Source organism: Prionailurus bengalensis, chromosome A3, assembly GCF_016509475.1.
Source record: "Prionailurus bengalensis isolate Pbe53 chromosome A3, Fcat_Pben_1.1_paternal_pri, whole genome shotgun sequence".
In the NCBI taxonomy this organism is placed as follows: Eukaryota; Metazoa; Chordata; class Mammalia; order Carnivora; family Felidae; genus Prionailurus; species Prionailurus bengalensis.
Window position 1 is genome coordinate 21,609,630 of NC_057354.1, and position 140,156 is coordinate 21,749,785.

General features: G+C 45.0%; 2 protein-coding genes across 2 annotated transcripts; one reads left to right on the top strand and one right to left on the bottom strand.

Moving 5' to 3' along the window:
- Positions 1-22,055: 22,055 nt before the first annotated feature.
- RPRD1B (regulation of nuclear pre-mRNA domain containing 1B) lies at positions 22,056-71,502 on the bottom strand. The gene is given in 8 exon segments (XM_043602399.1): positions 22,056-22,201; positions 22,204-22,312; positions 41,396-41,571; positions 48,080-48,206; positions 50,241-50,353; positions 57,997-58,130; positions 65,498-65,627; positions 70,925-71,502. Coding segments are annotated over 8 exon segments (978 nt in total). The 5' UTR covers positions 71,076-71,502; the 3' UTR covers positions 22,056-22,163.
- A 19-nt stretch (positions 71,503-71,521) lies between these two features.
- Positions 71,522-116,785, top strand: TTI1 (TELO2 interacting protein 1). The gene is made up of 8 exons (XM_043602398.1): positions 71,522-71,617; positions 88,670-91,009; positions 95,159-95,368; positions 98,318-98,466; positions 101,072-101,212; positions 103,178-103,382; positions 103,657-103,744; positions 116,054-116,785. Exons 2-8 carry the CDS (start codon positions 88,708-88,710, stop codon positions 116,235-116,237), a joined length of 3,279 nt encoding a protein of 1,092 aa, XP_043458333.1. The 5' UTR covers positions 71,522-71,617; positions 88,670-88,707; the 3' UTR covers positions 116,238-116,785.
- Positions 116,786-140,156: the final 23,371 nt, after the last annotated feature.

The following is a 140,156-nucleotide window of genomic DNA, read 5'->3' on the forward strand; positions in this document are numbered from 1 at the left end:
TCGTGACCTGGCTGAAGTCGGACGCTTAACCGACTGCGCCACCCAGGCGCCCCTAACGTTTATTTTTGAAAGAGAGAGCGAGAGCTAGCACAAGTGGGGAGGGGCAGAGCGAGAGGGAGACACAGAATCAAAGCAGGCTCCAAGCTCAGAGCTGTCAGCACAGAGCCCGACGCGGGGCTCGAACTCACAAACCGTGGGACCATGACCTGAGCCGAAGTCGGACGCTTAACCGGCTGAGCCACCCAGGTGCCCTTATGCATGACTTTTCTATATGCGTGTTATATTTAATGACCCTCCCCTCTCCTACACACATACATGTAAAAGCTTCAAGCTCTTTAAAACTTGCACCTGCCCTTGAGACCAGAGAAGGATTTATCCTCCAGCAGCCATTGCTCCCGGAGAGGTGTGAGCAGTGGGTGGTAATGACTTCCTTGATGCTTTAGAAAAGCTCCCTCCAGCCTCCCAGGCGGTTGGAGATGGGATTGGGGGTATGGCGGGGAGTGGTCCAGTGAAGGGGGAAGGGCAGAGAAGTCTTCCTTGGTGGGGACCTGAAGGGCAAGGCAAGCATAGGGGAAGTGGAGGTGGGTGGAGAGATTGTTTGGGCACAGAGGAGACTGGACTCAGGGGCAACCACTGTAAGGGGCTGAGGGGAACGGGAGGGCTGGTCTCTGATCACTCCCCAAAGAGCCAGGCACCCTGGCAACATCAGGCCAAGCTCCACCCTTCATTCCTTCCCAGGCCTGGCCCTCCCTGCTCTGGCAAACTCTGAGGGGCCCACGGCCGGCTCCTGGTGGCCACTCAGACCCTCACGGTGCTGACAGTTTGTCTCTCTTCGGCCATGACTCTGGTTGTTCTTTTTCCTTGTCCCTGTTTTATTGATCCAAGCCTTCATGAGGCAAACTCCTCGGGGCAAACTTCAAGCTGGGCGATGTTATATCCTGCATCTCGAGGCCCCTGCTGGCCCTGGTGAGGTGAGTGGCACCAACCCACGTGATGGGTGAGGAAAGTGGGGCTTGATGAGCTGAAGCAACTTGGGGCCAAGATCACCCACCGAATGAGGAGCAGAGCTAGATTTGACAATAACCTACGTATGCCATGCACGGTGCATGCATTCACTCATCCAGTCCTCACGATGACACAGTGGAGGAAGCTGCAGTTATTATCAGCCCCTCACAAAGCCTGTTTACGGAAGCCTTGCAGCCATGTGCAGAAAAGTGCACCAATCATAACCGCCCGGTGAGTTCCCACAAGCACCCACCCGTGGGACCAGCACCCAGGTTAACAAAATAGAATGACGGATACAGCACCAAAGCCACACGTGATGAAAGAGAGAACGGAGGGACTGGGCTTCATACACATTTAACACTTTAGTGTTTCCAAGGACACCAGCAAGAGGGTGAAAAGACACCACGTAAGTTGGGGGACCTTTTGAAGTCATAGATCTCACGAGGGCCCAGTATCCAGAATGTATAAAGAACCCTCGCAACTCAACCTTAAAAAAATCAAATGACCCACTTTACAAATAGGCAAAGGATTTAAATAGGTCTCAGAAGAAGATCTATAAATGGTTAGTAAGCGCATGAAAAGATGCTCAACATCATTAGCCGTTGGGAATTGAAAATCAAAATCACAGAGATGCTAATTCACACCCACAGATGGCTATGACCAACAAGACAGATAATGACAAGTGTGACGACGATGTAGCGCGATCAGAGCCCTCCCAGGCTGCTGCTGGAAGCATAAAATGGTGCAGCTAGCTTTGGAAAACAGTTTTGACGGTTCCTCAAAAGGTTAAACATAGTCAACATTTGACTCATCAATTCCCCTCCTACTGGAGTCAGAAAATAAAAACTTACGTCCACACAAAAGCGGAACACAGATACGGCAGCGTTATTCCGGTGGCTAAACAGCAGAAATAACCTAAATGGCCATCAGCTCACGAATGGACAATGTGGGACATCCATATAATGGAATATTATTCAGCAACCAAGAGGGATATGGTGCTGATACATGATACGGCACGGATAAACCTTGTACCCTTTAGGCTAAGTGAAGGAAGCCAGTCATAAGAGATTATGTACTGTATGATTCCATCCATATAGAATGTCTAGAATAGACAAATAAACAGAAAGCGGTTGCCTAGGCCCAGGGCGTGAGCGGGGGAAGAAGAGGGGTCAAGAGTATAGGGAGTCACTGCTAAATGAGTACTGTCTTTTTTGAGGAGGATGAAAATGTTCTCAAATTAGATTACGGTGATGGCTGCCCCACTCTTTTTTTTTTTTTTTTTTTTTTTTTTAATTTTTTTTTTTCAACGTTTATTTATTTTTGGGACAGAGAGAGACAGAGCATGAACGGGGGAGGGGCAGAGAGAGAGGGAGACACAGAATCGGAAACAGGCTCCAGGCTCTGAGCCATCAGCCCAGAGCCTGACGCGGGGCTCGAACTCACGGACCGCGAGATCGTGACCTGGCTGAAGTCGGATGCTTAACCGACTGCGCCACCCAGGCGCCCCGGCTGCCCCACTCTTAAATACGCTTTAAAACCATTGAATTGTACCCTTTAAGTGGATGAGCTTTATGGTGTATAAATTATATCTCGATAAAGCTGTTTAAATCTAAAAAGATACTCTATGCCTTTATTCGCGCTGCTCCCATGCCTGGATTGCCCTTACCTTCTCCTAGTTCTCTGAATGTCCAAAAATAGCTGGTTCCCAAGGCCCAACTCAAATGCCATTACAAAGATCGTCTGGACCCGTTCCCATCGGACGTAATTTCCCTCTCCTCTGAACTCTCGTGGCGACTCCCATCATCCACTCAGAGATGATTTATAAGACACATATCAAGTATCTGGCACTCATTACGTTTCAAATGATTGTTTAAGTACCCATCTCATCTCTGCTACTATACTGTAACCTTTTGGAGAGAGGAAATTGTATCTTGTTCCCTTCTGTGAACTCAGAGCCCGGCCATGCGACTGGCACACAGAGGCACTCAAGGAAGTTATGTGGAATTCATTCTAAATTGCCTTTTCCTCACATCACCCCTCCCACCAGGAAGCCTAAGGACATAAAATGGTTGAAAGTAAAAGGCTGGAATAAAAGATAGCTTGCAAAAGAATTGTTCCATGACTATATTAATATCAAATAAAAGAGGCTTTGTTGCTAAAAGTGTTACCAGAGATGAGAAGGACGCTGTACAATTATAAGTGGTTTAATAAGCTATTTTAATTTTATAAGCACCTAATGACAGTTTCAGAATGTGCAAAACAGAAATTGGCAGAACTATTAGAAATAATCTAATCCGGGGCGCCTGGGTGGCGCAGTTGGTTAAGCGTCCGACTTCAGCCAGGTCACGATCTCGTGGTCCGGGAGTTCGAGCCCCGCGTCAGGCTCTGGGCTGATGGCTCGGAGCCTGGAGCCTGTTTCCGATTCTGTGTCTCCCTCTCTCTCTGCCCCTCCCCCGTTCATGCTCTGTCTCTCTCTGTGCCAAAAATAAATAAAAAACGTTGAAAAAAAAATTAAAAAAAAAAAAAAAGAAATAATCTAATCCAAGTCATAATGGAAGATTCGTTATACCTCTCTCAGAGTTTGATTCTCAGAACGCGGAAGCAAAAAGTCAGTGTGGATATAGAAGATGTATAGATCAGATAGGAATAGGTTATGCAGCAGTAACCAAAAAACAACAAAGATTTATTTCTTACTCACACAAAGTGCAGCCATCAGGCAATTCTCCGGGCAGATCTCCTCTGTGCGGCGACCCAGGGATCCAGGCATCTCTCAACCCATGCCTCCGTCATCTCAATGTGTGGTTTCCACAGATGCTTTTAAGGGAGAAAAAACATGGAGGTAGCACACTGGCTCTTAAATGCCTTAGCCCGGAAGTTAAACATATCACTTCCATTCATAGCGCTTAAGCTCGAGCTGGTCGCATGGCCTCTCTTATCTCTAAGGGTATAGAAAAGCGTAGTCTCCCTATATCCACCCCAGAGGAGAAGAATCATGTAGGAGTGAGCATTTATAGTCTTTACTCAAAGGGTTTAACTAACATGATGAGCAGACTTGACCTAATGGATGTGTATAAATAACTGCATCCAACACCTTATTTTCAAACACATAAGACAATTTACAAAATTTGACTATAACCTGAGCTATAAAGCTAGTCTCACCAAATTTCAAAGACCCAAAACCACATAGAGCATATTATCTAAACAGTTATTCTTTATAACTGATGTAAATCAATAACAAGATAGTTAGAAATTCTCCATATGCCAGGACATTTAAATATACTTCTAAATAACCCATGGGTTAAAAGAAGAACTGATAAAGGAAGCCAGAAAGTATTTTTAATCAATTGATAATGAGGAAAAGTCATGCCAAAATTTGTAGGTGTGGGTAAATCAGTATGTAGAGGGGAATTTATAGTCTAACATGCATATGTCAGAGAAGAAAAGAATCTGAAAACTGATAAACATCCCCCCAAGATGTTGGAAAAAGAATATCAAAACAAGTCCAATAAAAGTAGGAAGAAGTAAATGGTAAAGGCAAAAACAGAAATTGATAAGATAAGAAAGCAAAGATGAAAACAGAGCTAATCCAACAAAGTCAAAGTTGGTTCTTTGAAAAAGACAGTCAAATTGACAAAATCCTGAATGAAACTTGTCTAGAGAAAAACACAAATGGTCCCCCCAAGCTCCCCAATTTTAGGAATAAAAAGTGAGACATCACTACAGATACTGCCAACATTGAAGAAAAAAAGAGGATGTTTTGAGCAACTTTGAGTCAATACGTTTGAAAATTTAAATGAAACAGACAACATCCTAGAAAGACATACCAATTTTGACTCAAGACAAAATAGAAAAGCTACATAATTCCGTAACAATTAAGGACATTGAACCAGTTGTTAAAATCCTTTTCCATATAGAAAACTTCTGCTCTGCGTGGCTCCATTGACAAGTCCTATCCAACATTCAAAGAAGAAACTATTTCCACTTTTGACAATCTCTTCCAGAGACTAGAAAAAGAGTGAATAATCTCCAGTTCATTTTATTGGGTTAACATAACCTGCATACCCAAACAGGACAAAGTATGGCAAGAAAGAAAAATTTTACTCATATATAGAAATGAAAACTCACCGATAAAGTGTTAGCCACAAAAACTCATCAACTCACAAAAGGATACCACAACTGAAATGGACTAATCCCAGCCATACAAGGTTGATTTAACATTAGAAAATCCAGTAAGGTAATTCAGCACATAAACTGATTCAAGGATGAAAACCTACATGCAGAAAACAACTTGATAAAAATTTAACTTATTCGTGATTTAAAACTAATTTAAAAGGGGTGGGGGCACCTGGGTGGCTCAGTCGGTTGAGCATCTGACTCTTGATCTCAGCTCAGGTCATGATCTCACGGTTCATGGGATCAAGCTCTGTGTTAGGTTCCACGCTGACAGCGTGGAGCCTGCTTGGGATTCTCTCTCTCCCTCTCTCTCTCTGCCCCTCCCCTGCACTCTCTCTCTCTCTCTCTCTCTCAAAATAAATAAATAAATAAACATTTTTTTAAACTAATAAAAAATGGGAAATTGTGAACAGAAGGGGACTTCCATAATTTGGTGAAGATTATGTCTGCGGCTAACATCGTAAAATATTGCAAGTTTTCCCTTTGGAGATCAGAGGCAAGGCAAGGATGCTGGTTGCACCCGTTTACTCAACAACCGCTGGCAGTCTTAGCCAGTGTGGTAAGGCAAGGAAAAGAAATAAAAGATGTAAGACTTGGAGAAGAAACAAAACAGTCCTCTTTTCAAAGTAACGTAATTGCGTATAGAGAAACTTCCAAATAACCCGCAACTGTGTTGTTTAAATTGACCACCAAGTTTGGTATTTTTATTGGATACCAAGAAGAGTATGTATCTATACAACAAGCTACTGAATTATTGAATGAAGCCGCTGGTGGGAAGGTTTGTAGAAGTTCTTCTGAGCACTGAGAGATGAACCTATGGGAACAGGCTACTTACATCCATATGGGAGTGAGCTCCGCATTTCCGGAAGGGTGGTTCAAGCAGGTACAGGATGGTGTTGGGAAAAGAATTTAGGCTCGTTGTGAGAGGTTTGAGAGGTCCCTCACCAGACCGGGCTGGGCCTCAGTTCTTTGCACAGTCAGTCCTGGAAGGTGGCTTGTCTTCTTTCTCTCCGGGAAACGTGTGTAACAGTTCGTAATCTTATTACTGTCCACTCCCCCCTCCTAGGCTCTGCTTTCAGAGAAAAGCCACAACAGTTACTTCTCTTTCTCTTCCCCCTGCTCCTGCCCCACCGGGCGTCTCTTCCGAGTTCAAGTTCTCTGGCAGAGGGCACAGGTCTCCTGAGTCTGGCGAGCGTCGGGCTAGGAGCTTCTCCACAAGCACAAACTCAAGGGAGGTCATTCTGTTCCAAGCCTTTAAAGGCTCCCTACTACCTAAAAGTCACGGGTTTTTTCCCGAACACCACAGACCCCATTTGTAAAGTCAAATCCTTCCTTGCCGACCCCACCACACAGAGCGTTTGCTACGCGCCCAGCATTGAGCTAAGGGTTTTGCCTGTTCGACTTCGCGGAGTCCTCCATGGATCCCCATGAGGCAGGGCCTATTATTAGCGCCCCAGGTCACACGGTGAGTGGGGACTTGGGACCGGAACAGTCTCAGTTCAGACCACCCATTCTGAAACACCGTGCTACCTGGTTGGTTTGCTTTGGTTTTTGTAACTGTTTTTCAAATGAAATTTTGCATGGTCCTTTCATGGCACAACCTGGGAGAGGAGAGCTGTTTTTGCTGGAATCAGGGTGGGGCCCTGCCTCTTCGGCTCCCCCACCTCAGCCCCTGAAGCAGCTCCCCTAACCACTAAGGCGACAAATCCCTCTTCCTTAGGACGGGGCCACCAAGGAGGCAGACACACTCTGGAGACAGACCGGCAGGTGCTTTCCCCCTCCGGCTACCTCGGACCTTGGTTTCCTCACCTGCAGGGGAGGGGCTCGTAGGCATTCCCACTTGGGCAGGGTTCGCGGGAGGGTGAAACAACAAATGGTGAATACAAGGGCCCATCACCCAGGAGGGGCTCCATACACGTTGTGTGTGGTTACTGGCCGTCCCTGGGGCTTGGGGTAGCCTCCTCGGCACCTCTCTCTGGACCCAACACAGCAGACCCCGGGGCCACGGGCTCTGGAAGATGCCGCAATGCAGGAGCTGAGGCAGCACTGACCCCTATTGGGGACGTGCAGCTGGCGCATCACGGGCAGATGTAGGGAAGCCAGGCGGTGAATGAATCCGTTTCCAGGCTGCCCCGGCCCCTCCGGGGCCCCTGCTCTGACAGGCACCACAGGAGAGCTGAGGCCCAGCCGGCAGCAGACCCAAATGTTGGCTGGGCCACTCGATAACTCCGTGATGAACTGTCCCTCAAGCTGGAGACACTGACCTTGCTCCCAGCCTGGAGGCCCCGGGCTCTGCGGTTAACCCCTCCCTCCCCAGCTCCGGGGACGGGGAGCGTGTTGCCCGTGTCGGAGAGGGCTGTGTCTATTATCCGTGGCTGCCTGACAAATCACCCTGAAATCCAGCACCTGGAAACAACAAACGATGATTAGCTCTCAATTTCTGTGGGTCAGGAATCTGCCAGTGGCTTCACTGGCTGGTTCTAACTCAAGGTTTTCCATGAGGCGGCAATCAAGGCGTCGGCCTTGGTGGGGGTCAGCTCAAGGCTTGACTGGGGGCACTGGGCGGATTCCAGAGTCACTTACACAGCTGTCGGCAGGCCTCCAAAGACCCACTTCCAAGTGCACCCACTTGGGCGTCTCGCGAAGGCCGCCTCACACCCAGGCAGCTGGCTTCCCCAGCGGGAGGAACGGAGAGAGCACCGGACAGGAGTCACAGTCCTTTTGTAACCCAACCTTTTCCCCCATCGCTGCCGACATATTCTTTCTGCTGCAAGTCATTAAGTGGGCCCCGCAGCCAAAAGGGAAAAACACAAAGCTGTGAGAGCCCAGAAGGAGGGGATCGCTGGGAGCCGTGTCAGAGGCCGCCTACGTGAGGGGCCACTGCTGGGACAGACGTGGAGCGGAGGCCGGCTCGCCTTTGGGAGCACCTGCTCCGACGGCGAGGAGGGGGCCCCAACTCTTCCCTCCATTTTTCACCAACTCCTGGGGACTCGAAATCCCAAAGAGCTCTCAAGCCTGACCTCTCGCTCTCTCTCTCGGCTGTCATGGCTCCAGCCAGGCCCCCCGTCGTGTCCCACCAGGATGTTGTCACTCCGTCACCACCTCCTCACTGGCTCCCCCACGTCTATTCTGCTCCCCTGTATCCCCACTCGTCCCTTCCACCATCCCCTTATCTCTTCCCAGCAGTACTCAGAGAAGCCTTTTCAAAACACGGGTGTGACCCTGTCTGTCCTTGCTTCTCACATGCTCAGAGTGAAGACCCAAGTCTTCCCCGAGGGTGACAAGATTCTGCGGGGTCTGGCTCACCCCAAATCTCCACAGCCTCTGTTCACAGCAGCGCTGGCTCCTATCAGTGCCTGGAATATGCCTCTGCCCTCTGGCCACTGGCTTTGTACCTTCCGTTCCTCTTGCAGGAATGTTTTCTTGTCGCTTCCCCTAGTGAGCGCCTCATCACCCTGTGGACCCCGGCTCGAGTTCCTTCCCTGAAGAAGTTGTCCCCATCCCGCCCTGACGACGTCGGAGTCCCCCCACTGAAAACTTGTTCTCTTCTCACTGCTCCCTGCCAGGCACGCCGTTCCTTTACCTGGCTGCTCGCTGCCTCCTCCAGGATGGTGCGAGCCATGACGGCAGGTTTCGCTAGAAGTATCTGTTGAGGGCTGGCTGGGTGGCTCAGGTGGTTAAACATCCGACTCTTGATTTCGGCTCAGGTCACGATCTCGCGGTTTGTGGGCTCAAGCCCCAAATCGGGCTCTGTGCCGACAGCGAGGATCCTGCTTGGGATTCTCTCTCTGCCTCTCTCTGCCCCTCCCTCCCCCCGCCAAATAAATAAATAAACTTAAAAAATTATCTGTTGAACTAAAAAAAAATTAAAGCCTTTGTGCAGATAACAAAACTATAACTCTGTGACATAATTCGTTGGAATCCTAGATCTCCAGGGCTCAAAGGGGGCTCAGAAACCAGCCAGCCAACCTCCTTCCTCATTCTGAAGGAGGAAACTGAGGTCCAGAGACAGGGAAGGTCTTCTTGGGCTCAGGATGAGTGAGAGCAGAGAGCTGAGAAGCTAGGCCACTGGTGTGACCGTCCACCTGCCATTCTCCGTCTGTCATAAAAGCCCCACCTGCTTTCTATCACCATCTAAACTTCCCCACTGGTACTTTATGAATGTCAGCAGATCACTTCCATCAGCCCCAAGCCCTTGGCACAAAGACTCTGGAAGGCGCTGGGAAGGCCTCTTCTCTGGTAACTTCTTTTCTTAGCTTTGGAACTCCTTAGAGATGCACAGCCAGTCCTGAGCACAGCCATTTCACCCCAAATGAACCACATGTCCTGCTTTTAAAGACTCTCCCTTTGGGTTCCTCCCGGGAAAACCGAGACCATTTGAACCATCCGGGACCTGAGATGTTCTGGGCCAATTCCAGAAGGGGAAACGGAGGCCAGAGTAGACCCGAGACTTTCCCAAGGTCACACAGGGAAGCAGTGGCAGGGCTGGGACCAGACCTCGGGCCTCCTCACTCTCCGGCCCATGCTCCCGTCTCCACAGCGAGCTACAAGTAGCCAGACAGGATTAACTTGAAGTCACCTGCAGGCTCTGAACTCAGGCCTACACATGCTTCTTGGAACAAGGGTTCCTTTTCAGACCGTGGTTGGCTTTGCAGAGTCCTGTCACAGGTCCTCAGCAGAGAAGAACTCTCTGCTTGACAAAGTGGCCAACTGGCGTTCTAAAACCAACAGACACTCTAAAACAAGATGCTATTGCAAACGCACTGGTATGGCAGAAACCAAACGCACCGCTACCGAAAGAAATTTCCGACCGGTATTCAAATTAGCTGCCACCCTTCAAAAAAATGGGGAGATTTTTACGTGCAGATCCAGGGTTCCACCTTTTCTTAGAAAAATCAGACAATCTGGCCGTACTGGCTCTGCCTCCCGGCATGTTGACACTTAGCTGAACGGCGCATTGCCGAGTGCCTGCCCACAGCTGGCCAAGTTGCTTCAGTTCCACTGCATCCCCGGCCTTGAAAGCATTTGAGTTTACAGCCTTTATGCTACTGGGTTTGAGAACCCCCTCTCCACGTATTGCCCACGTTAAGTGGTCACAGAGGCACCGTTTGTTGCCTTCAGGGACAGACGGTGCACTACCAGTCTGTTCCATGGCTGGTCAAAGAGCTCTGGGGAGGAGGGAGAGCTTGATTTGAACCATGGCTTATCTGAATCCGTGTATAACAGGCCATGCTATAATTTAATACCACAGCCTAATAAACGTGTGCGTGCCTCATCACCAGGATTCTCCATGCTTGTTTTGGCTGGGGCAGACAAGAAAGCCACTCCTAGGAATAACTTCACAGACTTCCGGCCATTGAAAGGAAGCCCAGATGCCATCAGATTATGGGCAAACTAGGGGCCGGGTCTGGATGTCCCTTTTGAAGTTTCAAGGGCAGCCACGGGCAATATCCAAAGAGGGTTTGGAGGTCCACCTTTGGGCTCCTGAGCAATGACAGCTCTTAGACAAACTGACTTTCTGTGACCTTGCCAAGAGCTGTCACCACCACCCATGTTTCACAATCCTTGGGAAGGAGGGCGGGGGCTGGTTCTTACAGCAATGGCAGGCTGCTGAGCACTTCATTAGGAAGCGGCCCAGGGAATCTGGGCAAACACTCTTTATAGAGGTCTTGGCAAGCTTCACATTTTGGAACTTTACGATAGCAATGTCTTTTTGTTCCTACCACACTTATCAGTGTGTTAGATCTCAAAACCAACAGAAATTCTAGAGTCCAGGACCATGAGATCTGGGAGGGGCCGTGTATGTTTCACATTGTCCAATTCTCTACCCTCATTGAGAATCTCCCTACAGAGCCCCAGACAAGATGGGTCAGCCAATCTTGGTGGGGCAACCAGTCTTCCTGAGGATGGGTCAGAAGTCGTCTCCACTGAAACTTCCGCCTCTTGTCCTCAGTTTTATCCTCAAAGTAAGAGCCATTTTTATGCCTATATTCATCTACGGCCTCCAAGTCCCACCATACTTGCCCTCTCCTTGTCCACAAGCCCTCTCCTTGACCCATTCCTTCCTGGGAGGCCTTGATGTTGAGGCCTGTCCACCCTCCTGCCATTGGCCAAAGTCCCCCCCGCCCCCGCCTTAGCATCTTTTCACAACAGCTGTGACTTTAAGAGGGCACAGTTCCTGTCCCAGGACCTCCAGAGAAGAAAGGCTGGGTCCAGCTGTGCCACATCCCAGGCTCACATGCCCAGAGTTTGGACAGACTGTTTCATATCAGCAAACGGGTTTTATTTATTTAACACTCGTGTAGCTCAGTTTACTCTAGCAATATTGATTCATTAAATCCCCACAAATTTCTGAGACCGAGTCTGTGACCATCCATAGTACGCAGATGATGAAATCAAGATGCAGAGAAGTGAAATCACTTGGCCAAAGTGCCAGTTAAGTGGGGAGACTGGGCCTCGAACTCAGACCACTGGGGTCTGGAGATGGTCCTCACAGCAATCCCGTGCTGCCTTCCACACAGTTGTTCGTGTTGAACATGGGAATGAAGGCCTCCGGGGAGAACCGGAAATAGCGTCTTCCTAATAAGTCAGACTCCCCCTGAGATGTGAAGTGACGTGTCTAAAGTCACTCCATTCTGCAGTGATGGAGTTGGGATTCCAACTGGGTTCCAAATTCAGGGCTTTGCTCTAGCCCAGAGCATGCTGAGTGGACAAATCGGGTTGAACTGAAGTGGAATCTGCCGAGGTAGCAATACTACATAGAACCTAGTGAGGGAGGTCAAATGCATTCTAACCCGGGTTTGAGTCCACATACATATCCGAGAGGCCACAATTACTCAGTGAGCCCCTAGGCCGGGGAGAGGAGAAATACCCACCGTAGGTATCTGGCATTTTGAAGAATTACATGTTAGGAAATATAGGGAGACCTCATTAATTCATAACCTAACAATCCAGAAGTCATCATGGTCTAGGGCGGACTGAAGTGTGCATTACATTAGTCCAGAGATGGGATAAGGACCCTTCACAGGCTGTGCTGGGCATAATCACCTTGTTTGGAAATATCCTTCCCTCCCCAAAGGGCTTGCTGCATACATCTTTATTCTGCTCAAGCGTGTGCATCGTAGGGCAGGCACCAAGCTGCTATCTGTTCCCCGTGGTAGGACACAGGGTCCTCTGCCTAGGAGGGAGCATAAGAGGGATACATACAGACCATTCCCGTGTTGGCTGTGGGATGAGGGACTGATGCTCACTGTTGAAGCTAATCTTGTCTGTGTCTTCCCTCTCTGAGTAAATGAGTCATTCCATCCAGTACCTGTGTGAGTTGCGTCTCTCTTGGTGACCTTGATACCTGAAGCCATGAACTTTAAATATCTCACTCTCTGCCTTTTGGGGTGTTTAGGCTATTTACAGTGTGTGATTACTGGTAAAATTACTGATAATTGAATAATTAAAAAAATTTTTGTAATGTTTATTTTTGAGAGAGAGAGACAGAATGTGAGTGGGGGAGGAGCAGAGAGAGAAGGAGACACAGAATCTGAAGCAGGCTCCAGGCTCTGAGCTGTCAGCACAGAGCTGCACGCGGGGCTCGAACTCACGGATGGTGAGATCACGACCTGAGCCAAAGTTGGACGCTTAACCGACTGAGCCACCCAGGCGTCCCTCATAATTAAATAATCTTTACGATTGCATCGCGTCTCCTTTGTTGCCTTATTAGCTACCACTCTTTTCGTTATTTTGGTGGTTGATTTAGACTTTTCAGTGTACAACTTTACCTATCACATTCTACCTTCAAGTGACATTATAACACTTCACAAATACAATAAGATCCTGATAATAATATACTTCCGTTTCTCCCCCTGCTGATCTTCTGCCAGTGTCGTCATACATTTTGCTTTTTTGCATGTTATAAGCCCCAAATACACTATTATTTCTGTTTAGACAATTATCTTTTAACAATATTTAGATAGTAAGAAAAAATGATATACTTCTTCATGTAGTATCCACTGTTCTTTCCTTTCTGGAGATCCAGATTTCCATCTGGTATCATTTTTCTTCTGTCTGAAGTTGTCCAGGTCTTTGGTGATTAATTCTTTCAGTTTTTGTTGCTTGGAAAAAGTTTTCGTTTCACCTTTATTATTTTATTTATTTATCTACCTATTTATTGTTATTTATTTTTTTTTAACTTTTTAAATGTTTATTTATTTTGAAAGAGAGAGAAACCAGGGGAGGGGCAGACAGGGGGAGTAAGAGAATCCCAAGCAGGCTCGGAACTCTCAGTGCAGAGCCCAACATGGGGCTCAGACTCCTGAACTGTGAGATCATGACCTGAGCTGAAATCAACAGTCGGGCACTTAACCGACTGAGCCACCCAGGTGCCCCAAATGTTTATTCATTTTTGAGAGAGAGAGAGAATGTGAGCGGGAGAGGGGCAGAGAGAGAGAGAGGGGGAGACACAGAATCTGAAGCAGGCTCCAGGCTCTGAGCTGTCAGCACAGAGCCCAACTCAAGGCTCGAATTTCTGAAGCAGGAGATCGTGACCTGAGCCAAAGTCGGACGCTTAACTGACTGAGCCACCCAGGTGCCCCTCACCTTTATTTTTCAAAGACGTTTTTGCTAAATACAGAATTTTAGATTGACAGGAGCTTCCCACACCACTCCCTTCTCCTTCAGCACTTTAAAAATGTCATGGCCATTCTTTTCTGGCTTGCATAGTGTCTGATGAGAAGTCCGCCATCATCCTGATGTTTGTGACTCTATGTGTTTCTTTTTACTCATTATCACTGGTTCAGCAACTTGATTATGATGTGTGTTACCATGTGCAGCTCTTTCAGGGTTATTTTTCTTGAGGTACTGAGCTTCTTGGATCTATGGTTTTATAAATTTCATCATATTTGAGGAATGGCCATCATTCCTTCAAGTATGTTTCTCTTTCCCTTTTTCCTTTCCTACCGGTATGTATTTTTGACAGTTGGTATTGTCCCACAGGCTGCTCTGTTCATTTCTTTTCTGGCATTTTCTCTCCGTGCTTCGTTTTGAATAATTTCTAGTTCTGTGCCTTCAATTTCACTCATCTTTTCTTCTGCAGTGTCCACTTTGCTGTTAGATCCCATTCCATTTATTTTAGTTTCAGATATCGTATTTTTCATCTCTCGAAATTTGATTTGGATTTTAGGAATATGTATTCTACTTTTTTCCTCATTATGTTCATATTTTCCTTTATATCCTTGAGTAGTTACCATACTAATAGCAGCTATTTAAGGTCTTTGTAAACTAATTCCATCACCTGTGCCATTCTGGATCTATTGACTTATTTTTCTTCCAACTCTGGTCATATTTTTTTCTACTTCTTTACAGGTCTGATCATTTTTCTTTTTCTTTTTTCTTTTCTTCCTTGCTTCCTTCCTTCCTCCATCCCTTTTTTTTTTTTTTCTTTCTTTCTTTCTTTCTTTCTTTCTTTTCTTTCTTTCTTTCTTTCTTTCTTTCTTTCTGTCTCTCTTTCTCTCCCTCTCTCTCTCTTCTTTCTTTTTTGGAAAGCAAAGATTAAACTTTACTCTGTTGAGTGCTAGGGTTTGTTCTATTTCTTTAAATACAGCTGGACTTTGTTTGGCCAAGCAGTTAAGTTACAGACCAGTTTGAAGTTTACTACCAAGCTTTATTTATGGCTGGCTGAAAGCAACCTTTACTCTAGTAATAATTTAGCCCAACTACAAAGGCATGACCTTTCTGAGGATTCTATCCATTGCTCTGTGTATTACAAGGCCTCTCTACTTTGGCTAGCAGAAACTTCACCTATCCGCAGACCTGTGTGAACCGCAGGAATTATTGGGGCTACTGCTTTCTGTTTGTTCTTTCCTTGGTCTCACTGAGTTTCATCCCACACATGTCCTCTGCAGATTTTCTGCACTCAGTCTCTGTGCAGCTGCCCCGTTAGCTCTCCGTGCAAATTGTAGCCGCCTCAACCTTCCTGAACTCTGATGTCTATCTCCTCAATTCAGTGATACAGTGGGCCTCTGGCTCCCCATCTGTGCACTGCAGATTGGAAGCACCCTCAGTGAGTAAGATGTGGCAGTCTCCTCTCCCTATCTGTTCCCCTTCTCCAGGGACTCGTAGTCCTGTGCTTCCTGATGTCCAGTGTTTGAAAACACTTGTTTTACATATCTACTTTTCCAGTTGTTTAGGGTGGAGGGAAATTCCCATAGCACTTAATCCTTCATAGGTGGAACTGAAAATCTCTACTCGAGTTGTTTTCACTATTGGGTTAAACTTCAAAATATCATTTATCGTCTCATAGATGGTGACTTCACTGAAGGCTGTTAGAGACCTTTAAGAAAATTGTACTTGGAGTAAATTCATGAGTATTCTTGAGCTTTACAACTCTACCAGAATGCCAGGTCTGTCAAGATTTTATGAAAAGCTGAGCTGGGAACCTGATCTTTGAGGTTAAGGTGGATTGATCGAGATACAACCCATTACTGAAGTTAACTCAAAACGGATCAAAGACCTATATATAAGAGCTAAAAGTATAAAATCCTAGAAGGAAATAGAGCAGTATATCTTCATGACCTTAGATTTATCAACGTTTACTTAGATGTGACATCAAAAGAAAATGGAATTCACCAAAATTTAAAACTTTCGTATATTAAAGGACACTATCAAGAGAGCAAAAAGACACCTATGGGAGAAAATATTTGTGCATCATGTATCTGATAAGGGTCTGATATCTAGAATATGTAAAGAACTCTTCAACCCAACAACAGAGACAAGCCAATTCAAAAATGGGCAAAGGGGCAACAGGCACGTGGAAAGATGCTCACTGCCATTAGCCGGTAGGAAAACGCAAGTCACTTCATACCCGCTAAGATGGCTACTACTATGGGTTCAATTGTGTCCCCTCTCAAAAAAAGATAAGTTGAAATTCTGAGCTCCAGTATCTGGGAATGTGACCTTATTTAAAAATTAGGTCTTTGCAGGTTTAATCAAGTTAAGATGAGGTCATCAGGGTGGGCCCTAAAAAGAGGTATATTTGGACAAAGATATAGGGGGAGGATAGCCATGTGAAGACAGAGGCAGAGATAAAGGTTAGTTGCCACAAGCTAAGGAATGCTTGGGGCTACCAGAAGCTGGAAGAGGCAAGGAAGGAGCCTCTCTTAGGGGATTTGGATGGAGCATGGCCCTGCAAACATCTTGATTTTGGGTTTCTAGCTTCCACAATTGTGAGACAATACATTTGTTGTTTGAAGCCACCTGGTTTGTGGTACACCCAGGACTCAAATACAGCTATGATTTTTTAAAATGGAAAGTAGTGCTGGCGAGCGTAATGGTTAATTTTATGTGTCCACTGGGCGAGGCCACAAAGCCCAGATATTTGGTCAAGCATTATTCTGGATATTTCTTTAAAGGTGTTTTAAGGATGAGATTCAACATTTAAATCGATGGACTTTTGAGTAGATCAGGTAACCCTTTATGTAGGTGGGCCTCATCCAACCAGTAAATAAATAATATTTAATAAGTGAAACACACTGACATCCCCCTTGAGCAAGAAATGCTGTCAGCAGACTGTCTTTGGATGCCGGTGCCACTCTTTCTTGGGTCCCCAACTGCTGGCCTATCCTACAGATTTTGGACTTACAGTTGCATGGACCCACAGTTGCATGAACCCACTCCTTAAAATTTCTCTCCCTCTATACACACACCTCCAGCTCTTTGCTTTCTCCTCCTCAGCACTACACCTGCTTGGGGCCACCCCTTGCCTCTTGGCCAGGATCTGAGATGACCCCATGCCAGTTCACTTACACACAGCCCACGTCTGGTCCTTGGGAGACAGACATGCATCCCTCGCCCTGACAAACTCTAGGAGTAGAGAGGCTGCACTCAACTCAGCCACCTCTCCCTGGCTCCATCATCAAAGCACTTTGCTTCTAGCATCCCATCCTTTAGGTTTTTTCCAGGTAGGGGTCTGTCCTGGGTACTGGATTGTCACCCCAGAGGGGACACGTGTTAAGCTCCACAGAAGCCCAGCTCCCTAGCCTGAAGGCAAGGAGCAGGTGGCATCCACTAACTCTCCCTTGGGGGACTCAAAACACACCAATGACCCTCTTCAAAGAAATCTGTACCCCACATCGTCTTCCTTCAACTCTGAACTCCTGACTCTCTTATACCCTCCACGAGGGTGAGAAAGTTTAAGTGGGCTACCATCTCCGTTGTAAAGAGAGCGTATGGTCCAGGCATGTGATATCTATTGCTGCCTCCCCCGAAACACCTGAACATCTTGTTACATGTGCACTGAAATACCTACATTCATTATTGAATATAGTAACACCTACCATCAAGTCCCTAGTTTATTCCAGACATGGCCCTAGGCCCTTTTAAAAAACACCTCCTTCAAAGTTATTCATTGGTATGTTTGTAACCACTTTACCACTTTTATAACTAAGACTTCATACGGATAACTGGCACTTAAAAACCAAAGGAGTGGGTGTTTTAGTAAGATTCTCGGTAGAAAGACAGACTCTGAAAGCTTGGGCATATGGAACTTCAGATTGGGAAAGGACTTCAGCGGTTCGTCAAACTCATTCATTTCCTTTGAGAAGCAGCTGAGGCACCTGAAGGCTGAGGGACTTGCCCAAGGTCATCACAGTGAGGGGAGGTGAGAGGTACGCCGTCGCTTACAGTAGCTGCCTCTTATTTGTGAAAAATACTGAATTCTGATCCATACTGCTAATTTTAGTGTTTATCCAACCAGTGGCAGAAATGAAATTTTAATGCCAAATAACTATTTCAGAGTCAAAAAAATTGAACCAACTGGGCTTTCAACACTACATAAAGCTATATGAATCCCAATCTACTGTACAGGAGAATAATGGGTTCTTAATTGAATCTGTGCCTTAAAGTGGAAGAATGATTTTTAAATGAAAAACCCCATGGAGGTGGTGAGGAGAAATGAGTTTAGCCAGATGAATGATTCTAGCAAAAAGTAAGACGGCAAACCAGGCTGGAAAATAGCCTTTTTTTTTTTTTTTTTTTAAGACCTCAACTATACAAAATGCAGATTATTTGTGCCCCGTGAACAGTGTACTCCCATCTTCTTGGTCTTGGCACTGTTTCTCGTGTTCTGTTCCTTACAGATTCCCGGGGTTTTGTATATGCTCCTCCTTTTTTTAGAGTAACTGTTTACAACACAACGGTGGTATTATCTTATCTAACGCATATTTCTGGGAACCTAGGACTTGCCATATTCAGCATTCTCAGACTTCGGTCCCGCCTTTTTCTCCTGCGGTAAAATCACCATAAGCTTTTAGGGCTGGCAGAGAACCTAGAGATAATTTAGTCCAATACCACATTTCAGAGATAAGAAAACTGAGGCCCGGGGAGGGAAGTACCTGGCCCAGGAAGGTCACACAGAGAGCTAATGACTCTAATCACAAAAGTGAAGCATTTTGACAGATTCATGAACTCTTGGGCAGTCCCATCTTCAGCTTTGAGGACCTCACAGCCATATTTCGTGGCCTGGGGTGCTAATTAAACCCGAGGAATTATGGACTTACTATTTATAGGTAGGAGTGAAGGCATTAACTAGGCCATGAAACCTGGGGACACAGAAGGAGATTCTGTTCTCCTGAGACTCACGTATCACATTCACCTTTTATATTTTAGGCCTGAACTCCAGCAATGCATACGTTCAACTCCCCTGATTCTGGACTCGGCCTCGAGCTGCATTTAATCTTGAAGGACCACAGGTGCTGCAGCATTCTTGTGGCTTAAAACAGCCAACCCTGCTTTTTCTGACAAAGGTTGCCTTCACCCAGTGGAAAGGGTTCAAATCAGCCTTCCAAGCCCATCAGTTACTTCAAAAGGCTGTATTTCAAACTGTTTTTCCATTCTTTCAAGTTCTCATTAACAGCACTCAGCCAATAGGCTTTCATTGCATTCACAAGTGAAAACAAAGGAGAAAGGAAACGCGCAGAAATGTTTTTAAAAGACATACCACTTGGATTTACAACGCTCTCACATTTTGCTCTTTTAAACAGTTCAGAGTGGCTTTCGCTGGATTGCCAAAATCAAATCTCTCTCCGGAGGCCTAGCAGTGTGAACAAAAGCGCTGAAATCAAAAACTTCCAAGTTTGAATCTGTCAGAGACTGCGGTAGTGGGGAAAGAGTCATTTAACCTCTCTCCATCCGTCCCCACTTCTGTACAACGAGAATAAAACTATAGAGGTCCCTCTCCGGGGCCCTGTGTGGATTGGCTAATTAAAGCTAATTAAGCCCCTGGAAAGAACCAGAACATACTATGTAAGTGCTGAGTATTCACGGGCCGCTAACAGTAACAAAACTCCTAAGGGACAAGATTCTGTGCAGACGGCAGAATCTCTATTGGTGATTACTAATTACCCACCACTTACGAAGGAAGCATCGGGTGTTCTGTAACGAGGCAGGGAAAAGAAACATCACACAGTGTCGTTCAACAACACCATCTTTATTCAAAAATATATATCTATGAGACATTTCAGAATATACTGCTGCCGCCAATGACAGCCTATACTTCTAAATAAAGTCCTAAATTAATATACAAATTTAAGCTTTAAAAATATTCTTTAAGAAAAACAAAACAAAACAAAACAAAACAAATTAGAATGAAGACGTTCTGAGGAATATGACCTAAAGGAGAGGTCCTTTGAGGCCTACGGATGCCCTAAAGAAAGAAAACACACAAAACAAAAGCCACCCACCCCACCCCAGCCCACCCCACCGGCCCACCTGGTACATACAAGGAGAAAGGCTCGTTTAAATTAAACAAATGAAGTGAGCACACATGGGGAGGATACAGGGAGAATTAAGATTTAAAACACAAAAGCATTTCATTAAAAAACAAAACAAACCCCAAGACTAACTTCCTCACAGGAAGTCCACTAGTAACAGGTGTTAGGAGGCCAACACATTCATTTACATAATTGCTACAGTTTCATTTCTTGCTCTTGCTGTTAAGAATTACGCACCAATTGCTGGTCAAACTCAATCAGAGAAAATACAGCGATGGGGGAAATCCATCATGCTGTTAACATATTCATCCAGCTGATCAGAGCAAATATCTACTCTGCCCTTTTGATTTGCGGCTAGTCAAATTTTGCTTCCTTGGTAAAAGCACAGAGAATGTCCCAGATGGGTCCGTTCCACATCAAGCTCGCACGGAGGACTGAAGCAGCACACCATATGGGGAGGGGCGTACGCGCAGAAAACAGCAACGATTAGAAGCGATCTTGCAATTTTCCTTAGTAAAGTCACCTACTGACCTCTGGCCTCTGGGAGGAAAACTTTATAGTTAGAGACTCATTAATTTAATAATGGCAGGACCACAGGCAGTATCAATAAGCAAACAACATCCAGTCTATACTCAAATCCAAAGAACAGCTTCAATGCTACTATGTTCTACACAGAGTCAAACTGAACACCTGCTAGGACTTTTTTTCACTGTTCTCACTTCATGGCAGACAGAAGAGCTTCTAAAAGGAAAGCCTGCACACTGTAAAAACACAGGCTATGTTTCAACATGTTTAACATGTAAAATTACAAGTAATTGGCTTTTTGGTAATCCTGAAAATAACAACGCAAAATAATGGAGATTCTGAAGCCCCCACCGCTGAATTCCTTTTTATAGCTTATGGATTTCAGCCTCTGGGCCCTGACTCCCGTCATACTACTGGGGCAAACTGTTTTCTGCCCTTTCCAATGTCAAAAAGAAGACTGCCAAATCAGAATGATTTACAGTTAGCAGGCCTAACCTTTACTAAAAGCAAGGTAAAAACTACATTATATAGTCATGATATCAACTGGCATGATAATGGAATTAAAACCCAAAATTAATATCCCTGACTTCCCCCCTTCCTCTGCCCGAGATGAGCTACTCGGTAACAGCCGATCAAGTACTCCTCCTCCTCCGGGCACAAGGATGTGTGCAGTGGCGTAAACTGACAGACAGACAGACAGACATGCACAGAGCGTCATATCTGCAGGGGAGATACTCAAGTTCACTCGCCATACCGTAGACCTGAGCCCAGTGAAGCAATGCTAGTGTGAGCCCTACTCCCCAAAAGACAGGAGTCTAAAAGCAACACCCGTGCAGAGTCCACACTCTTGGTTTTGCCTTTAGCTTTTGGGGTCCACCGGTGCCATTCCTAACAACTGCCTTCACAAGATTAGGGCCAAAAGATCACGTCTTTAGGAACGTTTTCTACGACAGCAGGAACCCTGGGAAGGTTGTCCGTAGGAACCCGAAGCACGTAACTTATTTTCAACTCACGTCTGTGATTCCCGTTAGTCTTCCTTCTGAACCGTATATCCCAGGTCAGCTCTGAATCTTATTGCTAGATTCCCTAGTCTGCTTATAAAACAAATGCACTGCACCTGTAACTATACATCACTACAAGCAGGGGAAAGGAAGGATCAGAGATTTGGCAAACTCTTCACGGCAAAGCTTCTTGACAGTCGTGCCTCCAACCTTTGGGGTGGACGGTAGCCAGGAAAGTCAATGACTCCAGAGTGAGTCCTTCAGTGGAGGCCTGCACTGAACTTGAACAAACCCAGCTCCGAAAAGAGAAGCGGCTCTCATGACACAATGCTGTCGGGAGGGACAAGATTCTTCTGAAAACTTCCAGAAGTACACATGATTTTCATAACTTCTTGGGTGTAAAGAGACAGCTAAGAATGGAGAACCAACAGGGGCATGAATACATGAAGTGGGAGACTTTGTATTCTTTCCAAATATGAATCTAATTGGACTCCACTCGCCACTGTTCTGAATTGTGCTCAACAGGAGAGGACGGAGAGGAGATTCAGAGTCAGTGGTTCTTTCTTGAGGCTGCGGGACTGGGATGAAGGAGGGACAGAACCAGGGGCCACAAGTTATTTCCACCATGGTTATTTCCAACCATGACTTGCCCTCTCTCTTCTTTCTGCTGGTAGAGATGGGAATTTGGGGCACGACACCTGTCCTAGTCAGTTGAAAACAGGTCACCAGCAGAGGGCAGGGGGCCAAGCCCCCTGTGACGTTGGGCAGCAACGAGAGGTCTGGCAAGCTCTGAATATGGGACTTCAGTTCCTTGCGGACCTGGGTTACCCGAGCGAGCTTCTGTTTATATTCCTAAGGAGACAAAGAGAAGACAACGTGGTTAAGTCTGTGTGTGCTGAGGGTGGTCAGGCTTCAGGAGCCAAGACAGATACTCTCAGCTTCCTGCTCTAGTTCTCTTCACCAGACAGCCCCTCCCCACTTCAGCCAGGTTCGCAAAAGGAAGAATCCTTTACATAAAAAAGGAAAGTAGAGTTCAACACTGGCAATAGTGAATTAAATCGTATTTAACGTAGCACTTGAGATTTAGAAGTAAAAGCATGACATTTATGTTAGCATTGCCTTTTATTGGTGCTTTTCTATTTCAAAATACCTTATAAAATAAAAGACAGATGCTCAGGCTTTACAGTTATTTTGAGGGTGCCACCTAGACATGCCTAGAAAAATCACTATAAAGCTCCACTTTGTATTAAACTGAGAGAGCCATCCAGATCTATCACCTATGACAAACAAGCACCACAGAAGCTCAAAACACCCACGTCCGTGCCCAGGGCTTCCTCATCCCACACCCAAGTAACCGCAGCAAATCCCCGATGAGTCCTTCCGGTAGTCTCCCCTAAACACGCCAGACTTCTCTTCCGAAAGCCCAGCTTTCATCCAGTCACCTCCTTGAGAGAGTGAAGCACGGCACCGTGCTAGCTCCACGGCTGCTCAGAGCTCAAGGTCTTTTAAAATTAGTGCCTGCCCAAAAGTATCTCCCCCAACTTCTCAACAACCCCCACCCCCACCCCACAATGCACAGGCCGCTGCCTGCACGGGCCATTTGTTCAGGAGTCTGCTCCAGCTTCGAGGGGTATCTTCCTTCTCCTGCTCCCAGTGAAATTCTGCCTCCACTTCCCTGCCTACCAACTGAGCTCTGCCTCTTTTAGGAAAACGCTTTCTCTTCATCCAGAAGACCGGTCCCCACCTCCACCCGTTCTGGAGCCCTCCTGTGCACCGAGGTGCATCCGAGCTCCTAACAGGCTGCTCTGAGGTGCTCTTCTCATACATGTTAGACTTCTATGTTCCTCTGAAATATGACTTCCCTAATGACAGGAACTTGGTGTACTAGTTTCTTTCCTCCCAACAAAAAGCACCTTTGGTGAATCTGTATGGAATAACAACCCTGGGCCATCTGAGGTCTGTTTATGGCCCCTCTTGGGCCTCCTAGCCTCTAGCTAGCTGTGTACCCTCCTCAGTATTTCTGCAAAGACGGGAAGTTCCTGAGGATGGATCCCTGCTGACTAAAGCCTCTCCTGCAGGAATGCAAAAGAAAGCACTGGGCTCCGAGGCAAGGACCTGAGTTAGTTTTGGCTCTGACTCCAACCTGCTATGTGACTGTGGACATGGTCCCTCTCTTCCTTCGTCCTCACCTTCCTTATCTGAAAATGAAGGAACTGGCCTATTCGTAAGACTGGTCTTCAAATTCTAGATTCTTTCCTACCAGATACCTTAGACACACTTAGAGAGGCAGAGAGTTTGAGGGCATATGCTCGAGGACTCCTGGGAAGAGTGGTAAGACAAGAAACAGGTTAAATGAAGAACAATTAGCTCAAGTTATAAAGACAAAGTCCAAGAAAAGAGTGGGAGAAGGGATGTGGAAACGTGGGCAGGGAGGCTCTGTGCCCACATTAGTGCAGGCAGTTGCGGCTTCTGCCCAAAAGAACTGCTCACACAAGCCATCGGATGAAGACACAGGGAAGAAAGTAAGCTTTCCTGGCATCCCACTTATTTTCTTTGTAGACTTAACACAACTAAACTAACGACTTATGTAAATTGTTAATAATGACTCCCCCATCACACTAGTGAGCTTCAGGAGGCTAAGACCGGACCCATCTGCTTTACCCATTATCCACCATGACCAACAGTGCCCTGTGAACAGCAGGTGTCCAACAGCTGCCCAATAAATTAACAACATATAAAACATAACATTAGGTATAAGCATACCACATTAAGCTTTCATTCTTGAAACTGAAAACAAATTTCAGAGATGAGGATCTAAATTGTCAAGGTTCCCCACCCTTCCCCCTCTGCAAACATTTTTTTTCTTCGGTTTTATATACTTCAAGGGAAATTACTAGAGAAGACTAATTCTCTGTTACTGAACATGGATCCATTTAATTAGCTTCTCCTGAATTCTATGTACAAAAAGGGTATAAGAGCCCCTGAATAGTTGCCCCTTGCTCCCTGCCCAGATCCTCTGACCAAAGTAGACAGATGAAAGCCACTGTGACTTGGAGCCATTGCTCCTGGCACGTACCGAGCACTTCAACTCAAGGAATTCCTTAAAAACAGTCTGAAGATCACTGAGTCTCTAGTGAGTGGAGCTAGATTCAGAATCCAAAGCTCTGCACTCTTGGGTGACCCTCAGACTAATTTAGCAAGTCCATGTGAGTTTAAAAGGAGAGGTGGTTGATCTCATTAGACATCACCTTAAGTTCAAATAATCCTCTCCCAGGCAATCTTAAAAAAAACCCCAAAATCCCATTTGTTCCTATTTGGGGGTAAGGCCGGGGGGGGGGGGTGTTAGGGGGGGAGAGGGTATCTCATCATGTTTAGGCTGTGATTACATTTTAAATACAATCAAATAAACTTCATTTTAATTAAAGGAAATATGTTTCCCCATTAAAGTCCTCTCTTCAGGCCACTCTGAAAGCTTATGGATCCTATACACACCTCCTCATGCCATTGGGTTACTCATTCCATAGGGATTTCTACTTTAAGAGCAGGTGCATGAGCCTAGGAGGAGGGCATCACTACAGAAAGGATGAAAGTGGGACTGTCCCTGAAAAAGATGAAGAAGTACAGAGTTTACATTAGCACCCAAAACAATGAAATACTACTTAGGTATAAATCTGTAAGATCCACATGAGGAAAACTATAAAACTCTGAAACAAAGAAGAGCTAAATAAATGGGGAGATATTCCATGTTCATGAATAGGAAAGCTCAATACTGTGAAGATGTCAGTTCTTCCCAACTTGATCTACAGATTGAATGCAGTCCCAATCAAAAGCACAGCAAGTTATTTTGTGAATATAGACAAAGTGATTCTAAAGTTTATATGGAGAGGCAAAAGACTTCAAATAACCAACACAATATTGAAAGAGAACAAATTCAGACATTATTCGACCCTAAGACTTTCGATAAAGCCACAGTAATCAAGACAATGTGATACTGTAGCCGAAAAAATAGACAAAACAGATCAATGCAACAGAACACAGTCCAGAAACAGACCCACATAAATAAGCCAACTGACCTTTGATAAAGGAGCAAAGGCAATACAATGGAGAAAAAATAGTACTTTCAGCAAAAAAGTTGAAACAACTGGACACCCACATGCAAAACAAACAAACAAACAAACAAACAAACAAACAAATCCAGACACAGATCTTACTACACCCTTTACAAAAATTAACTCAAATGAATCACAGACTAAATGGAAAACACAAAACTATAAAATTCCTAGAAGATAGCAAAAGTAAACCTAGATGATCTTTGGGTTGGTGATGACTTTTAGGATACAATACCAAAGGGTATTATATACATACCTATATATATATAACATATAATCTACCAAAGGCACAATACCATGAATGAACCCATAAGGTGGATTTCATTAAAATGAAAAATTATCTGCTCTGCAAAAGCCACTGTCAACAAAATGAAAAGACAAGATACAGGCTGGGAGAGAATGTTTGCGAAAGACAACATTTGTTATCAGAGAAATGCAAATTACAACCAGATGCCTCCATACATCAATTAGAATGACCAAAATCCAGAACGCTGACACCACCAAAAGCTGACAAGGATGTGGCGCAAGGGGAACTCTCATACATTCTGGTGGGAATGCAAAATGGTACAACTATTCTGGAAGGCAATTTGGTGGTTTCTTACAAAGCTAAACATACTTTTACCATACATTCCAGCAATCATGCTCATTGGTAGTTATCCAAAGGAGTTGAAAACGCCACACAAAAAGCTGCACATGAATGTTTATAGCAGCATTATTCATAATTGCCAAAACTTGGAAGCAACTAAGGAGTCCTTCAGGTAAATGGATAAATGAACTTTGCTTCAACCAGACAATTATGTAGCATTAAAAAGAAGGGAGATATCGAGTCATGAAAAGACATGGGAGAAATGTTAAACGTATATTACTAAGTGAGAGGAGTCAAGCTGAGAAGGCCACATACTGTATGAGCCCAACTATGACATTCTGAAAAAGGCAAAACTATGGAGACAGGGGTTGGGGGGATGAACAGAGCACAGAGGATTTTTAGGGTAGTGAAAACACCAGAATGCTGGACACACGTCGTTATACATCTGTCCAGACCTACAGAACATACAACACCAAAAGTGAGCCCTCAGGTATGGTACGGACACTGAGCAATGAGGATATGTCAGTGTGGGGTCATCACCGATAACAGATGCACCACACTGTTGGCAGTGAAGGGAAGGCATGCAAGGGGTATATGGCAAATCTCTGTACCTTCCTCTTATTTTGCTGTGACACGAAGAAATAAGCCAAGCGGTTTAAATGCATTGGCAAGGGTGACAAAAGTATATACTCTGAATATCCAAATACAGGTAAAGATTGCTTCGAAAATTGTTAAAACACGCATGTGGCTTAGCTGGGACAGCTGAATGACCTAGCTTAATGCTTTGAGGAGAAATGAGCAGGTAAGAATTCATGGCAAACTCTGGGGTGCCTGAAGCCTGCTTCAGATTCTGGGTCTCCCTCTCTCCCTGCCCCTCCCCCACTTGTGTTCTCTCTCAAAAATAAACGTACATTAAAAAAAATTAAAAAAAAAAATTCATGGCAAGCTCTGATTAGGTCAAACTGAATAGTAATACTAATTTTAGAGTCCCCTAAACAGATTCAGTAGTAACAGACTCTGACCTCCAACCCTTCCTTTTTTTTTTTTTTTTTTTTTCCCAGTAGATGTAGTGATCTATAAATGTCACTATGGACAAATAAAAACTTGAGATCGGATCCAAACTGAACTATGCCCACAATACAACTCCGGCTTCTCACTTGCCTTCCAGTTCTCCGGCTCCTATGCTCCCTTGGTCGGGTGATGGCATTTCCTCACTAGCTGTCTCTCCACGGTTTTTCTCTTTGGTTCTGGACAGGTAGAGGAGACAGATTACGAAACCCCAAGAATCTTTCTTCTCAATCTACCAGTCCACCTTCTAACAAAAGTTGGACCACAAGCTCTCCTGCTGCAAGGTCCCGAACCGTGTCCTCAGCAACTCCAGCCCGCAGAAGAGATCCAGCTTGTGGCGTTATCCCTAAAACCAACATCAATGCAATGACACCTGGTCAAAGTCTTCTGACCCACGTAAGTGTGCTGCATCCCACCACCTCCTCAGTACACCAAGTACTACTCAGCTAAAGAAACGATGTGGCAAAAGGTGGTCCTATGCTCCTTGTTTCCAATACCTTCCACCTGTGTGCAACAGATGACTAAGCCTTTACTCTGGCACTCACGCTACCCTGCCTGGAACAGGAACACGTGAGATCGGGACCTGCACAATTTACACCCGCAGGGGGGCACGGCCGCAGCGCTCCTGCTTTCGGCCTTCTGCCCCCCCACCCCCGCTTCTCTTGACCATAATTCACAGTGGCTCTTTTTCGTACTCTTGTCTTCAGATACTTGCCTTTCCCCCACTACCCATCTCAAGCAAGAGACAAGGCAAATCCAAATTGTCCTGCAGCAATTCCTCTCCTGCTCATGCATGATTCGTACTGGGGTCGTGGCGGAGGTGAGGGACGGAGCTGACCCATTCCGCCACAGGCGCTGACCGCAGCAGACCCTACTTCACCCATGAGAGGCTGCAGGGAGCCGGGAAAAAGGTGAGAGTTCTATCAGACTTGCTGCTGCTATCCTGTTTCAGGATCCTGGAGGAGGGGGTGCGGGGGGAGAGTGGGCACCTGCGATAAACTGCCTGGGTTTATTTGACTGCCAAGAAATGTTTAAAACGTAGAGGGTGAGGCCCAGTGTGCAGTTTGGAGATAATGCCTAGGATTTATGCTTCTGGCAAAGCTCTGGAATCTTGCCTCACGGGCTCTCTGAACTTGCAGCAGAAAATGTGTCCAACACCCTCTGGTTCCTGTGGATCCAGCTGACACCGTGTGAACACGGACCATTGTGGAGCACGAACACAACTGGCTGATTGGAGCAAGGCTTCCACATTCTTTGCCTTTTTTGGTTAGAGCAGGAGGCCAGACCTGACATGCTGCAGATGAGCTCTGAGATAAGAGGGTTAGAAACGATAGGGACTGACATTGTGGTGACCTTTCTACAAGAATTTCATCTTCAAAACAAACAAAATTATAAGCTTCTCCCCTGGCAAGTCCTATAAGAAATACTGATCAAAATGTAAACATTGTCCAATCTATTTTTTTCTGGCTAGGAAGTATATACATAAGAACAACTGTGTTAGAAATACCACCACAGGCAGGGGCTTGATTTGATGAGACAAAATTTCCAGTATTGAGACCCATGTTTTCCTTTATCTCGCCCTGTTGTGCTACAGGACATATGGTATATAAAAATCACCCACTGCTCGGCTACTCGCAATTAAGAGTCATAAAGGGTTATTACGCACAAAGCAGTTTATGAAGGGCCCTGTTTTAAAGGTGACCTACCATACTGAATTTAAGTCAAAGGACTGCTTAGCTGCATGAAGGCTGGCAGCCAAACAGAAAGGGGAAGCTGACCCTCGCCCTAAAACCATTTAACGCCCCTAATCGGCCGCCTCATCTTGCCACTAAAGCTCACAGGATCTACAGCCTCTACTTATGCCACAATTGATTCACTTCTCTTTCATTTTTTAGAGAAAACATACAAATCTCTGGGCTGAAAGTAAGAATGCCACTTTTGCCTTTTCTTCACGAATCTACCTGAGAACAAAAAAAGCCATCGCTGATCTGCACCTCTCTGCCCCAGCCAGCTCCATGGTCCCATGCGACTCAGTGGCAGCTGCGACATTTCAAAATGATACATCTTAGGATGTCACAGCAGGGCTGGAGCTGCTGAGTAAGATGCTGGGGAAGATACAAGAAAAGGAGGAAGTTGTGGCTCTGGCTCCGGCTCCAGCGCCCAGGACCCCCCGGCCCCATACTAAACCAATAATAAAGGTAAACACGAAGTATTTCCCAGAAGGCAAAATGACAAAAAGGCTATAATTAGAGGAACGTTCTCAGAGCGAGTCAACCGTCCACTGGAGGCGTTGAATGGGAAAGGGCTTCTTAGGCTTGGAATCGTACCATGAAGTCTTTTCAGGATTTTTGTTTCTCCCCAGCAGACCTTCTACACAAAAGGTTTAAGGCAGCTTCTGCTGCAGCAAAAACTCCCTTCTGACAGGGATTTGCAGAAGCGAGAGAAGAATAAAAAGTGTCGACACATCCATAATGAAATTAATAAAAAAATGAAACTAACAAAAAAATAAAGTCAATTTTAGGACTGGGCAAATTTTCAAAACTTGACGTAATTATAAAGCTAAATATTTATAATTTAACAGATGTCCATAAAATGCTTTAAAAAGAGATTTATTTAAAAAATGCACCTGGGCCCTCCAAAAATGCTTTACATTTATGCCAGGGGTCTCTCATTATACAAAACCAGGTAAATATATGGTGCTAAAGTACAAGAAGAACTATTTACTATTTATAATAAATGTGGTTTTTTTTTTTAAGTCAAATGTCAAAAATATAAGTTTGATGCAAGTAACAAAAGCCCCCACAAACTGGCTTCCTTAACCATTTTCGTGGAAAAGCAGGTTACTGATGTGCAAACATCAGAAATGCGGACCCTGGGGCGCCTGGGTGGCTCAGTCCGTTAAGCGTCTGACTCTGGGTTTTAGCTCAGGTCAGGAGCTCCTGGTTTGTGAGGTGGGGCCCCCCATCAAGCTCTGTGCTGACAGCGTGCAGCCTGCTTGGGATTCTTCTCCCTCTCTCCCTACCCCTCCCCTGCTCGCGCGCTCTCTCTCTCAAAAATAAATAAATACACCTAAAAAAAATTAAAACATTTTTAAAAAAGGAAATGCAGACCTTCGAATGGTTTCTCCTTCTGAGACAAATGCTGGTCCAGTCCAGCCTTCCCGGAGGGCAGCTGAGAAGCAAAGGGTAGAAAGGAAAAGGGCAGTCTCAACCGGAATAATCGTAGGCGGTTATTTGTCATGATTCTAAGTGCCAGAAGGTCTGCCTGGGGCAAGGCAGCCTGTGGGTTACTGCACTGCATCTGGATACAGTTTTCTCTACAAGAAATAAGAAGACCGATTCCTTTCCATAAGGAAAAAAAAAAATACATTTCCTGGCTCCTCCAAAAGGCTGAGAGGATATATCACGTCTCCCACCAGAGGGAGGCTGCTGTGATAGGAAAGCAAATACGCAGTCAGAAAATCCAAGTTCAAATGCTACTCTACCATTCGCCTATGGTGCACCCTATGACTTCACCTCTCTGGGCTCAGCATCCTTACATTGAAGACGAGAATGGAAATAATGCCTACACTGTGGGGAGGTACCAGATCTGAATAAGACCGGGCACTTGCTAAACTGTTCAAGGTGAATCAGCCGAGGAGGAAGAGAACTGCCACCACTCCCATGTTTATTATTTTATAAGCAGTCCTTAGAGTTCCTGATTTACATGTTAAGAAAAGGCATGACAGAATTGAAAAAAAGAGAAGTATTAACGGGATACAAAGATCCTTCTTCCCATAAGCCATCCGAGTATGTCCTGAAAATTTACCACATTCACTAAAGTTGGTTTGAGCAAATGAAAGAGCCTCTAACCTTCAAGACCATGGAAAAAAGTCAGACTTTTATAACTAGGTAGTACCACAGTCTAGTCCTATCAATCTAAAGGTCGAGAGAGGAAAAATTGGTCTACCCAGTAAAGCCTAGCTCTTATGGTAGTGTCGTCAATGTGAAAGGAGTCCGTCCTCCCCCCCCCCCCCCCCCCCCCCCCCGCCATCAAAGATCCAGTCTGTCCCAGCCTAGAGACGAACTGAGCTACAACCATAGCTGCCGCCTTAGATCAGGACGCTGTGTCAAGCATTAGCATAGGGTTGGGGATGAAAGAGTGACAATGCAGACAGGATTTTATGGTCTGGCCAGGGAAATGACCGAATCATCCATAAACAGAATGACAGACTATGTGGTGCTCTGAAGGAAAAAGATCAGGAGACAGGACAGTATATATGGGGTGGGGGAGAGGGGGGAAACCTGGGTTTATGGGGTGGAGATGGGGGTGGGGTCTCAGGAGAATGCTGTTTGACATGGAATATAAATGATGAACCATAATCAACGAGATAAGGGTAACCGGTGGGAAGAAAAGGGGACAGAGTGTTTTAGGCAAGGGGAACAGCACATGTAAAGCCGGAGACAAAAAAGGCCAGCACAGGGGCGCCTGGGTGGCGCAGTCGGTTAAGCGTCCGACTTCAGCCAGGTCACGATATCACGGTCCGTGAGTTCGAGCCCCACGTCGGGCTCTGGGCTGATGGCTCAGAGCCTGGAGCCTGTTTCCGATTCTGTGTCTCCCTCTCTCTCTGCTCCTCCCCCGTTCATGCTCTGTCTCTCTCTGTCCCAAAAATAAATAAACGTTGGGAAAAAAAAAAAAAAAAAAAAAAAGGCCAGCACAGACAAAACGCAATGGAACGTGACAAGAGACATGGCTGATGAGCTCAACAGGGGCAGGCCATGGGGTGGAGTGTGGGGCGTGCGGTGGGAACACACGAGAATTTGGGCTTATATTCCAGGAGCAAGGAGAAGCCATTAACATGCTCATACAGGGAAACGACCTGCCCAGGGCTGCATTTTGGAAAGTATCACAGGGCTGCCACGTGCAGAATGAATTCCAGGACACAAGAACAAATGCCGATGGGTCTGCGATGAGGCCACTATGGGGGAGCAGGTGAGAGGTGATGGCGGTCTGGGCTAAGGTGGTGGAAGTGGACACAGAGAGGAAGAGGAAGGGGACAGATTCAAAAAAACTGAGGACAGAAAAATCACAATGGCTTGCTGACTACTCCGACGGGGCAGCCAGGCAACAGGAGGCGTCTGGCAGAGGGGTGGCACAGGGCCTGAGGGAGACCGGGACAAAAGGAGGCTGAAGGAACCCACTGGGAGGTGGAACAAACAGGGAGTAACACTGGATGAACGCCGGTGTGTGGTTTTGATGAATGGCAATGGCATTCTCCAAGACAGGGAGAGAGAAGAGAAGGGAAGGAAAGGTTGGAAGAGGATGGTCTGTTTGGGCCACCTGGCGCTTGAGGTGTCTGTGGAAAGAAGATACATGGATCCGAAGCACGAGGAAGCATCTGGGCTAACGATCTAGATTGAAGCCATCAGCACACCGGTGGTAGCCGAAGCCTTTCTAAACGTGTCACGCAAGGACAGAACGAGAGAGAGGCTAAAGGAATACCAACATCTACAGGGCGGGGATGGAGTCAAGCTTCGTAAAGGACACACAAGTAAGTGTAGAGGGGCAGGGGTGGTGTACCGAAACCAGAGAAGAAGAACGCATACAGGGTAATTGACAGCATCGAGCGCCGTAGAGAGGGCCAAAAAGAAAGAAAAGGAAACAAGAGACGGGGGGCCAAGTATCTTTTGGCTTTTGAGACTGGACCAGTGGTGGCGGATTCTGAACACAGCCACTTCAGTTGACCGTACGATGCGCACGCCATGCTGCAGTGGGCTCAGAAGTAGAGGCAGCGAGGGAAAACAGGGTAGTTAGAAGGGGACGGTGGTAGTGGTGGCGGTGGAGGTGTGCGCTCGCGTGAATGTTTTGTTTCTGTGGTTTTTAATATTAGAGAGGCGAAGCGTGCCACCTGCCGAGAAGGACACCTTCAGCGACTCTCCTGGAGACCTCTTCCACAGAAAGTAAAAGAAAGTGCCGCTGAAGGCCCCGTGTGATAAGGAAAAGGCAGCCGCTAACAACTTCAGGTTAGACAAGTGTTAGAACCCGTTTGCCCCAGGTGAGGGGAACGGGGCTATTTTATAAATGGAAAAACCACACCGAAGAGAAAAGGCAAGGACCACTCACCTCAATGGAGAAAGCCAGAAAAAGCCTGGAATGGGGACCGCAGATCCTCATCAATGAATCGTAACTGAGGTAAATGATACCCGTAGGAATAACGCCTAGCAAGTCTACGCCTCACGGAATAGAAACACAGAGGGCAAAATAAAAGGACCCGGAAAACTACCAAATACATCACACCAGACATTTTGAAGAAAGACTGCACTGAGTCCATTAATCACTATCCAAACCCCAAGAATGCTCAGAAGGCTGCTGGTAAATTTTTGTGGAGTTTAAAACTGCAAAGTTGCTCTGCTTGAAGTTCTCCAAGTACCTAATGACTGGATTAAGCAAGACAGTTGTCCATCCTTTTTCCTGAATATAGAAGAACCTGAATAAAGAAGAGAACAAATGAGGAGGCAAAGTCACAATGATAGCTGGCTTCACCACTTCACGTGAAGTGCACCACACTCCCGGGAGCTCACGGACTTGCTTGCAAAGGTTTCATCCGGACTCCTATTCCGACCACGAACTTCTCTACTCTAATCATAGAAAAAGACTTTCTGGGGCGCCTGCATGGCTCAGTCGGTTGAGCGTCCGACTTCGGCTCAGGTCATGATCTCACGGTTCATGGGTTTGAGGCCCGCGTCGGGCTCTGTGCTGACAGCTCGGAGCCTGGATCCTGCTTCAGATACTGTCTCCCTCTCTGTGCCCCTCCCCCGCTCACACTCTCTCTAAAAAAAAAAAAATAATAAACATTAAAAAAAAAACCCAGACTTTAGAAAAAAACTTTCTAATTTTCAAGCCCTATATTTTATAGAGATAAAAACGAAAGTCAGAGAAGGAACTTCCAAGATTACAAAGTATGATACAATCCAGTTTTACTTTCTAAAAAATGACAACCTGAAGTGGGTGAAGGCCCACCTTAACAGTAGAACATTCATAAAGACTAAAACAGACCTCTGCTCAAAATGGCATGTATCCACCGGGTCAAACACTTAGACACTAGGGCTCAGATTTCTGTAATCTGAACCTGCTCTCAAAGTGATGGTCACTCAAGTCACTGTTATAAAAAAGTAGCTGCTATTTTCCCAGAGCAGTTTCAAATGTAAACCCAAACTTAAAGCCCAGAAGAGAGCCCCATTTGTCTAATTAAACTATTCAATGCTCTCACAATCCTTAACTCGTATACCCACGGATACATGGATTTTGTATCTTCTATCTCTAAAGCACCAGACAGCCTAAGAGCATTGCAAAGAGCAAGAACCCCTGAGGCAGGCGTGCATGCTGGTGGCAAAGACCTTGAAATGCATATACACTTCAACATACCCAGAGACAAGCTGGCATCTACACATTCACACAGCATCCATTTTTAGAAATTTACGGGAAGGAAATAATCCAAATACTGGAAGTTAGCTCAAGGTGAAACAAAACAAAAAAATATAAATGCTCAATACAAGTATCATTGATTATCCAGCCATAAGTGTTCAAGCAGCCATTTCAAGTGTTTATATAAAGTTTGTGTTAATAAGGAAAGATGATCACATACCATTAAAATAAAGTAGGACAGAAAACTGTCTACATATTATGATCATTTTAATTTTAAAATTGGAGAAAAAAAATAAAAGAAACACACCAAAATGAAAACATGTTATCTCAGGGGCTCCTGGGTGGCTCAGTTGGTTAAGTGTCCAACACTTGGTTTCGGCTCAGGTCATGATCTCACAGTTCATCGGATCGAGCCCTACATCAGGTTCCTTGCTGACAGCAGGGAGCCTGCTTGGGATTCTCTCTCTCTCTCTCTCTCTCTCTCACTCTCACTCTTACTCTCTGCCCCTCCCCGGCTTCTATTCTCTCTCAAAATAAATAAATAAACATTAAAAAAAGTTATCTCTGGGTAATGAGGTTATAATACTTTTTTAAATACTTATTTTCCACGTTTCCTGTGATGTATGTCTTTTATTTAATCAGAAACAAAGAAATAAAGAAAGAACTGAGTATTCGCTGAATAAGAATGAACATTCTGGCAGGGAGGAAGTGACAAGGGGCCCAGATGCTGTTTTCACTTAACACGTATATATACTTTGTAAGTATGAGAAATTAGTGCTACACACACCAGCTAACACCCAGTGGAGCGGGTTTGGAAAACAGGAGGAATCACCAGAAGTTGGATTATAAATATGGAAACAATGCTATGGCTAAAAGAACTCTCGCTGGGAGAGCTATGAAATCATGTCACTTCTCTAATGTGAAGTCTCAAATGTTGGGGAACCATGCCTTTAGGTCACCAGGTATGTGAACTACCTTATGATTATAATGTGGTATTTCTCCCCTGGGATGAAAAGAGATGAACAAATACCATTTCCACGTTGTGACATGGCAAGAACACACACTAATACCTGCACACACGCACACACACGCGCGCCCTCATGGATCAAAGCTCAAGCTGCACACCTAACCGGAGCGTAAGGGTCAGCAGCAACTCAAAAGAAGGGAGGGACTTCAAGGATGCAGCCCCTAAATTCCAAATGACAGAAGCACATAATTCAAGAAAAGTCCCCATCTACTGGAGGGAAACTTTGTGGGGGGAGGCTCCCATCTCAAAACAGGGGTGAAAAGACAGTGGGTAAGCCATCCGCGGGGTCACTGGAGCTGTGTGAGCAGACTGACCTTTCGACAATGGCTGGAACGGCCCATGGTGCTGACCACACTGCTAGACCAGGAGGAAAGAACTCTAGGCTAAGGAAGGGCACTGAGTGTGGAAGACTGGGGGTAGGCAGGGCCTCTAAGTTCCCAGGGGAACACAGTACAGGATCACTCGAGTCAGGAGTCAGTTTAGGGTTCTGGTCCTCACCGACTTCCTCTGTGACCCTGAACCGCTCACAGAGTCTGTTTTGTTTTCTCATCTAAAATGAGGATTAGATCGCCTGCTCCCATCTGCCCGTATTGGAATGGACAATGAGATACTGGCTTTAAACATCATGGGAAGAGGAAGAATTTTCTCCAAAGCTGACAAAAATGGAGCTCTCTATCTCCACCTATCGCCTATCCCATTATTGAAATAACCATCTGCACCCTCAGGGAGGGGAACGATGCTGCCAAAAACAACAGAAGGCCATCAGTTTGGTTTAGTACCTCCTCGGCTACAGCCAAAGAATTTCTCAAGTTGTTATAACCAAAGTGCAAACAGAAATACGAAGAGTCACAAGGCAATGTTAGATCCGGGGCCATTTCCCCCTTCCCAGCTGTACTGTCTGAAGGAGAAGGCTCTGCTCCTGAGTACTCGTTACAACCAAGGGGGAGATGCCAAGCTGGGGAGATACAGCAGCACCCCCAAGTTCGATGAGCCAATCGCCCTCCCCCACACCGAGCACGCCCGGTCATAGCCAGGAGGGTACTCAGAACCTCAGCGGCAGAATCCGCTCTCTCAAACCTTAGAAAGGTCTTCTCAGAGGCCACTCTGAAAATGCTTCATGCAACTGTTTTAATCCCCCTACATAAGATGGCATTTTTCTAAAACAAGGTTCTTGGGGATTGCTGAAATGATTCAACTTTGGCTACTCTTTCGTGTAGGATGTCTTCCGGCTGTTCACCTGATGGAATCAAATCTAAAATAAACAAAACAACAAGAAAGAAAGGCAAACACAAACCTGATGGCAAGTTACGAGATGTCTGCCTCAGATTCTATTCCTGGTCTCTGGCAAACTCCCTTCTCTGGGTCTGAGTTTCTTCACCAATTCGGAAGTCAGATTCCATGATGTCTAAGGTTCCATCCAGCTCAAGAATACCGTTAACGACTTTGCCCAGACATCCGGGCCTCAACGTGCCACTTCATCTTGCGTGAAAAGTGAAGCTGGCTGCCATGGCTGTACCTCGGTGGCTTTGCTGAGCACACACACGTCTGCATGCACGCCTCGTAAAGGTGGGGAACACACGCCTACCGAAAGGCAGCACACACCACAGCCCCCTCCCGGGACCCCTGATACTTATGGCACCTAAACGGGGCCTCTGTAATGTCAAATCCGTCAGTAACTGGGACTCCAGGATGCTTTTTTAAATTCCACAGCAGATTAAAGAAGATCTAGGTAAACAGAAAGAAACCTTGTGTTCACTGATTGGAAAACTTATGATTGTTAAAATGGCAACAGTTCCCAAAGCAATCTATAGATTCAGTGCCATCCCTATGAAAATTCCAGCGACCTTTTTTTGCAGAAATGACAACACCACGATGTGACTGAAAATAACTGATGTGTTAAGGTAGTTAAAACTGCACACGTGTGCACCTTTTTGATCTTCTCCCCAGTGCTTGTACAAATAGATCTGCACTCCCTCCCTCCGCCACCGCCCCCACGTGCCCTGACCCCTCGGATGGAACATACCCACGCCACGCTTTATCCAAACTGACGAGACAGGAACTCCATCCAAGCCATTCAGACCGCGGCTTGTGAGCTTCTGACAGCCAACCGGGGCAACGGTCACCTCTGTCTACCAGAAACAAGCCTTCCTTTTGCTCTAAGAACTGAAGTTTGGAGGCTTTTCTGGTACCTTTGGCCTTTACCTTTGGAATTAACCTTCTCCCCTCCACATTTCTGAACTTCACCTCCAGGCTGCCATTTGTGCTCCTACCCACATGCCCTTTCCCATTTCTACATTTTCTCGTGTCCGTGACAAAAGCATTGCAGACAGATTTGAAGCAGACCCTTCTAACTCTGCCTGTAGTTTAATGGAAAGGTGGTACGCCAATGTCAACCCTAACATCCAGAAACAGAAGCTTAGAAAACAAACAAACAAAAAAAAACGTAAAAAAAAAATCATCTCAAAATGGATCATGATTCTATCTAAAGTGAAAAAAGCACAACAAATGAGAAACCACAGGAGTTTCTATCAAAAAGTCACCTTTCCTTACCACAAATTAAATCAGATTTGTCAAACCACTTTGCCCACAACCTAAAAAAAAAAACCACCCTCTTATTTCTAGAAATAGAATACACTGACTGACGAGATTTCATGCACAGAACAAATATTCACTGAGGAACAATTATGTCGCCGGCACTGACAGAGCAGCGAGAGTGTGCAGTCCAGCAGACTTCGGAAGACCTGTTGAGGGCACTGCCGTGTTCAGAAACTGCCTGTGTGTTTCATAATTCTCTCCTATTTTAAGTAAGCTTCAGACCAAATTAGTGTTATAATTAACATGTTAATTTCTTCCGGGTCTATTTCAACTGAGGCACAGTGAGCTGGGATGTTCCCCTTACTCTGTCTCACATTCTGACTCCCCGTCTGCTGTTTCTCCCCCAACAGAGTGTCAGCACGTCTTGCTCATCTCTGCACATCTCCTGACGGGTACGAGACTTTGCGGACTTTCTTCACGAAGAAGCAAGCAGCTCCTTAAAGAGTACAGAGCCTCGTTCCCATTGGAGGACTCTGACGCCTCCTTCCCACACGTTCTGTCTTTCGTCTTTCTTTACACACAGGTCTGCTCCAGTCTGGCTGTTTCCCATCTATAAACATATTTCTCTTCTTCGATTGCTATTTCCTTTTACAAAAAGGCTTCATTGCCTTACAGGAAGTTTGGATTTGGCCTTAAACCACAATCAGAGTTGCCAACTGTCTCCTTAATCTACGTTACGTATGATCCCCTGGTTGGGTTTTATGTTCACCTATGCTGTTTATGCCAGAATGACTTCCTGGAGGGCAGAAACACAATCTCTTTCTGTGAGCTGTGACCGTCCCCTCCTACATCCCAGGGTGTGAAGCATCCTTGGCTCTGAATCCTCCTATTCCCTATCCCAAAGTTTAGGAGCCATCCAGAAATCTAATGTTAAGATTCTTAAGTGAATGACAAAAAGGCATGCTTATTATGTGAAGGGAGATATGAATTTAAAAAATAAAAAAAAATAAAAAACCCTCATGAGTTAACAAATCAGAACTTTGGGAAAAGAGACTTTCAAGCAAAACATTACATTTCCAGAGTTCTAAGAATTCCACGTGTCTAACTGAAAGGCAATGAAAGGATTAAAAAAATAAAAGCAGATTTCATTTACATTCTGATATGGCAATTTTAAAGCAAGGACTGGTAGTGTCAAAAAAGGGAATGTTAAAAACGTAAGTATATTTGACACACTGTCCTCATCAATAGGAGACTCTGAGGATTTGGAATAATCCATACTAGTAATGCACCTTTCAAGTGGCATATACTTTACAAGGATATGGTGGAATAAGACCAGTTTGTTATGGAATGTGAGAGAAAAATCAGTTTCCAGAGAGCAGACTATCTGCATTTTTAGCAAACATGAATAAAGAATGACAGCCATCTCTCAACATCTCACACTGTATGCAGCCATTTGATTTTTCAAATAAGCAAATTTAGCTTCATTTTTACAGTGAATGGTTTTGCTCAAGTGGCTAAGAGACATGGTTTGAAAATAGAAAGAATCTTTGGTTCCCAATCTGTACTTTCCAGTGGTGGGACCCTCCTGTTCGGATTCTTAAGCAATGGAATCCCAATGCCCAGATGAGCAGAGAATTTGGGCTGGAAAGCTACGGAACAGACCCAAATCTCTGATCCATCTCTCTGCTTAATGGCCTGTCACGGCACCTCACAAAACACTGGTTCTACAGAAACCCGAACGATTCCCCCAAGAAACACAGGGAGCAAAGTGCAACTGTGAGGAAGGGAAACAAACAAAGAGTTAATCCACTCTACCAACCCAATCTCCTTCTCAAAGACTCTGTCCTCTATGGTAGCTTGCCACGTTCCACCCAACAACAGCTGCTCATGATAATCAATGTCTGACAGATCAGAGAAAGCCCTTAATGTGTCGCCAAGGGGCAGTTCAACAGATGGCATGGTGACTTACAACCAGAATCATTAATTACACTCTCTTATTAGTCCCGGGGCACAGTGCTGAAAATGCTTCCTCAGTGAAAGATGAGCATTTCAGATAAATGACCGTCTGGTACTGCCTGTGAAACTCCCTTTAGGATTTCTGGTCAGTGTCGATTTCTAAATCTAAGCCATACTATTTTCACAGCCGCTTCCCATCTTCCACTTCTAGGGTGGCTTTATGAAGCCCCCCCACACACACCCCCGACCCCAACCCGCACCGCTACCTATCTCTGACCCCGTAATCACGGCAAGTAAGGATATGGTCAAAAGTGCCCATCACTCATCACCTGCCTCAAGTCAGCAACTGTGTGAAAAGGCAAACATAATAACCTCAGCCACAGAACTAGCTCCGTTTCCCCTCCCTCTGTGCCAGAGAACATGTTGCTTGAGTGCTGGGGTGGGGAGAGGGGACTATCCCCTCCTTCCCTTACCTACTCTGGTATTTTTCTTATAATATGTGACTGCTTCTCCAACTCAAAACTGTCCTCACCCCTGAAACCACTGGCAGCTTGGGGCAAGCGAAGGTTCCCAAATGTCCATACTGCTGGCTGCATTATGCAAGTGCTGATGTTAAACCACCATGTACTGAATTAAGAAGCCAAACAAATCCGTGGTGAGGAACCAGTTCTAGAGCCTTCCCCAAGGGCATTCACGCTAATGTGAACTCAGGGTAGGAATCAGGTTCCTTCTCCACAGTTTGAGAACTGGACTCCATACACATTACTGTGAAACTGTAGAACTGATTGAAGACAGAGCTTAGAGGCAGACTTCTTATTGGCCTTAACCGTGGATATAAGTCAGAAATAAATCTCAATATGATCTGGACGACAGAAAATTCAAAGCATTTTCCAAATACCACCAAATGAACATGCTTGGGTTTTATTAACCACCTATTCTTTTTGTACCTCAATCTATGTACATATTTTTTTTAATGCGAATTCAAACTAAAGCAATATTAAGATCCTAAATGCTTTAAGACTTCATTGTTTGTTTCCTGCATTCCGGTTCGTTCCTTCTTGGACACATAAAATCGCGACTTCATTTTCAACTCGGTTCAAATAATTACACAATTATCTGATGGATGTTCTCATCTCATAAATTTTTAAAAGACAAAAAAATGTGTTAATTGAAGCATAATAAAAATCTCCTAATGTGGACTATAGGCAGGGAAACTTGGAAAGTCTGGGTCCGCCTTGCAACGTACTCACTTCTAGCTTTTTCTCCTTTTCTGACAAAACGTCTTTCTGGTTCTGGGTGTACTCCACCAACATCCGAGCCAGCTGGCGCCGGTCTTCCAGTTCTGCCGCCAGACGCCCGTTATATTCTGCTAGTAACAGACATGCTTCATCTACTGTTTTTGAGAGACGTTCGGCTGCCTCTTTGTCTACATACGAATGAGACCAAAAAATAGAGACAATATAGAAATCACACAGGCATGATTGCAAACATTTCTGGGGAAGGTTAACAGTTTCTCTCAACGTACAGAGTCCAAAAATAAGCCAGAACCTGTAGACAAACAACGGACTGACTGACAGAGAAACCCAAAGGCACTCACTCCTAATAAGATAGGACATTTCTGAATTACCTGAAGTGAGGGTAATCTTACAAAGGATTTCTAAATGCCTATTCCTGCAAACGCTCTATAAATAAACCAAGCAGAAAGAGATATCTAAGCTCATACGTGAAATAATTTTTCCTTGCCTCTGAGAATTTCCAAAGTGCTCTCATTCATATTATCTTGTTAAGTATTCTTCGCACATTCTTTTGAAATAAAGAAGCAAGCACTCGTTTCTTGGGTGTGGGAACTATGACCAAATAAAAGCTACAGGACAGGTTTGACACCAGGCGGTCAGCGGAGGAGCTGGGACTCAAAACCATGGCTCTAAAATGGACCTATAGGACTCTACCCCTTACACCACGTAAGCCTTAAACCCGGGGATGAGCTCTTGTCTTCCATTCAGCAAAATACAGGGTCTGATAACAGACATTCTTTCAAATTCTTTAACCGCGACCCATGCTAAGAAACACACTTAATGCAAACGCAGAAAAAAGAAGTGTTTCATAAAACAATACTTCTCCTTACTATGTACAAAGTGTTCCATCTTCTTTTGTTTTGTTTTTTGTTTTTTTTTTTGGTCGTTACCTACCAGACTGACGTACATCCCATTAACGAGTTGCAACTCATTATTTGCGAAAAAACCGGGAAGCATCAAAGAAAGGGTATTCTTGGGAAAGAAGGTGAACAAGACTCAACATTAGGAAATGAGAAGAAGAAACAAAAGGATGATCTGTGTTAGGAAACAACAGATATAATTAATTTCATGCGGGTGTGGTGAAACTGCAACTTTAATATGTGCACATCATTTTAAAAAGGCCGTTAGGGGTCAAAAGAGCGGATCAATTCTTTGAACCAAGACCACTAGGGACACCAGCAGCTCTGTGGGACCAACTGGAAGGGGATTACAGGGATACCGGTATGCTGTTCCCTCTGAATACAGGTCATCAGAAGTGAGAGGCCTCAGTATTCTGGGAGGCAATGGGATTTAAGGATTCCCAACAGAGTTTCTGTTTGGCACACAGTCTGTTTGACTTTTGGATGCCTTCTTAATATGAATGTCAGGAGGTGAACTGTTGAGAGATCCCAAATTAGGTCTGATGCCAAAGATGAGGAACTTCTACACTCCTCAGGAGCAGGGAAACAAAAGGATGTTCTTGGTGAGGAAGAAAGAGTGAGCCAAAGAGAACGCAAAGGAGAGAGACAATCTCAATCACAGAAAATTAAAGAAGACGGTGAAACTTATTCTTCAAGATCGGTGGTAAGGTCTGAGAACAAGCTGCCGGAGTGGGGAGGTTGATTTTACCTTTGTCTTCGCTTGACTGCATCTCTTTTCCCCCCAAATAGTTAATTCTTTAAAATGTTTTGAGCGCCCATGGCAAAAACGGCAAGGAAAACACTAATTTTAAGATTAAAAAAAGGTGGGGGGGGGGGACACCTGGGTGGCTCGGTCAGTTAAGCCTCTGACTTCAGCTCAGGTCATGATCTTGCAGTTCGTGAGTTCGAGCCCCACATTGGGCTCTGTGCTGAGAGCTCGGAGCCTGAAGCCTACTTCAGATTCTGTGTCTCCTCTCTGCCCCTCCCCCACTTGCGTGTGCACGCGCTCTCTCTCTCTCTCTCTCAAAAATAAACATTAAAAAAAAAAAAAAAGATTACAAAAAAAAAATCAGTTCTCACCCTCCAAGTTGTACCAAGGGAGAGAATTCCTTCACACAAATAATTACAATCCAGAAAAATAACCTGTGATTTTAGGAGTCGCAGAAAAAATGCAGTCAAAGCACAGCAGATAGACGCTTACTCCAGAGAACCTACCAACTGCGCCTATCCTCACATGCTCTGCCCTCCCAGTTCTGCAGGCCAGTGGCTGTGTGCCTCTTTTGGCCAGCCCTCCACTTGTGCACAGGCATCCCATTCCCTCTTGCTTACTCCAACATTCTGTTTCTGCAACTGTCCCTCACGCTTCCCCAGACCTCTCAATTTCTTTACTCTTCCTGGGCAAGCACTGCCACGAACACTCAGACATGCTCCTCTACCTTCTGGCCACATGTTGCTTTCTAGCTACTGCCCCATCTCCCGGCTTCCCTTACAGAACTCTTCAGGAGAGCTGACCATATTCCTGGTACCCACCACCGTTTGTCCTACCAATGTCACTAAACCCACTCCGATCAGACTGCTATGCCCCAAACCTTCCAACTAGCTTAACAAATACGTGGCCTGCTATTATGTGCCCAACACCATTCTAGGCCCTCAGAGCAACAGGGAACAGGAAGGACAAAAACTCTCCGCTCCAAAGAGTTTACATTCTCAGGTAAGAAGAGAAACAATATGCTACATTTTGCGTGTTTATCAACTGAAGGTAAGAATGCCGGAGAAAGAAAAGGCAGAGGAGAAAGCATGGAGCATTCAGAGGGAGGAGTGTAATTTTAAATGTACTGGTCAGGGTAGGGTTCACTGCGGTGGTATGTAAAGCAAGGCCTGGAAAAAGAGAACAAGCCATGTGACGATGTGGGAAAGATCATGTCAAGCAGAGAAAACAGCAAGTACAAAGGCCCTAGAACTGGAAAGTGCCTGGCAAGGAGCCTTTGCTCTGAGCAGAGGGAGACGTGATACAACTTCCATTCTAATAGATAACTCTGGCCACTCTGGTTATATTGAGCACAGAGTGACGGCTGGGACGAGAAACAAGGAGGAAGCACGGACACCAAAGAGGAGACTGCGGCGGTAACCCAAGTGAAGATGGCGGTGACTCACACAGGAGGCAGCAGTGGAAGCGGTAACAATGTCAGATACTGGTTTTGGTCCTGGTCAACAGGGTTGTGAGGGGCTCATTTACTGATATGGGCAAGACCGTAAGAGAAATGAATTCTGGAGAGAGGATGAGAAGTTTGGTTTGAGACAAGTCAAGTTTGAAATGCCTTTGGAGACACCTAGCTAGCAACACTAAGCAGAAGGCCAGATGTACGGGTCTCAAGTTCAAGTGAGAGGCCAACACTAGACATGTAAATTAGGGAATTATTAGCCTAAAAATGGTTATTTAAGGCCACCGAATTGGATTAAGAGGAACAGACAGTAAAACTAACTAGAGAAGAGGGCTAAGTACTCAACATGAAGAGGGAAAAGAGGCACAAAGAAACCCCCAAAGGATACTGAAGAGCCACTGCTAGAGAGTGGCGAGGAAAGCTAGGATATGGAGCCCTACTTTCCTGCTGCTGCTGTAACAAATTGACCACAAACTCCCTGGTTTAAAATAACATAAATGTACTATCTTAATATTTACTATTAAGGGCCTCTTCTTCCATCTTCAAAATGCATCTCTCCAAAGACTGTTCCAGGGTCCTATCTCCTTCTCTGACTCTTGCCCTCCTGCCTCCTTCTTAGAAGGAGCCTGTGATTAGATTGGGTCTACCTGAATAATCCAGATTATCTCCCCACTTCAAGATCCTTAACTTCATCACATCTGTAAAGTCCCTTCTGCCACGTAAGAGTACATTCACAGATTCTGGGGATTAGGACATGGACAACAGGGTGGAGTCAGGGGTATCATTATTCTGTCTACCGCACCAAATGAGGAGAAATGACCAACTGGGCCAAAGGTTACTAAGATCAAGTTACGGTGACCACAGATAAAGATTGGGTAAAAATTCACCACTGAATTTAGCAACATGGAAGTCATCAACAACACCGATAAAAGCAATTTCAGTAAAGTGTAGTCAGCAGAGAATGGGAAGAGGGGAAATGGTGGCAGATGAGTAAAGGCAATCTATTTAAGACGTTTTACTATAAAGAACAGAGAAACGTAGGAATATCTGGGCCAAGGAAAAAAGTCTCTTCCACGTGGGAAAAAAAGTACATGATTTTATGCCATAAAGAATGATCCAGTAGACGGAGAAAATGGAGAACTGTTGGAGCTACATCCTTGAGTAGTGAGAAGGAACAGGGCTAACAAACAAGTAGGGGGCTGGTTTAGAAAACAGCATCATCGCCCACCAAAGTAGGAAGAAAAGTCAGCCTATGTGTGTGATTTGTTTTTCCCAGCCACACTCAGCTGTTCAGGTCCAGGAAAGGAACAGAGGAAAAGCTGGATTTCAGAATGGTGGTCATCAGGGGCTGAGGGAAGGAGGAAATGAGTTATTAAATGAGTATAAAGTTTCAGTTTTGCAAGATGAAGAGAGCTCTGGAAATCAGCTGTGCAATAGTGTGAATGTACTTATCAACACTTCTGAAGTGTACCCTTGAAAACAGTTAAGGTGGTAAATTTTGTTAGGTGTATTTTGCCACGATAAAAATCAAAATAGGGGAGCCTGGGTGGCTCAGTCGGTTAAGTGTCCGACTCTTGACTTCAGCTCAGGTCACGATCTCACGGTTTGTGGGATCGAGCCCTGTGCATCTAGCTCTGCACTGACAGCATGGAGCCCGCTTGGGATTCTCCCCTGCTCTCTCTCAAAATAAATGAACGTTAAAAAAAAAAAATCAAAACAAATTTTTTATTAATTTAAAAAAACTATGAGACATGAGATCTTTAGGTCAGTGAAAACAGATAAATAAAATCACATACATTGCTAGCTTTATGTTAAGTTGCTCCCAATTTTTACAGACTTTGATTCTGATAGTACGAATAAATGAGTTGATCCTTATAGTAACAATAAAAGTTGAATTTAACCAGGAGAAAAGCTGGGCTTTGCCAGAAGACCACAGGCAAGAGGACAAAGAAAAACAGGGATTGAGGGTGTACGTAAGGGAGTGATTACAAAGACTCCATGCTAAGTGAAGAAAATAAGGGCACAGAGAAGTGGAAGCTGGAAAAAGGCAGAAGGAGCAGTAGACTGTTCAATCTAGTAGAGGGTTCAAGTGCTGGAGATGGGGAAGTGGAAGCGTGAGCCGAGACGCGGCTTGTGGCATTTAGACAGCCTCCATGTTGTGTCCTCCAACTAAGCACCCTCCTAGCCTCAAGGCCTCTCCTTGGACTATACTCTCTGCTTGGGTGGCACTTCTTTCCCTCAGAGAGCCTCACGGCTTGATCCCTAATCTTGGGGGTCCTCTGATCAAAGGTCATCTCATCAAAAAGGCTTTCCCTGACCCCCTTTAAAATACAGGTGTGCCTCGGGAGATACTGCAGGTTTAGTTCCAGACCACTGCGATAAAGCAAGTATCACAATAAAGTGAGTCAAGTGAATTTTTTGGTTTCCCAACGCATGCAAACGTTACATTTACACTACGCTGTTCCCCCCCCAAGTGTGCAATAGCATTCTGTTAAAAAAATGCACACATCGTAATCAAAAGATACTTTGTTGCCCAAAAATGCTATCACCTGAACTTTCAGTGAGTCCTACTCACTGATCACAGATCATAACAAATATAATGAAAAAGTCTGACATATTGCAAGAATTACCAAAAGGGGACATGGAGGGGCGCCTGGGTGGCGCAGTCGGTTAAGCCTCCGACTTCAGCCAGGTCACGATCTCGCGGTCCGTGAGTTTGAGCCCCGCGTCAGGCTCTGGGCTGATGGCTCAGAGCCTGGAGCCTGTTTCCGATTCTGTGTCTCCCTCTCTCTCTGCCCCTCCCCCATTCATGCTCTGTCTCTCTCTGTCCCCCAAAAAATAAATAAACGTTGAAAAAAAAATTAAAAAAAAAAAAAAGGGGGACACGGAGACATGAAGTGAGCAAATGCCATGGGGAAAATGGCACCAATAGACTTCTTGAAGGCACCTAATCTCTAAAAGCCTCAATTTCCTCTGACGCAATATGGGGATATTCAGTGACCTCAAAAGGTTATCACCAAGAGTAAAAAAAAGTATCTGGCACAGAGCATACTCTATAAACATTAGTTCATGCTTCACTCCTTCCTTTCAATTCTCCAGGCATAAAGCGGGAACGTTACTTGTCCCTCCCTATTGAAACGGGGGTGATCATCATGAGGGCAAAACGACATGACTGACAATACACACCCAGCATTCCTGGCATTAAAGGCACTACCATCCACGGGGTGTGTCAGTGTGTACAAATCACACAGCACTCAACCGTAATTTTTTTTAGTAAGAGGATCACGAGTTTAATACCTTCTCTCCTGGCCCCCACATCACACACACAATCTGCCCTGTGTTTTCAACAGACCTGACTTAGGAGTGCTGCGGGTTGCTGCGGGTAGTGGCAGGCCTGCATTTCTGCATAGTTCCTAGAATCACTATTAAAGCTTGGACTATTTCAACAGCTTTGCTGTTTTGCAAAACTCGAACCGCACAGAAGTCTATTATCTCCAAACATAAGCATGTCCTAGGGCCTGATGCCTCAGAGATATGTCCCTCTTCCCTCACCTTTCACCCCAACTCTACCCTCTCACCTGTTATTTTTTCCAAGAGAGAAACATCTTGCACTTCTTGGGGCAAAGAAGCAATTTTCTGCCGGACAGTAGCATCCCCCGATGCAGCATTCTCCAGGTCCTGCAAAGCTTTGATTAGTTCCTCAGTCTGTACAATGAAAACACAAACAACGCTGTCCATTAAGATGTAGGAGACTTAAAGAAAATTAGCTAGAAATAAATGAGGCAGAGGCCAATTCTAAAAATAATCATTCCTGGGGCGCCTGGGTGGCGCAGTCGGTTAAGCGTCCGACTTCAGCCAGGTCACGATCTCACGGTCCATGAGTTCGAGCCCCGCGTCAGGCTCTGGGCTGATGGCTCAGAGCCTGGAGCCTGTTTCCGATTCTGTGTCTCCCTCTCTCTCTGCCCCTCCCCCGTTCATGCTCTGTCTCTCTCTGTCCCCAAAATAAATAAACGTTGAAAAAAAAAATTAAAAAAAAAAAAAAAATCATTCCTGACATTTAAAAAACATTGTTCTTAGTACCAGAGCCTATACTGAGGTCAATGATATGGAGTCTAAGAGAATGTACAAAGTTAATTTTTGTAAGTCAATGACAGAACATAAAGAAATTCTACATAATTCTGAAAACAACAACAACAACAACAAAAAACGCCACAACTTTTTAAAAGAGCATGGTTTCTTTCGGCAACTGAAAAAAAATGGAGTCTGGTTCATACTGCTAGGTTTCAATGTTCATTTATTTATTTTTGAGACAGAGAGTGTGAGTGGGGGAGGGGCAGAGAGCAAGGGAGACAGAGAATCTGAAGCAGGCTCTGAGCTCAGGGGCTCCAACTCACAAGTTGCAAGATTGTGACCTGAGCTGAAACTAAGAGTCAGAAGCTTAACCGGCCGAGCCACCCAGGCGCCTGGTCACTGCTTAGTTTCAAATAATGTATGATTTCTAATACAGAACAGTCTTGGTCTCCAGTACAGAACAAAGGCATACACACCAGATGTTGAACAATTGTGCGATGACTGATTAAATGAAATGACACCGCCGACTTCAATTCTTCCTTGGATTTGCTTTACAAAATAAATGTCACAAAGATGACAGTTTCGATTTTGGCAGCCACTCCCAAAATTAAATGTGTCAAACTCATTAATTACAAACAAAGGGGAAAAAGACACAGAAAAGAGCAAACCAAGAATGCATACTCTGTGTATCAAAAAAGAGGTTTTTAAATCATCCGAAAACAATGAACACCACCAGGTTAGCCAGTCCATAAAGACCCAGGAGACAAACTGACAATGCAGACGGTAGTCAAGTTATCCTACAAGTTGATAATTCAGGCTGTCCTCTGGGAAGTTTTTAAATGGAAAGATATGTAACGCTGTTTTCACTTAACCCACCATATAAGTCAACATTTTAACATAACACAAATCAGACATGCTTCCTATTTACATGGGTCTTGGCCAGACCCATGTATAATAAAGTAAAGCTATTTTAGGCAAGATGAGAGGCCATGTAACTCAGTCAAGAGCATAGTCTCTGAGGTCAGTCAGACCCAGATTCAAATTATGACACTGGGCAAGTTATTTAATCTGTCTCTTTGAGCCTCACTTTCTTTGACAGTAAGTAAAGTAAGTAAGTAAGTAAATAAATAAACAGCAAACATTAAAACCACACAGAGTTCATGAGCTCATTTATATGAAGGGCTAAACAGCAGATATATAATTAAAAATTCAACGGCCTGTTTTAATATTTAAATAGGTTATATTGTAGCAAATTTGCTATTGCTGCACAGACTGTCCTAGAAACTAATGAGTTATTTACTTATTAAAAAAATAACCATGCTGTTGGAGAAAAGCCATGGCAGAGGACATTCAAATGTCTTTGTAGCATTATCTACCCTTTCACAAAAATCTACTTTTTAAGAATATTGTCAATTCCTAGGAGTGAAAAAAAGCCAAGTCCAAATACTCTATAAGACATAAACCCATCCAGGCTCATGGCATGCGAAGACAAAGGCAAGCCTGCTATCTGCCAAGTTTCCCTGGGTGGATCTTGCACCCAGCGCCCCGGGAACTGCCCTCTGGTGATTTTGTACTATTGGTTCCTAGCGCCACCTTGTGGCCATAATCTTCAACTAGAAGTCATGCCACAAAGCTGCGCTGCCCCACTCTCTGGGAGTCCAGACATACCAAGAGGGGTCCTGCAGAAGGATCTTGGGGAGAGTAGCTTCCAGGGTAGTCGTCATCCTCCTCCTCTTGGATCTGCTGAAAAGTTCGCTTCAGGGATTTCTTCTCTTCTGCTGCTAGAGGAAAGAAATAGGGCACAAACCTGGGTCACGACAGCCCGTGTAGGTAAGAGTCAAATGCTATGCACAATGGGCCACATGCAAAAAAAAGGGCAAAAGGGGGTGTACATTTCCAAAGATAGCTTAACGTTAACCTATACGCTAGTTATTTTAAATTGGTGGTAGTTCCCTACATTACTGAAGAGTCAAAAATGGTCTTAGGTCTGTCATCTCACATTGACTCACTGAAAAAAATACTACCGAAAACATGCGTCTAAAAACGAGACTTCCCCAACTAACACATTTCATTAAAAAGCTTATTTCTTAAAAATAAAAGGTAACAAGAGAAGTAAAGTGGCAAGAAACCCATGAGACAATGTAACAAAGCAAGCCAATATACGGGAGGGTTTGTAGAGAATATAGTGCATATTAAATGGAACACTATATACTTCCCAGGAGGACTTCAGAAAATAAAAACAGGCATTCCCCACTTTTCTAAAGCTTGCTTTTATGAAAGACCTACAGTAACAGCATCCGTTTTCACTAACCAAAACAAATTCAGAGAGGATATTTTCTTTCGCAAAGAAAGGCAAAAAGTGAATAGTGGTCAGCATTTGTTTTGAAGGGAGCATTGACAGAGGTGGTGTGCACCCCAAGCAGCCAGAGGGGCCCGCCAAGTTCATTCCAGAAACTACACTCAGAATTTCAACATAAAGCCACCAGAGCTTTGAGCTGTATCTGTGAGCATCTGTGCTTCATCTCGATTTATTTTGTACATCTGTTAGCAAGATGTGGCCTAAGGTATCAGAAAAGCCTAAGAGAGGTTATTTTTGGAGTCTGGGAATGCTCAAAACTTTTTCCATATAAATTAACGGTAACCGCTTCTTCACTTTATTCCAACTTGGCTGAGGAAAGGTTTCATAGATACGGTCTACTTTCGATAGCAGGAGAAACCTGTAGTAGAGAGAAACCAACCAACAAAATTGTGTCAGAAACTCTAAACACCCACGCTATGATAAGCATGTCCATTTCAAAACTCTTTCCTTTTGCATCAAATTGGACAATACAAAATAAATGCCAAACATCTGTGGGACTCAAGTCTAAATGACATGTTCAGGCTTGGAAAGCAAAGAAACAATGGTACACCTAACGTGTGCCAGGCGCTCCAACAGCTTCTGCACATTTAGTCCTTCCAGCAACCCTAAGATGTAGTCTCTCCATCTTGCAGGTGAGAAAATGGAGGCCCAGAGAGGTTAAATAACTCATCTAAAGGTATGTACGACTGTCAAAAATCTGTGCTCTTTCCACTGCAGTCAAATTCCTTAGCAGCACACAATCACTCTCTCATCTATCAAATGACAGGTTGCCATGCACCTGCCTTAGAACTCTGTGAGTTATAAACAGAATAACGCACACTTCTTGCTTAATTAAACACTTTCTCCTGGAAAGAAGGATGTAGTTCCTGTTTCTACCTTACACATTAACTCACCAAACTATGCTTGATGTGAAAGCCAAGTCAGTATCACGGGTTCTATTTTTTGTTAATGCTTTGCTCCCCTGTTCTACTAAATATCTGCAACACAAGCAGGCCTCACTTTGCGTGATTCTATTATGCATGGATTTGCTACCACAGTTTAAATAACACCAGTCCCCCACCAACACAGTCCAAATTTCAGTTACTCTGGCATATTAACTCTGAGTAATTACGTGAAGAACAAACTTCACTAACTTCGGTCCACAAATCACTGCATAAATAATACAAATGCATCATGATTGGTGACCATATCGCTTCTTTCAAGGTCAGTGGCTGGTCACTGCACAGCTGTTCTTTCAGTTCACACACCACCAGCAAAGTGTTTAGCTGTGTTGTCTCCCAGTGATCAAATGCACATGGCATTTTATAAAAATGATTAGTCAAAACAGGGAACTGGCCGAAAATGACAAAGATGAAAGAGCAGCCCAGAAACTAAAACTAAGGCTCATGACGGAAGCGAATGGAACGTCACGAGAGCTGGAGAAGACGTAGCTGGCGGAGGGGACACTGGTGCTGCCACACCCTTCCAGAAACTCTAGGTCCGCAGCCAGAGTCACCTGGGGAAAGCCAGCTTGTCCACAGAAATGAAGAAAGTGGTTGTGACGAAAAGGACGACCGTGTCCCAGAGGAAGCAACGCTAACAACACCTCACGCTTCGGGAACTCTCCAACCTCTCACGACACGGCAGGCACAAAGGCTAAGCTGCCGGAAGCCGATCCAAACTTCTAGGACGCTTGCTCCGTACCACAGATGACACAGGAAGGCAAGCTCTGCACAAACCCCTCTTGTTAAGCCCATTACGAAGAAATAAAACACTTTAATTCTCAATGTTTCTAACGTTTTATGTGACGGCATGCTAGGCAACCATGAGTGTTACTATCTTTTCTGTTTCCCTATAGATTTGTAATGAACAGTGAGTTTTCAATTCTCTGACAAGGAATTTTTAAAAGTCATAGAACGATCATAATTTTTCCCATTAAGATCATTTTGCATGGTTTCAGCTCACATGGTCATTTTTATAGTCCTGCACTATGCAAAATAAGGACAGCTATATTTGTAGAATAATCTAATGGTATATAATTTGCATATGAAGTACCTAACAGTACTAAGCACACACTAGCTGCTAATTAATATGCAGCGTAGAGTATGACCCAAGTAGACACTTGGCCACCACAGCATCAAAGAGGCCCCTGAGCCAGGAGTCACCAATAAAAAATAAGCACATGAGCAAAACAATTTTTTAAATATTTTTTTGGTTCACTTCCAAGCACCTAGAACAGCGCTCGATTAAATAATTGTTAAATCCGCTAAGAACGGTAGAAAAATTACAAAACTTGAATCTTTCAGTTTTCAAACTTCCATACAGAAGTTATTACATATAAAAGCCACACACCGTTTAGTATCTCCGGACATTCAGAATCACTGAATTTGGGCACTGGAAAGCCTTAGACAGATCTATGTCTTTGCTTTCAACCCACCTCGTTTGGGCCCTGTAGCCAAAGTCACCTGCCTCCGAAACTGGAGTGCTTTCTACCACTTCATGCTGCCACTCGCTCATGGCATTACAAGACTGAAATCGAACTAATGAAAATAATCACAGGCCCATTTCTGTCCTTTGTCCTCCCGGTGGAAGAGGGTGTAATAAGAAAAAACCACGTCATCCTACTTCAATTCTCTCCTCTTTCCACTTGGAGGACCTATTGCAAATGCATTATCATGACTTCCTCCCTAAGCCTCCTCCTTTCCTGAGCTCCCTACCTACTCACACTATGAACACTTCCACTGGCCCCATCTTCCAAGTACGTCACCTTGGAGACCACCAAGATCTCTCCCGAAGTTCTAACTTCCAGCAGAGTCTATGCTTCTGAGAGGAACCTTACAGATCTCTCCTGTCTGTTCCTTCCCATTGCCTCTTATCAGTAATGTGGCCTTCTCCATGCCTGGTCCAGACCACTGTCCCAACTGGTCTCCCTGCATCCAGTCACTCCTTTTTCAACTCAGACTATACTCTTATGAAATGAAATCACCCACTGCACCTCTCTCTCTGCTCAAAAACCTGTAATGGCCTCTAACGATGTGACAGTAATCAATGCCTACTAGTGGTAACCGCACGAATCATCATCTCCCTCTACATCCACAGCACTTGGCCCTTGCTACTTTGAATGGCCACTGGCAGGCATGGGCCTTATCTCTCTGATAGAAACATTAAGCGTCTTATTTCTTTACATTCCTATAATACCTAGGAAAGTGTCAACAGACCCACGCTGGAAACCTCTTGAAAGCAGAGGCGGCACAGAGCTTGGAAGATGTTAGTGCTGTGCCAAAAATGACTACATTGCTTCCATTTACACTAACAGGACAGCCTGCTCTGGTAACTCTGCCCTGATTCATCTGTACAAAGTCAGCAGTTACGACGCCTGGGATTCTCAATCTAGCCAGGCAGCTATTAAAAACAGCCTAGGAGAGCACTGGGTGTTGTATGGAAACCAATTTGACAATAAATTTCATATATTTAAAAAAAAAAACAAACAAAACAAAAAACAGCCTAGGAAATCTGTCAGTCAACAACATACCCTCCGACTATCAATTCAGCTTCCGACCATAGTATTTACACTTCATTTCTGACTTATTCAACCACTCTGTTACAGGCAGGGCAAACACGACGGGTGGCTCCAATCTGCCTGTCCTCATATCGTATACCGTCTATTCTATTCTCCAACCTGTCCCTGTGTCTCTAGGGGCCTTGTACTTGGCTAACATTCAAGTAATCCTGGTTACCTAAGCATTTATCATGTGTCTCTTGGAGACCTGATTGTGATAGAATTTCACGCACTATAGCAGACTATGAAATTAATTTTAAGGCAAAAAGCCTGAAAGCCCCCAAATCATTTTACGAAATGCAGTCATCTACCTGTAAAGCTAGGTCTTCCAGACAATCCACCTGAAACTTTCTGGGATTAAAAAACAAGCAGAAGGGGCACCTGGGTGGCGCAGTCGGTTAAGCGTCCGACTTCAGCCAGGTCACGATCTCGCAGTCCGTGAGTTCGAGCCCTGCGTCAGGCTCTGGGCTGATGGCTCGGAGCCTGGAGCCTGTTTCCGATTCTGTGTCTCCCTCTCTCTCTGCCCCTCCCCCATTCATGCTCTGTCTCTCTCTGTCCCCCAAAAAATAAATAAACGTTGAAAAAAAAAATTAAAAAAAAAAAAAAAAAAACAAGCAGAAAAAACCCCAAACCCACAGATCTGATGTTACTTTTAGAATGAAAAAGAATCAGGAAATAACGTTTACAACAGCTCCCTCATTCTTTGTTCTCTCCCTGCAAAATAAAGGCAACTTTTAAAAGAAGCAATCAAACTTTACTCACAGAAAGATCCGAAGCAAAGGTCTGCTGCTGGAGGTACCATCCTGAAAGCACTCATCAGTACCGTCTAATGGAACTAAGTGCCCAGGTCCAGACCTGAACACCTGGGGACGCTGGGCCTGGAGCTCGTGCTCTTAACCACTATGCCTTCTAGTCTTGCACTAAATCTGGGGGACTGAAAATACTAAGCCTCTTCCTGTGTTTGCCACTGGCTCATACTGAGAAACTTAGAACATTAGATATTAAAACCTCAATCAAATAAAAGTCATATCGCCACTTTGTTAATAACATCTTACCTCTGTTATCTCAAATGACCCTCACAACAACACTATGGGGTATTAATACCAACAGACACATGGTACAGTGAAGAACCCAAAGCTCAAGAAGTCAAATGCTACGCACAAGGTCACAGAGGTCGGAAGTAACAGAGCTGGGATCCATACTCTGGAAGTCTGGTTTCAAATCCTTGCTCTGAAGAGCTAAATTAACTATACTAAGGTCCAGGAAAAGTTGGGTGACGTACTCATAATAAACTCATATCCTAATTTAAGTCTACTGAATCCATGTGTTTTAAGAGAACAGGCTTTAAAGTCGTATAGACCTAAACATGAATTTTCCACTTACCAATTTCTTTTCTAAATCCTTCTACAACTGTAGGATACTGTGTGATTCACGTGTGACTTAAGTAAATGAAATTCCACATAGTCGAGCGACAGCTTGAGTATTCCCACGAACAGAGAGACAACTTTAGAACACCTGGGGAGACGGTTGTATAAACCCAAGAAACTTCCAGTTCTAAAACAAAATTCCTAAGCTCATTTATTCTCCACTGTCAAGGTTCCACAGGAAAATTTTTATTTCAAAGGTAAACTCTAGAATTGTCTCAAGACAAAGAAATATCATGAATCAAAGCTGAAAATATAAAAGGACAATTTGAATTCTGAAATAAACTTCTGGAGGACTTATCAATATTTTGAAGGGACTGAGGTAAAATATTTTGGTAACTCAGGTCCAAAGACAACACAAGACCTAACACATATGTTGGAACCTTTAGCTGTGTGCTTCCATGTTTATAGCACAGAGAAAGAGAAATTACCTTCAGATCAGCACTGTCCTCCACACAGAGTACTGCTTCGACCGCTGTTAACATCTAGATGCTCAAAGAAATCAGAGACCCAAAGGAGCGGTTTTCAAATGTACCACTACCATAAACTCGCCAATTCGCCTGGCTGCTCCCTGAGCACAAAACTATTTCTCGCTCCTCTGCTCAGTCCTATAGCATCTAGCATAGACGTTTACTCAAAGCACATGTCTGGCAAATGCTTGTTGAATTGAAACTCAACTCTTAGTTTCCAACGTTGTCTCGCAGAGCTCTCCTCCTTGCCCAAAGGTGTTCTAAAAACTCAGCACTGCTTACCAAGGAAATTTAAGAGTAAAGAATGCTGAGTAATTCCCCAACGCTGTGCAGAACACCTCCAAAAGACACGATACAAACACTACCAGAATCCAAAGTAGGAAATACCCTACTTTTCAGAAGCTTCCACCAGAGTGACCTCAAAATTGTTTTCCATCACCTTTAAGTAAAACAACAACGACCTGCAGTCTGAAAGCACTTATGTCATTCTCACAAAGCCTCTAACTTGGTAGTTTTACAGGAAAGTTGTTCTACCTTGAAATGCATAGAAACTCAGACCTGGGAGAGATCATAAAAGGTATACGATAAAAGGGGGGGCTGAATGGATGATATTGACACGTCAACTAACCACGGTTAAAGGCCACAGCAGAGGCATGTACAAAGTACCGGAGGAACATGGAGGGAATGGTTACATGTGCCCAGACAAGGTAGGGAAGATGTCAAAATGAGAATAGCATTCTTGAAGAATGAGTTCACCGCACAGTGAAAGGGACAGGGGACATTTCAGGCAGGGGTAACACCAGACGCAAAGGAAGAGGTACCAAGAGAACATCCAGAAGGGAAATGGGTATGGCCAAAGACTATGGTGTGTGTGAGGCAATGGCAGCAGAATCTGGGAAAGTAAACTAATTTCAGACTATAAAGGGTCCTAAGTATTACGTTAGCCCTTAGACTTATTCCTCCAGGTGATGAGTTCATGTACAGTCAGCTCAGGTCTGTAGCCCAGAAACATGCCGTGCCATTTCAAATTAAACCGCAACTAACCACAAACCCAAGAACCACATAATGTTTGATGTTACTCCTCTTTAACGTAAGCTCTTAAGAGTGTGTGAGGTTCACACACTTATGTGTACACACTTCTGGAGGGTATCCTGGGTTCAGTGAAGACCAAAGTCAACTGTAGGCTGCAAACTGACAAACATCAAAAGTATGTCTCCAAACCACACCAATATTTAATGAAGCCAAGTTCTGAGAGGGCCAAGGGACATATCAGACCCTGTAGGGGTCAGTGGCAGGGCTAGGACAAAACCTCAGTCCGGGGAGTTTCCCAGTTCCCCACAACTAAACAACATTGTTTTCCTTTCCCTTGTGCGAGGAAAAGTCTCTGCAAGGCAGGAGAGAGCCAAGGAGGATACACGGCAAAGTTAAGGGTGTGAGATGATGAATAGCATGAATACTAGAACCAGGCTTACACGCTGCAAGCACTACATAAATTCTCACCATCATTTACGAGCATCTCTCTGAAGAATCATACAATCGCTGGTGGTTCACAGCAACCCCCACTGCAGCTTTTCATATGGGATTCGAAAGTAGGCAAAGACCAAGAGCTGTAAACATGTGGTGATGTTTCTACCTTTGGGGGGAGGGCTCTTGGAGTCCTCCATAGACAGCTTCAGCTGCTGTATGAACTCGCCGCCATACACACTTCTTTCTTGCCAGATGTTCAGCAATCTTTCTAAAGGTTTTTTACAGCCTTCATCTGCCTCTCTGCCCAGAAAAGACGAAAAGATATATATAAGCTTAAGATGTTTTGCTTTTATTAGGTCAGATCTACTTTAAAAACAACAAAAACTGACTAAATGATTGGCATATTTAAAAACAGAAGGACAAGTGAGATACATATCGTGATGAACAGATACCCAAAATTTGACCAGAACTACATTCTTCCTTGGTGCACAGAAAAGACAGAGGGATTATGTTATAGAAGTAATCTGTGTCCTTGACCTCCTTTTAAAGATGGGGTAAATAGGGCAACAAGCCAATAGCGGGTTTTTACAGACAATTATCAAAAATTGATCATTTCAATTGTGACCACTTGCTTTTCAGGAAGATATTAATAGAAACGTAGTGCCAGACATTCTGCTGGAAAACAAACCTAAAGGGTCAAAACCTTAAAGGATAGAGAAAAAATGATTTAAAAAAATAAAACATTTACAATGGGGAATAAATTCACCACCACTCATCAAAGCTAACACAGCAACACCTCTATATGTATAAATAGAATCATACACACGTATATGCCAAGACCGATCTCCACTTAAATGAACTACTTCATACTTATTTTAATTCTGGGTCAGGTCATAGTCCTCATTCACACAAAGGTGTCTAATGGATAATCTTAGAACACACTGAGAATATAGCCCTCTGTAATTTATGTCTGAAAGAAGCTGCACAGTTTTTTTTCTGATGTATTACACTCTTGAAACAGTATTTTCAAAGAGATAACTGTAACTCACACCCTGCCCGCGAGATGACTGTAACTAGCACTCCGCGTGCAACAGCTGCTTACCAGAAAATGTCAGAGAATGGGAAGACTTTCTGAAAGGAAAACAAATTCCTCACCATCCACAGTGTTACTATGAATTGTTCTGGTTGGTGAAGCTGTCTGGATGTCAGTGATCTTACCCTGAGTGACTTTCAACAAGAAGGGATAAGCTGACATCTTAGTTTCTAAGCCAGTGTCTTTAACATGAACTTCAAGAAGAAATCATACGGAATTCAACAGAGATGGGAACTTCATCCACCCTCAGCCCCGACAGCACTCTTCTAAAACTTATGTTCACAGTCAACGTAACATGAGGGCTCAGCTTGATCTGGTCAGAATGCATTATTTATGAAATATTAGTGGCAAATTTCACTGAATCAGGGCCAAAGTACTACGTCAGGGTTCTTACAAAATTGTTTTTGCTCAAACTTTTTTTTTTAGTCAGAGGTGAAGTGAAAGGGGGAAAAAAGGAAACAATTTTCAATGACAGTTTATAAAACTTAGAGATAAGACCTAATTAGCTGCTATTTGTGATAAAAACACTTTTCTTCCGCCTTCAGCATACTTCTGGAAACCAATGACTTCTCACTTCTTCCTCTGCTGTCCACCTGGCCCAAGCCACTATCATCTCTGGCCCGATGACTGGTCTCCCTGCTCCCACGCTTGTCCTCCTACAAGCTCACCTCAAGCTTTAAAACTTCTAGCTCTGGCCTCAGAGCAGATTATGTCACTCTTTTGCTCAAAACTGCCAATGGTTTTTCCCTCAGAATAAAACCGAAAGTTCTTAAAAAGCCTACAAAGCCAGTCTCAGCAGAGCTTATTATTTCTCTGACCTCACCTACTCTCTCTCCCTCCTTCGCCCGCCAACAGCTACCCCGGCATTCTTGTCGCCTCAGGGCTTTTGCACTTAAAGTTCACTTTGCCTGGAACCCCATTTCCCTCCATGGTGGCATGGCTCAGGTATCCTTTCCTAATCTCCCTATTTAAAAATCATGCTCCCGGAGCACCTGGGTGGCTCAGTCGGTTAAGCGTCCAACTTTGGGCTCAGGTCATGATCTTACGATTCGTGGGCTGGAGCCCAGGGTCAGGCTCTGTGCTGACAGCTCGGAGCCTGGAGGCTGCTTCGGATGCTGCGTCTCCCGCTCTCTCTGCCCCTCCCCCACTCATGCTCGGTTTCTCTCTCAAAAAATGAATAAACATAAAAAGTTAAAAATAATTATTCTCCCTACTCCATTAACTTGGCTTCTGACAAGCTATATAGCTGACTTGTTTATATTCTGTCCATTTGGATGTAACTTCCACAGGGCCAAGCGATTTGTCTTCTCAGACCCCCGCTGCTACCCACCCTAGAACAGGCACAATATCTAATTGTAATCTTTTTTTTTTGAAAATTTTTAGATAGATTTCAGTAGGCCATACAAATAGTTACCTTTCAGCAGCCATTTTCCCCAAAACAAACCAACTGGGTCAGACACCAGCTAAACAACTCCTCTGGGCCTTCAATGAGGTTTAGGAAATACTGTGCTTGGAATACAAAGAACAAGGCCCAGGGCCTGACCCACCGGCCCCTTCCCTTTCCAGACCCCAACGTGGGCTTCGCATTCTAGCAGCACTCAACCATACGTATCTTCTATTCAGAACTTGCTCCCTCTTGCCCACGTGCCTTTGCTCATGCCATCTCCTTGAAAGCAGAACAAGGTGAAGAGGGAGAAGTTGTGGGTAATATATAAGATGACTTAAGTATATAAGGAGCAGAAGAATCTGGAGGGAGAGAGTGGAATTAGATTACGAGGGCCCCGAATGTCATATTAAGTATGTGGCCTTTATCCTGAAGGCAATGAGAAATCACTGATGAGGTCAAGTGTATGGTTTAGAAAATAAAATAACTAGTATAACCAAATCACAACTAATCAGAACTTAACTGGTTGATAATTTTAACACACAATCTGTTCTCTGCAAATTCTCTGTTCACTTAAAAGAGAAACCTATCGTGACAAATTCTTATCAAGGATTTAGTTAAGGAGCCAGGGGATCACAACGCAGACTAAATATTTGGGACTCCATTTAGACTAAGAATGACTCGCAGTCCAGCTTCGACCACGTCACTATATGCAATGGAAACTGATACACAAACCTGTAATAACCAAGTCATTTTTAAAAGGCTTTTACCACTAAAGGCGAAAGCCAAAAGGGGGCTCTAGTTAAACTGGTGAATGTAATTAACCAGGATAGGCTAATTCCTGAAGCAATGTAGTAAATGAAGATTCTGCCCGCTAAGTTTCAAAGCTACAGATACAACAGTCAAGAAATCTTTTTACTCATGAGGTTTTGCCGTAAGCAGCTCAAGTGAACTGGAAATCCCGTTAGCACTTGGAATGAGGTACAACTAAAGCAATAAAGTAGTTTGATATCAGACAGAACTATCTTTCCAGGTTGCACTAACTCCATTCTAAACTGAGAAATCTTTAAGTGAAAAAGACACCAAAAAGTCCTGGCCATTAATCAATGAATAAGTGGAAAATCATTACTAAATACATATACAACTTATGTTAAACACAAATTAGTATGCATTTCAATTCCGATTATAAATCCAATCACCGCAAAACTGATCTGAAAAGTGCAAACTGTGTATTATACACAGAACTGTTGCTTGAAATGTCAGCTGAGGCCTTGCCAAGTCAGCTTGGGGCCTTTTCTTCTTCTGGCACTTCCTTGGTATACTCACCATAATCTGTGTGTTCCTGTCTTGTGCCAGGCACAGTAGCACTGTAATAGGCCTACTAAAGGCAGGAATTCTTTCTAAATATCCTCAGCACTTCCAACAGAGCCTCATGTGAAACTGGAGCAGAAATGTTCCACTGCCAATTGCTCAGAAAAGAATTAGCATAGCAAGCCTGAGACCGTTACCCTTAGAAAAGGCCTGCTCACCAGGCTGGCCCTTGGCTGTCACCTGGAAACTTGGGTTTCTGGAGCGTTCTTGCAATTTCCTAACTGATAATCAGGGTAGTTTACTGTGCCTAAACTGTTTGTGCAAACAATGTAATTTATGCTGAATACCTGCTTTCTTTCTGGGAGTCTGGAATTTTGGCAGAGAGTATCTGTGGCTAACGCCAATAAAAACCCTGGGCGCTGAGTCTCTAATGAGCTTCCCAGGTACACAACACTTGACACGTGTTGTGGCAATTCAAAGATGGAGGAATTCAGTATGTTTTGTGTGACCCCGCTGTGAGAGGACTCTTGGAAGCTTATACCTGGTTTCCCCTGGACTGTGTCCCATGCACCTTTTCCTTTGCTGACTTTGCTTTGTATACTTCCAATGTAATAAATCACAGCTGTAAGCAAGACTATACGCGGAGTGCTACGAGTCCTCCTAGCAAGTCTCCAATCCTGGAGTATCCGTGGGGATCCATGACACAACAGTAAATAAATATGTATATGGTGATAACCTCAAGTTTATGTCTCCAGAAGTTAATTTCCTCCTCAGCTTCAGACTATTTCATCCATCTGCCTATCTGGCATCACTCCTTGGAATATCTACTAGCCATCTCAAACTTAACATGGCCAAAACAAACCTTCTGACTTCCTCTACCATATCTTTGCCCCAAACTCCATCTCAGTAAACAGCACCATCAGCCATCTACTTAGCCATGTCAAAAACCTAGAAATAATCGGATTTCTCTTTTCCTTTACTACCAGCTCCCACAAATCCTATCAGTTTTTACGGGGGGGGGGGGGGGGGGGGGACAGTCAAATACATCCACAAAGTAAACACTGGATAAACTAGAAGCTATTACTATCTTCTCACTGCTTCTGAGTCCTAGCCATTGTCACCTCTAGCCTGTAGTAGAGCAATATCCTTCATCCTCACATCCCTGCCCCTCCCTTGGCCTTTATAACCCATTCTCTACACCAAACCAGAGAGACCTCTTAACAATGTGATGGAATACATCATTCTCCTGCTTAAGACTCTGTCACTGACATCCCATCAGAACAAAATCCTCTCTCCCAAGGCTTACAAGACTTACGTGACGGGAACCTGCCTGCCCCTCTGATCTTATCTGGGTGCCACTTTTCCCTTTCTCAACGCAGTTGCTCTAACCACACTGGCCTTCATCCTGATCCTCTTAACACGCCAAGATTACTCCTACCTTAGGTTCTTTTTAGCAGCTGTTTGCTCCTACTTCATGGATGATTACCTCAAATCCCATTTCCTTAGAGAGCTCTTCCATGAACACACTAGAAGGGATCCCACTCCAGAATGTCATTCTATCTCATTATGTCCATATCATCACTCTCTGAAAGCATCTTGTTCATTTATTTGTCCTTTGCCTGCCTTGTTCACTGCGGCTTCTCTAGTGTCTGCATCGGTACTTGGCACACAGAAGGCACTCCAATATATGTTGAATGAAAAACAAAGTGCACAGCTATCTCCAAACTGAGAAGACAATAAGAAGGCATTGAGGAAAAAAGTTCAAAGTCTAGCTAATTAAACTACTATTCAAATTAAATCTAACCTAGGAGCTTGGTAGCTTCCTCTGACTTGAGAGGTTTGGTTTTGAGGGTTTGGGGGGGGGGGGGGCAGGGGGTGCTGAGGGGGTGGAGGGAAGAAGTAGGAAATTACCATAAAGAGATTCTTTTAATCAATTTTGGTCGATATTAATGTTCATCAACTGGGCACGGAAAACCAGACCGAGTACTTCTTACTACAGGTAAGGCATGTCAGGATTGAAGTGGAGTAGCTGACTTTTCTGTTCCAAAAATGGTGGAAGGGGCTTGGAAACATGGGGACCCTGAACCTAATACCCAAGAAGGACGTTACACTAGAAGAATGCAAAAAAAAAAAAAAAAAAAAAAAAAAAAAAAAGGAAGAAAAAGGAAAGGAAAGGGAAAAGAAAAAAAAAAAAAAGGACCAGGTTTACTTTCTGCATAATGCCACAGAATCTGCCAAGACATTTTTAAATAAAAATGTTATGTTTACTATCCTTATAGGAAATTATTTTAGTCAATTTCCTATACCCTAATTAATTCATTCAACAAAGATTTACTGAATCCTCACTGTACCAGGGCAGACCACAATGTTGCCCAACTCCGGGACACCAATCCCATCAAGGCTACATAAATGGTATTCCCTAAAACTATGCAACCTGGCAGCTCTGTGCCAGACTGTTCCCCAGGTGCCCAGGATACAGCAAATAAAAAACAAACGGTCCTTCTTGTCACATAGTTTCTAATTTAACATATACCCACGAATGAACAAAGACTGGGGACCGGGCATCAGACTACATACTTTCGAACAGACTGGTGTACTTCAGCCCCACAACAACTTCAGGGAGATAGGTGCTGTTGGCCCTTTCTAATCAGTTAGGAAACTTGGGCTCCAAAAGCTAGGTAACACATCCAAGGTCACTCAGACAGTGCTGGAGGTAGAGCTACAGCCTAAGAAACTGAACTACATCTCCTCGAAACAAGAAAATGCCTGGCTCCTATCTCAGATAGGTTTTCTGGCAGTCTTTTCTAAGTTTACTCTGTTACAAGGATTCAGGATTGTTTCAAGATTGTAAACACATTCTGCTTCTTCAGTGCCCATGTTCCTTAAAAGAAAGAGCCAGCCACGGAGCTGGCAAACAAAAATCTTTTTCCCACCTCTAGAAAACTAGCTGTCATTTGTTTCTTTTGGATTTCTCATTTTATTCCTTCAAACCTGTCAAATCTTTCCTGAAATGCTGGAGCCATTTACACATTTAAGGCCTTTCACTTACACTTTAGATCTACAACAATTTTGTTTAACCAGTCGGTCTCCTTTTTGGTCTTCCCAATTTCCTTTCGCAAAGATTTTTTTTTTTATACGTCTGCTACTATTCTAGTGAAAAATAGTTTTTCTTTGCTCCTCCTGGGCACCCAACTTGGGTCTACAGGAAGCAGTTTGTTTTTAAATAACTAAAAATGATTTATAAAAGTTCTAATCAAATGTATTTTCTGTGATATTAGCTACACGTGTGCTCTATGCTCTAGTCCTCTCGTTCACAAAACAAACAGAAAAGATTTAATATGATATAGCCAGAGCAAATATCTACTTTTCACACTAATAATTATCTCTATTGTTATAGTAATGACTACTATTTTTAGTAAACTAGACCTCTAGACATCTAGAAGAAGGAAAGGGAGGAAAAATGAAGGCATAAGCAACTAATATCTTGCTATTAAGGTTTTGTTACTGGAAAGTTTCCACATACTCTTTAGCTTTGTTTTCTGACCATAAACTAATGAGACAACTTAGTCAAACCAAGGAAAACACCATATTCAAGAAATGAGTTCAATAAATGAATATATTTAGGGTAAAAAATGTTCTACAAGTGCTAGACTCAATCTCTTCAATGCATCAAAATGTTTACATGTCTGAAATAGTTCTTAAGGGTGCAACAAAACATAAAATTATAATTTGGCCTCTGCAACACTGTAAAGCACATCCCTGTAAAATATGAAGTTGTCAATTTACAAAGGTTATCCCAGAAAAGGAAAGAACAATAAAGAGGAAAGGGTAATGCATTTAAATACCAAACAAAACAAACAGAAAAACCAGACAACATACCTGGCAACATGAGAAAAAGCATCCACAAGGACAGATTCAAATTCTCTAGTGAATTCAGGTCCTTTCCTTTTACTGTTTTGGATGACATCATTCGCTAAGTACAAAAAAGTAAGCTTTCTATTTGATTTGGCTGGAAAAAAGGAAAAAAAAGATAATTTAACTTACACCAAGGAAATGCTCAATCCACAATTCTTCTGCCCTAAAATACTCCTAAAGAAACTAAGATAAGCATTATCTACCTGAGATCAGGGCTCCTTTATGTTTGAAAAAACAACTTAACTAACTTTTTGACATCTCTAACAAAACAGGTTTGAGAATACAATTTTGAAACAAAACAAGAATGGGCCATTTTCATTTCTGTGATATTTTAACAGGAATAATTGACAGTAAAAATAAAGATAATCCAAAGAAAATTCCTAAAGGAGAAGCAGTCAACATTCTCAAGAAGACATATTAAAATCAAGGTTTTCATTTATTTTATTGCAAAGATGAGCATTTCTAATTCACTATTAATTATCAAATCCTGCAGAATGAAAGACTGAGCTAGGTGAACTAGGTTTCAGTTATAAAGCAGATTCTTGTAATTTATGTTCCTATGGTGAGAATTTCTCTTTGGACGTTCCAATAACAATAATCAGCCAATGATACCAACTTTATAATCCAGAGAAATCTCTAGATGCAACAATGGATATTTACCTCAAATACAAATATATATTAATGCTACATTATTACTGAAAACTTAAAGATGTCTGAATTCTGGATACGCAAAATTATGGCTCCCACAAAAACTGTATTTCTTCTCTCTTATACATATTAAATGTAGCATTTTCTATTACTCTATATGGTATCATATATTAAACCATAAAAACCTCATGCACTGTGTCTGAGTTACAGTTGCTTGGGGGAACATTACTGAATTTCCTGGCTTCTATGCACATAACTTCTCAACCGTAAAGTTACATCACTATCATTCTTGGTCCCAGTTTTCTTTTAAAGGAAATAAATAAGAACACAATCAGACAGTCCAAAACACTAAGTTTTCTCCAATGCTAAAATACCTGAAAAACTCAGACAAGCCTTATATAACCTTCACATACCTAAATAGCTGGGTCTTACTCTACTTGCTCTCAGAAACCACCTGTTTCTTTTGAAATGCACACAGCATGCATAAAATCTGACACAGCAGGCGTAAGATGTGACATTTTAAAATATAGCTACAGAAGAATAAACCGAGTTAAAAACAATCTTTAAAGTATGTATTCATAAAATTAAACATGGGTATCCTGAGTTACATTAACCTTCTGGTACTAACCTAGTTTAACATGGCTAACTGATGATAATACGTAAACCTGGAAGTATCTTTATTCTAATTATTACTCAAAAGCAGATGGAAAAGTGTCAACAGTTACAATATTCTACTCTCGCTACAAAGGTATCGTTATGGCAAAGACTTTTCTTTTTTTTTTTTTTTTTAAAAGCAAACCTTGTTCTGGGATGTTGCAACAAGTGAAACTACCAAGTCTAATAATGCCATGAGTTAACAGATTCAACTTCAACAAAGAAAATTTGACTGTGTGAAGCTTTACAAATGCCATGTATTTTATGTTTAAAAACTCAGCATCCATTGTATAAAATGTCAGTTTGGACAATTAAGACATGATACATTTTTCAGTACTACAAACATGATACCCAAGAGGCCAGAGAGCCGAAGTTTTTCACTATTTACAATGCCAATGAATTTTCATCATCCTCAAACTTTGCAATGAGGATTTATTTAGCATGAAACTTTATCCCTCCACACCCAGCTTCTTGAAGCCAACAGAAGTAGCACGTGTGTAAAGGTGCTACGACAAAGCCCAGAGCACCTGAACACACACACCCTCCACTCTAGTCCCAGGTGACAGACAACTCACTTGTTCAGATGTCTTTCCAATATGACAAAATAGATCCTTTCACTGCCTAACTATGCCCATTCCAAATGAGCAGAACAGTTATTAAGCAAAATTTATATGGTTAACTGACGAAAAAAATGTCACATTTAGCTGGTTTTGACATCCAAAACAGTTAAGAAAAAAAGGCCTGTTTTTCTGCACTCAAGGCAACATACAAAAACATTACTAAAAAATATTCGTCCAAGAGCATTTTACATATAACTTCTTCATAAAGGGAAGTTCTACCTAGAATGGAGCCCAAAGGGATAAATTAAGAATTATTTCTATTATTTTACCAAAATTCCTATTATTTTATCAAATTCTTATTATTTTATCAAGAATAAAAGTAGTATTTAAGCAAAACACAAAGTAATTTCTTTAAATCCTGTAATACTTTGAAGTGACTCACAGATAGTCTGTGAATACCTTAGGGAAAATGACTTGACCATCGATTGAACTGTCCACTTCTAAAGACTCAAGGTGGGCCAGAATCTAAGAGACATTTTCTTTTTTTTAAAAAAAAATTTTTTTTCAACGTTTATTTATTTTTGGGACAGAGAGAGACAGAGCATGAATGGGGGAGGGGCAGAGAGAGAGGGAGACACAGAATCGGAAACAGGCTCCAGGCTCTGAGCCATCAGCCCCGAGCCCGACGCGGGGCTCGAACTCCCGGACCGCGAGATCGTGACCTGGCTGAAGTCGGACGCTTAACCGACTGCGCCACCCAGGCGCCCCCTAAGAGACATTTTCAACACAAGGGCACAAAATCTTTTTCCACTTCAGTGTGGGGGCATGCTCAATTCATGATCCTGATGCTTGGAGGAGCATCCTCTACCTTGGCACTATCCAATATGGTAGCCACTAGCCACAGATAGCTACTGAATACTTCAATTGTAACTAACACAATTATTTAAAACTGTAGCTCCTGGGGCACCTGGGTGGCTCAGTCGGTTAAGCGTCTGACTTCAGCTGAGGTCATGATCTCATGGTTCACGGGTTCAAGTTCCCTGCTGGGCTCTGTGCGGACACCTCGGAGCCTGGAGCCTGCTTCAGATTCTGTGTCTCCCTCTCCCTCTGCCCCTCCTCCACTCACGCTCACTCGCTCTCTCTCTCCCAAAAAAAGAATAAACGTTTAAAAAATTTTTCTTAATTTAAAAAAAAAAAAAAAACCCACAAAAAAACTTCAGTTCCTTAGTCACACATTTCAAGTGTTCAACAGCGACATGTGGCAAGTGACCACCTTGTTGGACAGCATGGATATAAAACATCCCACAGAAAGTTGTATGAGGTAGTGCTGTTTGGATCCTTTACTCAACCATGAAAATGATGTCAGAGACCACAACTGAACTCCTAACCTATTTTTAAACTGTAACAGGCACTATGGTAAATCCTACTAGCGTTGCAAAGAAACAAGAAGGCCTAGTTTCTCCCTCAAAACACAAATCTAGTGAAAAAGCCAGAACTAGTAAGAATGAAATAAATGCTAAATTAACGTGGCAGGGGGTGGGATACAGTGACTAATTCTAATAAACAAAAGTGCTATGGGTTTGGCTGGAGTCAGATGATCACCTTCACTTCTTAATGGGCACCAAGGCAGCGGGTATTTGAAAGCACGAATTTTGGCATCAGAGGGCTCTAGGCTTATGCCCCAGCTATAATGCCCCTAAACAAAGCACTTAATCTCTCAGTATCTTTACCTTCTCATCGGTAAAATGGGAGATAATAATGCTAGCCTCCTTAAAACAGTCGGTTCCATGAGATTAGGATCATATAAAATTAGGGTGAAAGGAGCTTCATAAATGAATGCACTCGGTTACTTTCCATAAGTCAAACAGGATGAGGTGGGGAATCAAGAAGGCTTCACAAAAGCGACATCTGGGATGGACTTCGACCTCTCCGAGATCCCTGTAGAGGTGATTCACATCTCGGATGTTGGAAATAGTATCTGAATGGCACAGTGGGGTACAAGAAGGAGGATCTGGGGGGGCTCCAGGTTCTAGCCCCCAAATGCCCAGAGGGGACCCCCATCTCAGTACAGCACATGATATCTGGAGGGAGGGGAGTCTCTGCTAGAGGGCTAGAACTGGGTCTCCGGAAAGAATTCTGGAATTTGGTGCCTGACAGCCTGATGTAGTCTAAGCCTCCCCAGTTCTGAGGCCTTGAAAATACTCAACCACGTAGGTGGGATCTCCACCTCACAGACAGGAGGAGCACATGTGAAGCTACTTCCTATACTATGGAGGGCCTACTACACAGAGGCTGTCCACAATTGCTCTAAGGTTCACTGCCTCAGCTTTCTGCTATGGAATCGTCAGGGTAACAGCTGTAAGGTGCCTATCCTTCCCCATCGAGCCGAATGCACTTGAAGGCAAAGACCCTGCCTCACGCGGAGTAATTAGCAGTCCCATTTCACCATTGCTTATGAAATGCCTATACTGTGCCTGACACCAAGCCAGATGTTCATCCGCACTATCCTGTTTACTGTTTACTCCTTGCCACAGCCAGTTGTTTGAGCCTCAGTGTTTCCTCATCTGCAAAGTTCCCACTCCAGAGAACGCTGAGAATTTAAAAAATGGCAATGTATGTGAAGGTACCAGTACTGCACCTGGCACACAATTAAAGGCACAGTAAATATCAGTCTTCATCATACCCACTTTATAGGTAAGGAAACTGAGGGTCAGAGAAGCTAAGCTACCGGGGTCAGTGAATGGCAAAATCGGGCCTAAATTCCAGGCAGTCGGCCTTTGGGGCCAACGTGTTATCCAGCACCCAGCTCAGTGCCTGACACTTAACAGGCTGGGCTCAATGAATGAATGTCAGATCCTGAGCAGGGTCCAGAATCAATGAAAGATGCATGAGAAGAGAGGCCTGAGAGATAAGGTCTAGGTAGTGTGGTCTCTTAACCGCTCTATAATGGGGGTAACTGTACCCACTTCACAGAGCGGGTCTGAGTGCGAGGATATACGTAAAGTTCTCAGCGTAGTGACTGGCACAGAATAAAGGCTAAGTGGCAGCTATCTTTGTCCTTGTTTTACAGATGAGACAACAGAAGCACAGGGAGATGAAGACACTAGCCCAATATCATTCAACCAATATTAGGGGCTAAGCCAGGACTTGATCTAGGCAGTCTTACTCCAGAATCCTCTGGCTCCTACTCCAAATGCCCAGCAAAGCGCCTGGCACACAACAGCCTTGGGCCAGTACCTTCTACGAGGCTGTCGAGATAATAATAGTCCCAAGTGGCAGGAGGAGCCGAAGGGGAAACGGGCCGGGTGAACGGGGAGTCTGGCAACCTCAGACAAGTACCTTAAACCTTCTCCGGCCTCAGTGTCCTTCTCCGAGAAATGGGAGTGACACTGTCTCCAACCTCAGAAGTGCAATCAGAGGCCGGGGCTTGGAAAGCAAGCCTCCACTAAGAAGCTAGAGGGGCCTCGGCAGTGAGCCGAGGAGAGGACAATCCAGGGGAGTCCCAAGGGGCCACAGAGGGGGTGTTTACCTTTGCGGAGCTCGCGGTGCCACACAGAGACGATGGGTCCCGCATGCTTGCGGTGGTGTATGAGCCACAGGGACAGGGTTTGCACGCTCTGTTGAGAGTTGCTCAGCTCCGAGAGCTTCTTCTCCAACGCCGACTCGGAGAAGGAGGACATGGTGGCGGCAGTGAGGCCCTGCAGGGAGCGGCCTGGGCCGCCCAGTGCGGCGGGAAGAGCAACGGCGCGAGGCCGGGGTCTCACCTGACGGCTTGCGGGGCTCTTTACTGACTGACAGACGGCCAGAGGGGTAAGGAGGGGGGAGGGGATGGGTCTCCGCAGTAACAGCCACCCGCGCCGCCGCCACAAGATGGCCACCGACCTCTCACCCCGCCGTGAGAGCAGGGTCAAAGGGCAAGGGCCGGAGTAGCTGCGCACCGAGAGGTGTCGGGGCTACAGAAAAACGCCCTTTCAGTGGCGGCGGCCTCTCTGAAGTTCGCTTAGGGCACTTCGAAAGGAACAGACGAGGAGAGAGGCGCAGTTCTACGGCCTCCGGAAGGCGCTTTGACCGCTCGCAGCCGCACGCAGGCGCAGTGAGCCTCACCGGAACCCTTTCTCCCGCTCCCGCAGAACCTTTCTGGCGCTGTACGGCGCGCTAGTTAGAACGTCACTTCCGGCGGGGCCGAGAAGGCGGGAGAGTGAGGGAAAGGCTGGAAGACGAGGTAAGGGAAGAGTGGCGGGAGCTAGAGGGAGCTCAGCAACCCGGAGCCCTCGGAGGGGGATCCCGAGGGAGCACTCCTGCGGAGTGAGCAGGACCGGGTACGGGAGCGGGGGGGCGGGGGCGGCTTTTTCCCTAACCTGGCGGGCCCCAGGCCGCGCTCTTCTCCGTATACGTTCCGATGTCTGGCTGTCCCCCCCCCCCCCCCAAATCTTCCTTTTGGTTCTGCCAAGCCACCCACGTGCACTTTTCACGGCTTGGCTCTTGCTGTTCTTTCTTCAAGGGTGACGCCCCTTTTCTTACCTGGGGTGCTCCCACTAAGCCTCCAGGACTACCCTTTAATGTCCAGTTCTGACGTTCAGTCTGTGACAGCACCATCATAAAACACCTTCGTGCCCTTAATTTGTTGGCTTCGTTCGGGAAATTACATGCTGCCCTGGCCCTGTGGGGGGGTCCTTTCGATTGTTTCTCAAATTTAAGTAATATGTTAACTTTTTTTGAGGGTGGGGGCAGGGAAGTCAGTGGTTTCATTGACCTCCTTTAGAGCACTATTTGAGACTCTGACCCCTTTACCTATTTTTTAAAAGTTTTAAAGTCCAGTTATCAAATCCGTGAAGAAATTTGTCTTTCTCACTGCTATGGGGGTGGTGGTAGGGAGTCAGGTTATTGTAGACATAACCGAGTTTCACATTTTACTGATTAGTGTGGAATTAACCAGTAATGGGCAAACCCCAGTTAAGAAACATTCTTCTAGTTGGTGACTGTTTTTGCTGTCACTGCACCGTATTGTAGTTCTTTGTTCAGATGCTTTGACTCTCTTCTAGACTAGAATCATCATAATTGTAGCCAACGTAGTGAGCAGTTGCTAGGGGTTAGACACTTCACACGGTAACTCATTTAATCCTCGTGGCAAAGCTATAAGGTAGTTATTATGTTATTCTCATTTGGCAGGTGAGGAAACAGACGGACGTTAGGTGGCCTACCGAAGATTACATAACTAAGATTGGAGGGAAAGGACTGCTTCTTAACCTATTTTCTCATCCCACCACTTTATTTAAAGCTGATTGAGGAAATTAATATAAAAAAGGTGAATCGCCTAAAATCATACAGTTAATATCTAGTCATAATTGTAACCAAGGGCCTTTGAGTCCAAATGTAGACCATGTTTCTATATTGAATAGCACTGTCATATACTGAACCCTTTTACACCAAGTCACTTTGTATTAAGCACATTACATACTTGGTTTTATTTAATTCTTAACAACAGTTCTGTGGGATGAGGATTATTACCACTAATTTCAAAGATGAGAAAACATGAAACAGGGGTGAGTAATCTGTCCAATATCACTTGGACATGGAAAATGACAGAGCTAGGAGTCAAATCGAGGTTATCTGATGTCCAGTCCCAAAGTCTTCACTCCTGAGCCAGTGATTCATTCTTCCAACAAATATCTTTCAACAAATAATTGTTGAGCACCTATGTATGAAGCACTATTTTATTTTTATTTATTTTTTTATATGAAATTTATTGACAAATTGGTTCCCATACAACACCCAGTGCTCATCCCAAAAGGTGCCCTCCTCAATGCCCATCACCCACTTTCCCCTCCCTCCCACCCCCATCAACCCTCAGTTTGTTCTCAGTTTTTAACAGTCTCTTATGCTTTGGCTCTCTCGCACTCTAACCTCTTTTTTTTTTTTTTTTTCCCTTCCCCTCCCCCATGGGTTCCTGTTAAGTTTCTCAGGATCCACATAAGAGTGAAACCATATGGTATCTGTCTTTCTCTGTATGGCTTATTTCACTTAGCATCACACTCTCCAGTTCCATCCACGTTGCTACAAAAGGCCATATTTCATTTTTTCTCATTGCCACGTAATATTCCATTGTGTATATAAACCACAATTTCTTTATCCATTCATCAGTTGATGGACATTTAGGCTCTTTCCATAATTTGGCTATTGTTGAGAGCGCTGCTATGAACATTGGGGTACAAGTGGCCCTATGCATCAGTACTCCTGTATCCCTTGGATAAATTCCTAGTAGTGCTATTGCTGGGTCATAGGGTAGGTCTATTTTTAATTTTCTGAGGAACCTCCACACTGCTTTCCAGAGCGGTGAAGCACTATTTTAAGCAAACAGGATCTGTGTCCCAGGAAGCTTACCTTCTACAAGGGAAGATAGATTGGAAAAACATGCGAGTATAAAATAAATCAGAAAGCAATATCTACCTTGAATGAAAATCAAGGAGGGCGAGGAATGGATTTGTGGGAGGATAGGAGTCTGTTTTATATGCGGGTCAGAGAAGTGCTCCCTGATAGGATGACATTTGCTCAGAGCCCTGAAAGAAATGAGAGAACAAGCCATATACTGTATGTGGAATGTTGTTCCACACAGAGGGAAAGCCAAGTACAATTGTTAGACCGCTGTTGGCATTTTTGAGGAACAGCAAGGAGGATGGTAAGGCCGGAGTGATAACGAACCAGAAGGCTAGAAATGAGCTCAAAAAAGCAGCCATAGACCACATGACATGGACCACATCACGTGGGAACTTGTAAGCAATAGTTAGGAATTTGGATAATACTCTGAATTACATCAGAGATCACTGAACACTTTTGAACAAAAGAAGAACGTTGTGGCTGTTGAGGAGAAAATAGCAAGGGTGCACGGGCCGAAGCGGGAAGACCAATTCAGCAGCTGTTGTGATGACCTAGGTGAAAGGTGAAGACCAGGTAGGTGGTGAGAGAGGGTCAGATTCTGGAGATAGGAATCTGGGGGTTTTGTCTTTTAGAGGAAGACTGGGACTTGCTGACAAATTAGATAAGCGATCTAAAACAAAAATGAGCTTAGGTGGTGCCAAAGGTTTTCTCCTAAGCAGCCGTAAAAATGGGAGATTGTGTTTACTGAATTGCGGAAAGAGATGGTTTGAGCAGTGAAAGCAGGAGTTTAGGTTTGTACGTGTCCAGGTGGAAATGCCTCCCCAAGTAGAGGTGTCTCCGTAGGCAGCGGGGTTTATAGGTCTGGAGTTTAAGGGAGAGATCTGATGGAGATGGAGATATAAATGTGGGAGTCATAAGGGGGAGTAAGTGGAGAAAGAAATAGGCCCAGTGACTGAGTCCTAGAACACTTCCAACACTTAGAAGTGAACGACGAGGGGGATATAATCATGTGATTTTTTTTTTCTTTAGCCCGTTAATGCTAATTGCACTGATCGATTTCCAAATATTGAGTCAGCCTTCCCTCTCTAGAATAAAACCTACTTTGTCATAGTATATAATTGTTTTTACATGCTGCTGAGTTGTATTTTCTAATACTTTGTTTAGGATTTTTGCATCTGTGTTCATGGAGGAAATTTGCAGGTTTTTTATTTATGTATTGTCTTTGTTGGGTTTTGGTATCAGGGTGATAGTGGCTTCATAAAATAGCTGAGAAGATTTCCTCCTCTTCACTTTCTAGAAGATTGTGTACAATTGGTGTTAATTCCTTAAATGGTTGGTGGAAGCTTCCAATGAAACCGTCTGGGCCTGAGGATTTCTTTTCTTTTTCTTCGGTATCTCTCTGACTGTCTTTCCCTCTCATCAGTCTTGCCAGAAGTTTCTTGATTTTATTGATCTTTTCAAAGAACCAGTTGTTTCATTGATTTTTCTCTATTTTCTGTTCTCAATTTCAGTGATTTCTGCTCTGCTCTTTATTATTTTCTTCTGCTTTCTTTGGTTTTATTTTGCTCCTCTTTTTCAAGGTTCTTAAGGTGGAAGTTTAGATTATTGATTTGGGACCTTTTCCCTTTTCTAATATATGTATTTACTGCTGTAAATTTCCCTCTCAGCATGGCTATAGCTGTGGCCCACAAATTTTGATACATTGTATTTTTACTTTCATTTCTTTCTTTTTTTTTTTTTTTTTAAAGTTTGCTTTGAGAAAGAGAAAGAGAGAACACCAGCAAGGAAGGGCAGAGAGAGCGGAAGAGGGAGAATCCCAAACAGACTCTGCACTGAGCCTGATGCCGTGCTGGATCTCACAGCCTCGAGATTGTGACCTGAGCTGAAATCAAGAGTTGGTTGCTTAACCAACTGAGCCACATAGGCGTCCCTTACTTTCATTCATTTTTATGTATCTGTTTAAAATTTCCCTTGAGATTTCCTCTTTGATCCATGGATTAATTAGAAATGTGTTGCTTAGTTTCCAGGTATTTGGAGATTTTCCTGCTATCTCTGTTACTGAGATTTCTAGTTTAATTCCATTGTGGTTGGGGATCATACTGTATTCTCTGTTTCGTGGTGCAAGATACGATCCATCTTGGTATCTGTTCTATGGTCACTTGAAAGTGTATTCTCCTGTTGTGGGTTGTAGTGTTCTTTAAATGTTGCTTAGATCCTGTTGGTTGAGGTGTTCTTGAATTCTGTTATCCTTGCTGATTTCCTACTTGTTTTATCAGTTTTTGAGAGAAGAACACTGACGTCACCACCTGTACTTGTGGTGTCTGTGACCACCCATAGTTCTCCTTTCAGTTTTATTCTGTTTTTGCTTCACACATTTTGTGGTTGTTTTGTATTTAGCATTTATGTCTTGACAGAATCCGGTGAAGATTGCTGTCTTCTCTATTGGTTTCCCCTTTAATGGTTATAGAATGTCCCTCCCTATCTCTGGTAATTTTCTTTTTTCTGATGTCTATCTGATGTTGAGATAACCACTCTTGCTTGCTTTTGATTAACGTTTGCATGATAATATCCCTTTTCATCTGTTCTTTTACTTTCAACCTACTTATATTCTATTTGAAGAGAGTTTCTTGTAGACAGCATAGACATAGGTCATATTTTGTAATCTATTCTGACATTCTGTATTTATTTTTTCATTGGTATACTTAGACCTTTCATATTTAATATAATTATTATGATAGAGCTTAATCTTCCATTTTATTTTTTGTTTTCTGTTCTGGTTTTTGTTTCTCTGTTTTCTTTTTCTAGCTTTCTCATAGGTTACTTGAACATTCTTTGGAATTCCATTTTATTATTACAGCATTTCTGAGTGTATCTCTTTGGAACCATTTTAATGGTTCTTCTAGGTATCACATTGTACGTAATTTATCTTTACCAGCACTAGTGAAGGATAGCAGCCTTACTTCCCTTTATGTCTCCTTACCCTCCCCCATTTATAATATAATTGTTGTAAATATTTCCTCTACACGTACATTTAGATCCAAATCAGACAGGGTTACAATTTTTGCTTCAACTATCAAACACAATTTAGAAAACTCAAAAGAATAAGGAAAGCCTATTATATTTATACATATCTTCACATACCATGTTCTTTCTTCCTCCTTGACACAAGTATTCCTTTTTTTTTTTTGGGGGGGGGGACAGAGAGAGACAGAGCATGAACGGGCGAGGGGCAGAGAGAGAGGGAGACACAGAATCGGAAACAGGCTCCAGGCTCCGAGCCGTCAGCCCGGAGCCTGACGCGGGACTCGAACTCACGGACCGCGAGATCGTGACCTGGCTGAAGTCGGACGCTTAACCGACTGCGCCACCCAGGCGCCCCCCCCTTTTTTTTTTTTTAATGTTTATTTATTTTTGAGAGAGAGAGAGGGAGACATAGAATCTGAAGCAGGCTCCAGGCTTTGAGCTGTCAGCAGAGTCCCATATGGGGCTCGAATTCATGAACTGTGAGATCATGACCTGAGCTGAAGTCAGATGCTTAACCAACTGAGCCACCCAGGCACCCCTAGTATTCCTTTTTTTAATGTGTCCTTTCTGTTGAAAGAATTTCCTTTAGCTATGTTTTTTTTAGAGCAGGCCTGATGGTGATAAATTCTTTTAGTTTTCTTTCATCTGAGAATGTCTCGATTTACACTGCACTCCTGATGGGCATTTTGGCTCAGTATAGGATTCTGTCTCGATAGTTCTTTTTTTTTTTTCTTTTTTTTCTCCCAGCACCTGAAAGTTATTGTGCCACTTCTTTCTGGCTTACATGGTTTCTGATGAGAACTCCATTTTCATTCCAATTATTTTTTCTCTATAGGCAAGGTATCATTTTTTCTGACTGCTTTCAATATTTCTTTTGTCATTCCTTTTCAGAGTTAAATTATGATGTAATTATAATCAGTGTAAATTTCTTTGGATTTATCCTATTTGGGGTTCACTAAGCTTCCTGAGTATATAGATGTATATTTCTTGCCAAATTTGAGGGAGTTGTCGGCCATTATTTCTTTGAGTGGTTTCTCAGCTGTGCCCTTTTTCACCTCCTCTTCTGGAACTCTTAGATCTTTTGTTATGGTCCATGGGTCCCTGAGGCTCTTTTCAGTCTATTTTCTTTCAGTTGTTCAGATTAGGTAATTTCTGTTACTCATTTTTACAGCTCATAGTTTCTTCCCTGTGCCCCCTCCATTCTGTTCTTGAACTTGTCTGCTGACCTTTTCATTTGTTACGAATTTTTCAGTTCTAAAATTGCTATTTATTTTTTTCTTTATATCTTCTATTTCTTTGCTGAGGCTTTCTATTCTTTCGTTTGCTTGAAGCAAGTTCAGAATTGCTCATTGAAGCATTTTAATCATGGCTGCTGTAATAACTTTGTCAGATAATTCTCACATCTGTCATCTCAGTGTTGAATGTATTAATTGTCTTTATTCTTTCAGTTTGAGATCTTCCTGGTTCTTAGTATGATGAATGATTTTTGATTGGACATTTTTGCATTATGTTCTGAGTGACACTCTGGATCTTATTTAAGTCTTCTGTTTTAGCTGGCTTTTTGTGACACCACTCTGCCAGAAGAAAGGGGTACCCCTCCCCCCCCTTACTGCCAAGTGCCAGTAGAAGTCCAGATTCCTCACGTGGCCTCCTTTGACACCCAAGGGGAAGAGCTCCTCACTACTGTCCAGTAGAAGTAAGAGTTCCACTCCCTACTTGGTAACCAGTGCACTGCACTAGGGGTGGCCTCATTATCACAGGACTGTAGTGAAAATCATAACTATCCACTAGGCCTCCTCTGACACTACCCCAATGATGAAAGAAAAGAGCATATATTCTTGATGTACACCCTTTTCTAAGCTAAGAGCCACTTTTCTAGAATATACTGCCTACCAAAGAACTTCTTGTCTAGGAGAAGGTATAGGCACATAGTGTTAGTGTAATGCAAGGCACTGTTTCACAAGTATTCTGTAGAGGACAGCGGTAAACAAAATGAGCCTAAAGTAATTTCTAGAAGGATTTATGGGAGGTCTCCTTGATTCCCCTCCTCCACCTTCTATTTTGTATATGCCTTAGGGTTCTCTCGTATACTCCTCCCTTGCAGGGCTAGACCCTCCAGTTAACTTTGTATCTCCCTTTCCTTGTCAAGAACTTAGCACAGTGAGTGCCACATAGTATATGCTAAGGAAACATTTCTGGGTAGGAAGAAGTAGGAAGCTACAAAATATCACGGTATGCTGGAGGTTTTGTGTTTATCCAGCTTCTTTTACTCATTTTAAAAAAATGTTTATTTATTTTTACAGAGAGAGAGAGAGAGAGAGAGAGTGCACATGAGCCGGGGAGGGGCAGAGAGAGGGGAGACAGAGAATCCCAAGCAGGCTCCACGCTGTAAGCACAGACCCTGACGCAGGGCCTGACCCCATGAACTGGGAGATCATGACCTGAGCCAATCAAGATTTGGACGCTTAACCGACTGAGCCACCAGGCACCCCTCTTTTACTCATTTATTAAACAAACAGTGAGTGGGACCTGCTTGGCAGACACTGTATCAGATGCTAGGAAAATCACAAGTAACTAAAAAAGTGTACTATTCAGTTGGAGAGACGCACGAATAAACCAGTCATTTTAACCCATAGCAGTGGTCCCCCAGTGTACTTTGCACACTACTGCCAGATAGGTACTGAGCATGTAGCCCTTCATCACCTGGTTCTTATTCTTCAGAAGATAGAGTTTGTGTAGAATGTATACAATGCGGGATTCCCATGCCTGGCTGGTCATCAGACTGACCTTGAAAACTTTTAAAATAGTTTCAGAAGCATACCTGCCATCTCCTCCGCCCCAATATAGATTCTGATTCAGTAGCTCTGGTGTGGGGCCCGGGAATCTGTACTTACATCACTCTCCCTTGATTCCGATAAGCAGACTGGGGGAACCGCTGGTGTAGTAGAAAGTGTGCGTGCAGCCTTTGGAGTCACACAGGCTTGAGGTGAATTCCATGTCTGACATTGCTTGCTGTGTGCCCATGGCATCACTTAACCTCTCTGAGCCTTGTGTTATAGTCAGCTTGTGGATGAGGAACTTTTATGCACATAAAATACCTAGAACATGCCGGGCATTTGGTGAGTTTTGTTCAACAAATATTAATTCTCTTCCTTCTGTCCAAGAACTCGTATTGGCAATTCTCAGGTCTGAACTCCTGTCTCTGGAATCTAAACCCAGTCTTTCTATCCATATGCTTGCTATTCAAAGTTAGAACTTTTGGAGATCATCTTATCTACCAAGTGTATGTTAGGTTGAAAAAACTGAAATTCATGGAAGTCACACAGCCAAGAGTAGAGCCAGGACGAGAATCCAGATAGTCAGATTTGTGTTCTTATTGCGGCCCTGTCCTAGAAACAGCCTATAAGTGGCCTAGCCAAAATCTAGAGCTATGATTGCCTCTTAAGAATGAACCTAGCAAGATCCTCCCATAAAGGATGATGTCATCTACCTGTAGGAATTACCCCAAGAGAAGAAGAATATGGCAGTTTTAACCCAGAATCCAGTTGAGGCATAGCTGATATTAAAGCTCTACCAATGAGAGAACCAGACCTTAGAACATGGCTGTTGACTCAGCAGGCATTTATCGAATACCTGCTCTGTGCCAGAAGCAATAAGCAAACCTGTCAAGTTATCACTCTTTAGAGCCTATATTCTAGTGAGAGGAGAGAAACAGTAAACAAATAAATAGTAGATAATCTTGTTTGACGGATGGTGCTAAGTGCTATTGAAGAAAACTACAGTCAGGGAAAGAAGATAGGGAATGCCAGGGTGGGGAGGAGTGAGGATGGGTTGCAGTTTCCAATAGGAGTGATCAGAGAAGGCGTCACTCAGGATTCACGTTTGAGCAAAGCCCTGAAAGAGATGAGAGAGCAAATCGGGAGGATATACGGCAGACAGCAAGTGCAAAGGCCCAGGTGATCAGAATGTCAGTCCTGAATGGTGTGTGGCTCACCTGCTCTGATGACATCTCTGTCTTGTCTTTGCATTTACTAGATGCTTTCACTCTTCATCCTCCTGGCCTTTGCTTGTAACAGGCATTTTACCTCGAGCAGCCTTCATGCATAGCCCCAAACGTGTAGTCCCCGAATTCCAACACAAATCCTCCTCCCTCCGTGAACACTTCACTGTTGATGTTCATTTTTTTTCCCCAAATTTCTTTTGTACTTCCTTCTTTCTCCCTTTTTCACTTCTTGATTGTATGATACAGTAAGTACTCTGTGATCTCCCATCTTATCCTTGAAGTGTCTGTAAGGCATAGCACTTTGTCCTGTACAGATCGCTCCCATTTGTCTTCACCTGTATGCCATGGCCCAGAGATGGTCCCTGACCCATCCCCATGACAAGGCGGAGAGAGAGGAGAGAACCAGGAGAGGCCGTGGTGGGGAACAGGTTCGCCCATGCACTACAATTGCAGATCTCTTCCCTTGCCTCTTTAGTGACTGCTTTCCACAACCACAGTCTGGGCACACTGAGCTAGGAAGGTAGAGTTGGCCATCAGCAATCGAGAATTGGTTATTCAGGCTTAGGTTTTTTCAGTCCCAGTCTGCCACAGTTGAACTCTGGGTGGTATTCTCTACTCAGCCAGAGAATCCAAAAGCCTCATCCCAGTATCACTTTGGGCCAGAATGCCCCTGGTGCCGTCAGTTACAGCAACAACAAACCTCGCAGTGCCACTTTAAATATTCAGGGTTGCATTTTATAGGAAAAGAATCTGGAACTCCTGAGTCTCTAAACCTCTAAACAATTCTTTCTGTAATTGACATATTGTCACACAAGTGTGATTTCACGGCCCTCCCATAAAGGTATATGATTGCCTTTTATAGTCGTGTCAAAGTAGCAATTTGGTATACTCTCTTCCTTACAGAAAGCTGGTTTATCTCTTTCTGAGTCTATAACCCATTCTTTTGAAGATCTCCAATTGTGATAAATCTTTATCTGTAGAGTACTCCATTAGCAGAATATACCGAAATCTACCCATTCTACTAGAGAAGGGCATTTGAGCGCTTTCTGTTCAGGGGCAATTGTGGATAGTATAATCCAGAATGCATCTTTTGGTATGTTTGTGTACGCATTTCTGTTGGGTGTTTAGCAAAGAGTGAAATTACTAGATCATAGAGCATGCTCACCTATAGAATGATGCTGCCAAAGAGTTTTGCAAAGTAGTTGTGCTCCTACCAGTACTGAATGAGAGTTCTAGTTGCTTCATTTCCTCGCCAACACCTAGTGTTTTCTTTTTCTTTTCCTTTTCCTTTCTCTTTCTCTTTCTCTTTCTCTTTTTCTTTTCTTTTCTTTTTTTTTTTTTTGTTTTTTTTTGTTTTTTTGTTTTTTGTTTTTCTTTCACCTTAGCCCTTCTGGTAGGTATGTAATATTTCAGTGACGTTTTAAATTGTATTTTCCTGACTAATGATGTTGAGTGTCTTTTCATATGTTGATTAGCCATTTGGACATCCTCTTTTTTGATACGTCTATTCAAGTCCTTTTCCATGTTTCTTCTGGGTTGTCTTTTTCTTAATGATTTATGAAAAATCTTATATTATCAACATGAGTGTTTTGTCAGATATATAGCAAATATCTCCTCACTCTATGGGTTGTCTTTTCACTTTCTCTCTCTTTCTTTTTTTTTTTTTAATGTTTATTTATTCTTGAGACACACACACACACACACACACACACACACACACACACACAGTGTGAGCAGAGGAGGGGCAGAGAGAGAGACACAGGATCTGAAGCAGGCTCCAGGCTCCAAGCTGTCAGCCCAGACCCTGATGCAGGGCTCAAAACCACAAACCGTGAGAACATGACCTGACCCGAAGTCTGACGCTCAACCAACTGAGCCACCCAGGCGCCCTGGTCTTTTCATTCTCTTAATGATGTCTTTTGATGAACAGAAGTTGTTTAATGTAATCCAGTCTATCAATTTTTTTTTTATGGTTAGCCCTTTTCTGTATCCTGTTTAAGAAATCTTTGCCTACCCCAAGATCACAAAGATGCTGTTCTCTGTTTTCTTACAGTTTCTTTACATTTCACATTTGAATCCAGTGTCTGATGGAATCAAGACATACATATTTTTTCATATGGATAGGCAAATGACACAGCACCTTCCATTAAAAAGACTGTTCTTTCCACCGGGTCATTTCAGCATTGCTCTTGTCCAGTATGCAGATCTGTTGTACACGAGGGGGCTATTCTGTTCTGTTAGTCTGTTTGTCATTCTTTATGCTAATAACACACTGACTTTAATTATTATACCTTTACAGTAAACCTTAAAATCAAATAGCGTAAGAAACCACAACTTGCCAGTATAACTTCTCCTCTTCAAGATTGTCTGTGCCATCAATTTTAGAGCATTGTTGTTGCTTTCTACAAAAGTCCTTTTGGCATTTTGATTGGGATTATGATGACTCTAAACTGGTGGTTCTCATCCAAGAGCCATTTTTACCCTCCATGGGACATTTGGCAGTTTCTGAGGACATTTTTTGCTGTCACACCTGGAGTGATGCTACTGACATCTGGGGGACAGAGGCCAAAGATACTAGTAAATATCTTACAATGCATAGGACAGCTTTCGACTCACAAATAATTATCAAACCCAAAATGTCAATGGTGCTACTGTTGAGAAAGTCGGATTTAATATAATCATTGTTTCAGTTAGGCTTCTGTCTACCCTCTTATTGTTTTGTGTTTGACCCACTGGTTTTGCTTCTCTTTTTTCATTTTTTACCTTTTTTGGGGGGGGGGTGTACATCAAAAGTATTTATTCTACTTTTACCACTGTCTGAACATATTAAGTATGTATTCTTTTACAGTTCTTTTGGTGCTTTACCCTACAGATTTCAACATGCATTCTTGATATGTTACAGTCTGATATAAATTATTTTATCACGTCCTGATACTCTAGACTCTTAATGCACATAACTCTTTTTACATCCCCTCCTTTGTAGCTTTTGTGCATTATTGTGCATTTTGGTTTTATATATATATATATATATACACATATATATATATATATATACTTAAACTGCAAAAAACATAAATATTGTTTTGTACAGTTAGTATTATTTTATATTGGTGTGTTCCATTGTTCTTAATTGCCTCCTACATACCCATGCTTCTCTCTAGATTCATTTTCTCCCTTCATTTTTTCCGTTAGTGCAGACCTGATAGCCATGTTTTTACTTGGTTTTTATCTAAACACAGCTTTATTTTACCTTCAGTTTTGAAAGATGGTTTCATAGGGTATAAAATGCAAGATTGGTAGTTACTTTCTCTCGGCACTTTAAAGATGTCATTCTACTGTCTTCTGGATTTCATCATTTCTGTTAAGGAGGATCTATCAGGGCGTCTGGGTGGTTCAGTCGGTTAAGCGTCCTACTTCAGCTCAGGTCATGTTCTCGCAGTTTGTGAGTTCGAGCCCCACGTCCGGCTCTGTGCTAACAGCTCAGAGCCTGGAGCCTGCTTCTGATTCTGTGTCTCCCTCTCTCTCTGCCCCTCCCTCGCTCACACTCTGTCTCTCTCTCTCTCTCTCTCTCTCTCAAAACTAAATAAAACATTTTAAAAAATTAAAAAAGAAAAAAGAAGTGTGTGCCCGTCTTACTGCTCCATTAGTTTTAAGATTTTCTTCTTTATTTTTGGTTTACAGCAGTTTGACCATGATGTGTCTGTCTGTGTTTTTCTTTGTACTGCCAACCTGGATTTATTGAGCTTCTTGAACCTGTGGGTTGATCTCTTCCACGTGTTTGGACATTTCTCAGCCAGTTGTCCCCCAGCAGCAGCCTTCTCTCAGAAGCCATGTATTTTGAGATCTCTGAAAACTGCAGTTTTGCCCCCTCAACCCCACATGAACCACATTAAATGCATTGTGGTTTCTCTTTCCTCAGTGACAGCCCTCGGCCTGGGCCACACTGTAATCCTGAGCTCATGTTCAGGGTCAACAAATGCAGCAAGGGTAAAAAATAAAAAACAAAAGAAACAGCTATTGACTATTGGCTCACTGAACATTCATCCCTCGCTAGAGTATTCATCCATCTAGTCCTTGTTGTATCCATGACTAGTTACGCTTTGAAAAGTATTTTTGTAGTTTATCTGGTTTTTTCTAGCTGTCAGCAGAAGTTTGGCCTGCCATACCCTACCACATCCAACTTCAAAGCAGAACGGGCACAATGTTTTTGAGTGCTTGTCATGTGCCAGATGCCCTTCTAGGTTTGAGATATATGATTGCCCAGTGTAAAGTTGCATTGACAGGGGCACCTGGGTGGCTCAGTTGGTTAAGCATCTGACTTTGGCTTAGGTCATGATCTCGTGGTCTGTGGGTTCAAGCCCCACATCAGGCTCTGTGCTGACAGCTCCAAGCCTGGAGCCTGCTTCAGATTCTGTGTCTCCCTCTCTCAGCCCCTCCCCTGCTTCTGCTCTCTCTCTCAAAAATAAATATTTTTAAAAAATAAATAAAGTTGTGAAGACAGACGTATGCATACACGATAATACAGCGTACTAAACACCATAGTGGCGGTATGCACAGCAGTGACCGTGAAGTAGGAACGAGGAGGAGAATGTGAAATAGCTCCACCTGTTCGGGAATAGCAAGTTTTGTCATTTTACATGGCTGCAGTTTCACGTGGAAGGGGTGAAGCCCTGAGAGATGAGGTTGCTAAGATAGGTGGGAGCCTGATGGCAAAGGGCCACGTGTGCCATGGTGATTAGGCAGGCCAGGGAGAGCAGTTGAAGAATTTTAAGCAGACAAGAGTGATCGGATTTTTGTTGTGGAAAGATTACTTACATGTCAGGGTGAAATGTGGATCCAGGAAGGGCAAGCACATGAGGCCAGGGGCCAGCGAGGAAACAGTCAGGCCCGCATTAAATAGATGGTTATCGTCACCAACAGATTGGAAAGATACTGAAGGGGTAGAATAGATGAAATTGAAGAGAATGGTGGAATTAAGAGGGAGGTGGAAGAAAGACTAAGGTTTCTAGCTCAAGGTGAGGGCTATAAATCACAAAGGAAGCACAGGAGAGTGGGCAGAGAAGTTTAGTTTGGGATATATTGCGCGTTCCCACTTCGTTAGCTCCATTGCAGTTTGTGTCATATAATCTGAGAACATAATTCTGCGGGCCCCGGGTTATTTTCTTGAAACTCCCGAGACGAATAAGAGAGGTGCAGAGCCCCAGCCCATCACCTTTACTCCAGCTTCAGCCAGACCCTCTGATTTTTATCTACCTTGGATGCTGGGCTTCCACTTAAACATTGTATGTGAAGAAAGCTTTCCACACTAAAAAAAAAGTTACCAACAAACAGTGTTTCCTTTTTCATTCATCTTCCCGTTTTAGGTCTCTGTTTCCTGTTGTTTGACGGAGCCCTTTCTCAAGTACTGGATCTTCCTTGGGAGGGTATGTGGGTAATGCCCTCTCTGAATCCTTGCTTTTGTTCTTGCAGTCTGACAGGTGACTATCTTGGCGGTATATAGGGTTTGGGGGCCACAGTCCTTAATTTGCAGTCAGCAGATACTATTCCATTGTCTTCTAGTGTCCCTTGTGGCAAATGAGAAAGCCAAAGCAAGTCTTCTGAGTTGTTTGTTGTCTCTTCCTGAAAGCATACATGATTTTTCTGTCTTTTAGTGTACAGGAATTTTACCAGAGTGTTACTAGGTGTGTATCCTTCTGTCTTTTCACTCTCCAGATAAATCTTTCTGCAACTCAGGAAAATGCTTCCGTTATTTATTTGTTTCAGCTCCTCCATCTGGTCCTTTGTCTCCTTCCAGAATTCCCAGCCATTTACACACTGGTTCTCCCAGGTCCGTTCTCCCAGTCTCACGGGTTCCGTCTCTTTGTCCTTCTGCTCTGAGTTCTAGAGTAGCTCTACTTCATCTTCCAGGCCACTGATGGAATATCAGTCATTAACCATCTTCTTTTTTTAAAAAATTCCACCAACTGAGCTTGTTTGGTGGCAAGTCATGTACTAAAAATTCTAAGGGATGTCATTCACCTTGTGATCAAGCTTTTTATTGCTTTTATTATGTTTCAAATTAACAGAACCCCTTCTGTTAATCTAAGACTTACCACCTCAAAGAGTGCTGTGCCAGCTTTTCCTGCCTCTTGACTCCTGGGTCCCATTAAGTGGTTATCTTCCTTTCCTTCTGTTCCAACTACAGTACCAGAGGGGATGGCCCAGCAGCCTCTGGGTCATCAGCGTGTGGGCCGGTGCCAGTGGGGTGTCAGCAGTCCCAGGCTGAGCCTTCTGGCATCAGTGACCTGAGATAGGGAACATTTGAGCTTCCTCCCTTCCTTAGCTTCTCGGGGGGTCACAGCCACCAGGAGATATCTCCCCCAGTGAGCCTCACAGAGACCGGCTTTGCCCTTTCTTGCGGAAGACCATGGAACTCTGTGGACCAGACTCTTTCTAGGGTTTTAGAGCCTGATTGTTGCCCTGAGCCCTCTCCTGACCCAGGAGGAAAATCTGGCCCTGGCTTGCTCTCTCTGGGCTGAGTAGGTCTTGCTCACACACTCACCAGGCTCCAATTGCCTGCTAGCCTTGTAGTCAGTGGGGCTCAGGAGGGTTGATTGGATTGGGGACAGGGAGAGGCATCATGTCTCCAGAAGCCCCCAGCAAGTTGAGCCAAAAGAGAGGGAGAGATTGTGAGAGACAGACTGACAGACCCCACCAAACTAGACAATCTCTAAGCCTCCTTCCAGTGCCAACATTTTGCAGTTGTACACATTTATGGTCTCCAGCTTCAGCTCAGTCCTCAGTACCCTTGGGCCACACTTTTATGTCTTCCCAGCATGCTCTGCTTCCCCAGAGGGAATATTTGAGACTTTTATTTCTCTTCTCAAGCCCTCTGTTTACCTCACTTCTTGTTCACTGCCAGCCCATGACTTTGAATTTCTTCTCACAGAGAAAAGAGATTTTCTGGTATTAAGTTGTTCACTTCCTTCAGCCACCTATAGACCTATCTCCTTTCACTGCCTGCCTGCCTGCCCTCCATCTTTCCATCCTGTTGGGCTCTCTTCACCCGTGATTTCTGTAATAGCGTGCGCTCCTGGTTTTCCCATTTCTTTGGCTACTGCCTTCCGTTTTGTTCTGCCCTTGGTCTCACCCAGCTCTGACTCTTCTCCTATATCACTGGCTGCCGGAGCATCTTCTCAGTGCATAAAGTTGATCATATCAACTTCGGCTTAAAACCTCTCCATGACAAGAACAGACAAAATTAATCTGTGGGGATAGGAGTCAGAATAGAGGTTACCACTGGGCAGGGGAAATAGGAATTGACTATAAAAGGCCTTGAGGGAGCCTTCTAGGGTGTTGGAAATATTCTCTATCTTGTTTTGGATAGTGGTTACATAGATCTCTACATACACAAAAATCCACTGAGCTGTACGTTAAGACTAGTGCATTTTACTCTGTAAGTGTCCTACCTCAACTTAAAAAAAGATAAAACCTCCTGTGGCTCTCCATTACTACCACAGGTTAAGATCCAAACTCCTTAAAACAGCCCACAGTCTTATTTATTCCTCCCTCAGGTCTGGCTCAAGCATCTTCCTCCTGTGAAACCCACCCTGGCTTCCCCAGGGTTCGGACGTTCAGGGCTTCCACAGTCAGGATCGTGAGCACGGGCCTGTCCTAACTCTCTGACTGCGTGGTAGCCGTCCGTCTGCTTCCCTCACTGGGCCGGGGCCCCCTAAGAAGAGCGGCCGTCTCTCTTCAGTTCCCTCGCCCCCCTCATGCCTTGTGCAGCGCCTGGCACGTAGGCCCCCACGAAATGTCTGTTGATTGACCGAATGCAGGTTCTCTTTGTATTTGCTTTGAGCTTGACCTTTACTGAGGGTTTTCTTCCTCCAGCCTGCAGGATGCGTCCTCAGTGAGAAGGCCGCTGCGCAATGGCAGTTTTTGACACTCCTGAGGAGGCCTTTGGTGTTTTACGTCCGGTCTGTGTTCAGCTCACCAAGACACAGACGGTGGAGAACGTGGAGCGTCTGCAGGCACAGTTGCGAGCCGTGAGTGACTCTGCCCTTCAGGAGCTCCAGCAGTATGTCCTCTTCCCTTTGCGATTCACCCTGAAGACCCCGGCTCCCAAAAGAGAGCGCTTGGTCCAGAGCGTGGTGGAGTGCCTCACGTTTGTCCTCTCTTCAACATGTGTGAAGGAACAAGAACTTCTCCGGGAGCTCTTTTCGGAACTCTCTGCTTGTCTGTATTCGCCCAGCTCCCAAAAACCCGCAGCTGTGTCCGAGGAGTTGAAATTGGCGGTGATCCGGGGCCTCAGCACATTAATGCACTCGGCTTATGGGGACATCATTCTGGCTTTTTACGAGCCCTCCATTCTGCCTCGTTTAGGATTTGCCGTATCTTTACTGTTGGACCTAGCAGAACGGGAGAAATCAAAGCAGATTAAAATTGCTGCCTTAAAATGTTTGCAGGTTTTACTCTTTCAGTGCGATTGTCAAGACCATCCGAGGTCCTTGGATGAGCTGGAGCAAAAGCAGCTGGGGGACTTGTTTGCCTGTTTTTTACCTGGAATCTCAATGGCACTGACCAGGGTCATCACAGGAGACTTCAAACAGGGGCACGGCATTGTCGCGTCTTCTCTAAAGCTCTTTTACGAGACAGTGAGTTTCATTATGGCTGATGAACAGCTCGAAAGAATCCCACAGGTTCAACCGAAGCCTGCAGTGGAGCACAGAGTAGCAGAGCTGGTGGTTCACAGGGAAGCCAAGTGGGTAAAAAATACCAGCGACAAATTGACTCTCCTTATTAAAAAGATAATCGAGTGTGTTTCAGTTCACCCACACTGGAAGGTGAGGCTGGCACTGATAGAACTCGTCGAAGCCCTTCTTCTGAAGTGCAGCCAATCACTGGTCGGATCGGCTGGACCCCTTCTGAAGGCTTTGGTGGGTCTAGTGAATGACGAGAGTCCTGAAGTCCAAGCCCAGTGCAATAGAGTGCTGAGACATTTTGCGGACCAGAAAGTAGTGGTAGGCAACAGAGCCTTCGCCGACATCCTGTCAGAGAACCTGCACTCCCTTGCCACATCTCTTCCCCGCCTAATGAACTCCCAGGACGATCAGGGCAAATTCTCGACGCTCTCCGTGTTACTCGGTTATCTGAAACTCTTGGGCCCCAAAGTGAACTTCGTCCTCAACTCCGCGGCCCATCTTCAGCGCCTTTCCAAAGCGCTTGTCCAGGTTCTAGAGTTAGACGTGACTGACATCAAAATCGTTGAAGCGCGGCGCTGGAATTCCGATCAGCTGAGTGCTTCTCCGGAGACCGCGGCTGCACAGCCATGGAGTCAGATGCAGAAGAGGTACTTCCGCTTCTTCACCGATGAGAGGCTCTTCCTGCTCTTGCAGCAGGTGTGTCGGCTCCTCGGCTTTTACGGGGACCTCTATTTGCTCGTAGATCACTTTATGGAGCTATACCACGAATCTGTGGTTTACCGGAAGCAAGCTGCCATGATCCTGAATGAACTGGTTGCGGGGGCTGCTGGGCTGGAGGTGGAGAATCTTCATGAAAAACATATTAAAACAAGCCCAGACGAACTGAGAGAGATCGTGACATCTATACTTGAAGAATACACAAGCCAAGAAAACTGGTATTTGATCACTTGTATCGAATCTGAAGAAGCGGGAGAGGAGCTAACAGTGAAGCAGTCAGGCCTCCGGGCCATCACATCTGGTGCACACACCTGCCAAGTTCCATCTTTTCCAGCCTTCTCAAAGCCAAGTGCCACTATTTGCTCCATGAACGGCAACATCTGGCAAATATGCATCCAGTTGGAAGGGATTGGGCGCTTTGCGTGTGCCCTAGGAAAAGACTTTCGTTTGCTCTTGATGTCAGCCCTCTATCCAGTGCTGGAGAAGGCTGGAGACCAAACCCTGCTCATTAGTCAGGCAGCTACCAGTGCCATGATGGACATTTGCCGTGCTTGTGGCTACGACTCTCTGCGGCACCTGATCAATCAAAATTCGGACTATTTGGTGAATGGAATCTCTTTAAATCTGCGTCATCTGTCTCTGCACCCCCATACCCCAAAGGTCTTGGAAGTCATGCTGTGGAACTCAGATGCTAGCCTGCTCCCTTTGGTGGCAGATGTGGTTCAGGATGTCTTGGCCACTTTGGACCAGTTTTATGATAAGAGAGCTACTTCCTTTGTCAGCGTCCTGCATGCCCTGCTGGCAGCATTAGGTACATTCAGAACCCTTTTTAATGCTGATTTGGGGGAAGGACTAGTATCCTTGTTTTTTGTCCATGTGTGGTTATGTAATGGAGGACATAATTTGAATAGTTGTCGGCCCAGTCCCACATGTTATGAGAGCCGTCCACTGCCCTTTTTTTTTTTTTTTTTTAATGTTTATTTTTGAGAGACATAGTGTGAGCAGGGGAGGGGCAGAGAGAGGGGGAGACACAGAATCTGAAGCAGGCTCCGGGCTCTGAGCTGTCAGCACAGAGCCCCATGCGGAGCTTGAACCCACAAACTATGACATCATGACCTAGGCCCAAGTCAGCCGCTTAACCAACTGAGCCATCCAGGCGCCCCACTTTTTTTATATACTTCTAATAATCTCTACCATATATTGAGTTCCTGCTCTGTGCAACAGACATAAACCCTGTAGACTAAATGTAAACATCATTTTTATTTTACAGAAAAGAAGAACTAAGGCTCAGTGAGATCCTATTTAGCCAGGGTCACACAGGAAATAAGGAGTAAAGTCAGGATTTATGACAGTTTTGTTCTTTTCAATATACCAAACTGCTTCTGACAATACTTGGAGTTAGTGGTATCTGTGCTAGTGGGGAATAGGAATAGCAGGAATTACTCAGTCCACAGATCAGCTAGAATATTACTGTCCAGTGGAACTTTCTGTGATGATGGAAACAGTTTGTATATGTTCTGTTACAGTAGCCACTAGGCAACATGTGGCTAGTGTAGCGGAGGTATGAATTCTTTCTTTTAATTTAAATAGCCACATGTAGCCAGTGACTACCATAGTAGAGGTCTAGAAACTTTCTTTTAACCTTTTAATTGTATGAGGTGGTTTGAGTTTCTCTCCTTTCTCTTGGTCCTGTTGGGTGTCTATGGCAGGTATTAGTAACCATTAAAATGGCGAAGTTTTGGACTACAAGAAAAAGAACCTCTCAACTAGATAGTCCGTCTTCAAACGAAAAAAACATAGTGAGTTATATACTTGAGTCCCTTTTATCCGAAGACCCTATCTCTAGTATTTATTTCAGTACGAGTAGCCTCCAAAGTAGGTGGGAATGTCACTGGCCTCATTTTGTCAGCCGAGAAAGCCAAAGCCATGTAAGAAAGTTTGTCACAGCAAGGCAGGCGACTGGAACAGAGACAGCCGTCTGCCCTGTACCTGATGCCATTTCCACTGTTGATTCATTCATTCATTCACGAACGTTCACATGCCGTCTAAATGTCCTTTTATTCATTCATTCAGTGAAGAGTGCCTGCCGTATGTCAGACACTGCTAAGTAACCAGGATATAGCCGTGAACAAGACAGATAAACTCATGGAATTTTCTTGCTACTGCAAAAGAAATGAGAAACAAGTAAATCATTGAACAAGTTCCCTTTGGATTCTAATGAGCACTGTGAGGAAAATAGATAACTTGCTGCAAGGGAGCGACAGGGCCAGGTAACTTTAAGTAGAGCAGTCAGGGAGGGCTTCTCTAAGAAAGCAACACTAAAGCTGAGACCCGAAGGCTGAGAAGGGTCCCTCAGTACATACAGAGCTGTCGTATCCTTTTTATGGTTTTTAAGAACATTCAGGCAAAGGGAACTGGTGCAAAGATCTGGAGGGAAGAAAGGGCTTGAGGCCCTCAGAGACTGGAAGAGAGGCCGCTGTGGAGAGAGTGACGCGAGACAAAGCTGGGAGGGTGGGCAAGGGTAAACCCTGCACAGCCTTGTAGACCAAGGGAAGGAGTTTGGATTTTATTTTGCAACCACTCGTAAGTCTGTGTACCGGACTAGTTGCTGGGACGTCAGTGTTGACTGGGAAGAGCCGGGCCCCTGCCCTCGTGGCAGGGTGGCTGACTGCTTACACATTTGAGACTGTGACTTGCTTCCGCAGTCTGAATGTAGCACAGACTTCCACCTTTAGTACTTCAGGGAACTATACTGTGTGTCCATTTGAGATTTTAAAAATATATTGAGGAAAGGCCTATTAAATATATCCTCTCAGGAGATATCTCAGTGTGGGCCTTGAAAACTGAATTCCCTTGGATTGCTGATATCTTTGTTGGTCATCTCTAAAGGAGAAACCCTGTGTAGCACTTTTTGTTTTTTTTAATGTTTATTTTTGAGAGAGAGAAGGTGGGGAGGAGCAGAGAGAGAGAGAGGGAGACAGAGGATCCAAAGGCGGGCTGGGCTGTGTGCCGTCAGTGCCCCTATGTGCTGTTGAGCAACACCCCGGTGTGGGGCTCGAACTCACGAACCGTGAGATCATGACCTGACCTGAAGTCGGTGGGAGTGGAAGTGTGGTCTCACAGAACCCGCAAAAGGTCTGCAAAGAACCCCACACACGTTTTAGGAAATGAAAGTATATCAGGAGGGTTAATTCCTTAGGAGAACTGACTTCGAGGGCAGTACATTTAATCTGGTGGTGGTTGTTGTTGTTTTTTAAGTAATCTGTATACCCAACGTGGGGCTCGAACTCACAACCCTGAGGTCAAGAGTCACACACTCCACTGACTGAGCCAGCCAGGCGCCCCACATTTATGTTTTGGATGGAAAATTTCAACCTGCTCTCCGAAGAGGTTGCCCCAATTTAAACCCCTATCAGCAATGCAGGAGAGTGCTAATTTTGCCACGCCTTCATCCACACTATATTCCGGAGCTTTTTGCTAATCCTTGCTTATCCGATAGGAGAAAAATAGCACCTTATTATAGTTTAATTTACGTTAAGAGGGAGGTTGAGCTTCTTTTCGTATGTTTAAAAGCCATTTGTGAGCCAAGACTTTAATGTCTGGCACTAGCCGAATGTAGAAATAATCTTCGAAGCATGTCCACTCTGAGTATCGTAAATGCTGGGTCCTGGTTTTAACTTGTTGGGAATTCGATCCCTTAGAGGATACTAGGGCCTGATGCATCTGGGGATGGGGCATTGAAGAAATGGCATGGTTGATCCCTACATATGGGGATCTCTAGATCCTGGATTGAAGGTTCTTACCCAGCGTTATCTCTCTGCCGCTCCCACTAGCCTGGCCCTGCCATCTTCCCTGTGTTTTTGCTCCTACTCTGTGCACATGCTCCTTGATGGAAAGGAAATTAGCAGGTGCTAAAGGTTATCGGAGGCATTTTTCCTGCTGTCTGTAAAAAGAGGGTGAAAATTCACACTGGGGTTTTCTTGTTTCTTTAAGTGTTAGAGCCTTTTTTGAAATGAAGCCCTAGGGGAACCCCAGGATACAAGAATAGTTGAAATCAGAGCTGCTCGGTTAGAGAGGGGTTAGAAGTCCGGAGTGCACCCCCTTTAGCATGCTGTCTTTTGAGGCCCTCCCTGTTGTGGCCCCAGGACATTTCTGCAGAGCCCTAGGGCTCCAGTTTGAAAACCACTGGCTCAGTTGATGTTTAAGGCTTATTCTGTGGTGGCACATCAGAAGTATTGGAGCATCACTGAAGAAGGGAAAGCTTTGGGGAGAAAATGCCAGCCTTTTATATCAGAAATACAGATGTGAGGGGCTGTGTCCTTTCTAAGTCCCTGTAGAGCCTGTCTTCTGCTACTGAGCAGTGCATCATGTACTCAGAATTTTGTCACTTGCATGTATTCTCCAGTCTAGCATGTTTTTTCATCCAGTGTATATTTTGAGCACCTACTCCATGCTGGGCATATTGGATTCCAGTGGCGCTCCATGGAGCCTGGAATCTAGTGGGAGATTCAGACCCTCAACAGTAACTCAAGATAAATGTAATTGCAAATCATGATGAGCTGATGTGAAAGGAAAGAAGATGGTGCTATATAGGAGCCTGTGAGGGACCTAAATTGGATTGGGAAGTCAAGGGATGGCTTTGCTGGGCAAGCCCTATGTGTATTGAGATGTGAAAGGTGAGTTAGAATTAGCCAGATGTGACATAGGGGGGAAAGTATTCCAGACAGCGAGAACAGCATCTGCAAAACATTCTAGGGCAGGAAAATACCTGCCACATTGGAGGAATGGGAAGGTGCCCAGTTAACAGGCAACTGGGAGTGGCTGGAAGATGAGGTTGGAGAGACAGAGGGACTAGATCATGTGGGGCCACACAGGCCATGGCAAAGAGTTTATTCTGCTTATGGAGTACCGATGCCTGTTGTCCCTGACTATGATGATTGTTGTAACACTTTGCTTACAGCCCAATGGTTCCCAGACACAGGTGATCTTGGGCAACTCCAAGAGCAAAGTGCAGGGGAGGAGGGAAGTCATTTGAGCCAGAGACCAGCAACTCCTGAGAAAGGACTCGAGAAGACCACCACAGCAGAAGACATTGAACAATTTTTGCTGAGCTACCTCAGAGAAAAGGATGTGGCGGATGGAAATGTCTCAGATTTTGATAATGAAGAAGGTAACTATTTATTTTGACTTAGCCGGTTTTTTTTTTTTTCTTTTTGAAGCAGATTATTATAAGAAAGAAATATCATTACAGAAAGTTTGGTAGTCAGAAAAGTCTACCAAACCTCTAGATCCTGGATCAACCTCACCATGCTAAACATAAGCATCCTCTTTTTTTTTTTTTTTTTTTTTTTGTGCAGTCTTATCCCATTCCTTTTTGTTGCAAACCTATTTTTATATGGCTGTGGCCACAGTTTCAATGCATTCTACCCTTTTTGCACTTAGTTATATAATCAGCAACTCTCCACGTTGCTATAGAGTTTTCATAATTAATGTTTTAATAGCTGCTACTAAGTATCCATTCCCCTGTGGCCAGTTCGGGTTGCTTCCAGCTTTTCTCTATGATAAACAGCACTGCAGTGGTTGGTTCTGTGCACGTGACCTTTTCCCTTTTTTTTGCATATTTCTTTATAAATCCCAGAAGTGGGATTTCTGGGTCAAGGATATGAACATTATTTTATGCTTGCCAAATTGCCTTCCAGAAAGGTTGTGTCAATTTATACCTTCCGTTCAGTGGTGCAGGATTAACACTGGTTGTACCACAACCTTGCCAACATTGGCCATTACTCGTTTCACTTCTTGCTAAATTAAGAGGTGAAAAATGTTTCTTACTATTTTGCTTGGCATTTCTTTGATTACAGGTAAGGTTGAACATCTTCCTATATGCTTTTTTCCTAACAAGTTTTTTCTTCTGCCCATTGTCTGTTCATATGCTTTATCTATTTACTTATTAGTGGGAGGAGAGTTCAGTGTTTTTCTTACCTATTTATACGAAAAAGGAGAAGAGAGTTCAGGCTAGTTGAAGCTGTGGCCTGTTGTTTTATTCACAAGCTCAATCTGGAGCTTCAGGTCACGGAAGGATTAATAAATTGTTAGAATCTCCTCTGCAAATATAAAATGCCAAGTCATAATGAGCTTGGTGGTCTCAGAACCATCCTAAATCGAACTGAGTCCCAAATTAGTTTGTTAGGTTGGAATTGAGCAGATTTCTTTTTCTTTTTTGGTGATCTCTACTCTGAGACTCTGGTGAACTGAAGCCAGTACTTCCAGGATAACAGGAAATCGTAGTTCAATGCAACTAACTACAGCAAGTTCCTTCTAAATAGCAGAGAAGCATCACAGGCCCCCAGATAGTGATTTATGCAGAATTGAGTCATTGCCTTCCCTGAGGACAGTTTCCCAATCTGAAGTCTATTATCAGGCCTTTTCTTCTTGGTCTTATTTCTGAAGCCAGTCTTTGTTCTCCCGACCTGCACCCCATACCCAAACCCAGAAACCCAGAAGAAGGAGAGGCATCATGATCCTTCGTAATCCGGATTTGCCATTCTTGCTGGAAATTCTAGCATTGTCCGTGAATCCATTCTCTCATGATTAGGATCTTCTGGTTCTAGTTGATGTTGGCTAGGAGCAGACTGAATGAATCAACCTTTCTCCCAGTAACGGAAAAATCCACATCCCTCAAATAACATTCTGCAGTAGGTGAATTTCAAACAACAAATCCTCCTCTGGGAAGAAAAGCACAGCCTTATCATTCTTATAATTATCATTCATCAAGTACACACCAAACACTTGGCATTATAAAGAATGTCTGGCGTGATGTTGGTTTGACATGTGTTTTTTGTTTTAACCGCAATGAAAGCACCTCGCGTACCTGAGGTCCCTTTCTCCAAGAAATCCAAGCACTCTACAGATGCCTTTTCATTTATCTTTGCAGCATCTGGTAGAGATAGTGCAGCCTGTACTATAAGATTCTGTTTTTCCAGCAGAAAAAACTGAAATGCGAAAGAGTGAAGGGAACGACGTTCAGCTCAGTGGAAATGAGCACAACTAGTAATGGGGGCTTGGGCAGGGGGAGCTGGGGGCTGTAAGTAGATAGAGGAAAAATTTTCCGGATAGGGATTTTGGCCTGGGTTTCATGCAACTCCCACGTCTTTGTTGCTGTTTTAATTTACAAACTTACGCCTATCACATGCGACACAGCACTCTAGGCAATGAAAGAATAATAGCTGGTGACATTCATCTTATTTAACTCTCTCAACACGCAAATGAGCTGTGCATCCTTTGTACCTTTTTTCCAGATGAAGTAATGCAGGATGAGAGGGTTGCTAATAGGTGTGTAGGCAGGACTTGAACTGACCTCCTTTGACCAGACCCCCTCCCCGTGTATTACATTAAGCTGCCCTGCTATTATCTCTCGTGCAGCATCAGTAAGGTCTGATCTTGGCCATTAAAAGGTCTTACAGGCTGGTGGAAGACACACGAGTCCTTTAGTCAAAGAATGAACCAAGAGGAAAGAAAGAGTAAAGGACGGAGCAAGGCCAGCCCGGGAGCTGTCCAGCATCACAGCTCCAAATTAGAATGTTGCCCTCTTATGTTTTTATCTTAAATATTTATTAATGGAAATTTAGAAAAGAGCAAAAAAATTTGGAAAAAAATTTTTTGGAGAAAATTTGAAATGCTGTATGATCTCATGACCCCATCTCTCTTAGTATTTCATTGTACCTCCTGCCATGCAAAAATTTATATAATAATGCTCCCACTGTGTATGCAATTTTATATGCTGCTTTTCTCTTTTTAACACAATATTCTTTCAAAAACATATTCCCTGGTTGTGAAAGCCCTTGGCAAACACAAATTTGGGGGCCCTCGTGATATGTCGTTGTACGGATGTAACCTCCTTGAGCGGCCATGGGGGGGTTTTCCTCCCAGTTTTTAGCAATTATAGTTAATTCTGTGGTGAATATCTTGACTTGTAGCTTGACCCAAATTTTACATGGTTTCCTTAGGGTCGTTTCCTAGACATTTTCCCTTGTGAATGCTGTTCCCATGCCTGAGGTTGGGAGAGTAAGTCAAAGTGGGCATCCCTCATAAAACACTGTCTCCGGTTATGCTTTCTTTCCAGAGGAGCAGTCAGACCCTCCCAAAGGGGACGAGTGTGACACCAGTCCTGATGTAGAGCCACCACTGCCAGTGCAGGTCCAAATAGCCGCAGATGTGATGGAACGCTGCATCCATTTGTTGTCAGATAAACATCTGAAAATCCGATTGAAGGTCAGTGTGCAGCCCTTTCCGTGCGTTTGTGGCAGCAGGACTCAGGTTTGGTCCGGTTGGCAGTGACTGCACGGATGAACAAGCAGCCGCCCTTATCTCCTGGTCCATGTGTGGTGGCCAAGAGAAGACCTCAGGAAGAATTTATCTGTGGGATGGCAGCCTCACGTCCTTCTGTATCGGCTCAGATGTCAAAAGGGAGCCAAGTCCCCTTTCTGGAATTAAAAACCGCAAAGTGCCGTTGGACATTCATTGAGTCTCCAAGGGAAAGGAAATCATACGCTTTGGAAGGGATATCATTTTCTGAAGCGACTTAATGCGGGATGCAGGTTTTAATCCTTGGGGGTGGTCATTCTTCCAAACATGACTCTGGCCTCTATCTGTTTCTGTTTCCATTTCACACTTCTTAGTCTTGTATCCTCGTTTGCTGGCAGTTTCCTGAACAGCATCCCTGTCCCTTAAGTCCCTTAAGCAAGGACTTAAATTGTGCAGTAGTGGAACAGGATGGTGGGGTGTGTGGGGGTGGGGACAGGGCTTTCAGAATCACCTGGAAGAAGATCACACAGCCAAGGGAAGACAACGCAGCCTGGCCCGTCCCTTCCCCATTCCCAGGCAGGCCTGAGAAACACAGCTGCTTCAGTGAGTTCCTGTTAGTGATGAGAGCGCATTGCCCTTCTTGGAGTGATGGGCTAGGAAACCCCGATCCAGGATTATCTCACATTTGTTTAGTTCCTCAGAGACACTTCTTAGCACTCCTCTCTTATTCCATTCAGCAGGTACTCTTTGAGTGCCTACTGTATGCAAGGCTTTATTGTAGATGTCTGGGTGATGCATTAGCAAAGTGTCTTCCCTTTCATAGAGGCTTTGTAGCAGCTATAGCCACACCATAGTTATTGAAATCATCAGCGTTGGAATCAGACCTCCATACTTGAGTTCACATCCCGGCTCTGCCTGTGCAACCTTGAAAAAGTTAATTCACCATTTTAAGCCTCCATTTCTTCTGTAAAATGGATGTGATAGTACCTACCTCACTGAGTTGTTGAGTATAAATATGAAACAGCTTCACACACACACTCATTCACTTAATGTTTATTGAGGACCGCTACAGGTCAGGCAGAGGGTGTCTAGAAGGATATGAAGCCAGCATTCCTGTCTTCATGGAACTTCCTGTTTCTTGTGGAGAAAGGCAATATACAAACACACACCTATAAGGTATGGAAATCTCTGATGGTAATAAGCAGGTTCTAGGATAGAAAATAGTAATTCACCCATCCAGTGAACTTGCATTAGGAGCCTACTCTGTACTGAACCCTGTTGAGTAAGACAGAGCTTATACCCTGATTTTGACCAAGTCATTGGGGAAGGCCTTTCCTGAGGTGGTGATATTTGAGCCAAGACTTAAAGGCTGAGAAGAAGCCAACTTTCCAAGGGGCAAAGGCAGGGAGATGAACATTCCAGGCAGAAGGAGGAAATGTATGTCTTGGAATCAATGACGCCTGACCTAATTTGCCCAGTTAGTGACAGAACTCACACTCAGCCAGTGATGGCAGTGCCGTTTCTGCTGGGCTACTCTGCTCTCCGCTATACGCCAAGGTTTCTCTTATTCTCCTGCCTGCCTGTTCCCTCCGAGGGGCAGGCCCACTTTTGTTCTTTGTTTCTATTCCGGTGTCAGTGTGACCAGCATATAATAGGCACCAGCAGGATTCACCACTCCCATGTTGGCAGACCTCGCTCTGTCTTATTCAGACGTGCTCCTTCCCCTGTGCTGTGAAGGCTGGCCGTCTCAAGGAGGAAGGCCTACAGTGGTCATCATCGTGACCCCTGCCGGCGACACAGAGGCAGGCCAGTGGTCTTCAGTGTGCTCTTAGCTGTGGGAGATCAGGAAACATTTTCAGGGAGGGTAACAAACCCAGTTTACATTAGGCTACCCCGAGCCTCTCTTCTGAAAGTGGACTTGTATCTCGGCTGCCTACTTGGCCTCTCCATTTAGAAGAAAGAGCATGTGACCTCACCCAACATCTCAGCCTCCTCCCTTCCACCGCTCCTGCCTCATCCAGAGGCGCCTGCACCTGTTCAGTTGCTGAGCCTGACCCCAAGCAGCCCCTTTGGATAGATTCCTCTCTTTATTGCCCCAGTATGGAGTCCATCAGCAGGTGCAGCCATCCCAGAACAGACCTCAAAGTCTTTCACCCCTTGGCCACCACCCTGTGCCTGCATGCCCTCCTCTCAGGGGCACAGTGCCAGCTCCCTGAGGGGCCTACTGGCCTCTCTCTCCCGCTGCAGGTCCCTCTCCCCACTCAGTAGCCAGAATGACCTTTTTAAAACACGAATTGTATCCTGGCACTTTCCTGCTTAAACCATTCTGATGGCTCCCTACTGCACTTAGTACAAAATAAGAAATTCTTAACATGACACCTTCACAGTCCCCCTCTTACCCCTCCTCTGTCATGCCGCACACGGCCCTGCCTTAGTTTCCTAAGCCCTGCAAGCCCTCCCTCCTCGGGGTCTTCCCCGTTGGCTGTTCCCACCTTTAGGAACTTCTAGGAATGCTCTTCCACTCCTCCCGTGACTAACTCCTACTCTGTCAAAATCACATCCTCTCTTTCAGGTCTTGGATGTGCTGGATTTGTGTGTAGTTGTTCTGCAATCCCACAAGAACCAGCTCCTTCCCTTGGCTCACCGGGCCTGGCCCCCGCTCGTGCACCGACTCACAAATGACGACCCCCTGGCAGTGCTCAGAGCCTTCAAGGTACGGTGCTGCTGCCCCACCACTGTCAGTCATGGGGGTGGGGGGTGGTCAGCACAGAGCGCAGCGGTGTCTTTGGGGATGGTTCCTTTTATCGGATTGCAACATCACGTACTTTGAAGAAAGTATAGCAAAACAAGAAAGGCACAGAAAAGAAAGTAAAAGTCTCTTATTTTGAATTTGAAGCAGAAGGAACTAGGAGATGAAAAGGGCTGCCGGTATTTATGGAGCACCCACTGTGTGCCTGGCACATCCTCACATACGAACTCATCTCCTTACAACAACCTGGCAAGGTAGCTACTATTCCCCCCCCCGTTCTTGACAGAGGAGGAAACAAGCCCAGAGAAGTTAAGGGATTTTCTCAAGATCACACAGCTAGTAAGTGATAGAACCCAAATCTGTGAGTTTGTGCCCATGTTCTTTGCACCGCACGGGAGTCCAGGGGAAGGGGCCTAGATTCTAGCAGTGGGCATCCTCCGCCCATCCAGTGACTTGGGGCAAAGCCCAGGACCACTCATAGTCACGTTGGCCTTAGGACCATGTGTTCTACCTTCCTCATGGTATTGTTGTCAAGGGTAAAACGGGACTATTTGGTGAAATACTTTGGAAGGTTAAAAACCATATGTATACATATATATGTCAGGTATTATTCTCTTGACTTTGTCTTATATCAGCACATGTATTTTGGCTGATTTATTTATATCCTTCCTTATTCTGGAACGCACTTAAGGCAACCTACAGAAATATTTATCAGGGCAAGCTAACATAAATTAGGAGTATGTGAGGAAGATCAGGCAAAGAAAAAGGATCCGTAGGGACATAAAATGAAGCCAGAGATGCAACTAGTGTACTTGGAGCAAGTGTTTTGGTTTCCTGTATGATTCTTCAGCATAGCCTGGACCAAAATATAAGCTTACGTTTAAAACATATAAAATTGTCAACGTTGTTAATATTTTTTTGTAAAGCAAAATATGCAAAATCACACACACACAGAAAGGGGAGGAGGGAGGTTGGGGGGAAGGGGAAGGAGGGAGGTCTTGCTAAATCTTATTCAGATGTGCTGCTTTCCTTTGTAGAAATTAATAGGTAACCTGAAATAACGGCAAGCGTAGAAAAAGGAAAAGATACAAAGATGTGTGTGCTCTGAGGCTGCTTTCCCACTCCCAGACACGCTGATGACATCTGAGGTCTGTAACGCCTTGTGCAGGCCAGCCGAGGGACCTGAAATAAGGGGCCTTATTCTCTGCAAAGTCGGCAAACATTCTCTGCTGGTTATGCTTTGCTTACCAATTTTTAAAGAAGTTCCTATTATCCTGTATATTCAGCCTTGTGCAGCAGGGCAAAACGTTTCAATATGTTCTGCTAGAGAAAGTTTAAAACGAGACGTGCAAAGAAACCGCCTGTTGTGGAAGATGGGACGAGGGTAATGTACAAAGGAGATGGTGTGATGGGACGGGAAAGGCCCCGACATGGCCCTGACCACTGGGTCCATGCCCCGACTCAGCCGAGGGGCCTCAGCCAACCACTGCCCTCCCAGTGCCTGCGTAGCAGCAGCTGGGCCTCACTGTTTGTGTTTGTTCAGCTAGCTAGGGTTCAAAGCACAAGCCTTTTTTCAAGGGATGTTAGGAAGAGTCAAGAGATGATCTATGTGAACTGCTTTAAGCTTTTTTTTTTTTTCTAACCAAAAAAGGGAGGAAAATCAAGGTATTAATCATATTATTCATCCAACCCAAGATTCCTTTGACTTATTCCCCGTGTAATCTGTATTTATGGATAGAAGCAGCCATGCCTTGGGAGCAGAGACCTCCGAATTCATAACTGTCAGAATCACAAACCACGGGCAAGGAATTAACAGCAGTAATTCTATTTTTTTTTTTTTTTCCAAGAAGAAATTGAATTACCAGACATTCCTTAGCTCTCTGCTGCCGTGGCGACACGCATTCACCACATTGGGGGCTGTTTCTGCAGGTCTTGCAGACCCTGGGAGGCAAGTGTGGCGACTTCCTACGGAGCCGTTTCTGCAAAGATGTCCTGCCGAAGCTGGCCGGCTCCTTAGTCACCCAGGCTCCTGTCAGTGCTCGGGCTGGGCCAGTTTATTCCCACACACTGGCCTTCAAGCTGCAGCTGGCCGTGCTGCAGGGCCTGGGCCCCCTCTGCGAGAGACTGGACCTAGGTAGGTACCAGCCTCTCGCCCCTGGCGACACACACCCTGTGTGGTCTCACCGCCACTCTTGCGCTCCGTGCCCAGTTGTGCTCCTCCCTCTCCTTCAGTCTCACTCCGGCCTCATTTTTCCACCTATCTTGATGTGTTTTCTGATACGCGGGATGGAGTAAAGAGCCCAGGGCATCTCGCCTAGCTGTTCTAGTTTTGGCGGACAGCAGTTGGTTACTGCTTGTCCCAAATGAAGTCTGAGGGCCGATGCTTGTTTTGTTTTTCCTCTCCGCAGGTGAGGGTGACCTGAATAGAGTGGCTGATGCCTGCTTGATTTACCTCAGCGCCAAACAGCCCGTGAAATTACAAGAGGCTGCCAGGAGGTACGTCTGCTTGATCACCCGCATCTCTTTACGTTTGCTCTAAATTATCGATGATTTGCTAATGGCGAGCGGAGTCAAGCCACGTCTGTGCTTTTCTCTCCTCGCCCTTCTTGCCAGGTTACGATGGTTTCTTTAACTGGGCCAACTCTAGAGATGGTATTTTTACTGGACGCGTTTCTCTTTGCAAGTAACCTTTTCCTCTGCTGCAGTGTCAGCAGCAATGCCAAAGGGGCAAAAAGCAGAAAGACGGTGTGCTGAAGGGGACAAAGCACTCTCGTGGCCGGAGAGAGATCTGCTTCTAGGCCCTACTCTGGTGACCAGGTGACCCTGGCACCTCTCCGGACCTCAGCTCCTTTGTGTGCAAAGTCAAAGCCTTAGGTTACTGATCTGGCAGTAAGATGGCAGAAGTGGCTTCACTCCACGGAGCATCTTAACGGCTGTCAGGTGCTCTAAACCCTTGCAGAGTGTGCACAAAATTGGGTGTGTACAAGCAGACACGTATGTTCCTTTTTCTAGGTAGAGTCCACAACATGCATCTGACTATGGAGAACTAATAGTTCTCCCAATAGCCAGTAGTTAAACTCCACGGACTAATAGTTTAAAGGGCCTTTTCTGGCTCCGAAATTATGTGATTATAATTTCCAAGAGTTTTGCTTGTTCGAGAATAGCTGCGCCACCTCCAGTGGAAGAACTCGTCTTCCTCGAGTCCCGACGGGCTTTTCTCAAAAGCTCAAACCAAGCACATCATCAGTCCCCAGACTTGAGACCAAAAATGTACTGTGGCCCCCTTTCCCCAGCTCTCCATCCCTCGGGAGAAAGGGCACCGGAGTGGACCTGCTATCTCCTGGGTGTCTGCAGTTAAAACAAAAGTTGGCCTCCCTGGCCTGGCTCTGTGTATTACCCTGGGCCCTGCAGCTCTGGCTCAGAGCAAATAAACAATCCCTCCCACTTCTTAGGCTTCTAGAAACGTGTCCCTGAGCTTCCTTGGTGGGGTAGGAGTCATCCCATTCCCTGAAGGGCTGCAAGGCTGCTCAGACTGTGAAATGAGGAAGGCTGCTTGCTCCCTTATAAACCTTGCAGTCTCTGGGAGTGATGGAAATATCTTTTTGAATTGATTTATTGTCCTTTGCAATTTTTTGCTCTTGATTTCCCCAGTTCCCTTTTTTCTTTCTGTCACTTCCCCGTCACTTCCCCTAGGCCCAGAATCAGTCATGGTTTCTGGAGCACAGGGGCGCATCCCAACCAGCTTCTTATCCTCAGACATTCTTGTTCCTTAAAGAACCAACTTAGGGTGAAAATAGTCTCCCCACCCCCCCAACACACACACCCCTGGCAGTGTTCCTAAAGCTAATGGTGCTGATTTCAGGTACAACCCAAGAATGTAATGAATTCATCCTGAAGCTTCTGTGTGCCTATTACAACCAAGAGTCACAACGATCTGACTTTCACATTCTCTGCCCCATTCTACTTTTTCTGCATCCACCCCATACCTATCCTTCAAGTTGAGAACCATCAAACAGGCTAATATTCGCAATTCATTATCTTTTCATTTCTAATTTTCTTTTGTGCCGCTAAAAGCAATTAAACCTGGAATTGGACCTTGCTGAATTTTGAGTTGGTATTCAAGGTGCCTCTGGAGGAGGAAAATGCAGCCAGACCACTTGACTGCAGCGCCTTTGTTTGCTCTACCGCATTCCATTCGGGGTTGAGTCAGATGACCTCCCTCTTGCCAGGCTGGGAGGGGAGGAAGTGCAAGGTTGATTGGTTCACAAACACATCATCTGCAAACTTATTTTGAAGTCAAGGGAAAAAAACCAGTGTTGTCCTTGATCAGGAGCTGATTTGGCATCTTGATTCAGAAACTAATAAGCTCTCTAAATGGGAAAAGAAGCCTGAGACAATGGGAAACCTGGTCTCTTTGTGAGCCTCCTTACTGCAGGAAGAGAGGCGGGTGGCCGGGTACTGAGACACTCATGCCTGCAGGGACTGATGAATCAGGTCCCCTAGCTCAGCAAGTGGCCCCATCTTCCATTCAGTTGTCTGTCCTTCATTTTTCTCTTCCCTCACACCCTACATCCGTTCCAGAAGGGAAGCCTGTCCACCTACCTTGCAGAATTTCTCTTCAGACTGTCTACGTCTCTTCACCTCCAAGCCACCAGGCTAGGCCACCCTCACCTCTTACCTGAACAATTGCAGAAGCCTCCTCGCCGCCCCCCCCCCCACCCTGTGCCCACTCCTGCCCCTCTGTATTCCCCACACAGCAAGCACTGACACCCGCCACCCACTCATGGGAGAAGGGAAGGCTGTTGTGTTTGTTGCCAGGGCCCAAGGGGGAACCCTATAGCCAGAGGGTAACAGGAACGCAGTAAAAACCGGAGCTGTCCACAGATGCCCCAATGCCCCGGCTTCCTTGGAGCTGGTGAGTTTCCGACGCAGGGTGGATGACCAGCTTCATTTGGAAGTGGCCCCTCTGTCTGACACGGCTGGTGAGGAAACAAGTGAGGGCTGGTGGCTGCTCTGAAAGGAGGTAGGTGAGCAGCTGTGTTAGGGGGGATAAGAATTTTCCTTCTGCTGTACCCTTCTAGGTTCTTTGGCTGGTCTACTAATTGATACAGGACAGATTAGTGGGAGATAAACACTTTTTTTTTTTAAATTTCATATATAAGGGAGCCTTATAAAAATATGAGACCCAGGGTCACATGGGGCAGTTGAAGCTTCCTTGTCATCCTGAGGAATGGTCTAGGGGCCGGGGCTTCACAAGGGGAGGGAGCAGGGTGATCCACAGGACCTACGATCAGGTGTTTGGTAATTAGATGTTTGCCCTGCCATACACCTAGGTTATTCTTATGAAAAGTTATCTCTGGTAATAGGTCTTTTTCTGGGTCAGGCTCCCTATTCAAATTTTTTTAGGTAGTTAATGGAGAAGTAAAAGTTTTTCTTGAATCTGCTGGGTCTTGATTCCCTTCAATCTCAAGTCAGTTCACACACCAAAGTGGCACGTTTTGGGGCATCCTTCTCTGTTCCCCTTCACATGTCTGTGAGTCCATCGGGTCGGGGCTGGGGCCTCTGAGGGGCGGCCTCCCTAGCGTTGGCATGGAGACAAACTCAGCAGTTCCATGAAAGTTCCTCTTTGTGTGCATTACGGTTGGCTTTTTCCTCCCTCCTGTTTGCTTTTCCTGGCTCCAAAGGATGACCAAGCCTGTGTTTGCTTTTTTAATTTGTCATATTAAATAGAGCCTTTGTGGCAGGCTTTTACATCCAGGCTGTAAACTCTAGAAATGGAAATTGATCAGGGGGTGGTTGATATAACCAAGGCTGTAAATGCTAAGAACAGAAACGCCATTCCAGTTTAATGCTTTTATCTAGCGAATGTGCCTTGTAAGGAGGGGCATAAATCTTGCAACTTGGGGGAGGGGCGGGGGTAGGGGTACGGTAGAACCTCACTGTGTATGGCCACTAGGTGTCACTGTTAACTGGCTATGCAAGAGAAATACCAGCTCCCCCCAGTCCATTTGGTTAAATAACTTCAATGGGTAACTACAAGTGAGCAAATCCTATTTGGGGTGTCGGAGAAGGGGTCAGCCTACCCACAGTTGTAAACAGGGCAGTGTCCCTGAGGGTAAGTGTTAGATTACAGATAACAGGTCTGTGTCAGCCATGCCCCCGCCTCCACCATGGCAGAGGCAGACTCAACTGATTTAAATTCTCGAGTAGCCCCAGAAGCCTCTGAGATCTCTCCCGGCATGCAGTGGGCCTCCACAGTTCTGTGCCTCCCTGACCATGGAGCTTTTCCTTCCCATACATGAAAGGAATCTGAGATGAGAGCACATACCCCAAATTTCTGTGTTTTTCCTTAAAGCCTGTACATGCTGTCAGCCTGATTCAACTCAACTCCGTTAAAACCACACTCTTTGGGCCTCTCTCTGAGCGTCCTCTGAGGCTCCCTGTCTTTTGCGGGGAGGACTCAAATCATCCAATAAGCCTTCCACCCTGGGGCTAAAAGGAACAATACCTGTTCTGAAAAAGATGAAGAACAGAGCTTTTAGGCCACTTGGTCTCCACCCCCAGTCCTGCCTCTGCCTGCCAAGCGCAGGACCCAGGTGGGGATGCAGGGGGCCAGCAGGTAGTGACTGGCAGGTGCACCCCCTGATTGTACAGGAACTGAATGCTGCAGGCCTCGGTGTGGTTTTCGGGGAGGGGGAACTGTGGGCGGGGGTCCCCTCCCAGCTTCCTCTGCATAGCCATTGTATATAAGGGCATGGGGCACCAGCCTTGGAGGTGGACAAACGTAGGTTCAGATCTTACTGACTCTGTGACTTTGAGCGAACGACTTCGTTTCCTTGTGCCTCATTTCCCTCCCCTGTAAACTAAGGGTGGTGATAACACCTTCCTCCCGGGGTCATTGTGCACATGAGTTACATTTATACGTGAGGGAGACCACTCAGCCAGTTCAGTCATTCCACTGACCAGCTGAGGATCTGTTGCGTGCCAGGCAGTGTTCTAGGCACTGATAATAGAGGAGAGCATGAGAGAGGAGGCCTCTGCTCTCACAGGGCTTGTGTTCTGGAGGTATACTCATGTGTATATACACACCTATGTGGGATATATATAAATACATTAGATGTATGATGCTTTACATGAGTTCCTGTACATTTGGGCATGGCGTTTCTTATAAGTCTGCTTCATCTTTACTGAACTCTGAAGAGAGTTTTTCACCCCAGAATGATCTTTTCATGTTAATTGTGCCACGTCCCCCTACCACCCTCTGTGTGAGAAGTCAGGACCAGGTTTCAAGGTTCATTTACTGGCTGACTTCCCTGCTTTCTTTCTAGCAGTAGGATCCCAGCCCATCAAAGAACCAGCCGGTGCCTTCAAACCCTGGACGAACACAGACTAGCACAGGCTCGTTCATTTCATCCCCGTCAGAGCCCAGCTCCTCTCTTTACCCACGCTTGGGCCTATTATATTTGAACAGATCAGGAGCCACCGAGGTGATCCGTTAGTTCAGCTGAGCTTGAAATTAGCAGCTCATCCCCTTAAATGTTGTGGGCAGTTTGTTTGAGCTTGGGCTGCAGAGCTGTTGTCCCCTTGGGTTGCACCCAGCATGGAAATGAGGGCATTCCTGGTATTTTTTCTTTTGACACTTGATTAATAGTTGACAAATCCAGACCCAAGTAGTTAGCTTTCCTATTATCCATCTTTTGACAGGCATTGCTGCGTTTCTTTTCCAGGCTCATTGTTCTAAAAATACACTCAGATCTGAAGCTGTTCACTGTGCATATATAGGCATGATTTCCTGGTGTCAAAGATAAGAGACATCTGCCATGCAGATTATAAACAAAGTGGGTTGCTGGGTTTCAGATCTGAAGGTGGGGACCTCCGTGCTACTTAAATCAAGTGCTGCGAATCCTTTCCCTGCTTCCTTGGTGTTGTCATGTGATTGATAATTTACCAGGGTCAACCATTTTACAACCCGGTGGGAAAGGCAAGTATGGGATGTGCCTGCGCGTGTGCACGCCAATCCTACTGGGTTGGGAGCCAGGATCACCTGCACAGAGTAGATTTCACATATCAGACTGCCTGGCAAACCGGAGGGTAGCCATTTCCTCACTTTGCAGCGTCCGTGGTCTGTCCCGAGCACCTAAGAGGCTGGCGTGAATGTCATGATCTCGGTCTTGAGTAAAGTAGCCAGGAAGATGGCCTTGGTTATCTTATTATATGTGTGTTTATTCACAAGATTTTTTTTTTTTTATTAACGAGCCAAGTGTACCGTGTTGAAAGTTGAAAGATTGCAAAGGTGAATGCCGAGTTAGAGGGAGCCTCGCGTTGCTGCTCGGTAGCAGTGGCACCGTGGACGAGTCCCTTTACTTCTCCGAGCCTCTGCTCCCTCACCTACGAGACTCGAGCAGGCATATCTGTTACCTTCCACCCAGTCACATTATTGCCAGGATTCAGTAAACTCGTGCATATTATATTCTTTAGCAGAGAATACCAGCTCATGGGGAAAAGTAAGTAGTGGTTGTTAGCATTATTTAAACTTCTTCCTGATTCCAAAAAGACCTAGGCTATCTTACCAATTAAGTGTATGCAACGACAACAAAAAATAATAAAAGGAAAAACCCAAGGTGACGCCGGGGCCGAGGTTAACATAGAAAGCGCACACCTAGAGCTCAGCACCCTTGCTGGAGATGAGCCTTAAATGTGACTCTCCTGTCCCTAACAGACAGCAAAGAGGGCGATGTATATGTTGTGCAACTTCCAGGCATCCCTGAAATAAGAAAAGAGGGAGAAGAGGGCTTTGTAGAAAAAAAGCACAGCTTTCCTTGGTCCTGAACCCTAAGAAAATTTCTCCATGGGTCATCTTAGAAGAACACTGAGTACTGTTGTGACTAATATCTCTAACGCCCTTGCAGTGAATACACAAGTATACTTCCTAGAGCTGTTTCTTCCCCGCATCCATCAGCAGAGCCTGCTGGCTTAGCGCCAAAGCGTAGGTTCCAGGAAAACAGTCTGGGCGGGGGAAGGGGGTGGGGGGGACAAAATAGGTAGGCTGCTACAAGATAGCTTTATCTTTCAGGGTTTGTACCTTTGTGGTGGGGGGTGGAGGGGGAGTGCTGAGGAGCAGGGAACACCGCATGTGGCCTGAGTCAGCCCCCTTGGCGCTCTGGCACAGGGCCGCTTTGAAATCTGCGCACCTAGCAGCGGCTTCGTAGCCAGGGGGATCCAGGCCTGCAGGGGGCCTGGAGGCAGGAGAGGCAGCCAGATGGAAGGGGCTGCTTTTAAATCCTGCCCCAGTGGGATTTAAACCCTTCTAGGTTCTGGCTTATTTTTGAATTGTCTGTAACAGATTGGTCCTCTCAGTGCCATATCTTTTTAAATATGCACAAAGCAATGGAGTCATTCCACTGCATTTATGATACTTTGTCTTGTGGTACTTTAGGGGTACGATTAGCATTGTAAGCTTCTACTGGTGTTTATGGTTTTAAATCCCGTCCCCATTGCATTTAAATATTTTTATTATCGGTCTCTGTGTGAGGATGCGAGATGGAGTTAGATCGATAGATGAATGGTTTTGAACAGGTAAATATAGTTAAGTCTAACGAGTACATATAGCTGCAAAGGTAATTGGTAGTATTTATTTGGAGAGTAAATCGTTGCTCCAAGTCATAATCCTCCATTTCCAACATTTAGAAACAAAAAACGACCTCCTCGCAGGAGAAGATAGCTAAATTGAATAGCAAGAAAGGACAGGCTTGAAATACTGGTTAACCAATGAACCGAGACCCATTAGAGTAAATTACCGAGATAGAAACATCACCCCACTGCTTGCTGGCTAGGACACGTCGACACCCTGAGCATCCATTTGTTTAAAAGGAAACACACACAGCCTCATTTGTAGCATCAGCATGTACTGAGTCGTGGGAGAAGAGATGGCCAGAGAAGAAAAGAGTGTGGAGGTTCTGCCAGCGAGGGAATAGCAGGGAAGCTAGAATAACTTTGTGGGTGTGCCCACTTTCCGACGAGTGAGTTTATTTTCTGATTGCATTTAGTCATGGCTGTGTAGCGACAGCCTGTATCATGTTCCTAAGGAGACATCCCTGAATAACTTCTTTAGAAGCCCAAAATAAATAAATAAACAGATCACAAAGCCACAAGTTCTTTACCACTGGCACTTATGCAGACAGCTCATGAGAGCATTTTATAAATCCAGAAGGAGACAAGGAGCAGCAGATCCCTCAAGCAAGTAATTGACAGAGAAAGAATAGCCTGTCACCCAGGAGGGCTGGAAGCTCTGCATTTCAGTTACGGTTTATTTAGCTCTACTGGGCCTCGATTGGCTGGCGGTTTTCTAGAGCGTCTTTAGAGCAGACATCGTCTAGACCGAGGGTACACCCTGTAATGTTTGCATCCGCAGCAGAGGGCTTTCTTTGGGGTTTTGCCACTGACCCGTTGCCCATGCTTGAGGACCACTGTGGACTGCTGGGGCTGGAAGGGGCCATAGAACCGATGTTACTCAGAGAAGCAGCTTGCCGTGCCCTCCTCGAGTCCTTCCCCAGCCCCACCCCCCATGGGACGCCTAGTGTGGTCCTCTCCACAGTACACTAGGGGCCTCTGTGATTAGTCCGTTCTCCCCACCCACGTGGGGAGCCCCGAGGCCAGAGCCTTTGTCCATCTATCATTGTATCCCAAGCACCCAGCCCGGCGCCTGGGCTGGAGCAGGTGCTGGGAAACATTTGGCAAACCACAAGGAGATGGTCCCCAGCCCCTGCTGACCGGATTCTGGTAGCACATTGCTTATGTCCCCAGGCCACCTCGCCCCCTGCTTTGTCACCGGGAGCGGTCCGCTATTGATCATAAAGGAATGAGCCGCTTCTGTGGGTTTTGGTGTCTGGAGTTTATTAGGTACTTGCTGATGCCCGTCAATTGTAGATAGGGCTGGAGTGCGGGGAAATGGCTGCCTGCATGAAGCGAAATTCAATAAAACCGCATTTTAAGTGAAAAATCAGTATAAACACCAGGCTTCTTTGCCATGGAAACAGAGGTTGCTTAGAAACTGCCTAACGGCAAGTTCTAAATTTTTTAAAGTCAAGTTATCATTTAAGCTACACGGCCCTACAGGTTATTGAGAGATAATCACTCGCCTCAGGACACTCGGAGGCATGAGGCACAGCTGAGTGCCTCCCGAAACTCTGGGGACCAGATAATCTCTTGATAACTGTGCTCCCTGGAGCCACTGATTTGGGCCTAGGGGAAGGAGAAGGAAATTTTTGTTCAGGACTTAAATGGTGTACATATATATTTTTTTAAGTGTTTCTCTTTGGGTTTGAGAAAACGTGGAGCTGGCCATTTGGCATGTTCAACAGCCATCTCTGCCACGTCTCACGATGTATTAGGAACATTTTCCAGGCAGTTGCCCCAGTCTCGTCAAAGCAGAGGTCCTGTCTTTGTCTTCTGGCTTTGGATGACGCACAAGGGCTTTCAAGGTCTTCAGCTTTGGGCTCTTCACTTTCTGGGAGCCCCTGTCCCCAGCTCAGGATGGGCAGGAACCAGCCCCAGGACAAGGTGGTACCAGAGTTGGAGCAAAGCTGGGCCACTGAGCTCTCAGACAAGACCTGCTGGATCTCCGCTCGGCTCCCAGGGCCTTAAAGTGAACAAGGTCCAGGTTCAGAATGTGTGTCGGTGTTTAGAGTTCAGCAGGCTGCATGTCTTTGGCCGAGCAAGCGCACAGCTACACCTGCCAGCACCTGGTTGCACAGCGTGGTATTCACTCCCAACCTCAGGCGCGCAGAGGGCAAAGAATATTGCATTCGCTTCTTCCTGAGAATAACGGGCAAAATTAGAACACCATCGGCTGAGAACTGGGACCCCCACCAAGTCAGTAGGAAGGAAATTATGAGTGAAACAAAAGGCAAACGTTTTGCCCTTTTCAGAGTGTCAGAAGGTTCTGTGGTGTGGCGGTACTGCTAAGGTTGGTAGAGATAATTATTCCTTAGGCACACACATACTCTCTGGAAGGAACAGTGTTTTCACTGTATACTTCAAAGTGTTTTCCTGCCCCTCATCTCCCTTAGAGCCTCGCACCAAACCTGTGAGGAGGCTGGGGGTGGGGGCTGTGATCATCTTCCTTTGGAGAAAGAGGAAACTAACTTGCTCCCAGCCGCAGAGGCGGGAGAGGGAACTTGCATTGCTGCCTGCCATTCTGGGGAGTCCACCCATCTAATAGCTAAGGAAAGAGACTCCAAATAATTCTCCCAAGAATTTGGCTTTTACTCAGTAATAGAAAGTGAACTTCGTATGCACATTTTCTTTGCCTCCCTGTTAGTATCTTATTTACGAGTTCTCACAGGGTTGGGTTAAGCATCTGACTCTGGCTCAGGTCATGATCTCATGGTTTGTGAGTTCGAGCCCCGTGTCAGGCTCTCTGCTGTCAATGCAGAACCCACTTCGGATCCTCTGTCCCATCTCTGTCTCTGCCCCTGCCCCACTCGTTCTCTTTCTCTCTCTCTCTCTCCAAATAAATAAATAAACTTAAAAAAAAAAAAAAAGGCGTTTTCACAGGGCAAAGAGAGTGGCTTCTTTCCTTTTCCTTTCCTGCCAGAGAATACAACATCCACATTTTAGCATGTTAAAAAGGACTCAAAAAGAACATTGCAACGCTTTCATGCCATGTAAGTCAGAGCCGAGCTCTGACTGACGTGGGCTGGGCTGGGGCACCACTTCGCTGGGTATTGCCCGGATCAGAATACTCCTTCGTGTGCCATGCTGTAGCTTGAGAAACTGTTCTAGTCCTAGAAGGAGAAAAAAAATCACACGAAACCATTTGCATTCTGACAGTCTTTGGCACCAGGGAAACCTGTCAACTGTGTCACGTGTAAATAGAAATCAGCTTCCCATTTTTGGTGTGTTTTTTCATAATTTCCCTTGCCACTCTAATTATCAAAGATATTTTTGTTTTTAAACAAAAATTGTCTCCCACGCAGGCCCCATCTCCTTTCTGCGGTGAAGTGGAAACAGTGAATTGGAATATTCTAACCACTTCTCCGGCAACCACTGCTGAGATTATAAGCACAAGATTATCCTAAGTAAAGGAAACTTAAATTGTCTAGGCACAGACCAGGCCAAAAACATGTTCAAAGGGTCCCCTCCCACCTGCCTACCTTGCCTCCTTCGCAGGTGTCTATTAAACCCAAGGAAGAAAGCAAAACTGGCTTCCCCAAAGTAAAAGCCAAATCCCCTGAGGGCACGGTTTTTCAGATTAACAAAATTAAAAACAGGATTTAGCTCCATTTAAGTTCCCATTTGATGCTCACCAGTATGGGAAAGGCTCCTAGGGATGGGCATCAAGAATAACATGTGATCCATCAAATAGATACTATCTACCCTATGACTGGGTAGATAGGGATCGCATGGGCTAAACGCTGTGTAGGTCTGGATCTGTGTCTTCTCATTTAAACCTCAGCAAAACCCTGAGTGAAGTACATCCCCAATTTTTAGAAACAAGGCATTTTTAGAGACTGAGAGCAAGACAAGTTGAAAAATCTCCCACGGCCACATAGCAGTGATGCCTACGACAACATGAATCCTATTGGTAATGTTCCCTAGTCCTTCCTTGGTGGTGAGCAGCTGGCCCCTCCTTTAGATCCTTTTATAGAATGTAATTTTCCAGAGAGATCTGTCATCTTAAGTCATTAGTGTGCAGTGTAATAAACCACTTAGCTAAATACAAGAACCTGTCGGGTGAAGTACTTGTTGAGAACTTACCATGTGCCATCCCAGGTGCCCAGGGTACAGAGGTGAACCCAACAGACATGGTCGTTGCCCTCAGGGGCTGTATTGTGAGGAAGGAAGATGGACAGTGAGTGCTGGGAAGGGTGTCCTGAAAGAGAAAAGGAGGGGGTAGCCACCTAAACAGAATGGTCCAGGAAGGTCATCTTCTCTGAGCATGTGCTCTGTGGACTGAGATGGGGAGGATGGCTAACGGAGCTGCCCAACTGAGGAGGACCTTCTCCTCCCTGAGGTTGAAGAGCCAGAACCTGAACCACTGCGTCAGCCAGGGGGATGAAATTTATATTTGGACTGCCCAGTGCGGTGGCCCTGGGCACATGGTTGATCATTCAGAAATGGGATATGAGGAGATAAGAGGCAAGGGTGTGGCCCCAGAGTTCAGCCCAAGTTGAAAAGCCTCACCCTTCGTGGGCCTAGGGTGTTAGGTGGCCCTGGCTCCTTCAGCTCTGTCCCTGTCATGTGGAGGACACCAGTGCTCTGCCTCTAGACTGGCCTGGCTCTGTCCGTTCCTGCCTCAGGCAAATAACTGGGTCTGATCCCTTTATGAACATGTCCAGACTACCAAGAATCCTTGGCTCTTGGTGGCCAGAAGAGGCCAGCTACCCAGTTCAGCAGCAAGTTGGGGGGCCAAGGATGAGGACCCGGAGACTCAGGAGTGTGGGCTTGCCCTGTGAGCCTGAAATGAGGGGTGGGCCCTGTCAGTTTTCTTTGAAAACGTCTGCTTGACACCCCAGAACTTAACTGGATTCTTTGCCAAGAGCTTGTTTGATGTCAATATTGTTCTGCTCAGACTAATTACTTCTCTGTGTCAATGGATATGAAACTATACACTTTGGGACCATCCTAATGGCCCTGTCTTATGAACTAAAGTGGGTTTGCTGTGCTATTCGAAGGGATTTGATGTTATTACCAGTTTCATCTCAAATAGCCCAATAAGCAGCCTCTTCCGTAGAACACCGGCCTCTGTCCTTTCTCTCCCCTCCCTCGTGACATCAGCCCACCATCCCTTCTGTCTCTCCACAGAGTTTTCCTCCACCTGATGAAGGTGGACCCGGACTCCACCTGGTTTCTCCTGAACGAACTTTACTGCCCGGAGCAGTTCACACCTCCCCACCCCAGCCTCCACCCTGTGCAGCTGCGGGGGACCACAGGACAGGGCAACCCCTATGCGGCCAATGTGCTCTGCCTGCTCCAGGAGCTTCAGTGACCCCACACACATACACCTGGATACAGCAGCATCCCCTGTCCCCACATGCGGGGCCGACACCACCCTGGCTCGAGGCGGTGGCACGGCAGCAGAGAAGACTCCGAAGGTGGATTAGACAGCCGATCGATTTATAAATTGATCGATCACACAACTGCTTAGAAATTGGATTGAAGGAAAGTAGCTGACTGTTATTTATATTTCATACCTGGTGTTTTCAAATGACATTGTCTGGCAGCTCTAAGGGCTTAACTCCTTCGCTTACCATCTCCGAGGCCCCAGCTGCCTCCTGGGCCGTCCCCGCCACATCCTCCCACATCGGAGAGCCTCAGGACAGGTGGCGGGGAGGGCCTCTGCTGCGCACCGAGTGTGTCCCCCGGGCATCTGACGACCATGTGGAAGTACCACGCATCCAAGACTCTTCAGAGCTCAGCCCTGCATCACAGACACGTGCACGTCCTGTCCTCAAACAATGAGCTGGAACCAGCTCATTGTACCTAACCTGTTATTTGGAAGAAAATGAAATAAAGGCACCTCTTGGACGAACAGTATGATCAAGAGCTCACTTTAAAGTTTGTTATTTAAAATGGGTGATTTTTAAGAAATGCGTTTAAGTTCTTAAATGGATAATGCAGAGCCCTGGTATAAAATCCAAGCAGCACAAAACAGAAACAGTGAAAAGTCAGTCTCCCCTCCTTATTCGCCAGACATCTGGTTTCCCTCTCCAAAGACAAACACTCTTTTTTTTTTTTTTAATTTTTTTTTTCAACGTTTATTTATTTTTGGGACAGAGAGAGACAGAGCATGAACGGGGGAGGGGCAGAGAGAGAGGGAGACACAGAATTGGAAACAGGCTCCAGGCTCTGAGCCATCAGCCCAGAGCCTGACGCGGGGCTCGAACTCACAGACCGCGAGATCGTGACCTGGCTGAAGTCGGACGCTTAACCGACTGCGCCACCCAGGCGCCCCCAAAGACAAACACTCTTGACAATTTTTTGGATACCTGTTCAAGAAGAGATTGATTATTTTTTACTGTTTATTATGGATAATAGTATACAGCAAGCCCTGTGTACCCATAACCCTGTTGGACCAGTCACCAGCACACAGCCAGCCTTCTTTCATTGCTACCCTCACCCATTTACCTCCCCAGCCCATCCAGTCCCTGGAGTATTTTGAAGCACATCTCAGATGTCCTATCCAAACCTTTTTTTTTTTTTTTAAGTTATTTTTGAGACAGAGACAGAGTGTAAGCAGGGGAGGGGCAGTGAGATGGGGAGAGAGAAAGGATCCCAACCAAGCAGGGTCTACACTATCAGTGGACAGAGCCCAACGCCGGACACAAACTCACCAACCCTGAAATCATGACCTGAGCTGAAATCAAGAGTCAGATGCTTAACTATCTGAGCCAGTTAGGCACCCCCAAACTTTTTTTTTTAAACATAAACCCCAATAGCATCATCACACCTAAACGAATCAGCAGTGACCCTTTCACGTTGTATGCAATTAGATGTTTACATTTCCCCAGTGCGTTGAATCAGGATCCAAATAAGGTATATACGTTCCTGTTATCTGTATGTCCCTTCATAAATCCCTTTTAATTTATAGATCCCCTCTCCACCTCTCTTTTCTTTTCCCGCTAAGTTTCTGTTGAGGAAATAAGGTCATTTATCCTACAGCATTTCCCACAGTCTGGATTTACTGATTACATCCCCGTGGGGGTCATTTCACAGGCTTCTCCTGTCACCTGTATTTCCTGTAAATGGGAAGGCAGAACAGGAGGCGTGATCTGGTTTGATTGTTTTCATTTTTGTTTTTGGCAACACTCCTCCATAAGTGGGATTATTTACTTCCATCAGGAGGTATATAATATCTGATCTCTTATGAGATTGGCAGTCACTGGTGATCCTCGCCTGGATCCACTCACTCATTAGGGAATGCACAGTAGTGTTGTTCAGTCCCACCACACCAGCTTGCTTTTAGCTAGAGTACTTGCGTAAAGGGAACCTTCCCTTCATCAACCATGCAGTAACCTTGAGGGAGTGTATGTAGAAAGGCAGGATAAATACTCAATTTTTTTTTTTAGCTGAGGGATTTAAAACACAGATTATGTAAATTTAGGTACACAGCCACAGACACACACACACACACACACACACACACACACACAAATGTGCTGAAGGATCCTACAAATGATGAATGCATCCTTACCAGATGCATGGTGAGGCACCATCTAGATAACTTCTCCAGTGATGCAGATAATCCCCAAGATCTATAAAACCCAGAAGGCAGTTGGCATGGAGACATATTGGAGCAAGGGTTCCCAACCAGTCTGGAGAGGCCCCTCATTTCTTTTTAGGGTCTTTCTCTGCAAGGGCAAAGGATGTCCAGCTTGGGTCTAGGTGGCGGCAGCCTGACTTCTGGTCTGGGTCATCAGGGGCCCTCCCTCTCTTTGGGCCTCAGCAATCCCGCCTGCAGAGTGGAGAGAATGGACCAGAGAGAGAGAGCTTAATTTGGGGGATTCTGGGTCCCTCCAGGGGGAATCTGATGACAGGACCTACTCTTCCCCCATCACTCCCAGGCACTGCGTCCTCCAAGACCAGTCAGGCACCATCTCATTGCTTACAGGGTCCGCCTAGCTGACCTCACAAATTCTAGGTATAATTCTAGAGACTTCACCTATGACCCCATGGGGATCCCAAGTGAAGAACCCCTGAGAGGGAGAGAGAATCGCTTAACTCTATTCCACTTTAAAATTCTGGGATGATTTCCTTTGGGAAGGGGGGGGGGGGGAAATGCCCTCTAATTGAGAGTACTGTAAAAAGATTCACAGCATTGTTCCTAATTCCACCGGGGACGCAAAGTGAGAGGCTAATTCAATCTCTAGGTCCTGACAAATGAGAAAACAGGTCAGAGAGGTGGTGTGACTTGTCGTGTATTTCCAGGCTTCCAGTGCGATTAAAGTAGCCTGCCTTCCCAGGGCGCCTGGGCAGGGCAGGCCATAATGGTGTGCCAAGAGGGGCGGGGGGGAACACGCACACACGTCCTGTGCCGTGATAAAACGTGGGCTCTCGGGAGGCTGTCCCGGAGATAATCCGCGTGGGAGGACTTGCCATGGTGTTCCAAAACCCATCTCCCCCTCAAAGAGTAAAGACATCCTGAGTTGCTTTCATATTCCTGCAGGCAGATTGTTGCACTTGATTAAAAAAAGACAAAACAAAACCTTGTTAGAGTGCCTCTCCGGTTATTCTTCTACCCAAGCAACTTTAATTTGAACCCGTCCAGCTGACTCATTCCAGTCCTTGTTTACGTGGGCTTCTCAAAGCGATCATTGCCCCCTGTGAAACCCGGCTGGCACAGTGACGGTTTTTCTTTCATTCAGGGTTTCTGAGTGTTGGTTTGGCTGGAGTTAAGGGTAGGTCCTGAAAGGCCTCGAGTGTCAGGTGGAGACTTTGAGCTCTGATCTGTGGGCAGTGGGCGCCTCCTGGGGGATGCAGGAAAGCACAGACATGGATGCAGGGATCCTCCAGAGGGGTTGAGGGTGGTCCTCGGGAGACGCGTGTTGGAGAAAGAGCATGGATGACCCGGGGCTCATCAGCGCGGGGGCTGGTTTCAGACTCTACCTCTTAGTGCCTGTGTGACCTTGGGTGAGTCACTTCCCTTTATTTTCCCATCTCTAAAACAGAGTTACTGCTTCTGCCTCTTTGAATGGCTGCAGCAAGAAGGGTAAGTGCTGTCATGTTTCCAAAAGTTTAGCATAGTGCCCGGGGCGTGGACACTGCATCCTTTCCCTTCCGTCCACCCGACCCTTTCGCTCACAGCTTTGTTAGGATGCGATACGTACTCCCCTGGACAATTACAGCTGACGAAGTGGATGGTTAAATCTCAGAATAAACCACCCAGGAACTAAGGAGAACCCCAGCAGAGGAGGGTAAGACCCTGGTGGGACAAGGAGACTTTTGGCAGGAAGAGAGGATAAAGGGCACTCCAGACACAGAAAGTGACGTGCCGGAAGGCAGACGGGGATACTTGCCAATATCTGCTTATCTCATCATAACTCCTTCCATTGCCACTGACAGGAAGACCCACCTCAGACTGGCTGGAGCAGAAAGAAACATCTTGGCTCACGTAACCAGCGGGCTCTCCTGGCTCCAGATCCCAAAGCCAGGCTCCGTATTTTGATTCTGTTTTCCCTGTCCTTCTCTAGCAGCCTCTCTCTATCAAGTGTCCAGGATGGCCAAAAGTTCCAGGCCTCTTACTCTGAGTTTTAATAAGTCTAGGAGCGTGTGCACTTCCTCCTGGCAGTTCCAAACTCAAGTCCTAGGCTTAGCTCCTCTCGGCTCAGCCCGCCCTTTGCCCCACCCCAAACCAAGCATTGTGCATCCAAGCAGGTTTTGGCAAACTTTCTCTGTGCAGAGCCAGATGGTGAATATTTTAGGCTTTGCAGGCCATAGGATCTGTGTGGCATTTTCTTTGATTTTTTTTTTTTTTTACAACCTTTTAAATGTGTAAAATCCTTACAAAATAAGCCGTGAGCCATTATTCTGCCTGTGGACCGTAGTTCGCTGCCTCGTATACGGCATTCTCATGGCAGGCCTGGAGACAGATGCTCAGGTCAGCTCCCCCAAACCAAATGGAGGCGGAGCTGGGGTGGAGTGGTTTCCCCTAAAGGGAAGGACCGCAGTTGGTTACCAGGAAGAGATGCGGAGTGGGCAGTGGGCACCAGTGACAGCTACCACCCCGTGTCTGTGGCAGGTGACCATTATGGCCCGGCGGTCTGGGAGGGTATGTGTTAGCAGGTGTGGCTGCTGAGGCCACATTTATGAAGGGCCTTGAAGGCCAACCTAGGGATTCCAGCCGTAAGAGATCAAGAAGTGGCCTTAGAAGGTTTTTGAACGGGTGAGTAATGTATGGAAAGCAGCATTTTAGGAATATTCATCTCGTGGCAGCATCCAGGAGCAATTGGAAGGGAGAGAGACTGGCGATGAAATTGTGTTCCCGAAAGTCCCAGGATGAGAAAATGCACCTCTTCCATCAACCCCAAACTGTTTGACGTGCCGTGGTTCATGGGCAACTTGAGGCACATAAATATGTGCTTTAAAGTTTAAAAGTAAGAAGTGAGATGAATGGAGCCTCTGATGAGGCTTCCTCCAGCTCGTGCCGGAGAGTTGAGAAGCCCTAGAAATGATTTTCCGCAGCTCCAGCCGTGATGAACAGTGCGGGGGCCCCTCTCCCTTTGTGTGACTTACCCCAGCTTCTGTGTCGGGCTTGATTGGAAGCAAAGTGCCCATACTGCCTTTCCTCCAGAGTAAGGAATAGAGGCCAAATTTCGGAAAATAATTCTGAGTGATGGCTGACTCTGTCGAAGCGTTGATTGCTTTATAAATGGCATTCTCCTCTCTGCGCCCCCCCACCCCCTGCCACCACTGAAGTTTGGAGGCAGCGGCTTTTCAAATTACGCTTGAAAAGCAGCCTGATTTCCCCCAGGAATCATCTCCTAGATTAGGAGCTGTTCTACCTTTTCCGACAGTTTTACCCAGAGTACAAAGCCTGTCTGCAAAGGGCGAGGAGGGAGTGGTGCCGTCCTCCCTTCAAAGCCTTCAGCACAAACCATTTTTGAAAATGCCTCTCACTGCAGCCATCCCTCCCAGCATCCGTCCGGGGCTGCCTGCTTTTGCAACAGGAAAGGGTTAAAAAGCACTGATGAATGGCTGCCTCCAGCCCCCACCCTTCCGCTTTCCCTCCTTATATAATTTGCCATTCTTTTTGCACAACAGCTCCTGGGTCTCAACCTGCTCTCTCAATCAGTACCCTCACGTCCTCAGCTTCCTCCCACACAAGCGGGCTCAGAAGTAAGGAAAGCACCTTTCAGAATCTCTGAGGCCGTTTCCAAGGGAGAAGACGTTGGTGGGGGGAGAGGTGGAGAGAAGTAGTAGAGAAGAGTCAGAAGTTTCTTCATGAAATAAAAATATTGCCTTCGCTGAGGCAGGGTGGGGAGTAGACAGACCTCAGTGCACCCCCTTCCCCTTCGCCCCATCTTTGTGTCCTTTCTCACCTCATGGAGCCCATCCAGTACTCTTCACACATTCCACCCAAGACACTGCCCAGTTCCCTAGGAGAGGCCAGAGATTCTAATTGAACTGCGCTACAGCTCACAGGTGACCTTGGGCACCCCCTCCCCCTCCCTGGGCCTCAGTGTCCCTGTCTGCTCCCTAAAGGGTTTGAACCAATCAGCCTCCAAGCATTGTTCCACCCCCTACAACATCTGTGACTTGATAATAAAGTGTTGGCAAGCGTGTGGGGAAACGGATATGTCAGTCGCCACAAGCTTTTCGGAGGTCAAAACTGGCAGCGTTAGCAAATCTGAATGTGTGCACCTTTCGACCGGCAATTCTGCTTCTAAGAATTTAATGCCCACACGTGTGCACAAAGATGTACATGCATAGGCAATTCACTGCAACATTGTGATTTACAGGAACTTGCAAGTACTGAATGTCCAGTATGTGCCAGGCATTATGCCTAATGCTTTACATTTATATCTCAAGAGACTGGGTGCAAAAGATAGGAAATAACCTAATCATAGAACATAAACATCCATCCAAAAGAGGCCAAGACATCCCGTGTACCTCCCCCCTCACAACACAGAAATTCTAGTGAACCATTATACTGAAGAATGGTGCCTCCAACGTGAAATGTTACTGTTAACTATTTTGTAAAAGAAAATATTCGAAATTGAAACGAAGGTAGGAGAAGAGCTTGGGGAGGGAGGGACTGGTTAAATAAACTAGGGTACATCCCTGTAACAAAATGAATAAAACAGCAACAACTATCAGAATTTAAAATGCACACACCCTTTGACTCAGCAGTCCTGCTCTTAGGAATTTCCTTGTCCATGTGCAAAAAGGATGAACAAAGTGTTCATTGAAGCATTGTTTGCATAAATAAAAGGTTGGAAACAACCTAAAGGTCCATCCAGAGAAGCCCAGCTAAATAAGTTCCTTACCCACACTTGCCATGTGGTCTTTAAGAAGAAAGAGCTAGTTCTCTGTGTATATCTCCAAGGTACGTTATTAAAGAAAATGGCACGCAGAACAATGAAACTATTTGTGGGGGATGGGGGCACTTTGTGTGTGGAATTTCTCTTAAAGAACACCCAAGTGGCAGCCTCCAGGAAGGATAACAGGATCAGTGCTGAAGACATCTTTTCACATTATGCCCTTTATACTCTACACATTTTTAAACCATATACCTGTGTAACTTATTCACTCACAAAAATTTTTATTATTAAAATGTAAGACATTCGTGAGTCTACAGTTCTATGGTAAACTCACATTGTGGTGATAGGAGCCTAATGTCGTCGGGGTCTCCTCTTCTGTGCTTTTGCATTTCCCAAGTGGAACCAGGGCTGGAGTTGGGAGGGAGCATTGCTTAATCCAAAAATTGAAAGGGATCTTGGAGAGGATCTCTTCAGGAGATGGCTGTGCACTGTGCAGGCAGCACCCCTGCCCCACCGTGGCTCCTGTGTGCATACAGGAAAACCATTTCCCATCTATGCCCTAGCTCATCCGAGTCCCTTAGAACCCCAAGAGAAGCAGGTCGAGCATCAGAGCTTTTCGTGACTTCCCAGACAGAATTTAGGGCTCGTGCTCAGTGCTCTCAAGGCATTGCTGGATGCTCTGTGCCCTGCCACAGTTCTGTCCAGGGCTTGGGGGCTTGCAGCCTTTATCCCCCCGCCCCGTTGAGGGGTTGCCTTCCTGACTGCATCTTCAGCACCTTGGACAGGGCTGTGGTTTGCGCCTTCCTCTCAACATTAGGATGCCCAAACTTTGCAATGCCAGGCCCCAAAACACCAAGTTAAAGACAAAGGTAGGATTCAAACCTGAGACTGCTGACATCACGTGATCAATTATATCAAGTTTGTGCAACAGGATCCAAAATCTGCAGAATGGAAACCAATTCAACAAGCATTTTTCAAGGCTTTCTATGTACCAGGCCCAGAGATAAAAAGACATAAATGCTGCCTCCTAGGGGCTAGGCTCAAAGGAGCGCTAAACAAGACATGTCATGAGGAGGCAAGTGTAAAGTCTGTATTAGGAGGAGGTCAGAAGCAACAGTTAAGAGCATGGTCTCTGGAGATGGACAGCCTGGCTTTGAATTCTCACCCTGCTGCTTTGGGCAAGTCTCTTCATAACTCTAAGCATTGATTAAATGGGCATAAAAATATACCTCCCTGGGAGCATGATAAGAAACTGACTGATAAAGTGCTGGACTCAAGGCCTGGCCCCTGGGCAGCGCTCTGTAGGAGCTGGTCACCATTATGAAGATGATGATACGTTAGAGGTAGAAATGGCAGCACAGAGGTTGAACTGAAAGGAAACTGGGAGGCTTCCTGGAGGAGAGGCCATCCAAGCTAGCTTTGCAGTATTTGCCTGTCAGACACAAAGGGAAAGACCCCTCTGGGTAGAGGAAACAGCATATACAGAGGCTTACGCAGCACATTCAGGGTGTTGCTCATGTCAGTGGGAGGTAGGAACCATAAAGAGTGAGGCTGGAGACAAGGATGAAGTTTTGGGAAGAGAGCCTGGTCTGTTCAATACCCCTGTAAAAATTAGTAATGGGAAACCACTAAAATGAAGGTTTCAGCAGGGGGAGCTCTCATGCCCTACCACTCAGTCAATTGCAGACCCAAAAGGAAGAAACACATTTGACCTCATGCAGACTTGACCTTGCAGGTGGATTCTACTCCACTACTCCAGTGGAGGAAGAGATTCTTTCCTTATCCCCCCAGCAACAGCTCCACCAGTGAGAAGCCAGCACACTTCAAACTTTCATTTTATTCCAATGGATTTTTAGTTCATAACAGCCTTTCCGGCTTGCCCCTTTTCTCCTTAAAAAAGTGTGCCTCTCCTTTGTTCCCAACTTGCCTATGGTTTTGCCACAACTTGTTTGTCCCAGATTGCAATTCTCTTTTATTCCCGAATAGACCCATCTTTTGCTGGTAAAAAAAAAAAAAAACCTGGTAGTTTTAGTTTTCAGGTTAACCCCCCAAAGGTGGGCCTGGGCTCTACTGTCAGGGGACATCAAAAAGATGCCTGAGGGAGGGATTGGTAGCATTCCCCCAGGAAGTTGTTCTCTGGGGCTTTTCTTCAGGCCTCTGGTTGGGTGAAGGGCAGAGCTCACCCTTGCCATGCCACCCCAAGCCCCTTGTCCCCCATTCCTGAAGCCTGTGGTGGGGGCAAAACAGTCCTGCCAGAAGCGAAGTGCACAGGTTCTGAAGGCAGACTGCCTTTGCCATTTACACACAGTTAGGCGTTCAAGGCAGGCCACCCCAAAATGGGCCACTTTGTCATGAACATTATTTTGAGTTAAAAGCAATAAAACCCCAGCAGATTCAGGAAAAGCTTTTTACCTTCTCCTCAACTGCCTGCTTATACTGGGAAGAGGGTTATTCACAGAGATTCCTTCTTACCTAAGAAACTTATTTCTATAACAGGACAACCTTTGTTTTCCAAACATCTCTTCTCATCTTCCTGCTAATGGTCTTTCTCTCCTTTGTATCCTCAGATCCCCTACTGCTCTCCTTAGCTCATATAAGCATCATATTGCTTCACTGTCTTCAGAATTTCCATGTGTGTGTGGACTCCTCATACATACACTATTAAAGTTTATTTTTGCCTGTTAATTTGTCTCATGTCAATCTGATTCTTTGTCCAGCTAGAAGAACCTTGAAGGTCGGAGGAAATTCTTCCCCCCCAACACCAGCCGTGTGATCTTTGACAAGTCAGTTTCTTCATCTGTAAGATGGAGATAATAATAATAGCTCCCCCAGTAGAATTTTTTTGAGGATTCAGTGATTTAATGCATGACGAGCACCCAGTACTGAAGCTAGTTGGCACTCGGACAAACATAACTGTGTCTTTTCTGCAGAGCTACCGGCCTCCTGGGAACATTAGGATGAGTAAGACCCAGGAATGGCAGACCCACCTGATGAAGCCTAAGATGGGCAGAGCACCCATTTCTTTTTCGAGGGTCAGAGATGGCTTCCTGAGGATATGGCTCAGCATGGGCAAGAGAAAAGGCCCCGGGCAAGAGTTGCTCCCCTCCAACTCTCAGTTTCCATACCTGCAAATGCAGGTAATAAGGGCTACAATGTTGGTTTGGCTGTGAGGATTAAATGAGCCGATGCAAAGCAAGGGTGGGCCTGTGAGCACCCTCTAAGCATGGGCTGCTTGCTTATGAGGAAAGAAGAGCCTGTTTGTTAATAAGACCCTAAGAGTTCAAACCAGTGGGGCTGCTGGGTAGCTACTTCCTTAAAATAGACTCCCTCCTCCCATAGCCTTTCAGGGAGGATAATACCAAGGTATGAGCTGACATTCCTGACTACACAGCTCCCTCTAATCTTCACTACTAGCCATGAGATTAAACATTGTGCCCTTTGTACAGGGGCAGAACCCGAGCTCAGCTGAAGAAACAGGCTCCTACTTTGAGAAAGGACTAGGGTCCTAGCCTAGGGTATCAACAACTTGTGAGCACCTGCTTTGCTGACATCTGGGAGGTCTGTACAAAAGAGGGGTGCAGCCCCTTGAATGTAGACTCCAGTGTGGGAGGCCAGACTTCCCTGAGAAACATTTTCATTTACTAATGGATTTAATGAGTGCAGAACTTCCTGTTTTAAACAAACAAGTGATTAGCATTGACTACAGAAGTGAAAATGGATCCTAATGAATTGCTAATTAGCCTCCTCCTCTTCCTGGGGTCTTTAGCTGGTAAATTCCCTCTCTGGCTACTGGGAGTCTTAGTCAGTCCGACTGGAATTCACTCATTTGTTGCTTCATTGTTTTATTCATTCATTAATTTTTTTTTCATTCATCATACATTTCTTGAGGATCTGCTGTGTGTTGCTGTGAACGAGACAAGCAAGATTCCTTCCTTACAGTCCAATGGGGAAGGCAGTATTAGCTAACCGTACAAACATATAATGATGCAATTATAGGTCAGGGAGCTGGGGCAAAGTGCAGCAGGAGGACTTGTTCTTGCCTTGGGGCAGGGGGTGGGGTGTCCCTCAGGGAAGGCTACTTACAGGACAGGTCTTTTGAGCAAAGACCTGAAGAGGAAGTAGAGGGGTACCTGGGTGGCTCAGTCAGTTAAACGTCTAACTTGATTTCAACTCAGGTCATAATCTTACTGTTAGTGAGTTCAAGCCCCCTATCAGGTTCTGCACTCACAGCCCAGAGCCTGCTTGGGATTCTCTCTCTCACCCCCTCTCTGCCCCTACCTTGCTCGTGCTCTCTCTCTCTCAAAATAAATAAATGAACTTTAAAAATTAAAAAAAAAAAAAAAGAGTAAGTAGGACTTAACTAAATGGAAGGAGAAAAGAAAGAGTAGATGAGTGTCTCAGACATCCAGAACAGTATATACAAAGGTCCTCTGGTGGGAGGAAGCAGGGTAAGTCTGAGTAAAAGGAAGAAGGTTGTGTGAGAAATGTATGGGAAACATATGGTTGTGTGTGTGTGTGTGTGTGTGTGTGTGTGTGTGTGTGTGAGAGAGAGAGAGAGAGAGAGAGAGAGAGAGAGAGAGATAAGGCTAGGCTAGGGTTAAGGATGTTGATCTTCCTCCTTTGTAGCAGATGGTGCTGAGAGCCCAGCCCATATTCTGCGAGTCTTACCCCTTCAGTGTGCTCCAGCCAACTTCCAGCTGCCCCGTGTTTGCATCTCTTTGCCTGAGGACTTTACAGCTAAGGAAGCCCTTCTGTCTTAATACTTTGCAGGCCAGAAGTCCTGGTGAATTAACACCCTGGAAGCAGGCCTCAGCCAATGACTGAGGAAGCTGAGACATAAAAACCACCACTCTCCAGCCTTTGGGCAGGATGATTTTGAGATGTGTGCTCTGTCTTGGCTCCCAGAGCTTCCCAGTAGGATGGAGCCCCACTTGCTCACAACGGTCACTTGTCTGACAGTGCACACTTTCCTTGTCTCACTTCCCCATTCCCCTGCTGGTGCTTCCTGGGATCACCCCCAGGCAAACTCCTTGCCTCCAGTGTTTTGGCCTAGCATTTGCTTCTGGAGGAACCCATGCTAAAACTCCTTTAAACAAGACACAGATATATTTCCTACACTTCTCTGTACTCTGGATGCCTGGATGCCTTCCTCTCTCTCAGTTGCTTCCCTCACAGAATCTGGGGCCCATGGACCATAGTGGCCCAGCTGAGGTCTGCCTGGCGTGATATAGACCAGCCCTATCACCTGTCTCTTTCTTGGTACTCTGCCTCTGTTAACATGACCTGAGATGTCTTTCCTCTGGAACGATGCTATTTGATAGAACCTTCTTCAGTGATGGAAATATTCTCTATCTGTGCTATCCGTTATAGTAGCCATTAGTTATCTGTATCTACTGAACATTAAAAAAAAATTTTTTTTAACGTTTATTTATTTTTGAGACAGAGAGAGACAGAGCATGAACGGGGGAGGGGCAGAGAGAGAGGGAGACACAGAATCAGAAGCAGGCTCCAGGCTCTGAGCCGTCAGCCCAGAGCCCGATGCGGGGCTCAAACTCACGGAAGACGAGATCATGACCTGAGCTGAAGTCAGACGCTTAACCTGAGCCACCCAGGCGCCCCTCTATTGAACATTTGAAATGTGACTGATACAACTGAGGAGTTGAATGTTTTATTTAATGTATTCTATTTTATTAACTTCAAATAGATATATGTGGCGGGTGGTTACTGTCTCCGACACTCAGCTCTGAGGCTTGCCTTACCCCCTGTAGGCTGCTAAGTTTCCTGGAGCCCAAACCTGATAGACTGTGAGAAGGGCAGCCAGGTGGACCCAGCTGTCTGCACTCAGTGCAGTGATAGGATCTGCCAGAGCTTCCTCAGGTAGGTCACCCAGGGCCCCAGGAAGGTTAGCGGTATGGGCCCCCAACGGATCCCATCATTAACTCCTCCCTTCTGCAAAGGCCCCATCCTTCAACTGCTCCCTACCCCCTGTACCTGGAGCAGACAGCCCTGAGGGAGGAGAACTAGGTGGCTGGCCTGGGGGCAGGGAGTTGGGCCTGGTGGTGCTGAATGAGACGCCTCTGCTATCCCCACCAGCCTGGCTTTCTTTTGTATAGTGAATTGAAAATTCCTCCGTAGAGTTGAGGAATAAACATGTTTTTCAAATAATACAGTGTACTGAGCCTGAAGTACCTAGAATTCAGGACAAAGTCAGGCTCGCAGTGGGGCCTGCTGGAAGTGATCCAATATCTATCTTCCCGTTCCTCTGAGTACAAGAACGCTGCTATTCATCTAGGCACACAGCTGTCAGAATAAAGGCCATGTTTTCTGGTGTCCCTTGCAGCTAGATGCGGCCACGTGACTAAGTTCTGTCCCACGACAGGTAAACAGAAATGATCTTCATCGTCACACAAGTGTCTTTTAAAGAGAGAGTATGTACCCTTCTCACCCTTTTTCTCGTTCCTGCTGGCTGAAATGCATACCCAGTGCAGGGAGGTAGGGTGGCCCTCTTGAACTGTGATAAGAAGCCTGGCTGAAAGGATGCTAGAGCTCAGGGTAGAAATGCCAACTAGTTCAAAACAAGGGTTTTTGTGAAATTTAGGGAAGGAGAAAACAGGGCTCCAAAAAACTTCCTTTGGTTAAATAAGATGCAGTGGGTCTAAACTTTGACCCAGCCCTTACAAGCTGTTAATGTTTGTCAGAGGCAAATCCATATTCATTTACAGAGTGTATGCCATAAGCCAAGACCCGTGCTAGGCATTGGGGATGCAGCAGTAAACAGGACACTTAAGAGTCTGTGCCCTCACAGAGCTTCATTACCATTCCTGGCATTTTCTAGCTCAGTCTACATTCGCAAGTGTTTTTATAGTCACCTCCAGTCAAGATGGCATTGAGTCCGCGCTTTAAAAATAACCTGCTCCTCAGCCAGAACCCTCACACATTGTAGATGGAAATGCAAAATGGTGCAGCCACTTTGAAAAACAGTTTGGAGGTTCCTTGTAAAGTTAAACATACACTTAGCTTGGTGCCCAGTAATCCCAGTCTTAGATAATTACCCAAGAGAAATGAGAACATGTCCACACAAAGACTTGTGTATGGATATACATGGAAGATTTGTATGTAATAGCCTCAAACTAGAAACAACCCAAATGTCCATCAGTAAAAGAATGGATAAACAAATTGTGATAAATCCACACAACAAAATACTACTCAAAAGTACAAAGGAATGAAGTATTGGAATACAGGATATGGATACATCTCAGAATCACTATGTTTAGTGAGAGAAGCCAAACACAAGAGTATCTACTCCCTGATTCAATTTATGTGAAGTTGTAGGAAAGGCAAAACTATTCGACAGATAGAAAGCAGATCAGTGATAACCTGGGCTGGGGTTTGGGCAAGAGGATTGATAGCAAAGGTGTACAAGGGAAGTTTGCAGGGGCTGGTGATGAAAGTATTCTTTTCTTGATTGTAACAGTGATTACATGACTATATTTATCAAAACTCATTGAATTTTTACACTTTGCATTCATGCTTTTTTGTATATAAGTCATACCTCAATAATGATATAGGAAAAAATTAACCACACTGTCCATGAATTGTGGGGGAAAAAAACTTCTCTTTATACAGTGCAATAATATATAAATTACATATATTTTTAAATAAATGAAATTACATAGCCATACTCACAAATATGGTAAACTCTTTGGAATGGAAAGGGATGAGAACTACAAAGTAAATGGAGGCCAAAGCCTCAGACCTGCCAGGCCCAGGGTCCAGAAGTGACAAGGAATTCCAGTCCTGCAGAGGAAATGGGGACCAAAAGGATTCTTGGAGAACTGGAGGTTTAGCATCAGACTCATTGCTTAAAACTGTATGTTAGGTAACAGGGGGGACAGATGTAGGTCTGGCAAGTGGGACCTGAGCTAAGCCACCCCAACTCATTAACTTCGTCTGTGACATCTCTGATAGCCCCCCAGACTGAGAATCCTGAGCCACCTTCAGGAAACCTGGTTTGGGACAAGGGTCCCAAGAGTCTGGGTTTAGACAAGTACAGAAAAAGAAAATGGAGAGAAAAATTCCTCTTAAAAATAAGCCTGTGAAGAAACTGACACTGAGGCAGCCAGTAAGCTCAACTCGTAACGGATGGATTCACTTGTGATAAGTGCAAATAATAGAGCAATCTTGGAAGTGAGTTTAAGTTTAGGACTTTAAAAAAGGTAAAGGAAGGATTGACTTCCTTTCCTGTAAAAAGGAGAAAGTTATGAAGTAAAACAATTGTTGATGTGAAAAAGAATGAGAAATACTAAAAATGAAAAGTATTATTGAAGTGAATTCAAATGGAATAAACTCTAAATCAAACACATTTGAAGAGATAGTTAGTAAATTGATAGATAGTCCTGAGTAATTCACGTAGATGGAGATAAAGAAATGGAAAATATGAAAGAGCCAGTTAAGACATGGTAAACCAGACGCGCCTGGGTGGCTCAGTCGGTTGAGTGTCCGACTTTGGCTCAGGTCATGATCTCACGGTTTGTGAGTTCGAGCCCTGCATTGGGCTCTGTGCTGACAGCTCAGAACCTGGAGTCTGCTTCAGATTCTGTGTCTCCCTCTCTGCCCCCACCCCGCGTGCTCTCTCTCTCTCTCTCTCTCTCTCTCTCTCTCTCTCAAAAATAAGTAAACATTAAAAAATAAAAAAAAGAAAGACATGGTAAACAGATTGAAAGTTTCCAACATATGTGTAATAGAAATCCGAGAAGGATAGAATAAAGGTTGTAATGGAGTTACAATATTTAAGATATGGTGGCTGAGAATATTTCAGAATCAGAAAGAAAGTCCTCAGGCAAAAAACACATACCAACAGTTAAAACAAGTTGGTAAAAAATATATCTCAACCAGAAAAATTGTAATGATAGAGCAGAATGTCAAAGGTAAAGAGAAAAATCTTGAGTTACAAAAGAAATTGCCTGTGAAAGAATGCCAACTGAGCTGACAGAAGATTTCTCATCGATAGCAACAGATGACAGAGACAGAGAGTAATATCCTAAACATGCAGAGGGAAAGGCATAATCAACCTACCTCAATGCACAGCTAGATGAACACTGAGAAAGGAGAGCAAATGACAGACATTTTCAGCCTTTCATAGGTTAAGATAGTTTACCACCCAAATCCTCATTGAAAAGATTAATAAAGTATGTATTTCAGCAAAACAGAAAGTGAAAGAAGAAAAACACTAGGTCAGAAATTGGTCAAATATATTGGTAAATCTAGTTAATTTCTGATCATATAAATATTAATTTTTATGAAGAATAGTGTAATTAAAATTCTAGACTATTACCAGGAAGATGGGGTGGGGGGGCAGATCAATTAGTAGTTACATTGTATTAAAGGGGTTGTCTTGTCAAAAGGAAAATAGAGTTACTGAATAAACTGTTAGGAAAATACATAGTTAAATAAGTATGTTAAAAAGTAAAATAAAACCACTAAAAGAAATGTGATTTATAGCCTTCAAATAAGTGGGGAGGAAAAGGGATGGGGTACTATTCGTCAAAAAGTCAAGAAAAAAAATTAAACTAATCACACATACTCTTCACCCCACCTCACCCACCAAAATCCCGTGGTAATAGAAAACACACACAACACACACACAAAATAAGATGTAGAAAATAAATCCAAACAAATCAGTAATCACAATAAATGTAAGTGGACTAAACTTACCTATTAAAGACAGAGACTGTCAAATGATTTTTTTTCTTTTAAAAATCAAAATCCGGCTAGTAGCTATGTATAAGAGATACTATACCTAAGACAATGACACAGAAATGTTCAAAACAGACAGAAAAAGATAGCCCAGGCAAATAATAACCAAAGAAAATTGGTCTAACAATGTTAATATCAGGCAAATTAGAATGTAATGCAAAAAAGCACCACTAAGGATAAAGTGGGTCATTATATTTATGATGAAACCAAGAATCCCATCAAGAGGGTGAAAACTCATGAACATAACTCCTTCCCTAGAATTTGAATGGAATCCTATTGCAACTACACTTATTCAAGGATTGATGGTTCATTAAACTGAATCTTTGTGCAGGCTTAAGTCCCTTAATGTGGAAAAAGATGAGAAATGAGGACAAAGGGAGATTAAAAAATAAGGTCGCTTAATAAATTATTAACCATAAAGCTATGGGCTAAATCAACATAACTGCAACTAGAACAATAAAGGCCTAGCACACCCTAAATCACTTGTGGTACATTTGCATATTACATTAGAACATTTATGTAACTGTAGCCTAGAAAATGGTCTTTATTAAAATGTGCCCACAGTTAACACTTTCAGAAACCAAACTCATGTGGCTCCAAATGCAACTCAGCAAGCCTAACCTCCTTCTGTTTGGGGCGGGAGTAGAGACAGTAAAAGGGCTGAGTTGTCGTTGAAGGAGATCTTGGAGGGTCAAGAAACCTAGGGCATTTGACAGAAATCGCATTTGATGACTTTGTAGACAAGAAAGATGAATGAGTTGGATGAGGCACAATTAGGTAAATTTGTCTTGGGCCCCAAAGGGCAGCTGATTAATAGATGCTGTTAAGCAGGAGGAAAGTTCTTAATTGTAGAGTTCTATAAGCCAGGCTCAAATCCTGGGTCTCTCATTTATTTACCCGCTAGGTGACCTTGGGAATTTTTTTTCATTTCTCTGGGTATCAGTCTCCCCAGAGATTGCTGTCCATCTCAAGGATCAATGTGAGAATTAAATGAGATAACTCATTAAAACACTTGGCACATGACAAGTGCTCAACAAGCGATACTTCCTATTCTGTAGGATAGGAGCCACGTGTATGATACAAGTTTCAGAGTTTTGGTGACATAGAGTTCAATAGTATAGAACAGCAGTTTGTAATCTGGGCTGCAGTAATAGGAGCATGCTCTTGATACTGAGGGAAGTGATAGTTCTGCTCTGCTTAACTAACACTGGTCAGACCCCTGTCTTGAGTAGTGATTTCATCTGGGGAAGCCATATTTTTATAGGGACCTAGACCAGTGGTTCTCAAACTGTGGTCCCCAAGGCCAGCAGCATCATCACAGTGAGGGAATTTGTTAGAAATGCAAATTATTGAGACTCACTCCAGTGTTTGCTGAATCGAAAACTCTCAGAGTGGGACCTAGAAATGTACGTTTTAACAAGCTAACGTTAACAAATATTAACGTGATTCTGATGCATGCTAAAGTTTGGGAACTACTGACCTAGACAGACAGACATATTAAAAACATGTCTCTTGAGTCCATTGAAGGACCTGAAGATGTTCAGCCTCAAGGAGAAAAGATGTGATCAATCTAAATAAGGGTCAGATGGAAGAAGGAACTGGCTTGTTTCTCCATGTGACTCCAGTGATGGTTAGGATCAAGCATGGAAGACATGGGGGAACAAAAATAACATGGTGGGTTGAAGAAACTGCTCTTGTCTTCAAGTAATTGACAACTGACCCAACTGGCCTAAACCATAAGGGATTTATTGGTTGATAATAGGAATCCAGAGGTAGGGAGGTTCTTGTCTAATTCACTCAATCCACTGCATCCTAAAAGACCTAGGCTTTTCACACCAGTTGCTTCTACATCTCAAGTGGATCAGCTGCTCTCTGCATGGTTGCCCAATGGTAGGAGAAATTCCCAGCTCACATGTCCAGACACTAGGGAGCAGAGGAAGAAAGTATGACTTCCTTGTGTCTCCTTTTAAGAAACCTTTCCCAAGAGGGGCTCCACTCTGCCTCCAGCAGATGTCCCCTCAAATGTCACGGTGAATGTAACACAGCAGGTCACATGACCCTTCTTCAGCTAGTCCCCAGCCAGGATAATGGAATTGCCAGCCCTGGCTTAGACCAGGGTTTATCCACCTCTTCTGTGCCATGGACCTCTTTGGCAGCCTGGCAAAACCTATGGACCCCTTCTCAGAAGACTGTTTTTAACTGCATAAAATAAAATGATAGCATTACAAAGGAAACCAATTACATTGAAATACAGTTTCCAAAATATATTTTTGGAAATGTGTGATATAGGAATAAACTTGCTTCTTTATTAGTGCATTAAATAACAAATTCTAGCAGCAGATCTAATAACAACCATAATTTTGTAGTAGTGATGAGTGTGAACACTGTTCTGAGATACTGTAATAACTTTTGTGATATGAAAATATTTGTGATTTCTCTTGGTGATAAAGTCACAAAGTTGCTGCCCACACTACTGTGGTTTGTTGCTTACATTCATAAGAGAAGGAAATGCTGAACTTCAGTTGGAGCTTAGTAAAAACAGAGATGTAGTGGTTGTTTTCCCCATGAAAAGTTGGTGAATCCCATGCGTATGATCCACGGACCCCTGATTGGGGTGATCTGTGGACTCCACACAAAGAGCCCCTAGCTTAGATGAATCAAGATTCACACGCTGGGGCTAGGAGCGGGCAAGTCTTCGCTGAGACAAATGGCCTACAACCAGTGTGGATACCTAAGCTACATCAAGACAAAATCGAGCAACACAAGAAGTGGGAGTGGGGAGGGAGGGAGAGCTCAGTGACCGCGTGGTGCGCATAGCAGGATTCCCTCCATTTTATTTACTTTTGGTTCCTGGTTAATTTTTGAAAAATATTTATGTGCATATCAAGTTACAGACGCAACACTTGCCCGTTACAAATGTTCAGCCCACTGGGGTATGTTCCTTCTGTTCTACTCCTTAGAAGGGACCACAGCTCTCAGCTTGGGGGGTGTCTTTTCAGACAAGTCGCTGTGCACACAAGGCATCCCAACAGCTCACGAGCTAGCATGTGTGAGCAGTGCAGGTTCCCAGGCCCTGCCCCCCTCCACGTTGGTGAGTGAGAGCAGCTTCTGTGTGCCAAATGCGAAGTTCACCGTGTCCCCTTAAATTCTACCCCCCCCCCAATTTTTTGAGATTGTCAGGTTTGTTGAGGGAGAGCAGTTGGATAGACTCTCTCAGATACAAAGTGTGTATTCATCTGTCTGGTGCTAGTATTTCCATGTTTTAAGGATTTCCCACACACTCTGAAACACCTTGAGCGTGCCAAGCAGTTCATAGAACCGTATTTGGAGAATCATTACCTGCAACAGCAAAGCATTAGAAATAACTTAGCCCTTAGGGTAATTGTGGTGCCTCCACGTGCTGGAATGCTCTTTTGGTTAGCAGCAAAAACGAGAGGTGGTAAGAAGCAAGGACTGTGACATGTGGTTAAGTGAAATAAACACCCACTTTTATGAAATGTATTATTATTATTTTCTCTATGTGTGTCTGTTTCTTTAAAGGATCATATGGTGCAGTGTTTCTCAAACTATCCATTGGCCACCTCCATCAGAATCCTGTTGGACATAGATTCCCTGGGCTCCACTCTAGAACTACTGGGTCAGAATCTCCAGGGATAGAGCCCCCAAACCTGGGTTGCTCACAAGCTCCCCTGACTCAGATGCCCGGGTTTGGCCAAAGTGTGGGCCTCGGTAGGCAGCAGACCCCACTCATTTCCAGGGTCCCTGGTGGGGCTCCTGAGTCCCTCTCCCCTTTCCCTGGACCAGGCCTCCGTCATCCTCTGCCCCAACCTGGTTCCTCATTCAGGTGCTGGGATGATTTTGGAACTGTGCCTGGACCTGTAGGTCGCTCATCACATAGCCGGGACTTGCCAGGACTGAGAACACAGTTCTGCCCTGAACCCGGAGGGCCAGCCCCTGGGTTGAAACTTCGACATGCTCTCACCTCCTCAAATGGGGCATCCCTGCCTCACACCCTGAATCCTGGGGTGAAGGACCAAGAATGGGGAGCAGACGCCTTGTTCTTGCTTTCAGTTATCCCATCCCCACCCTGCACAAGGTGGGTGCAGGGAAAGGGAAGCCCTGGACAGGATTAACAGGGGAGCCCTGAGAGGGGCATACACCAGGCAGCCAGGGTAGGTGGGGTTTGGGCCAGAATTCAGAGCCTTGGAGACCAAGGGAGCTGGGGGCTAGAGATGCGAGAGTAAGGGAGCTGAGCAAGAGTATGGGAAGAAGTCCCTGGCCAGGAGTTTGCTCTCTCTCCCCATCATGAGACCCACCTACGGGCATTGGCTACTGATGTAGGCAGGGATCTGAGGCAAGAGGGGGCCTGGACATCTGAATTTATAAGAAGCACACCAGCCCCATTATTCTTACGGTGGTACACAAAGGGGAACGTGGCCTGCAGCTAAGCTGCGGGTGTCCAGAGGTTTATCTGAGACTTGAGGACAGAACTAGGTACCCTTTTAGAAACTTCTGTCCACCAGATGCTCTGAGGTCAGCACAACGGGGCTCTGGCTTCCACATAAGAATCACAGCAATATTGGGGCGCCTGGGTGGCGCAGTCAGTTAAGTATCTGACTTCAGCTCAGGTCATGATCTCACAGTTTGTGGGTTCGAGCACCACAGTTTGTCGGGTTCTGTGCTGACAGCTCAGAGCCTGGAGCCTGCTTTGGATTCTGTGTCTCCCTCTGTCTCTGCCCCTCCTCCACTCATGCTCTCTCAAAAATAAATAATAAACATTAAAAAATTTTTTAAAAAAGAATCACAGCAATATTAATAGGGAGTCAGAATTTCCTGGGTGCCTCCCACGGGCACCGTGCTGTATTTAGGAGCAGCTCCTTTCTTTCAACAGATTTATTGAGATATAATTCACACACCATACTGTTCAGCCACGTAAAGTATACAATTCAGTGGTTTTCAGTATCTTCACAGAGCTGTGCATCCATCACCACAATCCCTTTTAGAATATTTCAGTCATCCCCCAAAGAACCCCCCTACCCATTAGCATTCACTTCCGGCTCTCCTCTCCCCCTAGCCCTGGCAACCACCAGGCTGCTTTCTGTCCCTGTGGATATTCCTGTTCTGGACATCTCATATAAATGGAATCATCCGGGATGTGACCTTTTGTGTCTGGCTGCTTTCACTTAGAACAATATTTCCAAGGTTCATCTATTATGGAGCGTGTAGGATTCCTTTTTATTGCCAAATAATATTCCATTGTCTGGATATGCCACATCCTGTGTATCCGTTCATCACTTGATGGGTATGTGGGTGGTTTCCACTTTTTGGCTATTATGCATAATGCTGCTGTGAGTATTCCTGCATACGTTTCTGTGCACGATACATGTTTTCAGTTCTCTTGGGTATATACACGGGAGTGGCACTGCTGGGTCACAGAGTAGCTCTATGTTTAACATTCTGAGAAACTGCCTATTTTCCCAAGCTGCCGCATGACGTTATAATCCCGCCCGCGGAGTATGGGTGTTCGCCAACGCTTGTTATTATCTTTTTGATTCTCGTCATCAAAGTGTGTGCAAAGTGGAATCTCATGATTTCTGTTTGTACCTTCCTGGGAGCTTCCCCCTTTCACAGAAGAGGAAACTGAGGCTCGGGGAGGTGAAGAGCCGTGCCCGAGGTCCTGAGGATGTCCAGCAAGGATGGATAGAGGCGGGATTCTAACCCAGGCACTCCTCTCCCCGGGGTTGCATTCCCAATGGAGCAAGAAAACTCCCTCCAAGGAGGTGAGGGCCCCTCTGAAGGCGGGAGAGACTGGAGATGGGGCACACGCCCTAGGGGGTGTGTAAAATGATATCCTGTAGAATCTCGGGATGTCCCACGGAAAGCCCTTTCACCAGCGTCTGGTGCAGCGTCGGGACTCAGAGTATTATCATTCTAGCACAAGTCTGTACCCCGCATACCTTTCCAGAGGAACGTGGGCGTGTCAGGGCTTGCCTCGCACTTTGGCATTTCTGGAAGGGACCATGTTTGTTGAAAAAGGCTGGCCGCTGATCTGACAGGACCGCAGGCCACATAGACCATCCAGCGCAGGGATACCTGGATTCTGCAGCAGGCCCCCAGCCCTGCCTCATAGCCTGGCTTAGTCATGTCCTTATCCAGTGAGCCAGCCGGCCAGCCTCCAACCCACCCTTTCCCACACTTGATTCTCTCCATCTCAAAACTGGGGGTACACACTTCCCTTTGGGGCTGCTGTGGTGATCAGCACAGGGCCGGGGGCACATTCAGTGCTCAACCAAGCACTCTTAGGTCCCAGTCCCTGCCCTTGAGAGAGGGCTCACTCAGTCTGGCTGCAGGGGAGCTCGGGGACAGGCTAATGCCCCAGGCTCAGTGTGGGTGATGCCAGTGGTTCCTGTAGGTGCAGAGGAGGGACCAGCTGGCTGTGAGGGTTTCACCCGAAAGCCCCAGAAGGACACACCCTCAGGCAGAGAGATTCTCAGCAGGTGGGACTCCTCTGGCATGAGCCAAGGGGAATCCAAGCCCGGGGCATGACGGGAGAGGTGGTGATGTTCAGCAGGGGTCCAGGTCTGGAAGAGCAGAGTTCAACGACTGGGTGACCTTGGGCAAGCTACTTAACCTTTTGATGCTGTTTCCTCAACTGTCATACGGTGATGGCCACGCCCATGGGAGCAAATGAGATCCCTAAACCTCTGACCCAGCAAACCCACCTGAGAATCTCATGCTCACGTACGCCAGGAGACCTGGGCGAGAATGCCCATGGCAGTGTTATTGATAAGAGCACCCAGGTGGGAACACAAATTTTTGTCAACAGTAGAATGGATAAATGAGTTGTGGGATATTCATGCAGTAAGAAAAATGGACAAATTACAGACACATGCAACACACAAATGACGCTCACAGAGCAGTACATGCAAGGACAGAAATGATATGATTCCGTGCATATAGTTCTAAGTGAGAGACCAGACCCCACTGTATTGCTTACGATGACATATATATGGGCAGTAAAGCTATGAAAAGAACATGAAAAATGTGCCCAACTTAAAAGTCAGGGCGGTGGTTACTCTCTAAGAGGGAGGCAAGTGGGTATGATCAGGACCGGCTGGGCTGGGGGCTTCTGTTCTGGACTGCTGTGGTTTGGTAGGTGGTGGCTCGCCCGC

Coding starts and splice junctions, on each gene's coding strand:
- TTI1 (XM_043602398.1), top strand. CDS start 88,708: ATGGCAGTTTTTGACACTCCTGAGGAGGCCTTTGGTGTTTTACGTCCG. Junction 98,467..101,071: donor ATCTGAAAATCCGATTGAAG/GTCAGTGTGCAG, acceptor CCTCTCTTTCAG/GTCTTGGATGTGCTGGATTT. Junction 103,745..116,053: donor TTACAAGAGGCTGCCAGGAG/GTACGTCTGCTT, acceptor GTCTCTCCACAG/AGTTTTCCTCCACCTGATGA.